We start from the raw sequence: 144179 nt of genomic DNA on the forward strand, positions 1-144179 counted from the left end.
AGATTAGGCAAAGGTGACATCTCAGGGTTTCTAGTCCGTTCCCCCCATGGTAACAGCTTGAATAACTATACCACAGATATCACAACCAGTAAATTGACACTGATGCAACCCCAGGCCTTATTCAAATCTCCTTCATGCATTCATTTGCATGTGTGTACTGAGTTCTGTGCAGTGTGGTCACGTTGGTAGACCTAGACATCTGTGACCACCACTGTCCAGATGCTGCAGGGTTTCCTTCACAAGGACCCCCCTTTATAGCCCAGTGCAATCCAGGCAAGCTGCTGTAGGTATTGGCAGTTTGTCCCTTTTTGTGAGTAGTGCTGATGGTTTCCTATTCAAATGTTAAGTCTTCTGCCACCCTGTATTCTTCTCCATGCATCCACTTCCTAGGGCCACTGTAACAGAGTACCAGAGACTAGGAAGCCTAAAACAACAGGAATGAATTCTCTCCCAGTTCTGTAGGCTGAGTTGGGATCAAGATGTCAGCAGCGTCATGCTCTCTCCGAAGCCTCTAGGGGAAGATCCTTTCTGGCCTCTTCTAGCTTACGGTGTGTGCCAGCAAGTCCTGGTGTTCCTAGGCTCGTAGATGCATCACTCTAGTTAGGAAGCTGTCTGCATGTCGCCTTCCCTCTGTATGTGTCTGTGTCCAAATTTCTCCTTTTTATAAAGGAACTAGTCATATTGGATATGACCCACCCTAATCCTAAAGACTTCATTTTAACTTGATGACCTCTGTAAAGACTCTATTTTCAATAAGGTCACATTCTGGTGGTACTGGGAGTTAGGACTTCAACATATCTTTTTGGGGTGACACACTTCTACCCATTGCAATATGGTATCTTTACTTCTGAGAATGATGGGAAATGACCTGGCTGCAGAATGGCTGGGTCCCTGAGTTACAGTGTCCACATTGCATGGGGGATTCAGGGAGGAGTTGGTTTGGGAGCTCCAAATCAGAGAAGGCATGCAGGGATGGGGAACTTGCTCAGCAGCCATCACTCAGAGAAGAGCTGGAGTTGGTGACAAGGCCTTGGGGTCAGGAAAGACAACACCAGGTAGCACTCATAGGCTGCCCTCTGGAGGGGGATAGGCAGTGGACCCTTGGATCTGGGGGTAAAATGCCAGAATGGGCCACTAAGAAGGGAAGAGTGGTGGCTCAAGACTAATGGATTTGCTTTGTTCTGGCTTTAGAATCTTAAATTTTAAAATTTGTATAAAATGAAATTCACCATTTATAGTGTATAAGTCAGTGGTTTTTAGTATATTTGCAGTGTTGTGCAACCAACCACTACCTATTACAGAATATTTCCATCACCCCAAAAAGAAATCCAGTACACATTAGTCACTCCCAATTTCCCCTCTCCCAGCTGCTGGTAATGTCTACTTTATGTCTCTATGGATTTGCTTTTTCTGAAGTAGAAGAGGGCAAAGGAGATTAGGAATGGTTTATAGGAAAGGTACAATTTTAAATATGTCCCAAGAGGATGACATTTGAGCCAAAATGTGAAGGAGCTAAGGACATTTAGTGATGTGGACGCCTGGGGAAAGAGCATCCCAGATGATGTGGACAGACAGTGCAATGGTCCTAAGGTACAGGTGGGTGCTTGGTGACTTTCAGAGACTAGCTGGAGTGCAGTGAGCAGGGAGAGCCCTAGGTGGTGAGGCTGGAGGAATAAGGGCTCTCCTGACTCAGCATCAGATCCATACTCCTCAGTGTGCTGAAGAGGGAAGCTCCCTGGTCTGCCCCCTCCTCTACTCATATGATAGATCTACTGCTGCTATACGTGTTCCTTTAACCACAAGGATTTAGAGCCTCTGTGTTACTTCCTTTGTTGGAAGTATTTTACTCCATATGGACTCCAATTTGCCTACCTTTTAAGATACAGCTCAAGAATCTCCTCCTGCAGAAAACATCCTTATCCCCTTTCCCCATGGGGTATGCCCTCTCTGGGCATAATATTTACCACTCTGTATTTTAATTTCTGCTTGGCTCATGTTTTCACTGGTGGCTTCCAAACCATATTGATTCAGACCCATATAGTAAAAAATGCCATTTAAAAAAATCACAACCCTAGGACACACTGAAATAAATAAATAAATGTATGTCTGTGTATATCTATACATTATAGCATCTTAAAGTATATATATACATACTTATATTACATAAATGTACATATATTTATATACATTCTTTGTATACTACCTAAGAGGGTTGTGGAGAAAGTTGTCAGGTAAAAATGGTAAGTACAAGTTAGGCATTGAGAAAGTGTTCAGAGAAATATTATCTACAATGCAAAGCCAGTACCATCTGTTAAGGCAAGATGCCAGAGCCCCAAGAAGATGGATGGGGAGGCCCATGAACAGATGGTGAAGATAGAAAGTCTACCCTGGGTGGATGTCCCAACAGTTGGGACCAGTGTTCCCGCTCTTGCTGTCATGTCCTGCAGAGGACTGCCCCCAACTGAGATGATAAAGTTGTAAAGCGAACCACCCCAAGATAAAGCAGCTTCACTTTCACTGCTGACTACACCATTAGTGTCCCCTCCTGACCCTCATCTACCTTAGAACCCCAACTTGGCCTGTCACCCACAGGACACTTCATTCATCTTCACAAAAGATTGTCTGCTCTTTCTCTTCTAGCCCTGAACCTTTCTCTCCTTCCTTTTCTCATCTCCTGGGAGGAGACCTTGGAAGAAGATGAAAAGCTGCAAAGAATCCCTTACTTTCTCCTTTGTTCTTTGGTTCATCCCTAAATAACTCAGAATAAAACCAAAGGAGCAAGTGACAGAATCTTAGGGTTTTAAAAATGCAAACCCAAGATTCATCTGGGAATCCTAGACCCAAATGCTTATAAGGGCCAGACAACAGGGCTAGTGGGCATGAGTCAGGAGGCAGTGGGCTGAAAGGGCTTGCAGACAGGAAGAGAGCAGTGTGTTCCCATTGCCTCTAGATTTTCAAAATTTGGAGAAATTTTGAAAATATAGGGCCTTGTGTGAAATCTCCGAGTTCACAAATAATTATAATTGTTTTAGAAAGTAATAAAACACCATTCAGCCCAACAAAGCCCATCTATAGGCTTTGCAATATCTAATATATACTAAATCTTTTTTTCACACAACTATTAAAAGTGCTTCTATTCCTCCACAATGCTAGAAATCAAAAATATTAATGTACTGGAATGAGTTTGGTTCATGAATTTTAAAATCTTAGGTCTGTGACCAATACCAGTGGGTGGCCATGACCTCTTGGAACATTGCGAAAAGCTTTCATGAGGGCACTTCTCTGCAGAAAGGATCCATAACTAGCATCAGGTTTTTCAAAAGGATCCTTGACCTAACATGCTAAGAATAAAATATCTACAAGGTATAATATTTTATAGACACTGTAATTTTTTAGATGTAAGAATTTATAGATTCTAAGTTGAAACATAAGCTATTTAGGAACTTAAAACAATTTTATTTATTTCTGGGGGTTAGAGTTGTAGTGAGTCATTTCTCCTTTTTCCCCCACGTGATTTCTCCAGTTATGTCATAAGCAATGTATTAAAAAGCATCTTAATAATTGCAAATACTGGAAATAACCCAAATGTCCACCATTAGGGAATTGATTAGATAAATATATTATGTAATATGCATACAAGTGAATACAATGTAGTTATAAAAAATATTAGCTTTTTTTGTACTAATATGCAAAGATCTGGAAGATACATTGTTAGCAAAACAAACAAACATGCAAAGCTGTGTATAGTACACTGCTTCTTATGATAGAAAGGAAAAAATAAGAATACATTTACATTTGCTTGTATTTGCACACACATTTAGTAATACTCCTGAAAGGAGCACAAGAAAGCAATAAATGTGCTTCCCCACAGAGGTGGTAACTGAATAGATGGGAGATGTGGATGAGGGGGATACTTCAGTGTATACCTTTATTTTTACCTTTTATCTTTTTATTGAAGCATAATTAACATACAGTATCCTGTTAGTTTCAGGCATATATCATTGTGTTTGTATATTTTTATGCATTGTGAAATGATGCCCTGATAAGTCTGGTTTTCACTTCACCTCACAAAGTTACTACAGTATTACTGACAACATTCCCTGTGATGTACATTACATCCCTGTAACTCACTTATTTTATAACTAGAAGTTTGTAGCTCTAAATCTCCTCTATCTATTTTGTGCACCCTCCTCCACCCCTCCCTTCCAGTCTTATAACCAATAGTCTGTTCTCTGAATCTGTTTCTGTTTTGTTTGGTTTATTTCTTTTGTTTTTAATCCACATGTAAGTGAAATCATACAGTATTTTTCTTTCTCTTTCTGAGTTGTTTCACTTAGCATAATACCTTCAAGATCCATCCATGTTGCTACAGATGGCAAGATTTCATTCTTTTTTATGGCTGAGTAATATAGTATTGTGTGCAAAACTGGACAGCTACATGTAGGAGAATGAAGCTAGATTACTGTCTAATTCCATACACAAAAGTAAACTCGAAATGGATCAAAGACCTGAATGCAAGTAATGAAACCATAAAACTCTTAGAAGAAAACATGGGCAAAATTCTCTTGAATATAAACATGAGCAACTTCTTCATGAATGTATCTCCCCTGGCAAGGGAAACAAAAGAAAAAGACAAGTGGGACTATATCAAGCTGAAAAGTTTCTGTACAGCAAAGGACACCATCAATAGAACAAAAAAGTACCCTACAGTATGGGAGAATATATTCATAAATAACAGATCTGATAAAGAGTTGACATCCAAAATACATAAAGAGCTCATGCACCTCAACAAACAAAAAGTGAACAATCCAATTAAAAAATGGTCAGAGGAGCTGAACAGACAGTTCTCCAAAGAAGAAATTCAGATGGCCAACAGACACATGAAAAGATGCTCCACATCGCTAGTCATCAGAGAAATGCAAATTAAAACCACAATGAGATATCATCTCACACCAGTAAGGATCTCCACCATCGAAAAGATAAACAACAACAAATGTTGGCAAGTTGTGGCAACCCTCCTACACTGCTAGTGGGAATGTAAATTAGTTCAACCATTGTAGAAAGCAGTATGGAGGTTCTTCAAAAAGCTCAAAATAGAAATACCATTTGATTCAGGAATTCCACTTCTAGGAATTTACCCTAAGAATGCAGCAGCCCAGTTTGAAAAAGACAAATGCACCCCTCTGTTTATCGCAGCACTACTTACAGTAGCCAAGAAATGGAAGCAACCTAAGTGTCCATCCATAGATGAATGAATAAAGAAGATGTGGTATATATACACAATGGAATATTATTCAATCATAAGAAGAAAACAGATCCTACCATTTGCAACAACATGGACGGAGCTAGAGGGTATTATGCTCAGTGAAATAAGCCAGGTGGAGAAAGACAAGTACCAAATGATTTCTCACATATGTGGAGTACAAGAACAAAGAAAAACTGAAGGAAGAAAGCAGCAGCAGACTCACATAACCCAAGAATGGACTAACAATTACCAAAGGGAAAGGGACTGGGGAGGATGGGTGGGATGGGAGGGACAAGGGGAGAAAGGGGGCATTACTATTAGCAGACATAATGCAGTGGGTGGGGAGCACAGGGAGGTCTGTACAACAAAGAGAAGACAAGTCATGACTCTATAGCATCTTACTATGCTGATGGACAGTGACTGTAATGGGGTATGTGGTGGGGACTTGATAATGGGGGAAGGCTAGTAACCATAATGTTGCTCATGTAATTGTACATTAATGATACCAAAAAAAACTTTAGCCTGCTAAAAGGCCCAGCTATAATAAAGACAGGAAGATTCCACCTAAAGCCAAAATTGCGTTTTAAAAGTCCAGGAAGTTAAGAACTAAGATTCTTCACATACTGTTTAGCAAAGAAACAATAACTTGCCTAGCCTTTGGGGCAGGGCAGGTGGTCTTAACTGATATGCCCCCAGACCAGGAAGCTGCTATTCTGGGAAGGAATGAGCAGTAAATTTATGTTAATTTTGCAGAATTATATGAAGGACTAATAAGAAAAGAAACTTAATGACTCATCGAAGATGAACGTTCTTGGACCACTTAATAATTCCACACCACTAGCCCTTTGGAAATCCTCAACTGTCTATAAAACTCCATACCCTAAACCCTTAGGGGTGACTCTTCTCTGGGGTAGCCCACACTCCCCTCTTTGAGTGTGCACATTGTTGCTTTAAATAAACCTCTCACTTCTCAACTTAAAAAAAACAAACAATGATTAGTATGTTAAAAGGATATAGTGGAAAAGGTATACAACATGCATAAAGGAGAATTTGATCAAATAGTTGGAAACTCTAAGAGTTAAGTTAAAATGGGAGAAATGAACACCATTTTATGACCTAAATTGTGATGTCCCCTCCTTCCCCCACAAATTCATACATTAAAGTCCTCATGTGACTGTATTTGGTGATAGGGCCATCATATCAGATATGGAGAATTCCTTCAACAGGCTTATTGGTAGAATGGACACAGCAGAGAAAAGAATCAATGAACTTGAAGAACTGACCATTATTAATTATCCAAACTGAAACATAAGGAGTAAAAAGGAAGGACAAAACAAAAACAAACTAAAAAACAAAAAACCCAGCATCCAAGAATTGCAGGATAATATGAAATAGTCTAACACACATGTGACCTAGTCCTAGAAATATAAGAGAGTCAGTAATACAGAAGAGATAACAGCTGAGATCTTTTTGGAATTAATGAAAACAACAAGCTCCAGATCCAGGAACCTCAGAATTCCTGAGAATCATAAATACAAATGAAAACACAGCTAGCACATCATAGTCAAACTGTTTAAAGTCAATGATCAGTGATCATGAGGACGGCCAGAGAATAATGAAATAATCCATAAGGAAGACATTACATACAGCAGACTTCACATCAGATGTTATGAAAGCCAGAAGACAATGGAGTGACTTCTTTAAAATACTGAAAGAAAAAAAGTCAACCTAGAATTCTATATTCAGTGGAAATATCTCTCACAAATTAAAGAAAAATGAAGATTAAAAAAACACAATTAGATGCTCCAGAATTTATCACCTGTATTCCTGCGCTGCAGGAAATGTTAAATTCTTTAGGCAGAGAGTATATGAGCGTAGAAAGAAATTTAGTTCTACATAAAGAAATGAAAAATGTTAGAAATGGTAAAAAATGTGGGCAAATATGAAAAATGATTTTCTTATTTTTAATTTCTTTAAAGAATAATTGACTCTCTAAAGCAAAATAGTAACAATGTATTACAGGAGTTATGTAGAAATAATATATTTCAATGATAGCTGAAAAGAATGGAAGAAAGGAAAAAGCAATGTACTACTGAAAGATTATTACACTTAAGGTGAGTGTTTTGTAACAGGATTCATACCATACAAACTATGTTATCTGACCAAAACATAATTAAAAGGGAACTCATCAACAGAAAGATATCTGGATATCTGGAAAGTCTCAAGTATTCGGAAATTTAACAAAACATTTCTAAATAATCCATAGGTCAAATAAGAAATCATAAGATGAGATAAAAATTTGTGACTTAATGATATGAAAATGCAACATTTCAAAATCTGTGGGATGCAGCTAATGCAGAGCTTAGAGGGAAATTTATCTTATTGAATGCATATATTAAAGAAAGAGATCTCAAGTCAATGATCTCAACTTTCACCTAAGGAATTAAAAAAATAGAACAAATAAAACAAAAAATAATCAGAATGAAGGAAGTAATAGAGTAACTAGCAGGCCATTGAAACTGAAGCAGAAAATCAATAAATCAAGGACAGTGATAGGTAGTTTTTTGAAATAAGTAACAAATTTGACAAACCTATAGCCAGACTGATTTTCTTAAGTGAGTAAAGACACAAATCAAAGATAATATAAATTAAAGAATACATGTCACTACAGATGCTATAGACATTAAAAGGATAATTTGGAAATATTATGAGCAATAATTTGGTAATTTGGATGAAATGGATACATTAAATGAAAGACAGAAAGCACCAAAACTCACCCCAAGAAGAAATAGATAACTGGAATATACCTACATTTATTAAAGGAAAGTAATAAAAAACCTTCCTACAAAGAAAATTTCAGGTACTGATGGGCTGATTCATTATGGATCAATACAGAGGCTACAATTTCTGCACATCCCTGAATAGTAGTGTCTCAATCAGTATCAGGCAGGTTAGCTTCAGGACAAACAGCCCCCAAATCTTAGTGCTTCTGAGAACACAGGTTTATTTCTTATTCAAGCTACAGTTTGTTGCAGTATGGCTCAGCTGCTGCTCCAGGTTACTTTCATAATACAGTCCAGGCTGACAGAGAAACTTCTATGGAAACTTGCTTTGGACATGCATATACTGTCTCTTAAAGCTTCATCCCAGAGGTGGCACACAACTCTTCTCACATTTATTGGCCAAAGTAAGTCAAACAGCCATGCCTGGGTTTAAGAGGGTGGTTAGTAGAATTCTCCTGCATGGTGGGGCACTGAATATTTGTCAACAGTTGTACCCACTAGAGGTAAAATGTGACCCATGATACTTGCAGCTAATTTATTTTATAATATAATTATCTCATAGGATCCCTTTGAGCTTCAGCAAATGGCCTGTCAGTTTAAAATGACTGAGGCATCTCAGGGAAGGGAAGTATTGAAGAACAGGAAAGGAAAAGATCGTGAATCCCTAAGGTGTACTTCACTGAGCAAAGATGCCATCTGATTCTTCCAGATTGAGTGAGTAGACAGTTACCCTTGGAAGCAGAAACATTTTAGAGTTATGACATTCAATTTCTAATTCTAAATCTCTGATTTGCCAGGGACCTTCAATCAAATCTTGCCCACTCCATGTTTTTCCTCTGCCATCTCCAGTAATTTCTCAGGTTACTTATTCAGTCAGAGTTTAGTTTAAAAGTCTACCTCAGGATTCCATTGTCTTCTTCATCAGGTACTGCTGGTGAGTCTTGGTAGCTGGCCCTCCTGGAGGGAGGGAATAGTGGTGGTTGCAACTGGCCAAACAAGAGGGGGAAGGTCTCTCCTCCACTTCTGCCCCCCATCGCTCGAGTGCTGAGGGTTTCCTGATCCAGGCCTGGGCACATGGAAACCTGCAGAGCTGTGGGCACCATTCAGTTCCCATTTAAGAGATCCGCTCAAGTTCTTGGCCTCAGCACCCTTTGGGTCTGCAGCAGGTACCCAGGCTCTCCCCTCAATGGCCCTCTGGAAAGTGTGCCTGTCCAGGCCTTCAGTTAACCTCTGAAACCACACATTTGCCTTGAGGGAAGCACAGAGAGCCTGCTGGGGCCTCTTTCTTGCTTCTCCCACTTACAGGGGTGTAGGCTTTGCATTCCTGCCTGCTGCTCTCAGGACAGCCAGAGTCCCCTAGGCTCTTTCTTTCTACATAACTTTAGTGAGATATCTCTGACATGTAAAAATTGTATATACTTAAGGTGTACAATTTTATGTTTTTGATACATATATGTTGGAAAGAGATCACCACAATCAAGCTGTTTAACATCTCCATTTCTGCACACAGTTGCCACTAGGCTCTTGGTTGTCTCAATTTGATGGGGTACTGTGTATCAGCACCCACCCTTCCTCCACACATCAGCAAGCAGGGGAAGGTGGAGGCATTGAGTGGAGATGTCACTATTCACTTCTCCATTTCTCTAACTCCACAACTAGAACAGTGATGGTGGCCCTAGGGAAGGAGACACTCTGGTGGTCCCATACGCCCGCACCCTGAGCGTAGTTTCTTTGAAGCCAGCAGATTAGCATCTGGTAACTTTGTTCTCATGAATCCAAGCAGAGATAGCTGCAGGGGCACAGGCCACAGTTTGATGCCTTATTTCTGGCTTTACCCCAGTGTAGTCCTCCTCATTTCACCCTATCACACCAGCTATAGAGCCTTCTGTTTGCAGGCTTCCCTTCTGTTTGCACTTTCCTAGGTGATGCAAATTCATAAAATGAGAGCTTAGAATCCAGAGGCCCTAACAAATGGTGTCTCAACACTGTCATCCTCATGTGTGTGGATTGGGAGTCCGGCTCACTTGAGTTCCCTGCTGGAATTCAGACTTCTCTGGGCACACCTGATGAATCTGTGGGTCAGGATGTCAGAGCCTATTTGCAGTTTTGGAGGCTTGAGCGGGGGAGAGGAATAGGCAGGAGTTGGGAGGATATCTGTTGTCTGTCCGAGATTGTCCAATCGGTCTGGCCTCTTGGCCTCTGTCAGAACCAGATGGAAAGACAAGCTATAAGGACAAGTAAAGGATGCAGGTTTTATGGAAGACTTCCTGAGACTCTAGGGCAGGAGTCACTTGTTTTAGTGCAAAGGCAGTCCTGCCAACCAGGTCCTGGGGAACCCTAAAACTGTCTGGGTAAGTCTGTATGGGTGTGTGTGTGAGTGAGTGAGAGTGGGCATGTGCCTGCGTGTGAGTATGGATGTGTGAGTGTGTGTGTGTGTTGAGGGGGGGGGGAACTGACATTCCACATTAGCAGGTGCAGCAAGATCCAAGGAATTGTTGGTTATTACCAGTAGTGTGTCCTCATCTTAGCCTACCAGCTGGTGAGGCCAGGGACATTACAGTCAGACACCAGTCCAAAGGAAACAAAAACAAACAAACAAAAAAATACAAAATAGGACCTGGCCAGGAATTCCAAACAGAGGTGAGTTTTATTGGGGGGTTAATTGGCATACAAAAACCACACATATTTGAAGTATACAATTTGATAGATATGTCTGTACACCTAAAAGGCATACAATTTGATTCATACAGCTACACACCTAAAATTATAATCAAGATAATACCTCTGTGTAATCCTCACTCCTGCCCCCTCCCCTGACCCTCTGCTTTCTGCTTTCTGTCAAGGTAGCTTTTTGCATTTTCTAAAAATTTATGTAAAATAAATGGAATCAAACAATAAATACTTTTTTTCATGCAGTAAAAAAATATAATGAAATTTACCATTTTGGCCATTTTTAAGTGGCATTAAACACATTCACAGTGTTGGGCCACCATCACCTTCAGAACTCTTCTCACCCTGCAAGACTAAAATTCCTTCCATTCATCTAACTAAAACCCCATTCAACTTTCAGTCTCTGTAAACATGGCCCAGCAACCTCCACCTGAAACCAGCCCTGCAGGTGACAGGAGGCACCACATATGTTGTGTATGTTTTAAGTATCTGGTAAGTGCTTGGTCTCTGAAACATGAATCACAAACAAAACTGAAATTCTGCTGAGCAGAACTGAACTGGTGAGTCCACTGGAACTGGTTGGGGAGAAAGAGCTTTGGTGAAAACAAAACAAAACTAACCTGAACTCAAGCAAAATTTCTCTTAAATCCTTCACGGCATTAATTAGCATATTGATTTTAGATGAATTATTCTATTTTTGGTCAAAACAGAAGTTTCAATGTCATATACTAAATAATACATTTTCATCTCTGAACTGCCCTTGGACCTTTTAAGTCTTCATTTATGTGTATGTCTGATGGGCCTTTGAAGGTCTGTTTTCAGGCCTGTACCAAATGCCTCCTCTTCCAGGAAGTTTTCCAGTAGGGACCTGGCACACAGTAGACATGCTCTCCCAGTGAATGACAAAATCTCTCTCTCTGTACAGTTCTCTCATCAAGGTGCATCTTATCATATAATGCCTGTGAACAAGGACTAGTCTCCTTCTTCAGAACAAGTAATAAAACCTCATCAACATTCACACTAGATTGTAACCTGTCGCACATGGGGTGTCTAGACCCCTGGACAATGGTGGGTTTAGGATATGCCCTCCCATGATCTATACGAGATGCAGGAGACTGGCTGAGCTCCCTCGCCTGTGAGGAATTACCTCTGCCCCTAGAGTGGGTTCTCCGGTGACAACGGGGTTCCAGGGATTGTGCAATGTCAGACTCAACAGGGAGGGGAAGACCAATGGGGACTGGAGGGAGGAGGTGCCTCTTTATGGCCCAGCTTCTGAGAACCATGGACACAGTCCAGGCAGGATCCCCAAATCCCAGCAGTTAGTGTTCTCCAAAGGAACAGACCCAGTAGGATATATATGATATATATATAACTCTACAGGAAGAGATTAATGATAGGAATGAGCTCATGTGATCATGGAGGCGGAGAGGCCCCACAGTCTCCCCTCTGCAGTCTGGAGACATTGGAGGGCTCGTGGAATCCGTCTGAATGTGAAGGCCTGACAACTGGGGGCTAATGGGAGGATGAAGGCCCAGGAACCAGGAGCGCCACATCTGAGGGCAGGGAAAGATGACAAGTCATCTCAACCAGACAGCAAATCGGCCTTCCTCCCCTTGTGTTCATCGGATGTTGGATGGACTGAACGGTGCTCACCGCACTGTGGAGAGCCATCAGCTCCTCTGTCCACCAGGTCAAGTGCTGTGTCTGCTGAAAACACCCTCATAGACACACCTAGAAGTAATGCTTCACCTGCTTTTCTGGGTCTCACAGCCAAGTTGACGCATAAAATTAACCATCACAAGTTCATTCCATCTTGGTGTGGAAATAGGGAGATTTTCTACATAGAACTCATAGGACAAAGGTTTAGGATTTCAGATCGGTGTGCATCCCTTCACGGTGCACATACCCTCCCCGAAAGTCATGAAGAGCAGAGTCTCAACAGATACAGATTTTTAGGAACAGTCTAGGTAAGTCACCCTGTCCCATTTCCTCTGCAAAGTTGTCCAAGTTCTGAGTTTGGGGTCATAACATGAGGCCACCCTACCCCTTATGCAGTGGGACTATGCTCGGTGCTCCTGTGGAGGGATCAGAGGTGGCCTCTCCCAGCCTTGCACCGGAGAACAGGGCCTGTCTCATCTCTTGGCTGCTGCCCAGCCCACCGATGGCCTCACCTGCTCCTCCCTGTACTTCTCTCTGGCTTCGCTATAACCTGGAAAGGACCAAACACCTCGTTCTAAAAGCTCCTTCTTGCTCTTCTGCATTTATTTAAGATCTCAGGTGCTCTTTTCCCACTGCAGGTGGTCCTCACCCCGGGGCACTAGCACGTGATTTTCATCTCACCACTGCCTTTCCATACGGTGCCCGCCATTTACTGTAATGCTGTGACTCTCTGACCTGGCTGCACGGTTAAAGACCTGGAGAGGTTTAGGAAAGGGCCATGTATGGGCCTCTTATGGTTTGGCTCCCCTGTCGGACTGGATGGTCCCCACTGTTGTGACTCCCAGCCTTCCTGTGCTGAGCCAAGCCTGCTCCCGTCATGTGAGAGAGCTGCAGGCTGCCAATTGGGAGATGGAGCAGAGGCAGAGAGGGACACAAGTGGAAAAGGCATCCTACAGTATGGGATAATATATTTGTAAATGACATATCTGATAAAGGGTTAACATCCAATATCTATAAAGAACTCACATGCCTCCACACCCAAAAAGCAAATAACCTGATTTAAAGATGGGCGGGGTATCTGAACAGACATTTCTCCAAAGAAGAAATTCAGATGGCCAACAGGCACATGAAAAGATGCTCCACATTGCTAATTATTAGGAAAATGCAAATTAAAGCCACAATGAGATATCACCTTACACCAGTTAGGATGGCCAACATCCAAAAGACAAGGAGCAACAAATGCTGATGAGGGTGTGGAGAAAGGGGAACCCTCCTATACTGTTGGTAGGAATGTAAATTAGTTCAACCATTGTGGTAAGCAATATGGAGCTTCCTTGAAAAGCTCAAAATAGAAATACCATTTGACCCTGGAATTCCACTCCCAGGAATGTACCCAAAGAAAATAAGATCCCAGATTCAAAAAGATATGTGCACCCGAATGTTTATGGCAGCACTATTTACAATAGGCAAGACATGGAAGTAACCCAAGTGTCCATCAGTAGATGAATGGATAAATGGGGTGTGTACGTATACACAATGGAATATTAATCAGCCATAAGAAGAAAATAAATCCTACCATTTGCAACAACATGGATGGAGCTAGAGGGTATTATGCTCAGTGAAATAAGCCAGGCAGAGAAAGACAAGTACCAAATGATCTCACTCATTTGTGGAGTATAAGAACAAAGAAAAACTATATGAACAAAAGAGCAGTAGATGCACAGATTCCAAGAAGGGACTAGTGGTTACCAAAGGGAAGGGGTGGGCAAGGGTGGGTGGGGAGGGAGGGAGAAGGAGATTAAGGGGTATTATGATCAGCACACATAATGTATGGGGGGGGGGCACAAGGAAAGCAGTATAGCACAGAGAAGACAAATAATGACTCCATAGCATTTTACTATGCTGATGGGACAGTGACTGCAATGGGGTATGTGGGGGGGACTTGATAATATGGGTGAATGTAGTAACCATAATGTTTCTCATCCAAAACCTTCATAAGATTGTATATCAATAATACCTTAATAAAAAAGGAAAGGAAAAAAAAAAAGAATACACACACACAAACAACTAGCTATTAGATCTTACTGGTGGGTCTAGCAAGTTGCAGAATATAAGGTTAATATAGAAAAATTATTTCATTTCTGTATTATTATTTTATTTCTATATACCAATAACAAGCCATTGTACATTTAAAATTCTAAGTACTGTAAAAAAATGAGATAAACTTAACAAAATCTATATAAGATCTGTATACTGAAAACTATAAGTACTGCTCAGAGAAATTATATAAGACCTAAATGGAGATTACATGTTCATGGATTTGAGGATGGTATATTAGTATATTAATTCTCCTCAAATTGGTCTACTTTTGAACACAATTCCAAATAAAATCCTAGCAGCCTTTTTTTTGAGGTAAAAAATAAGCTGATTCTAAAATTTATACAGAAATTTAAGACTTAGAATAGCCAAAACATATTTGAAAAAGAACAAAGTTGGAGGGAAGTCATAATCAAACCATAATATACCATCCAGAATAACTAAAATTAAAAAGTGTTAGCAGAGATGTAGAACAACTAGAATTCTCATACATTGCTTTTGAAAATGTAATTCAGTAAAACCAATTTGCAAAAAGTTTTCCATTAACTATTAAAGTTGAACATATGTCTTCTTTGCTGTCACAATGCTGCATAATAATCAAGCCACAAACCCAGAAGTTTATGACAATAGCATTGATTCTTATGTTTATTGATCTTTGGGATGTCTAAGATTCTGCAGATTGGATTCAAATCTGCCCCGCACATGTTCGTTCTGAGGGCCCAGGCTGAAGGGACAAAGACTACATGAGATAAAGTTTCCTCATGTGCATCATCTGAGCTCACGAGCCACATCAAAGTACATGAGCACATTTAAGATTCATGTCATGTCTGCTAATATGCTATCAGCCAAAAGAATTCACATGACCAAGATTAGTATCAATGAAGCAGAGATGCAAACTTGGCCAATCATGGAAGGGGAATTAATATTATCTGAAACAAAAATCTAAATTATCATGTCCAACATGGGATACACTCACCAGAAATGATGCACATGTGTACCAAAAGATGTAAATAAGACTGTTCAAGCAGCAATATTCTTGGTAGCCAAGAACTGAAAATAATCCAAATATCTTTTAACAATTCAATGGATAAAGAAAACGTGCTACATCTACATATATCTAATGAAAATGGAAGAGTAAGTACACATATAAACGTGAATATCTCAAACAGTGTAACTCCAAAGAACTGGGCACAAAACTGTTCAATTTATATAAAGTTCAAACTACAGGCAAAACATGATGACAAAGCTTAGGGATTCATATTTAGGCAGAAAACCTATGAAGAAAAGTATGGAAAATTTCACCATGGAAGTTAGGTTAATGGTTAGGTTTGGTGGTAAGGAAGAGAGGAGGGTATTGATTGGAGATGACTCAAGAGGGAGCTTCTGGAATTTTGGCAATGTTCTGTTTCTTGACCAGGGTGGTGGTTTCAAGAATATTTATTTTGAGGTAAAGTAGGGAGTTACACATTCTGGTTTTATGTACTTTAAACATATCTCTTACGGTATTTTCTGCTTTTACAACCAACCTTCAATTCTTGAATAACAATTTCATATCTATAGGAACTTTGTACTCATTTTGCCTTCTGCTTGGAAAGCTCTTCCTCCGCATCTCCAAGAACTGGTTTGTTTTGTTCTTATTACTGACGTTTTACTTAAAATGTCCCTTATTCAGTGAGAGCTTGTTAGCTCTGCACCTTCTGCCTGACCTACAGTCTCTAATCCCACTCTCCCAACATTTCCAGCTGTTCACAGTGGTATTGTTAAAAATGAAATTCTATTTTTGTTGTTGTGGTGGTGGTTTCCTTGTTACTGCTTGTCATCACCTTTAGAATAAATTGCATTATATGCAGGGTCCTAGTCTAGCTTGTTCACGACTATAATCCTAGTGCCTACTTCAGCGTCTGTCTACAGTAAACAGGAAAAAGTGCTATTGAATGAATAAATCTATTCCCACCATGTAGCAGTGCCTGGCTCACTCTCTGCAGGTACTTTTTATCTCTTCTTGGTATCATTAATGTTATTAGTGGTACCCTAACTCTACATTGATTAAAACTTTCTAAAGGTGTTTCCTAGGAAACGAGCACATAAAGGTTGACGTGTAAAAATGGATAAAGGAAACAATTCAAAATGGAGTCTGGAAGCAGTAAGGGAGGGTTCTCCTTCATGAACCACAAAGCTTCTTCTACCTTTCCCAGAAAGGAGAAGGGAAATTTTCTCACCGCCCAGCCACAACCGCAAACCGTAACTCCTCCAATGGACTGGACTTTCGCTCTAAACAACCGCTCCCAGTTTCCTCCTTTGTTCTTGGATTTGCCCATGGTTCACCACAATTTACATTGTTGAATTGGAATTCCTTCGCTATTCCCAGATAAACTGATTTTTCTGGTTAAATAACTTGCTATTAACATTTACTAAACTACAAGAAGATTTTGTAAAGGTCGCTTTGGGGCAAAACAAAACGTGTCACCGTGCCAGCTGCAGGAGGAGACGCAAAGCCGGACAAGGCCAGCCCAGCTTTAAGAGCCCATAAAGCACGTGTGGGACCGTAGTGGCCGCCCCGCCCATCTTCCCCTGCGCGACCTCCACATCCGGCGCCGGCCAACTCTTGAAGACTCCTGTCCCTGTCCCGCCCACGCCTCCCACCAGTCTTCGTCCTCCAATCCCAGGCGCGCTGCGGCCTCGGGTCTGCGCAGAGAGGCGAGAGGAGCGCCGCTGGGCAGTTACTCAGCCAGCACTTGCACATTGGCTTCTCCTTAGTGATTGGTTACTGCCTCCTCGGGGACCGCCAGTGTCAGTTTTCAGTTTCTCTTCCTGAGGCTACGGGTTTTACTTCCGGTTTCCAGCGCCCGTCCCTGAGAAAGCAGTCACGTTACCTCAGGCTGCGGGGCGTCTCCAGGACCGCCCCTTCCTCAGCCCGGACGTCGCCTGGCTGACGGCCGCGGAGGTGCCTGCGGTTTCAGAGCCTGGACGCCAGCCCCGATACCATCCCGCCAACGCCTAGCGGCCCACTCCAGCCCGGGCTGCGCTCTTCGCGCCGCTGGCGCTAAGGCCGGGAGAAAGGACGGGCTCCGACGTGGAGGGTCCCGCGCGCTTCTGACGAGCCTCTGCAGACCCGGGGCGCCCACCTGAGACCGCTGAGGAGGGAAGTCCCGACAAAAGGCGACTCGGGGGCTTCCTTTCCGGGAAGGCGGCACAGACTGCGGCTAGTTAGCAAGGTACTCAAATATCTTGTCACATTTGGCGGCGGGGGACGGAGAGAAAGGCAGCGCGTGTGTGGAGGACCGGGCTACATCTACAAGCATGGGCAAAAAACAGCAATAATCGCAAGGTCCCCGGGGCGGCGGCAGCGCAGAGAACAGGTAAAACTTCCCCGGTGTGGGCGCCCCGGTGTGTGGACCTTTGTAGACGCCTGGGAGAAGGAGCCCAAGTCCTCCAAGGTTCAAGTCTACTGCGTAGCGCTTGGGCATTTGTGGTTGCTTTTGGGGGCTTCGCTATTGTAACTTAAAAATAACGAGTGACTGCATGCTTCTCTTGGATGATGAGTGACCAACCCATTCGTCTTTCCTGTTTTGCCTTGAGTATGGGGTGGAAGGGGTTGGTGGTTTTCAGAATCGATTTTGCTTTGCAGCTTTTAGATTACTAGACTTACAACCTGTATGCATTCTCAGTATTGCAAACATGCCTATCTTGGTCCTAGGAAGTAAGTATTCCAGTTCATACAGAGCTTTACAATTCATCTCTTCCTCTTTTTGAGGCAGAGTGTCTAGCATTTCTTTTGAGTCGCTAGTCAGAGGACAGCTTCATCCTCAGGACATTATATACTTAGTTGAAACTTTGCTCATTTGGTTTTGCTTGGCTATTACATAATTTCCTAAGGGTTCTGTATGAAGACTGCACGTCAAGTTTCTTTCTGTAGAAATTTCATGGCAGTGCGTGGCCTTTCTTTTTTTTTTAAATAGGTATAAAAGGGAGAGTTCTATCCGCAGGGAGGGCCGCTTGGCAGAAAAAGTGAAGTAGTGCATAAGCAATGTCATAGTAGGTTGGTCCATGCAACCCAGTAGGTCGTGTGAAGGTGACACCAAGCAGCATTTTGTGGGAAAACGTGACAGATTAACCTCAAGATTTGAGGAAGATACTTCGAAAATCTTCATTTAGTCACCACTTGTCTATTTGAAATCCAAAAATTTAAACATACCTCTCTTTGTTCTCCCTAAGGTAAAATTAAAATAAAGTTTATGAAAATGTATTCTAACTTAAGTATTGTACCAAGTGTGTGGCATTGTAGTAACAGTGATTTAAGGGCCCACGGTGTCCCCTGAAAGCTGTGGAAGTGAAAGGGGTGTGTGTATGATATTTAATATTATGGGATCTGAGGTTTGTGGGAAGTCTACTCAGGAGGTTTATGACAAAATATTCCTTAATAATATAAGAATACATTCTGTTGAAAAATTGCCTTCTCGAATTGGATAGCTGTATACAGTATGTTCAGCACATCATTAAGTAAAACAGTAGATGAAAATACAGTGTTGTTTTTTTAAAAATAATTGTGTACAGTGTTCGAAAATTTGTGTTTTCAGGACATTTTGCTCAAATGTCACCAGTTCTCTTTTAAAAGGAACTGTATCAGGAGCATCTTCTGTAATCCAGAGTTGCCTAAATAAATTAATATCTGCAGAGTTTCTAAGAACTTGCCTGAGACATTGTTTATTAAATAAATGTAGTAAGATGTCTAAGTAGATATGGCATCTGTTTATCAAATCAGTCTTTCATTCCTCTATCGATGGACATTTATGTTCAGTTTTTCCCCTGTAATTAACAGTGCTTCAGTGATTATCTTTTTTTTTTATACAAGTGTCATGTGCTCATGGTAGTATTTTTGTAGACTCCATTCCTTATGAGAATGCCGAATAATAATGCTATTAAATTGCCTTTAAACAATTTATCTTTTTTATATTCACTCTCTCAGTAAGTGTTTTTATTTCCCTGCTAGTCAGCACTGGATGGTAACAGTATTTAATATTTTACTAATTTTCTAATAATAAAAAATAATATCTCACCTTAATTTTTACCTTCCTCACTATTAACAAAGTTAAACATTTTAAGCCGGGTCATATCTTTTGTGTGTTTTTGTTTTTTGTTTTCTTATTGGGTACTGAATGCCCTCTTTGACCTATCTAATGAATGGCACACTGTTTTAATTTTGTAGCTTTCTAATGTATTTTGGTACTTTCTTTTGAAAAAAGCTTTGGGCTCTTCTGCATTTTTCTTCCAGATGAAACTTAGAACCATCCTTTCAAATTCTGTAGAAAATCTTGTTGAGATATTGTTGTGATTACATTGAATTTATAGATTGAGAAGAGACATTCTTTTGAGTTTTTCCTTTTAGGAGAGTAGGTATGTCTCCTTGTTTCATCTACTAAAATTTTTGTTGTGAAATATGCTGTTTACGTATACTACTTAAAAATACATACATATGTACATATCTGTGTTCCTAGCTTAATAGAACATCGTGTAAGTGCCTCTCCCCAGAAGCAAAGTATTCTTAGTCCCTGTCCCCATCACCACTGTCATCCTGAATTTTGTGTTGGTTATTCCCTTACCTTACTTTATAGTAATCACCTATATACGTGTCCTTAACCAACATATTGTTTACTTCTCCTGTTTTTGAACTTTAAATGGAATCATACTGTAACCTTTGAATTACTTTTGTTAAACATGTTTTTGAGATTTCATCCATGTTGAAGCATGTGCCTTAGTTCAACAATTCAGAAACATTTTGGACTCAGGACTCTACACTTTTAAAACTATTGAGGACCCTATAGATCTTTTGTACATGTGGATTGTATCATATTAGATACTAAAACTGACTAAAATACAATAGATATGGTATCTGTGGTTCATTTATATATTATATATATGTTAGAAGAAAATCTGTCCTCTTGTGTATTCAGAAAAAGGAAGATTTTACTTATTTGTAAATGATTGTTTTATACTGAAGTATGTACAATAAAATGCACAAGCTTGATGAATCTTGAACACATGTATTCACTCATGTAACCATCACCCATATCATGATATCAAACATTCTAATTCCTTTTCTTCTTCACCTGTTTCACCCATTCTCTCACTCCCATCCCCTATGGCCACCAGCAATATGTTCTCTGTTTCTATGAGTCTGTTTCTGTTTTATTAATTTGTTTTGTTTTGCAGATTCCACATATAAGTGAAATCATGTAGTATTTGTATGTCTCTGACTTATTTCACTTAGTGTAATACCATCTAGGTCCATCCAGGTTGTTGAAAATAGCAAGATTTCATTCTTTTTTTGTGTCTGGGAAATAATTCCATGTATATATATATATATATACACGACAGTTTCTTTATCCATTCATCTATTGATAGAGGCTTAGGTTGCCTCCATATTTTGGCTATTGTACATAATGCTGCGATACACATGAGTGCATATGTCTTTCTGAATTAGTGGTTTTATTTTCTTGAGGTAAATTCCCAGTAGAATTGCTGGGTCATATTTCTGTTTTTAGTTTTTTGAAAATCCTGTAAAGGGAGGAATATTTTAATAACTTTTTTAAGATAGGTTTTTTTTTTTTAGTAGAACCATTTATTCTAAATATCTTTATCCTTTTTTTCTGCACCTGATATTATTGTATTTATTTTGTTAATTGTCCCCCCCACCAGAATGTGAGCTCCGTGAAGGCAAGAATATGGAGCTTGTTTATTAGATCCCAGCACCCAGTAGAGTGCCTGCCTCCTCTGTAGTTGGCCCTCAATTAATATTTATTATATTTTGAATAAGTGAATGAATGATGAAGCAAATGTTAGGACCCCTTTCCTGGGCTCACACTCATTCACAATCCTTCCTAACTATGTTTCAGCATAATAATTACCGTACAATAAAATGTGCAGATCCTAAGTGTTCAGTTTGGTGAATCTTGACAGTTGCATAAACTCAGGTAACTTGCACCCAAAAGAAAATAAAGATAATTTCAATGACCAAAATTTTCCCTTGGGCCCCTTTCCAAATCCAGCACCCCGGTCTGGGTCAATCACGTTCTGACCTCTCCCACTGTAGATTCGTTTTCCTGTTACTGGATTTCACAGAAGGGGATTCAGTCAGTATGTACTTTCAGCATGTGATTCCTTTGGGGAGCATGTTTTTGTGAATCATACAAATACAGTTCCATGTATTTGCAGTGTCTGTGTCCATACATTGTTTGTTAAGATAGCTTTTTATGAGTATCAAAAATGTATATAACAGTTTCTTAAAGGTTAGTTGCAATGCAGAATTTGAAATCATATTATTGAACTTCTCAAACTGCAACAATAAAATCCATTGGTGTGTCTTGCATTTTGAAAGGATATTTTACCCTTACATTGGTCATGTAGGAGGTATTAGTTCACTGAATTATCTAGACCTCTCAAATGGTGACATATTTCAATAAACAATATCAAACAATCATATACATTAGCATCATTACTATTTTGGGAACCACTGCTGATTCATTCATTTTCACTGAAATATAATAGTCTACTGTTAAGAGTACATTATATACATACCCATTTTATTGTTTATGAACATCTTGGTTATTTCCAACATTGGGCCGTTGTAATTAGCACTGCCATAAATGTTCTAGTTAATCTCCAAGTTATATACTTTTGCTTGGGTATATTAGTGGAAGTGGATCTGTTGGGAGGATGTGTGCATGGTCTTTTTCGAAAAGGTGTTTCTGATTTATGCTCCACAAGTTGTGAATGAAATCTCTTTTTTCCCATCCTCACCACATATGGCACTATCCAGCTTGTTAACGTTTTGCCAATTTAGTGTAAGTGAGATGATACTTTATTATGGTCAGTTTAAGTATTTCTCTGATTACTTGAAAAAAATTGAGGGTCTTTTTTCTTCTGTGTAATGTTTAGTCATGTTTTCCCCACTTTTCCTATTGAGTACTAGTTTTCTCTTCTTAATACGTACAATTTAAAAAACATGTTACACATACAAGTTGATGAACTCTTCCTATTTCTAAAAATGTTAGAATAACTTGTTTAAGCAATTAAAAAATATGTAAACATATACATTGAAAAAAATCTTCCCTGTATCTATCTAACTCATTCCCCAATGTATTTTTTCATAGGCCTTCTTACTTTTAATATTCTGCTATGTTGTAGTTTTTTTTTTCCTCTACTTCATCAGTGTATCCTGGAAATCTTTAACAAATCAGTATATAGGAAGACAAGGAAAAGTTTTGCATGTGTGGCTGTTCCAGTTTTAGTGTACAGTAGATAGTTTGATTCTAGCTTTTTACTATTAAAAACAATGGTGCATGTAGAAATTTTGTATGTGAGCAGGTATTTTTTCTACATGATTAGTTTCCGGAATTGTGATTACTGGGTGAGAGGATAAATGCTTTTGATAAATATTGCCAGACTGTTTTTCTTTGGGAGTTTTCACTCTTACCTGCAGTGTACTGAAATAACTGCTTTCCTAAAGCCACCCCTCACCAAATGAATTGTGAAACTTGTACATTTTGATAGTTTGCTAAAAGAAAAATGGTGTCCATTTATTTAAATTTATATTTCATTATGATGTATTTCATATGTTTAAAGACCTTCTTTCAATTTTTCTTTGTATTAACTGTTCATATCCTTTGTCTATTTTTCTATCTTTTACTAAGTTGTTGGACTGGGACTTATTTACATACTCTGGGTATTAATCTTTTGATAGTTAAGTGGATTGTAAGTACCTTTTCTCTTTAAGATGTTTGTGATGATAAGTTTTTCATCTTAAAGATGTTTATGTCTCTATATTTGGAATTATTATTTATTTGTAGTTTAGAGTATAAATATAATGTAACTTTATTTTCATGTGGATAACCAGTTGTAGTAGAATTTACCATTGAATCCACTTGACTTTAATGTTTTTTTAGTGGCAGATTTTTTAAACTAATGATTTAATTTTTTTAGTTGTTACAAGATTGCTCAGATTTTTAATAAAACTATGTCGGTTTTGGCAAGTTAGATTTTTCTAGGATTTTTGTCCATTGTGTCTAAATTTTTAGTATTTATTGGCACAGAGTTGTTAGAAGGGCCCTCATACAATCTTTAATGTCTGAAGCATGTGTAGTTATGTCTCCTTTCATTTATGATATAGTAATATTTCTATTCTCATTTCCTCTCCCTTTCTATTAATCATTTTGCTGGAGTTTATCAGTTATATGAGTCTTTTCACTGAATCCTTTTGTGGCTTTGTGAGATTATTTCTAGCATGTGTTTCTTTTTGTATTTGCTTTTTTCTTTTATTAAGCTGCTTTGAGATAGCTGTAGATTTGTATGGACTCATATTTTAGATAAGTCTTTTTAAAAGAGCGTCTGTTGGAATTTTTAATGCAGTTTTAAAATATTTTTAGCTGGGACATAGCCTATTTACATTTACTACAATTGCTCTTATTTTGTGCTTTCTGTTTGTCCTGGTTGTTCTTTATTTCTTTTTCCCTTTTGTTATTTTTTAAATACTGATTTAATATCTTTTATCATTCCATTTTTCCCATATACAAGTTTGGAAACTATATACTTTTTGCCTCTCTTGTAATTATTCTTGAAGTAACATGCATCCTTGACGTTTCAAAACCTAAAAAGACCAGTATGTTTACTTTCCTCTTAGATGTTTAATTTCAGTTAGCTCCTTCATGACTTATATGTTGTTATGTATTTTGAGTTTTTTAAAAATATTCTTATCAGACAGAAGGGGGCCTGTTTAGAGAAAGGCTTAGGGGACCTTCTCTATTCATTGCTTCTTATATTCTTTAGACCATCCACCTAGGGCGATTTCCTTCTGCTTGAAATACATCCTTTCTTTTGATGATGAATTCTGTTTCTGTACACCTGAAAATGTCTTTGTTTCGCTGCCATTTATGGAAGATATTTTAGCTGAATATAGCAGTTGAGGTTAGCATTTATTTTCATTTAGCACATTGAAGATCTCATTCCTCTTGCCTTTTGGTTTACCATATTGCCATTGAGAAGTCATCTGTCTGTGTCTCCGGTCCTTTTTTTCTGACTGCTTTGATACTTATCTTTGTCTTTAGTTTCCTGCTCTTTCACTGTAATGTATCTTTATTAATCTTACTTGGGATTGCTTGGCTTCTTAAATCTATAAATAGGAGGTGTTTTAAAATGTGTTTATTGACTGTTCATAATTCCTGGATTATAAATTTCTATGAATAATGCTGTAGATTTGTTTTGCCAGTTGTAAAATTTTGTATATATGGAATCCTACAGTGTGTACTTTTTTTTTTTGGTATCATTAATCTACAGTTACATGAGGAACATTATGTTTACTAGGCACCCCCCCATCACCAAGTTCCCCCCACAAACCCCATTAAAGTCTCTGTCCATCAGCATAGTAAGATGCTATAGAGTCACTACTTGTCTTCTCTGTGTTGTACAGCCCTGCCTGTGCAGCATTATTCATAGTAGGCTAAAACTAAAGTAGATAAATCTAAAGTTCATCAACAGGTAAATGCATAAACAAACTATGGCACATTCATATACCATATGATATATACATGAATCTCAAGAAAACTGGGTAGAAGAAGTCAGATATAAAAGTACGCACTGTGTACAGCAAAGGACACCACGAGTAGAACCAAAAGGCATCCTACAGTATGGGAGAATATATTCACAAATGACAGATCCGATAACGGGTTGACATCCAAAATATATAAAGAGCTCACGCACCTCAGCAAACAAAAAGCAAATGTACAAATCTTTTTATGTACAAATCTTTTCATGGACATAGATAAATAGGAATAAAATTGCTCAGTTATTTAGTAGGTATATGTTTAACTTTATCAGAAATTGACAGAACTATTTTCCCAATTGGCTACATAGCTTTATATTCCTACCAGGAATGTATAAGAGTTCTAGTTATTCCTCATCTTTGCTAACACACTCAGTATTTTCTTTTTAAGTTTAGTCATTCTAGTGGGTGAGTAGTATTTCATTGTGGTTTTAATTACCACTTCCATGGTAACTAATAATGTTGACCATTTTCCCATGTCTTACTTTCCACTAATAAATCTTTTACAAGGTGTGTCTAAGAGTTCTGTATATATTCTGGATACAAGTCTTTCATGAATCTTTTTAATTTCTTAATGATGTTTTTTGAAGATGAAATGGTTTTAATTCTCATGAAGTCCAGTGTATCAGTTTTTCTTTTATGGAAACTGATTTTTGTGCCCTAAGAAATCTTTACATGTCCCATTCTTAAGATTTTTTCCTATGATTTTTTCCTAGAAACTTTATAGTTTTAGCTTTTATGTTTAGGTCTATGATTCAGTTCCAGTTGAATTTTATGATTTGAGGTAGGGATGAGGTTCATGTTTTTTTCCCATTTTGCTAATTGTAGAACCTTTTAAATTATATTGGTAGTGTTATTAAAGTCAGTATCCAGCTCACTGTTCTGTTCCATTGATCTGTGATCTGTACATCATCATTACAGCCTCGATAGCTTTAGCTTTGCAGTGATTCTTGAAATCAAGTGGTGAGTCCTTCAACTTTGTTCTTTTCTCAAATTGTTTTGACTGTTCCAAATCCTTTGAATTGCCATGTAAGTTTTAGGATCAGGTTGTCAGTTTCTGCAGTCTGGGATTATATTGAACAGCGATAGGTCAGTGCTGTATTTCACCATTACTAGCAAGCTCACAAAACTAGGCAGTAGTATTAGGAGGCACAAGTCCAGACTGAAGATGGCCAACATAGTACTGTGAAGGATGTCTCCAAAAACATTTGATGTATCTATCTATTCAGTGTTTTAGTTCTTTACAAGAATTTTAGGCTGAAATGACGATTTGTAACTGAAAATCAAACAGAGACAATTTGAAATTTATAGAAACAAAATACCATGTAAGAAAGGAAATTAACTACCTAGCGTGTCCCAGTCATGTTAATGCATACAATTTAGTGAAACATTAAATACTGATATAAGAAGTCATGATATAACTATAAGAAGATAGGAAGGAAAAGTGTTCTTTTAATGTGTGTGGTTAGGAGGGAGGTGTTTTCATTAAAGGAATGTCTAACATTTATACAGGTCTTTTATTTAGAAACATGAGGTTATATCAGAAGATACAGCTAACATTGGAAGTGGTCACCTAAGAGAAATGGAAATAAAGGCTCCCAGGGAGGGTGGGGCCAGTGAATGATAAGCCTGGAGGTATTTGGCTTTGTATTTACTGTAGATGCTTTGTTGAGATTTATTTTTAGAAAGAAGAGGAGGAAAGTTTAGATAGTTTGCTCAAAGTCACAAAGCTAGAAAGACTGGGATTCAAAATTTTGTCTTGCCAAGCCCTTTTGATTCCAAAGCTCATGCGCTTAATCACTTCTTCCACTCTCTCCGCCTCTCTTCAGCCTGAAGAGATTGTCCTAAACACAATTCCTGTATGTAGATAAAATGAGAGTTGCTGTGGCCAGGATTCTCACCTGGCCCTGGTTGACTAGCTCACTGCACACATGTGGGCAATATATTGCTATGACTCTATATAAAGAACTCCGCCCAGTGCTCTGGGGCGTGGCTGCAAGGCTGCAGGAGAGCAGAGCAGAGGCTGGAGTGGTGGCAGCACCAAGGACAGAGGCCCAGAGGATGGCTGTGTGGGCAGAGGGGCCCAGAAGCAGAGACTGGCTTGCTGCATGCAGACCCGCTCTGAGTGATCGGAATTTTAGTGATTGACCTGCCACCGTGGAAATAAACGGGTATAACCCTTTTACCCCAAGAACGTTTTACTGTTATATTCTTTGGTCACACTGAATCCATAGTGACCTTGCCGGGGGCTGAAATCCATTGGCAAGACAATTGGCGAAGTCAGCAGGGTTCACTGTTGACCAAGGAAAAAGACAGGCTGCCCTTATGGGAGGGGTGCTTCTGCGGGCTGCCCCTGTGAATGGGGAGACAGCAGATTGTCCCCCAATCGATATGTGGTCAGAGGTAGCTTGCCTCCTAGAAGACGGGGCCCCACCCCACGACTGGAGGCAAGTAGAGGTGATACCCGAGGCAGTAGCGATAGCCCTTGTTATAGTAAGTAGGGCTTTTTAGAGAGAGAGTGTCTGTGAGGCGGTGGGGACTGGGTTGGCTGCTTCTGACAGTATTGAAAAAGTCTACAGAACAGAAGGACCTGCTCCTGAAAAAGACCCAAGAAATGGCGACACGAGAACACGAGATGCAAACTTCTGTGGAATCCCTGAAGAAGGAAATGGCATTGATGTGAGAGGAGGCAGCACGAGAACACTGGCAGTGAGGTGCCGTTAAAGAGGTAAAAGACTCCTTACAGAATGAGACCGCGGCACTGCCAGATGCTCTGAAGGAGGAAAAGGCCATCAAGGAAAAAGACGAACTCCTGAGGGAAGCACAGGCGGAGGTGGCATGAGAACGCCAGCTGCGAAGCATTGAGGTGAAGGTAAGAGAGCTGCTGAAGACTGAGCTGGAATTGCTGCGAGGCACAGTAGAAAAGGTAAAGGTTGTAGCAGAAGAGGTGCTCGGGGGAGGGGAGAGAAAGGTGCCATCAGTCCCGGAAATAGAGGAGCTGGGGAAGGATGAAGGGGTGGTGCCGGAGTCACTGACCCCTCCTCTATTGAAAGCACGCCCAGTGGTTGTAAAGAAAATAAAGACCCAGCAGCTGAAAGTTCCCCAATGAGAAGAGTAGCCCCCTCTCCAGGTGGTGGAGCACTCATGTTGCCCCCTTATACTCAGGCTGCGCTGTTGGATTTGGGCCCACCGTTTAGGCAGAAGCCCTCAGAGTCAATATCAGCTGTGCTCCTATATCTTTGGGACTTAGGGGTGGATGGAATTGTTCTCTTGGGATCAGAGATGGGAAAGCTGGCTTCCCTGACAGTGTCGCGCACCTTGAGGCAGCCATCACAAAATGCACATTAGACCCCAGGGAATCACTCCCTCAGTTGGTGTATGGCTGCACTTCATGCTGTGTGGCCCAATCAGGGTGATCTACCATCCTCTCCTGTTAAATGGCAGACATATGCTGAGCTCCAACAGGTGTTACAAGAGCTAGGCATAAGAAATGCCATCTGTAGTCCAGAGAATTATGGCCCAGATGAAGACACTTTCACTACTGGGATGAAAAATACTGAGCTTAAAATGGGTCCCACATCCCTCTTTGGGTCTCTAGTGGCCATTCTTTCCCCTCACTTAGGGCATCCCATAAGTGAGGTGACACGTACATTAGCAGACATAGGAGAGGCTGAAGCAATGAGAACATGGAGAGAAATAAGGTCTTCTACTCACAAGAAGAATTTAAGGGGCCCCATGAAGGTTACAAGGACCCAGATGTGGGTTGATATAATACTGGCAGGATCAGATGGAAGGAAATTAGATGGGAAGTCCAATAGGATCTTACTAGAGCTATGGCAGCAACTGAAACCAGAGCAGCAGTTCCAGCCATTAAGACCAAAGAGGCAGAGGTCAGAGACAGAGCAACAAGATCAGCCTGTGTGTCTGCTAGACTTTATGCTGGAGAGGCTGGAGAACAATGTTCGAGCTTCCTTGCACAGGGACCATTGCAGAGGACTGAGGGCACAAAGATTGAGTGGAGAGAATCCTGGAGGGGTGGAGCATGGATAAAATGAGAGTTCCTGTGGCCAGGATTCTCAGCTGGCCTTGGTTGACTAGCTCACTGCACACGTGTGGGCAATACATTACTATTGACTCTATATAAAGAGCTCCACCCAGTGCTCTGGGGCAACACAGTGGCATGGCTACAAGGCTGCAAGAGAGCAGAGCAAAGGCTGGAGTGGTGGCAGCACCGAGGACAGAGGCCCAGAGGACAGCTATGCAGGATGACTGTGCAGACAGGGAGGCCCAGAGGCAGAGACTGGCTTGCTGCATGCAGACTCACTCTTAAGTGAACAGGATTTTAGTGATTGACCTGCCAGCATGGAAATAAAGTTGTGTATAACCCTTTCACCCCAAGAACCTTTTACTGTCATTTTCTTTGGTCACTTTGAATCCATAGTGAACTTGCCTGGGGCTGAAACCTATTGGCAAGACACTGTATTTCATACATAATTAGAAAATTATGACCTAAATGTTCAAAGGCTCTCTTTTAAATAGGTGTCTGGTGTTCAGTGTTCTCCAGTGCAGAGCTATGCATATAGAAAGATGATGGCAAGTATCTGTGGAACACTTGTGAAGAGTAATTCATGCAAGCCAGAAAATCTTAAGACATCAGAGAAGCTGCTTCTTGGGCTAGGCTTCAAATATGAGGAAAACTTAGACATGAAGCAGGTGAGGGGTGTGAAAATTAGACTGTATATAACTAATGAGGAAAATTTCCATGAAGAGGGATCTGAGTCAAGAGTATTTTGCCCTTGTGCAGGGGAGGGAGATAAGATGTATTGAGTAGGTGGGAATCAAGCAGTCAGAGGCTTTAAATACCTTACATTTTAAGTTTCAAGTTTTCATGGATGTTAACTTTTGTGATTCCTTGCCAATAAAATACCTGGTAGGATAAATGTCTCTGTGGATGGCAAGAAATAGAAGAGGGATTTGATAAATTACCTAGTGTGGTGCAGTGTTTCATAACCTAACAGGTCTTCAGTAAGGTAGTTTGTACAGACAGTGTTAGAACTGAAAGGAACCTTCAAAAGATAATTACAATTAAATGAGGCTTTAGAGAGAATAAATAGTATATTTTCAGCTGCCAATGAAAGCAGTTTAAACAATAAGGAACACTTATTGTTTCATGTATCAAAAGATTCAGAGGTGGGGTCACTCCAGGCTAGTTCATTGAGGTTCATCTAGATTCTGTATGTTGCATCTAGATTTTGTTCCATCTTCGGTGTGTTGGCCGACCAGTCCCATCTTGGTTGCAGGGAGTTCCAGGCAACACACGCTTTGTCAGACAAGGCCCTAAGCTAGAAAAAGGTGGGAGGCAGGAAGAGTGTATCTTTTTGTCCTGTCCTTTTGTAAGAAAGCTTTCTTAGAATTCTCTCTGTAGACATCCATCCAGATCTCACTGGCCAGAATTGAGTCACATGTTTATTCCTGAAGTAATCACTAGCCAAAGAGTGAAATTACCATAATGAGCTTAGAGTAATTAAGATTCACATACACACCTGCTCCCAAAGCTCTCCTGAAGCTTGGGATCACCTAATACCAGGAAAAGAAAAGTTGTGGTTTGGGGAGGGGAAGAAAAAGGGGTGTGATGGGGAGGCAGTCAACATCATCATCACACTAAGGTCTCAGAACAAGTTCTAAGTAGGCCTGCACCAAAGCCCTGTCTCCTGATTCTCCATTTAATTCTCACCTTTTGACATAAATAACTTATTTGCATAATGAATAAATATCAATATTGCTACTTTTTCTGAGGGGTCTTGAATATATCCACACAATTCTGTCGCAAATCCTTTCTGACAAAGGATGTACTATTACAAAACTATACCTGCCATTTTTTAAGCATATTTAATTCGTCAAATAATAAACTACCTGCAGTTCTTTATGTGTGGTTGTTTGTACTTCTGCATCTGCTCCTATTTCTACTGCCTAGAAAACTCACACGTTAGTGCCTGTTTTGCTTCCTTATCTCTTGAATACCTACTCTTCAAGTATCAGTGCCTTTGCAACCTTGACATATGTTTATCTCAGTGAAACTGGTTGTTTGTACCATAGTCCACCCACTGTATCATGTTCTAGATTCTTCTACACATTTATAGTGCTGGTTTCTTTATAGATTTTGTCTTCTAGTCTAAGAACTTTCTTTGTTGAGACTGTTTCTCTTGTCTTTTTTAATTCAGGGTATAGCACAGTACTGGATATGTAATAGGTACCACTAATAGTTTTATTTAATGCCTGGATGATCATATACTACTAATTTGGGGGTGGGGAGAGATTTACCTAATTGTTTTCTATTTGATTTTATTACCACCAACCAGTAGAATATGGATGTAGTTTTACAGTCTACTGTTGCTTTTGAAAGATTTTCAGTGAGGCAGAAATGATTCCTATATAACATAATTCATTTCTGTGAACAAAATTTTCTTTAAAACTTAAATTATGTTGGATGAGAAGCGCTTCATTTTATGCAGTGAAAATTTAGCATATAGCTCTGAAGACTTAAAAAGGGGGTAAACATAACAGAATTGTACATAATGCAAATTAGATGCTCAGTAACATTTGTTAAAATAGTAAATATGTCATAAGTAGGACTTTTCACTTAATGGCTTAATTTTTTTCTTCTTTCATTTTAGCATTTATGACATTAACAGAGAACAGAACTGTTGTCAAGAATTCTGGGGGTATACTTGATGAAAATGAATTAAGACCACCCTCCCAGCTACATTCTTTTTTAGAGAAGACCGAGACAGGGTTCATATCAGAAGAGAGTGGGTATTAAACTTAATGCCATAAGTTATTACTAATGAATCAAAGTAGAGCAGTACAATTTTTAAAATTTTAACTTAGGTCATGTAAAATGAAAGGACTTCTTAAAAACTTATAATTTCCAATGGAAACAAATTTCTTAAAATCATTAGTTCAAAATTGATAGGTGATTAAGTTACCAGATTGCTTCAGAAAAGGTAAATGTTCTTCTCTATTTGTATTTCATTGAAATTATGGCTCATTTCACCTAATTTTTGAACTGAGATATTTTAAATAGTAGAAATAATACATGCTTATGTAAGAAAAACCTGAATTGTAGCAGTGTATGTAAGGTGAAATTTTAAGTTCCCCTTTTATCCACTTCCCAATCTCAGTAATCATTGGTTTGAACTGTCAACAGTTTGGTTCCCTATCTTTCTAGATCTTTTTCTGTATATTTTCAAACACATAATTTTTAATGTGTCTTTTTTTTAACCAAAATAGCATTATGTAATAATGCATGTTACTCAAGGGTATATGGTAGATATCTTTATATGTCAATATGTACAGATTTACTTGGTTTTTATTTAGTGGTTGCCAGGTGTTCCTCTGTTTATGGCAATTTAGATGATCTCGAGTATTTTTACTATTACAGATGCTGGTGTATAGGACACCCTTGTAGATGCATCCCGTGTACTCATGCTAGTATTCCAGAAATGGAATGGTTATTTGGTATGCACTTGAAGTTTTTGTTAGGTCCTGACAAATCATGTTCTAAAAAATTTGCATCTATCTTAAACTGGCAATCCTTTAATATCTTAAAAGTAAAGGGTAATAAATTTTAGGGTTAGCTAAGGAAATGGGCTCTTCCATCAACTACTGTCAGATGGCCTACTTAGACATAAATAATACTATGGTAATGCATAGATTATACTATAATAGCAATGCCTCTATACTTGAACATATGTAGATTGTAGCCCATCTATAGGAAATACTAAAAAGAGCCTTTAATGGCAGATATTGTTGGGTTCTGAGTGTTTCTGTCTCTGATGAGTGCTCTTGCTTACTGAACAAACAGGAGATGTGGTCATGAAAGTCCTGGAAAGATGGAGAAGTGGCTGATCTTTGTAAGAATTATTCTGATACCTAGGAAGGATGGTAGCATTAGTTCATCTCATTATTTGCTTTTAGACCACATGCTTCTAGAATGGGAAATAGGTACCTGTGGTATAACATCAGAAATTGGTTTATAATTTTCTAATTCCTCTTACTAGTAATTAAAGAGAGAAAAAAATGTCCAAACTCAGACACTCAGTGTCTCTGATGGAATTTGAGAAAAAGGCAGATTTGAGCAGAGTCCAGCTAGCGTCAAGCTTGTCTTAACTTTTAGCATTGAATCCACAAATAGCAGAGAAATGTGCCCAAAGACAGATGCTACGGAAAGAGTTTTAACTCATTCTCCAGAGCCATTTACATTCCTCCACATACTCTCTGTTGGCCACTTGAGCCCTAAGGGATGCTCTCCACACTTCACAGACACTTTTCCAGTTACCTTCTTAGATATTGTTCTAGGTTTCTTTGTGAAATAGCCCCCTCTCGATTTTCATAATACTCTGATAACCTTTAATGTTTAAATAAAGCATGTGTTTTCCTCGGCAAAAATGAGACCATTCATTTAGTGCTCTTACTGTTTTTTACAAGAGTTAGAGTCTTAAATCGAAGTGCATGGTGCAGAAAAAAATAGCAGTGTGTAGTAACTGCTTAATAAATGCTTACTGCTGATAAGGAAAAAAAAAAGAAAGTGCATGGTGTAAGAAAAGAGAATGCCAAATAATTCTCAATAAGATTTTCATCTCCTTATTGATAAACCAGGCAACTTGTGCTTTCTTGAAAGTATTAATTCAGGTTATTTATTATGAAGTCATGAAAGAATCAAGATTTATTGTGGTTTTCCAACAACTTTGCTTTTAATATGCTTTTCCTTCTGTGAGCCATAAAATTATTGGTTTTATAAATATATTGCTATCTGGAGAATGCTAACCTAAAGGTGGAAGCATTTTAACCATGAGTAGTTTTAGGGAAAAAGAAATAATAATAAGCACAGAAGAATTCATTTCCTACTTGTTCCTCTTTGTTTATTGTAAATCTTTACCTTTATTCATTCCTTTATTGGGAACAGTAAGTACTGCCCACATTGGTGTAAATGAAGCCTTCTCTGACCACCTATATGTTATTTGGGAACCTCTGTGTTAGGTAGGTAGCTTCATTGATTGCGGTTTTTTTAATTACACAATTTCTCACAATTTTGTTCACTGTGCAGTAACACTAAAAAATGGGTGTATATATAGTATTCAGTATTTACAAAACTTAAAATCTGAGCCTATCTATTACCATCTTGTAGAATTTAGAGAAGTTAATAATCATAGGATATTCATTTCCAAAGCTGCAACAACTTTTATTTTTTTCACTGTAAGCAATGTATTTCTTAAATATTTAGCTTAAGAGTATATATACTTAGATTTTTAAGTATTATATCACCTTTTAAAAAATAATTAAATACAAGATTTCCAAAATTATAATTTTTAAAGGAATCCAGCTTTGCATTTCAGCTAGCTGTATAAGTTATTTATGAGATGAATTTGCAAAAGCATAGGCTTCCCAGTTTGAGAAGTGCCGCTAAAGAAAACCGTGGTTATTATCACTGGTCTTTTGCTCTTTGAATCTCTTTAGAATATCCATATTTTTTACACCACTGGTATACTGATACAAAAAGAGGAAGTGAAACTGACAAAAAGTAAAACAATTGATTTAGTTCAGACATACGAACTTCAAAATATTCTTAAGTGTTTCATCCTCTTGTGTTTTCTTCCTTGCTATTTATAATCTTTCATTTCTGATGCTATGTATTACAGTATTTTTAAATTACCTTGATAAATGGACGTGTTAGGACAGTTCAGATTGATTTCACTGAAATGTTTTTTTTCATTTCTCTAACAATCTAGTTTTTTTTCCTTCTCATTTTAAATAAAATGTTCTTTTTTTCTTTAACCTTAGTGTAATTGACAGAGTTCTGGGAAAAGCAGGAATCCATGTTAATATACTTATTTATACTATATGACCAAAACTTCCGGTGCTATATATATTATTCATTCTTTTTATTATTTATAGTTTGTACCTTCCTGCCTCAACCTTGTTAAGTAGAATAGAGAGGATACAAATTGAATGGAATGAACAAATTAAATGGTTAAATGTTATGTGAATTCATTAAGCTCAGTTCTTGCCAAAGTGAAGACTTGTGAAATGAAAAGGTACAAAGTCTCAATCAAGAGAAGATTGGATAGAGTTGGTAATTCTCAATGAGGAAACACGCCCCTTGTGGGAGGGCCATGGCAGAATCTCTGGGATAGCACATGGTATGGTTTGAAAAAAGCACTTTAAAAAAAAAAAGGGAAGTTTTATTTTTGTAAAATGAAAAAAAAAATGATTTAATAATAGAACCCCTAAACGTAAAGTTTAATAGGTGTGCTTGGGCTGGTGAGGAAACCCCAAAGATACAATAACTTCTAATGTGTCTGCTGAGTGTGCTATAGTAGGCCTCTAAGGACCTAACAGACTTGGGGATTTGGTGAGAAGATGGGAAGGGTACTTTATCAAAATGTGGCATAGATTAAAAAAATTTCTGGATGAGATGGCTTCATGATTGAATTTTATCAAGCATTTAAAGAAGAGCTAATACCCATCCTTCTTAAAGTATTCAAAAAAGTAGAAGAGGAGGGAATACTTCCAACTCATTCTGTGAGGCCAGCTGGCATCACTCTAATACCAAACCAAAGATACCACAAAAAAAATATACAGACCAATATCCCCGATGAACATAGTTGCAAAAATCCTCAACAAAATATTAGCAAACTGAATTCAAAAATACATCAAAAAGATCATCCATCATGACCAAGTGGGATTTATTCCACGGATGCAAGGATGGTACAATATTCAAAAATCAATCAACATCATAAACCACATCAACAAAAAGGACAAAATCACATCATGTCAATAGATGCTGAAAAAACATTTGACAGAATTCAACATCCATTCATGATAAACACTCTCAACAAAATGGGTATAGAGGGCAAGTACCTCAGCATAAGAAAGGCCATATACTACAAACCCACAGCCAATGTCATACTTAACAGTGAAAAACTGAAAGCTTTTCCTCTTAAGGTCAGGAACAAGACAAGGATGCCCACTCTCACCACTTTTATTCAACATAATACTGGAGGTCCTAGCCATGGCAATCAGACAACACAAAGAAATAAAAGGGGCATCCAGATTGGTAAGGAAGAAGTTGAACTTTCACTGTTTGCAGATGATATGATATCATACAGAGAAAACCCTACAAACTCCACCAAAAAATGATTAGAACTAATACCTGAATTCAGCAAAGTTGCAGGATACAAAACTAATATACACAAATCTATTACATTCCTATATACAAACAGTAAATTAGCAGAAAGAGAAATCAGGAAAACAATGCCATTTATAATTGCATCCAAAAGAATAAAATACCTAGGAATAAACCTAACAAAGGAGGTGAAAAACCTATACTCTGAAAAGTAAAGACACGCATGAGAGAAATTAAAGAAGACACCAATAAATGGAAACACATCCCATGCTCATGAATAGGAAGAATTAATATTGTCAAAATGGCCATCCTGTCTAAAGCAATCTACAGATTCAATGCAATTCCTATCAAAATACCAACAGCATTCTTAAACAAATTAGAACAAATAGTTCTAAAATTCATATGGAACCACAAAAGACCCCATATAGCCAAAGCAATCCTGAGAAAGAAGAACAAAGCTGGGGGGATTATGCTCCCTAACTTCAAGCTCTACTACAAAGCCACAGTAATCAAAACAATTTGGTACTGGCATAAGAACAGGCCCATAGATTGATGAATGTAACAGAATAGAAAACCCAGATATAAACTCACACATGTATGGTCAATTAATATATGATAAGGGAACCATGAATATATAATGGAGAAAAGACAACCTCTTCAGCAGCTGGTGCTGGGAAAACTGGACAGCTACATCTAACAGAATGGGACTGGGTTACTGTCTAACTCCATACACAAAAGCAAACTCGAAATGGATCAAAAACCTGAAAGTGAGTTGTGAAACCATAAAATTCTTAGAAGAAAACATAGGCAAAAATCTCTTGCATATAAACATGAGCAACTTTTCCTGAACATATCTCCTTGGGCAAGGGAAACAAACAAACAAGAACAAGTGGGACTACATCAAATTAAAAAGCTTCTATATAACAAAGGACACCATCAGCAGAACAAAAAGGCCTCCTATTGTGTGGGAGAATATATTCATCAACAATTTATCCAATGAAGGGTTAACATCCAAAATATATAAAGAACTCACACACCTGAACACCCAAAAAGCAAATACCCAATTAAAAAATGGGTAGAGGATCTGAACAGACACTTCTCCAAAGAAGAAATATGGAAGACCAACAGGCACATGAAAATATGCCCCACATCACTAATCATCAGGGAAATGCAAGTAAAAACCACAATAAAATATCACCTCACCCCAGTTAGGATGGCCAACATCCAAAAGATAAGCAACAAATGCTGGTGAGGATGCACAGAAGGGGAAACCCTCCTACACCGTTGGTGGGAATGTAAATTGGTTCAGCCATTGTGGAAAGCAATATGGAGGTTCCTCAAAAAACTAAAAACAGAAACACCATTTGACCCAGTGATTCCTCTCCTATGAATTTACCTGAAGAAAACAAGATCCTTGATTTGAAGAGATGTACACACCGCAATGTTTATTGCAGCACTATTTACAATAGCCAAGATATGAAAGCAACCTAAGTGTCCATGAAAAGTGAATGGATAAAGAAGATATGGTATATATATGCAATGGAATATTATTCAGCCACAAAAAGAAAAGAAGACTACTTCCATTTGTAGTAACATGGATGGATCTAGAGGGTATTATGCTCAGTGAAATAAGCCAGGCATAGAAAAACAAATAACAAATGATCTCACTCATTTATGGAGTATAAAAAAAAGGAAAACAGAAAGAGAAAATAGCAGTAGACTCACAGACACTGAGAAAGGGACTAGTGGTTACCAAAGGGATGGGTGGGAAGGGAGAAGGGGATTAAGGGGCACTATAATTTTCAATCACAATATAGGTATAGGTAGGTCATGGGGAAGGCAGTACAGCATTAGAGAAGACAATTAATGACTGTAACATCTCACTGCCTTGATAGACAGTGACTGCAATGGAGAGGGTGAGGACTTGATAGTATGGGTGAATGTTGAAACCACTGTGTTGTTTATTTGAAACCATCATAAGATTGTGTATCAGTGATACTTTAACAAAAACAACAGCAAAAGACTTGGATGAAAAACACTGGTCTCAGTGATTACTGACCAACAACTTGATACTATGGTTGCATCTGTTTTTATCAGCCATGCACGCAGCTTAAACCAAAAGGCCTGTGGGGTCTGGCAGGGTTTATTTTGCTCTTAATATTTAAAGTAATTTACCCTTTTGCAATCCATTCAGATTATTTTCTTCACATGAGAGGTCTGTTAGGATATACAGATATGGTAGCCCAAACGCATTGTAGAAGTCTGAGGTATACAGGAAAGAGCAGTACAGATGAAGTATTCAGTGATTTTTAGTGTGCCACTTTGAACCTCATCCTTTGGTTATCTTAAACAGTTGTGTTATTTTTGTTTGTGTTTTACAGTTTTTGAGACGGTATCCTTGAGTTCAGACTCTCTCTTCCAGAGGGCAGTTTCAATTCTCCATACTTCTTACTTGGACTCTGCATCTGAGCATGGTTTTCAGTACAGTCAAGTGACTTTGGTGAAAAATGACATTTTCTTAAATGAGGTGAGGTGCTTGGTACACACTCTGTGTGTTAGTTTTATTTTAGTTTTAAAGAAGTAGACCCATCGTTTTTGGTATGTAAGCCTAGTTCTTTTTAGCTATCACTTTTCAGATGAGATAAAAGATCCTTGGAAATAGTCACTTGAAAGGCAATATATTCAGGGAATAGAAAAAGAGTCTTATTTCATTAGTCTTTTAGCAGGAGGGATTCAGATGATGTGTTTTTAAAAATTGATTTGCAAAGCAGAATAACATGTTTATAGCATTTGGTTATTTTCTCTTTTACATAGTACAAAACTTTTTACCAAGAAAAAAAACAAATAACTATACTGAGGAAGACCTTAAAGAAACTTACGGATTTCTTCTGTCTGAAACGGAAAACCAGGTGAGGGAATTAGACTGTAGGAAATTAATTTTGTGGTATTAGTGAACAAAACTGATGTCATTAATGGGGTGAATGGATATTTCTCCATTCTGGATCATGGTTTACATAGATACTTTGTGTTTCTTATGGAGGTTTTTCAGGTTTAAGTTACATGGTTTTGTGAATTAGGAGAACTCTCCCAGCATTTTATTTCCTTGGAGTTGTTCATGCCTGTCTTTGAAGATTGAGCAGCCATACTGTTGCTCGTACCTAAAATGTGAGAGGAGACTGCTGTGTATAGGGCATGTTTCCAAAGATGTGTATGGCTTCCTAGGTACAATTTTAACAATATAGTAATCTATAATCTGACTCAAATTCAGAGAGTGTATTTTGGTTGAGTCCATGACTTTTAAGGAACAAGGGTAGATTAATTTTAAGAATAATTAACATTTATATAGTAATTAACAATTACATAATAAGACCGGAAGAGTTTATTTACTTAATCAACTACTTCCAAATAAGATATGCTATGGATTTATACTAAAAAAGGCATTTGAGGATGAGACATTTTCAAATTTAGTACTTCTAAAACTGTAATTGAAAAGAAATCTTCAAGAGAAGACTTACCTATAGGTTTGCTTAATTTGGTTTTCATGGTGACATTTTTGCTAACAGAAATGGTGAAACTTGATGAAAAACTTTTAACTATTAACCAAAACACAATAACCTGACTTAAGCTTGGTTTTGTGCCATGAATACATACAGTGTAGAGATCCTGTATTTATTTGAAAGTGTTATTTTATTGCCTCTCCCAAAACTGATAAGCAAAGTGCTCTCTTCTGTTTAAAGGCGAAGTTGGTATGTCAGCGTGGACTCCATGTTGGCAGCAGTGCTGTTACCACATTGGGTGACCCAGCAAAAGGTAAGTCTGAAATAAGCATCTCTTCTTTACAAGATGAGGTCGGTTTTAGTTAATTTCATAAGATAAGTATATTAAAAGCAATATAGTAATGATGACTAGTCATTAGAATCACAATTTAAAGATATAAATGAGGTTTGAGTCTAAGACTTCAGGTTTCCTAGTAGGACTTAAATGATCAGAACTTTTTTTAAAGGTTGTTTGGACTAGAAAAGATACAGAAGATGCCTTTCAAGTGCCAGGAGATTAGTATAGTCATTGCGGCTAGCAAGTGATCTCTTCCAGACTACCTAATGGCAGGAGGAATAGAGAATAAAACTGACCAAACTTGGCAACTATGGAATGTGAGGAGGAAGAGAAAGGAAGTAATCAAAAGGTTTTAAACTTACACACCAATGATATTATTAGTAGAGTAGAGACAACCAGAGGAGAATGGTAGGAGGGCTAATAAGCTAAAAGAGAAAGGTGATCTTGTGGTTAAGAATGTGGATTAGCACTGCATGTCTTTAAGCTTCAGTTTCCTCCACTGTAAAATGAACTGTTATCTAGGTTTGTTGTGTGGATTACATGAGACTATATATTAGCCTCAGTAATACACTAACACTAACATGTAATACTATATTACATTAGCCCAGAATGTAAACCTATTAAACCCTCAGTAAATGGGCACTACTACCTTCATGAGTTAAATTTGAAAAATTGTGAGTTTTTCTTAAGTGTTTCTGGAAGATAACCTGGTGGTGGTAAAAAATAGTAGGAAAAGGGATTAGGACTGGAGATTTGAGGCTCAAAGGTGGTGGCAGTGGGGTGTGTGTTAGTGAAGCCAAAAATTCTGTTACTTGAAACAGTGTAAAAGGAAAAGATGGCAAAGAATAGAGCTTTGGGATCATTATGGGAGTAAAGGGTGGGGAGATGGGGAGATGGATAGAGGGAGAAAGAGTTGAGAACAGTCCCGCTGATGAAGAATCAGGACGTGATTTTACAGAAAGCAGAAGAACCAAAGGAAGGGTATTAGTGGCAGATGCAGAATTTGGAGAAGAGGACTGCGAGACTGGGCTTTATTGCTAGATTCCTGCTGACTTTTTTTTTTCAACTACAGCTTTGTAGAGACAAAATTCACATACCATACAATTCACCCATTTACAGTGTACAATTTCAGTGTTTTTTAGTGTATTCACAAGGTTGTGCAAGCATCACCACTGTCAATTTTAAACTCTTTTCATCACCCAAAGAAACACCGTATGTCAGCAGTGACTCCTCATGCCTCACAACCACCAACCTAGGCAGCCGCTAATCTACTTTTTGCCTGTATGGATTTGCCTGTAGTTGAAATCATCTGTAATTTTTTGTGACTTATGTCTTATACTTAGTGTTTTTGAGGTTCATCCATGTTGTAGTATGTACCAGTACTTATTCCCTTTTGGGCTGAATGATATATCATTGTATGTTTATACTGCATTTTCTTTATCCATTCAGCAGCTGGTGGGCATTTGGTTGTTTCTACTTTTGAATTATGAAAATGCTGCAATGTACATTCATGTACAAATTTTTGTGTAGACTAGTGTTTTTATTTCTTTTGGATGCATACCTAGGAGTAGAATTGCTGGGTCTTACAGTAGCTCTCTGTTAAAACAAAAGTTTCTTAAAACTTACTTTCAGCTCCTTTAAAGGACATGGCAAGGGGATAAATTCATAACCCCGATAACACTTTCACATAAAATCTTTTTTTCCTCTCCCCTTTTCTTTTCCTCCCCCCCATTTCATTATGATAAGTGGTAACATAGAAAAAGCAGAGAGCAGGGTATAATCACTTATCACCTGGGTCTACCAGGTAATTGTTTGCATTATTCTCTTCATTTGTTTAGATCATTATTATTTTGTTTTCACCGACAAATTCATAAGTAAATTACAAGGAGACACCTCAGCTTATATCTCTAAAAAAACAAGACCATTTTTCTACAGTACTACAGTCCCGTGATTTTATTGTTGATGTTTGAGAGGCTGACTTGAATAGGGTGGTGAAGTAGAAGCTGGACTGTTCCTGATGAACACACATACACACATGCTTCTTAAACACTAGCCTGGGACTGTTAACAAGGTAGCACTACTGCCTGTGTGTATTTTATAATTTGGCTTAAATAGAAACAGATAGTTCTGTGTGTCTAATAGTGATGCTTTATGTTCATGTAGTGTTCTATAATTTTAAAAGCTTATTGATCTTTTTAGAGCTTCCTGAGAACCCTGTGGTTTGTGTGTCTGTGATCCAAGCCAACCATCCCTGATGAAGTGACATATCCCTCAGTCACGTGGTTGTTATTAGTCATCAGTGAACACTTGCAAGTGGGACCCAAGTTTCCGAGCAGAAGCTCACTGCTCTTCCTATGGTGTGCAAGTGCTCTCACCATTGTCTTCTGTTTTGCCAAAGACATGCCTCTGTTCAGCAGTCTCTGAAATCTGTACTTTCCAGCTTGTGCTCCCTGCTGCCGCTGTTTGGGGATGCTTGTCTCTGGCCTCAGCTCTCACAGCAGGTGTCTAGTCGGTCTTGTTTCTAGAGTGGCCCCCTTGGACTTACCTCTCTTGTAAGCAGCAGCCCACTGCCACTGCTAACCCCGCTGTTGTCTGCTGCACAGAACAAAGTCCAAGCTGATGACAAGTCCTACAAGAATCTTACTGTTCAGTTCCAAGCTTCCTTTTCAACCTCAGCTTACCCCACTTTGTATTCCAGTCTCACACTGTGGCCCACCATCCTAAGTAATTTGTGCTGTTTTACACGGCCATACTTTTTTTCACTCTGTTCTCAACTGAGAAGCTTGTTTCTCTCTCTAGAGCACTCCTTTCCCAGACAAATTTACTTACTTACTTATTTCCATTTCTTTTTGCCGTAAATACAACATACACCTGACAAATGCTCACATACGTGCTTTATGTTGGGCTGTGATGTGGCTACAGAGTGAACAAAGACATAAACCCCTGCCTTCCAAGACCTTCCGATCTGGAGAATAACCTGCTTGAAGGCAGGGGCCTTGTTTTACTTCCCTTTGCATCACTGCTGCCTAGCACAGACTTGCCATCTAGTAAACCTCACATATTATTAAGTCAGAATACTTAGATTTTCTGCAAAAAATAACTTGAGAATCAAGACCTATACCACAGGCCTTTTCATGGAATGATTGCCTGGAGACAAAACAGACTAACTTAGAGTTTTCCAAGAATGTGATACTTTTATCCCTTTTTAGTTATTGTGTCCAACTAGACATTCAGTTGTCAAGCAGCTATATTCTGTGCCTTAGCTCTTTCCATCCTTTTAGAATATCTCCAATAATATTAAAAGGTAAGCAGTTCCCAAAGCTTCATATTGACTTTTGTCTCATTCAGTTCAGATCACTCCAGGTAGGGTCCTTGTATACGTAACAGTGACATGCAGTTTGTGTTTTGCAGGTGTGTACATTTCCAAATACTCGGACTATCTTCAGGCAAGACCATGGCATCCTGGGAAGCCCGGTTATGTTGTGATTTTTAATCTAATTATGGTAAAGTCCAAATATGCTTCTATGTAATTTTCCTTTTTAAAAACCATGGGTTATCAATCTGTGATAAAGTTTTCTGCAGATCCATTACTAAACATAGTCCTCATTAGAAACAGCTGTCAAAATTGAGGAAAAGTAATTGCAAATTTTGCTTTCCTTTTAAGACAGAGCTTTTTTGTTCATTTAATAGCTTACCTATGAGTATGTTTTTTTAAAAACTTGAAAATAATGCAAAGGTAATATTATCAGTGAAAAGTCTTCCCCTCTCTCCTGTCCCACAGTGCCACTTTTTAAACATTAGATAACAGGAAACAAGTAGCCGCTTATAAAACAATGAGATTACAGTTATGATAAATGAATTGAGGAAGCAACATTCACTGTTTTAAACTGTCAAAATAAGAAAACCTTTCTTTTTTATCCCTAAATATCCAAACCTTGTTCATAGTTGTAGTGTGGCTCCTGTAACTGGTGACCTTAGGAATTCTTAAATACTCTTAAATAGTCCCAGATAAGAGAATCATGCAATTAGAATTTTCACTCAAATAGTAGGAAAACTGATTTTAACGGTTTGTGGACTTTTTAAGGACCTATTCTGTAGTCTTGTTTTTGCTTCTGTTTTAGCTTTTATGCTATCTGAAGTTCTTTGGCTATAAACCCAACAATACCAGTGTTCTTTTTTTAAGACTGTGAAGTCTTTATATTCCAAAATTTGTCCCCAGGATCTGAAGGGAAAGTAGCATTGCCCTGTTGCACAGTCAGTGCTATTCTTGCCTTAGTGTTCCTCTGCTACCCCATGACAGGTGTGGTGTGGCTCTACTACAGAGCACCTGTTAGCTCAGATACCAAACGCTTGGTTTTTATTCATGTCACATTGTACTTCACTGTGGTCTCCTGCCCCTGGATCCCACCCTGTTTGGTGGATGTGGCTGTTTTCATGGCTGCCCATGTGCTTCCAGCCCTCCTTACTTTACTGTGAAGAGCCAGCATATCCTGTGTCATAAGAATATTTGTGGAGAAGGTACAGGTTGTGGTTGCTCACCGAGAAGTACTATTTGTAGTCTTCGGCTTCTTAGAGTTTCCTTTGGTGGATCTATAAATGAAGAAGCAGGACCCTAACGGGAAATAAATAAATAAATTCTTGTAAGATAAAAATGAAAGTTGCCTCTAATCCCACACCTTATTTTGGTACATGTTTTGTATGTCATTATATTATTCAAAACAGCTTTTAAATCATTGTATGACTTTCATTGTATGAAAACTTGGCCACTTTTTCTTTTCTTTGGAGACATATAACCCTTGATGAAGAGAAATTTGTAATTGGAAATACTATTGACTGTTCCGTAATCAGGGCCAGTGGCCTGTGGCTTTTTACTGTGTTACTTATTCCATGCTGACTTACTGGGACATGGCATAGTAGAAGTATCTTGGTCTGTCACTTATAATTGATAGCTTAATACTTCAGTTTGGATACTCACCTTTTGAAACTTTAAATTTGATTTGTCATTCTTTATGTTATAGTCATTGAATAGCCAATTTGATTGGCTATATACATTTTCTTTTAAAGGAATGGTTCTTTTCAAATCTTAATTTTCTTTTGTTTAGATGAAAGGTGATTTGATTTGAGACTTTGTGAACTGGGATGGGAGGGGGCAAAAGAAGGAGGAGGGGGGACGCCCATGTACCCCTTTGATGTTGTGATAAAAGTTGTGGGCTTTTGCCCCAGAAAGATGCCCACACTAGATTTTGAAATACAATTTTAAGGGATTCATGGAAAATAAAAGTGTTGTTGGTCCTAAGATAGTTTTCTAAGAATTGTAGTTAACTGTTCGTTGAATCACATCGCCATCCTTACTAAGCTGTTTTTAAGTGAATCGTCAAGTGAGATTACTGCTTTTTGAAGGCATCTGATTAGTCTCAGTATTTTCATTCTAGGGAAAAGTCAAGTTTGTGTCTGAGAATTATACAGCTAACTATACTAGCCCATCTTCTGGCTGTGATTGCCACGTGGCTGCAAATACTAATGAAGTCTCTCATAAGACGTGTCATTTTCGTGCATTTGAATGGAGTCAGGTATAGTCACCTGGGAATAAATCATTCCTAATGTGCATTTCTGAATCTAATATGTTAAATTTCAGAACTGGGTGGGATTGAGATAAACTTGGTGTGTGTGGAATTCCATAGCACTACCTTTATAACTCTTACTTTCCTCTTCCAGTATTATCTCTATGAACTCTCAGGCAGCACTGTTACTGAGCAACCCGGGCAGCTCTGTCCATACGCAGTTGTAGCTTTTCAGTACAGAGAACCGAAAAGGATGGCTGTGGCAGCTCAGAAAAGTGTGTAAGTAATTATGTGTGTCTTTGTTTCAGTGAATTTGTTTCCTTTGCTCTTATAAAAATACTTTTTATTTTTGTCTCTAGATTTGAACTCAGGGAAAATGGTAAAAAATTAATTATTTTAGGATTTTTTTTAAGCCAATATTTTGTTCATAAATAAAATAATCAGTTTTTTCTTCCCTCATTTCTTAAAGTTCTCTCTCCATGGAAAGGGAAGTTAATTATTCAAGGCTGTCTGCTGTGTGACATAACTCTTTGGTCCTCTTACGGTTCAGTGGTTCCAGCATAAGTGTAAGTGTTGAGTTTGTGTTCTCTACTAATGCTTCTATAATTGTTTCTAATTCTCATTTTGGGGTCTTGCTTAATCAGCTCTGGTGTGAGGCAGAGCACTTGTACTTGGTTTTGGATTAAAATACTTTGAGGTAGATGTGTCGAGCACAGGGCTGTGACACAGGTGGCCTAAACTCAGGTCTAAATTCAGATCTTGGTCTTGAAATAAGTTTTATACACATCTCACAATATTTACTCATGACTTAGTAATCACAAAGGGGAAAGTACAGACTTTACAATGAAAAAAAAAAAACTATAGCTACCATCTTAAATAAGTGACTAAGTTAGCATGGCCAGGAATGGACAAAATATCATGTGCTCTATCACGAAGCACAGAGAATGACATATCAGTGGCATTCCTGCCAAACTAATTAGGAGGAAACATTAGACATACCTAAAGTGAGGGATATTCTGGAAAGTAAATGGTCCATGTTCTTCAAAAATGTCAAGGTCACTAAAGATAAAGACTTCAGAGACTATACCAGATTAGAGGAGATTCAAGAGACATAACTAAACACACTGTGTCATCCTGGATTGAATCCTGGACCGTCTCCCCCAAAATTGTTTTCTTTTTTCATAAAGGACCTTCATGAGACAGTTGACAAAATGGAATAAGGTCTGTACAGTAAACAATTGTACTTTATCTTTGTTAACTTAATTGCTGATTGTTTTGTGGTTGTATAAGGAAAATGCCCTATTTTAAGGATACACACAGAAGTGTTTAAGGGAAGAAAGGGCATCTATAAAGTCTACAAGTATTTCAAAATAAGTTTTGAAGAGCGAAAAAAGTCAGGAGAAATGATGCAAAAGTCTGGATGCAGTTCCTTCTCTGGCACTGCAACCCAGTATCGTCAGAAGTTTCCAACTCTTATATAGCTTAATTTTCAGAAAATTTTCATTCCAGTGTGCGTAGTTCTTCCATACATCTGGATATTTTGCTTACACCAAAAATACATTCAGAAAATGTGAACGTATTTGCAGGCCATGGTCTATGGGGCGATATATTTAAAAATCTGTTAATATTTTTAAATATGAACATTATTTGATATGGAGTATTAATTTAAGGACTTGTGGTTATGATACTTTTGTTTGTATTTATATTAGAAAACCAACAATTATGAAGCTATCGATGATTCAGTGTTTATTACAATGCATGGTATTGTTTTGTTTTTTAGACCATATGAACTAGATTTTAAGTATATAATGAAAGTGTCGTCTTTGAGAAAAAGATTACCAGAAGCTGCCTTTAGAAAACAGAATTACTTGGAGGAGAAAGATCTGTTAAATGTAATGATACACTGCATGTCCTGGGTTTGGTTCCAATTATTTTCCACTCTCTCTTGCATACATGCACACATAAACACACACATACTCTTCTGCTTTGCCTTAAGTGATTCTTAAAAGGGCATTTTGGAAAGTTGCAGAGCTGTTAGGTGATTCAGTTCTTCAGAGGCTAACTAGAAACTGAAAGGTAGATTCATCTAAGAGGACAGGACTAGCAGCATATGCTTACAAATAGTTGGAAACTCATAACCTTGCCTTTCAAGGAGAACAGTTTTCATGGTGGAAGGAAGAAGAAACCAGAAAACATGAGAAAGAAATTTTTTTGTCATTTAAATGACTAATTCATGGGACACTGATGTTTATATTATTTATATAGTATGTATTTGCCTTGTGAATCCTATTGTAGTGTCAGTATAAATGAAAGCATTGTTTTTAAATGCTCTATGCAGTAACTTTATTAAATTTTAGAGCCAAGAACAATGAATGATAACTGTCTTCTGAATAGTAGTCCAATTTTTTCTTTCATCTTTTTAACATAAAATGGGTAAAATGGCTATAAAAAATTTGGATTTAAAGTAAGAAATGTTCTGTTTTTCTGCTTTTCTCCAGTCTGTTCCCAAGATTTATACTTCAACATGTATGAGGTGGAACTATCAAACAAACAAGGGGATAAAATAGATAAACTAACAGAATACATTCAAAATATGCAATTGGTAAGGATCATCAATTTAAAATACAATTATTAGTTTTTCCTGAAATTGGTATCTGATTATTAGTTGGCTGTGCCTGGATTGAATTACTTTAGCTTGTTGAAAGGAGTTTCATCATTTAATATTTATTGACATATTTTTGGCCTAATATTTTATTAGCTAACATTTTCATCCCTTTTGTATCTGAGTTTTTGTCTCACTAGTCACTTTATACTCCTGATTTTAAGAATAAGAGTGTAGTTTTCTCAAATCCGTTGTTGCTGTTTTTCTTTTATGATAGAAGAATTTAGTAGATCACTAGTGTTTCTGTGTTAATTAAAGGACCACTTGTGAAATACTTCTTTAAAAGTGACCTCTGTCAATCCATAGGTTTATAAGGAAATCAAAAAGTTGGTGCTTCTACTGTTGCCACAATCTAAAAAGTAAATCTCTACCGAGAAATATGTAACAGTCCAAAGATTTCTCCCCATTATGTTAACCAGGGCTCCTCAGTGTGAGGACAGGAGCAGATGCTGACTTTCTAGTGAGTGATTACTTAATAAGTGTCCCACAGGAAATGGTGTAAGTGTGGGGCAGTGACCAAGGCATGACGGACTGCCCCCATAGTAGAGAGAAGAGACTGATAAATTAAAATGTAACATGTATATAGTCTGTGAGGGTAAGCTGTCTTAGAGATGGTGTCATATTTTGAGTTGCGTTTAACAGAAAACCCAAACTAGTTTGAACAGTAAAGGGATTTAAAGGCTTACTTTTCAATTCTAGGTTATAAGGCCAGTCCAAACACTATTTGCTTAGGACTTTTTCAGTTCACCCCTTCTGCATGATCGTTTTGTCCCAAGGCTGCCCGTCAGAACTACATGTTTCCTGTTTCCTTTTTGTATCTAGATAGAACCCCTCCACCAAACCATCTGTCAGTTTCATTATCACAGTTTATGTCACCTGCATATCCCTCACCCAGTAACTGAAAGGAAATGGACTGCGCTTGTTAGCTCCAGCAGTCAGATCCCACCTTCCAGATCTGCGTACACGGTCAGTCCCACCAGTCTGCAGTAGTGCTCCCCAGCAGAGAAGAAGACCTTTCTACCAAGAGGTGGAGTCAGCAACTTTAGAGGTTGGGTAAATTACCATTAAATATCTGCTAGGATTGTAGTCTGTTTTCTTGAAGAAGCATAGTCCCTTTTATATTTGGAAAACAAAAAGAAGGAAGTCCAAAGATACTTTCAGAAAATGCATTAATGGACTACTTGTGGATGCTATGGAAAGCAGTAGACATGGTGCAGAACTTTGCTCTGAAACCTATTTACTACTAATAATTACTTAGGAAATGACATGTTGCACAAGGTCCTTCCTCCTCCGTGCTTCATGCTGCTTTTCTTGCGTCATTATATATTGAATAAATTTTACATATCAGTCCGCACAAAGAGACATTGGGTTTTGTGGAGGCAGATACCATGCTTTAAGCATCTTTGACAACTCAGTGCCTGGTTTATGTGGACAAGCAGTAAATATCCCTTGAACAAAACGTATGTGAGTTTGTACCTGGAAAACTGAACTTTAAGAACAGTACAGAGCAAAGTCTCTTTTTAAAAGGGTGTTGAGGACATGCATGCCTATATTTTTCTGTGTGTAAATGGAAGAGGCTAGAAGTAAGTATTTAAAGCATTCTATGATTTCTCCCCATAAAGGTTAAAATAGGAACTTTAACCTTTTGAGTACATAATTGGGAGACTAATAGCATGTGCTACATATTTCTGTTTTATTTCTACATTTTTTTGCAAGATAAAAATGTATGGTTTTAAGTAGAGGGGTTTTGCTTTCAACTATATCACAAAACTAAAATGCAAAACAATGTAGAGACTAACTATTGTCACTTTCACTTTTTATGCCAATAGAAAATGAAACGATTAGACCTGTTTGCAGTTTCATAGTTATAAAAGCTAAGGTATATGAAACTATCATGATATATATTCAGTCATTCTGTCTTGAGTGCTTACTATGTACTAGAAGCAAAAATACAACATAGTCCCGTGCTGTTGAGGAGCTTAGGAAACTGTGGAGGAGACAAAGACAGGAACTGTCAAATGCCTTGGGGCTGTGAGTGCAGCAGATGGAGGCTTACACAGTGACTGTTCCTGTGTCAGCAGCTTATGTGTCATAAGTTAGTTCTCAGACAAGACTTAGAACAGAAGGCTTTTTTTCATACTTGATTGTTACTGAATAATTTGCAGATTTACTGTATTTGTAGCCTTATAATCCATCAGTTTTTGCTGTAGACTGTTTTACCACTTTATTCTATGAAATTCTGTATGTTTAGTTTTTTTGAACTGAAAAAACTGCAAGCATATTGGATGTCATAGTTATGGGTACATATGGGTATTATGCTTTTGAAATAATGACTTAGTAGAATGACAACTTTAAGATGGTATCTCCTGCTCCTTGGGGATAAAATTCCCCAAGTCACTGTAAACATCAAAATTTCAAGATTTTTTTTTTCTTGAGCTCAAGATTCCACTGAAGACTGTGGTAGAGGGGAAAAAAGAGAGGAAGGATTTATTTTCATCTGCGTTTCTTATTGCCAAGGGACCTAATTATGTTATTTTCTGTTTTTCATCTCTATGATTTACAGAAAGGGTTCTTTTATTGAATAGTATCTTCCAGTCTTTCTACTTCCAGGATTCTGGCATGTTTTATGTAAAGATGAACTTAAAAATACTTATCATAGGTCTGGTTCATCTGGAGTTTGTAGTGGTAAATGGTAGCAGGTCAGCTACTCAGGCAGCAGTATGAAATGCTCAGCATCTCAGTGAACAAATGATGCCAAGACTTTTTTGATTGGTTATGTATTTGAACGCTACCCTAAAACTAACCCTTGAGATATCTAGTTAATATATGAACCCCTAACAAGGCCATGATTATTTGAGCAGTTTCTGATACTGGAGACAAAATTCTCCTGATTCCCATACGCACTAACATTTCACGGTTCATTTTTACTGTGGTAGAGGGAGAAGAGGAAATGAATCTTCTTTTACTTTTTTTTTTATGTTTAAGGCAATCATCAAATGCATAGAGGATCGGGGCTTTTTCATTTTACTTACATCATCAGCCTTAACATCAGAAACAAGTAAGGACAACTTTTTTGAAAAAATATTTTGCAATGTGTTTACTTTGGTTTTATAAGATCAGCAACCTAACTCACCTCTGATTTTCATTCTGTGTAGATTTTGGAGATGACCAGATGGCTCTGCATGGACTACATTTGTTCCACTCATCCCCCTCAACAGGTGAGACACGGTGACTTCCAATTCACTGAATCTGTCAGGTATCCCTCAGTTGTCATCTTCCTTAACCTCTCATCAGAACCTGACCCTGGTAACTGTGTCTTCTCTTCAATACCTCTCATCCATTATCATTTTTTTAGGCTTATCCTTCCCTCTAACCTTCACAGGCAGGTATCCACCTGTCTTTTGACACTTCCACTTGGATGTCTCAGATATTCCTCAAATTTAGTATATCCAAAACTGAATTCATTCGTTATTGAACAACAATGGCTAGGAGATACTGGGGTCATAGCCTCTCAAATAATTGGACTCAAGGTTTCATACACACAGTCCCTCCATCTGGGGGACTGCTTGTCTCCTGCCCTCCACTGAGTGATGTTGGCACCCATCGGACCAAGAATTTGTTCTTGAGGGCAAAAAATTATTATACAGTATGGAAATAGATATACAGCATATCTGTGGTATTAACGTTTCAGAGGGCAGTTAGGAAACAAAGTCTAAAAAGACTCTTGGTGCGGTCAGGGTTTGAGTAATGAATAAAATCAGAGGAGAAGCACTGATCTGGCCTGTGACTCTTCTGTGTCAGGAGTCAGTTCAGATATCACTTACTGATTCTCTTCACCACTCTTCCTTCCATGAGGACCCCTAGGCCGATCATCAATATCATTTAAATAGTTACTGTAATTATTTCATTCCTGCCTACCTTGTATTCTTCTGTACCCCTACTGCCTCTCAATGCCAGATGCCTTAAAAATAATAGTTTGCTGAACAAATAAATGAAAGTAAACAAGTCATTTCTTTTTGTCATGAGTTAAGAGTCTTTATTATTCTGTTGTGTGTGTTTAAACATAAAACTGTATACAGTGTTTATAAACCTGCAACCAATACAAAAATGTTTCTAAAGTTGATTTTTAAAACTTGAAGTCAGTCACTCAAAGAAGAGAACTGTACTTTCTTGGGCATCACTTCTTTAGACTAAGCAAAACATTACCAATCATAATGGCCATGCCCGTTTGCATTTTTCAAACATTTGCAATGTCAGGTGGGTGTATTTGATTATGGTAGGTATAATTGATTTAGCAGCCGTTAAAATAAGTATTCTTAGGGTAACCATATCAAAGATGATGAAACTGAAATGTATACTTGCCTGAGGTCAAACAACTGACTTTTACGCTGGCTTTCAACTCCTGTTTCATACTGCCTCCTTCCTCTTTAAGAGCTCTGACTCCATTTTTACTTTTAAATGTAAACTACTTCTTGAGAAAGGAATATTAGTGCCTGTACCATTGGGTGCTGAACAACACAGCCTTTCTGTTTGAATGAATAGTGGAGTGCTGTGTTACAGTATTCATTCCTTCTCTGGTTCATTAAGACATTTTCTATTTATGGTTGCCCAGAGCTGTGGTAATTTGTTTTAAACTGAGTGATACCTTGCTTAGCAGACTTAAAAAGTTCTTTTTCATAGACTTCATAACAAGTCTTTCTGGGTTCTGCCTTTCCAAATTCTTGAAATAATGCAGTTGCCTAAAAAAGACTATGTTATTGCGAACTATTAGTAGTACATAAAGGTTTTTCAATATTTTTTTTCTTCACTTGTTCCTTTTGAAATGATGAACTTCAAGTAAAGGAATTTTTAATGTCTAACTCCATTTTCCTGTTTATTCATATTTGCCATTCTTTTCCTAATGATACCTGCTGGAGTGCAGAGGAATTCAGCTAGGACTAATACAGTGTTTCTTAATTTTCATTTACTTTTTCTTTAAGAAGAATGATACAATTCATACGTCAGTTTAACCAGAGGCCTTTCTTACTTGTGGGTTTTTATTACCGATAACTCTTAAACTTCTTAGGATTTTATTACCCACTTAGTGACCTGACGTTTTCTCTTTTTTCCCCTTCTCACTGTTTTCATTTAGGTTATTGATTTGCTGAAAAATTAGCATGTCAGTCAAAGAGTGAGCCAGGGGAAGGAAGTGAAACACAAACTCTAGTTGGTTTTGTTACTTAATTTTTTAAAATTGTATATGTTCAATTAATAGAGGGGGTGAGGAAATTCACAACAATAGTTAACCATGAGATTTGGGGGCTACTTAAGTGTTTTACTTTTTTCCATTTCAGGTAGTTTGCATTATGACTTAAAATAATTTCAAGTATGTTGTATAAGTACAGATAAAAGACAGATTTTAAAAACAGAAAATAAGAATTAAAAAGAAAAGCAAGTATGCCAACTCTAAAAGCTGGTGCTACTGCTCTGGTGGCACCCTGAGCTCACGCTGGGCTCCTTGTCATTTGGGGTGGAGCTGGAAGCAGGTCTGCCCTCTTCATTCCAACCTAGTGATAACATTTGAATGAGTCTCAGTTCTGTGTGTGTGTGTGTGTGTGTGTGTTTAAGTGGTTTCATGCATATAACATACATATTCATTAAACTTACCCATAAGTCTTTTAATTGATGTTTAGATTACCATTTGAAAGTGTATAATATTTAACCATCCTATAATGCTGTGATCTAAAGCATTTTTTTCTTGCATGTGTTTGTAAAAAAAAAAAGACAAAAACATTTCAGGTTTTTGACATATATGTATATATATATATGTTTTAGAGTTGAAAGAGTTGAAAGTTGAAGATGACATCTCATTGAAGGTGATGCCTGTTTTACCTGCCCTTAACTGTGCCCTGCTAGAAGCACAGAAATCATTTCCTGAAGAAGGAATCTGTCCAAACACATTAGTAAAGCATAATTTCCAAGAATTGTATAAAGTAGACCAAAGTCCTTCATTGACTGCTGCTTCTCAGGATGGACTAAAAGAAACTGCTTCCTCTGGCCAAATAAGTGTCCAGTGGTTTTGAGTTGGCTTCTCCAGCTGAAAAGTGCCCCTTACATGCTTTAACTCAGTTGAAATCTTATTTTTCAGATCCTAGTGGGTACATTTTGGAAGTATCAACTGTGTTAGATTTATTGGCAGAGTGTCCTCAGTCTCCTTTTATTTCAGTTGAAATTTGTGATGCTGGATTCTCTTTAGTTATGATTCCTGATTCTGAATTTCTTGACTCGGAGGCAGAAGTAAGAAAAGAAACTGAAAGAGAAAAGAATTCTGGAGAAATGTTGAAAGCAAGGCAGGGAACATTGGTCCAAGTAAGTCCTGCCTCAAATCTGAGAGTTCAGCCTAAGAGAAAGGCAAGCATGCTACCCATGGAGCAGAGCTAAAGGGTGAACTTCCCCAAGAGAACTGCTGGAGCAAGCAAGCGTGTGGACTCCCCAGGCACTCTCAGTTTAGTCAAAGGACACTTTCCTCAGAAAAGAAAAAGAGGTCAGCGCAATTTATGTAGATTAGTAAATGAGCAGTTAGTAAAAACTGTTGTTTTCTAATGCTGTTGCTGTCTGATCGTAGTGGACTGAACAGCTTGGCAGTATCAGAAATTCCTTAGGTATGCCAACATTCCCCTCCAGTTGATTTGTCAGTGTGCTTAAAGTTTGAGAAGTGCTGATCTAGATAACAGCTAAAAATAAATAGGAAAACCTGTGAGATGTCGCAAAAAAAAGCCACACACCAAAAGCTTATGTTTCTCTTCTAAAACTGCTGAAACTGTCACTCAGTTATTTACACATTATTTAAAAAATTTGGTTACCCACTTTCTAAGCTATCTGCAGACAAATTAAGAGTGGAAGAAGAGGGTCTTCTAAAATCAGGCTTACCAGTAACAGTAAAAGGTGGTAACTGATACCCCGAGCATGCATGAAAAGGGGAAGAATGCCTGCAACCTCCAAAACTACAGCAGGGGAGATAATTTCTAATCCTCTGTATGTCTCAGAGTCTAAAAAATAGTCACATGAACCTGACCACAGAGCTACTATTGAAACAGGTGTCTAGTAGCCTGGAGACATGTATGTTGAAATAGTTCCACACTGGCATTGTTGCTCCCTAAAAATTGAGTGAGAACCAGAGTCTAGAGCCATTGAGTGTATAATCAAATAACCTTCAGTGAATACAGCCCAACAAACAACATGATTTTGGCTTATAGTCCTCTCAGATTCTGTGTAGTACATTTTGTTTGAAGGTAGGGAACTACCTCATGTATGACCTCTTAAGAGAAGGGGTCAGCAAAGAGTGGCTAAAAGGACCGCACAGACCTGTCATCTGCTGTCCCTGGCTACTTAACACTATGCTGATAGAGGTGAACTGCCGTGACTGAGTCCATAAGACCTTCAAAACTGAAAATGTGTCCTGACTGTCCCTATACAGAAAAAGGTTTCTGACCCTGTAGTTTTTACAATTTTTTAAATTAAGGTATTCTTGATATACACTATTATGAAGGTTTCACATGAAAAACAATGTGGTTACTACATTCACCCATATTATCGAGTCCCCTCCTGTATCCCATTGCAGTCAGTGTCCTTCAGTGTAGTAGGATGCCACAGAATCACTACTTCTATTCTCTGTCACACTGTCTTCATGATCCCCCCCACACCATGTATACTAATCAAAATCTCCCTCAAACTCTCTCCCCCACCCACCCTCCACCACCCCTCCCCTTTGGTAACCACTAGTCCCTTCTTAGAGTTTGTGAGTCTACGCTGTTTTGTTCCTTCAGTTTTACTTCATTGTTATACTCCACAAATGAGGGAAATCATTTGGTATTTGTCTTTCTCTGCCTAACATATTTCACTAAGCATAATACCCTCAAGCTCCATCCATGTTGTTGGAAATGGTTGGATTTCTTTCTTATGGCTGAATAGTGTTCCATGTGTATATGTACCACATCTTCTTTATCAATTCACCTACTGATGGACACTTAGGTTGCTTCCATTTCTTGGCTATTGTAAATAGTGCTGCAATAAACATAGGGGTGCATATGTCTCTTTGAATCTGAGAACTTGTATTCCTTTGGGTAAATTCCTAGCAGTGGAATTCCCGGGTCAAATGGTATTTCTATTTTTAGTTTCTTGGGGAACCTCCATATTGCTTTCCACAGTGGTTAAAACTAGTTTGCATTCCCACGAGCAGTGTAGGAGGGTTACCCTTTCTCCACATCCTTGCCAGCATTTGCTGTTCTTAGTTTTTTCCATGCTGGCCATCCTAACTGGTGTGAGGTGGTATCTCGTGGTTTTAATTTTCATTTCTCTGATGATTAGCTATATGGAGCATCTTTTCATGTGCCTGTTGGCCATCTGAATTTCTTCTTTGGAGAAGTGTCCGTTCATATCTTCTGCCCATTTTTTAATAGGGCTATTTGATTTTTGGGTGTTGAGGTGAGTTCTTTATATATTTTGGATGTTAACCCCTTGCTGGAAATGTCATTTACAAATATATTCTCCCATACTGTAGGCTGCCTTTTTGTTCTGCTGATGGTGTTCTTTGCTATACAGAAGCTTTTTAGCATGATCCCATTTGTTCATTACTGATTTTGTTTCCCTTGCCCAAGGAGATGCTTTCAGAAAAAAGTTTCTCATGTTTATATTCAAGAAATTTATGCTTATGTTTTCTTCTAACAGTTTTATGATTTCATGACTTACATTTAGGTCTTTGATCCATTTTGAGTTTACTTTTGTGTATGGGTTTAAACAATAATCCAGTTTCATTCTCTCGCATGTAGCTGTCCAGTTTTGCCAACACGAGTTGTTGAAGAGGCTGTAGTTTCCCCATTGTATATCCATGGCTCCTTTTCATATATTAATTGACCATATATGCTTGGGTTTATATCTGGGCTCTCTAGTCTGTCCATTGGTCTATGGGTCTGTTCTTCTGTGCCAGTACCAAATTGTCTTGATTACTGTGGCTTTGTAGTAGAGCTTGAAGTCAGAGAGCATAACCCCCCCACTTTATTCTTCCTTCTCAGGATTGCTTTGGCTCTTCAGGGTCTTCTGTGGTTCCATATGAATTTTAGAACAATTTTCTCTAGTTTGTTGAAGAATGATGTTGGTATTTTGATAGGAATTGGATTGAACCTGTAGATGGTTTTAGGCAGGATGTCCATTTTGGCAATACTAATTCTTCCTATCCATAAGCACAGGATGTATTTCCATGTTTTGGTATCTTCTTTAATTTTGCTAATGAGTGTCTTGTAGTTTTCAGGGTATAGGTCTTTCACCTCCTTGGTTAGGTTTATTCCTAGTTATTTTATTCTTTTTGATGCAATTGTGAATGGAATTGTTTTCCTGATTTTCTGCTAGTTCATTGTTAGTGTATAGGAATGCAACAGATTTCTGTGTATTAATTTTGTGTCCTGCAACTTTTCTGAATTCAGATACTAGATCTAGTAGTTTTGGAGTCTATTCTTTAGGGTTTTTTATGTACAATATCATGTCATCTGCAAACAGTGACAGTTTAATGTCTTCTTTACCAATCTGGATGCCTTTTATTTATTTGTGTTGTCTGATTCCCGTGGCTAGGACCTCCAAAACTATGTTGAATAAAAGTAGGGAGAGTGGGCATCCTTGTCTTGTTCCTGATCTTAAAGTAAAAGCTTTCAGCTTCTCGCTGTTCAGTATGATGTTGGCTGTCAGTTTGTCATATATGGCTTTTATTATGTTGAGGTACTTGCCCTCTATACCCATTTTGTTGGAATTTTTATCATGAATGGATGTTCAGTTTTGTTGAATGCTTTTTCAACATCTATGAAGATGATTGTGTGGTTTTTGTCCTCCTTTTTATTGATGTGGTGAATAATGTTGATGGATTTTCAAATGTTGTACCATCCTTGCATCCCTGGAATAAATCCTACTTGGTCGTGATGGGTGATCTTCTTGATGTATTTTTGCATTCAGTTTGCTAATGTTTTGTTGAGTGTTTTTGCATCTATGTTCATGAGGGATATTGGTCTGTAAATTTCTTTTTTTGTGGTATCTTTGCCTGGTTTTGGTATAGAGTAATGCTGGCCTTATAGAATGAGTTTGTAAGCAATCCCTCCTCTTCTACTTTTTGGAAAACTTTATGGAGGATGGGTATTAGGTCTTTACTAAATGTTTGATAAAATTCAGCAGTGAAGTCTTCTGGTCCAGGTATTTTATTCTTATGTAGTTTTTTGATTGCCAATTCAATTTTGTTGCTGGTAATTGGTCTGTTCAGGTTTCTGTTTCTTCCTAGGTCAGCCTTGGAAGGTTGTATTTTTCTAGAAAGTTGTCCATTTCTTCTAGGTTATCCAATTGTTTTCATATGACTTCTCATAGTATTCTCTAATAATTCTTTATATTTCTGTGGTGTCCGTAGTGATTTTTCCATTTTCATCTCTGATTCTGTTTATGTGTGTAGACTCTCCCCTCCCCTTTTTTGATAACTCTGGCTAGGGGTTTATCTATTTTGTTTATTTTCTTGAAGAATTATCTCTTTCATTGATTCTTTCTGTTGTTTTATTCTTCTCGATTTTATTTATTTATGCTCTAATCTTTATTATGTCCCTCCTTCTACTGACTTTGGGCCTCATTTGTTCTTCTTTTTCTAGTTTTGTTAATTTGAGTTTAGACTGTTCATATGGGATTGTTCTTCTTTCCTGAGGTAGGCTTGTTTTACAATATACTTTCCTCTTAGCACAGCCTTCGTTGTGTCCCACAGATTTTCTGGTGTTGAATTATTGTTGTCATTTGTCTCCATATATTGTTTGATCTCTGTTTTTATTTGGTCTCTGAACCATTGGTTATTTAGGAGTATGTTGTTAAGCCTCCATGTGTTTGTGGACTATTTCGTTTTCTTTGAGTAATTTATTTCTAGTTTCATACCCTTGTGGTCTGAGAACGTAGTTGGTACAGTTTCAACCCTTTTGAATTTACAGAGGCTCTTTTTGTGGCCTAGTATACGATCTGTTCTTGAAAATGTTCTATGTGCATTTGAGAAAAATGTGTACCCTGCTACTTTTGGCTGGAGTGTTCTGTAGATATCTGTTAGGTCCATCTGTTCTAATGTGTTGTTCAGTGTCTCTGTCTCCTTAGTTATTTTCTGTCTGGTTGATCTGTCCTTGACATTAGCGGTATGTTGAAGTATCCTAAAATGAGTACATTGCATTCTATTTCCCCCTTTAATTCTGTTAGTATTTGTTTCACATATGTAGGTGTTCCTGTGTTGGGTGCATAGATATTTATAATGGTTATTATATCCTCTTGTTGGACTAACCCCTTTATCATTTGTAATCTCCTTCTTTGTCTCTTGTAACTGTCTTTGTTTTGAAGTTTATTTTGTCTGATACAAGTACCACAACACCTGCTTTTTTCTCCCTATGAGTTGTATGACATATCTTTTCCCATACCTTCACTTTTAAAAGTCTGTGTATGTCTTTGGATTTGAAGTGAGTCTCTTGTAGGCAGCATCAGATGGGTCTTGTTTTTTTATCCATTCAGTGACTCTGTGTCTTTTGATTGGTATATTCAGACCATTTACATTTAGGGTGATTATCTATAGGCATGTACTTATCGCCACTGCAGGCTTTAGATTCATGGTTACCAAAGTTTCAAGGATAAGTTACTTACTATCTAACAGTCTAATTTAACTCAGCATGCTATTACAAACACAATTTAAAGGTTCTTTTTTTTTTTTCTTTTTCTTCCTCCTCCATTCTTTATATATTAGATATCATATTCTGTACTCTTTGTCTCTCTCATCACTGTCTTTGGGGGTAATTGATTGAATTTTGCATTTGCATAGTAATTAATTGTTCTACTTTCCTGTGGTTTTATGTCCTGTGGTGACAGCTATTTAGCCTTAGAAACACTTCCATCTGTAGCAGTCCCAACAAAATACACTTTAGAAACAGTTTTTTGGAGGTAACTTCTCTCAGCTTTTGTTTTTCTGGGAATTGTTTAATCCCTGCTTCAGATTTAAATGATAATCTTTCTGAGTAGAGTATTCTTGGTTCAAAGCCCTTCTGCTTCATTGCATTAAATATGTCCTGCCACTCCCTTCTGGCCTATAAGGTTTCTGTTGAGAAGTCTGATGATAGCCTGATGGGTTTTCCTTTGTATGTGATCTTTTCTCTCTCTGGCAGCTTTTAATAGTCTTTATCCTTGATCTTTGTCTTTTTAATTATTATATGTCTTGGTATTGTCTTCCTTGGGTCCCTTGTGTTGGGAGATCTGTGCACCTCCATGGCCTGAGAGACTATCTCCGTCCACAGATTGAGGGAGTTTTCAGAACTTACCTCTTCAAAGACACTTTCTATCCCTTTTTCTCTGTCTTCTTCTGGTACTCTTACAATTCGAATATTGTTCCGTTTGTATTGGTTGCACAGTTCTCTCAATATTCTTTCATTCCTATAGATCCTTTTTTCTCTCTGCACCTCAGCTTCTTTCTTTATATTCCTGTTCTCTAATTTCTATTCCATTTACCGTCTCCTCCACTATATGTAGTCTGTTTTTAAATCCCTCCATTGTATGTTTTATTTCTGATAGTGCATTCCATAATGATTGGATCTCCATCCGGAATTTTTCCCTGATTTCTTGAATATTTTTCTATACCACCATGAGTGTGTTTATGATTGTTATTTTGAAATCTCTTTCAGGAAAATTGATGAGTTCAGTTTCACTTGATCGTTTTTCTGGTGTTTGTGGGATTTTGGTTTTGAACCAGGTTCCTTTGACATTTTGTTTTTGTATGTGGTGCCCTCTAGTGCCCAGAAGCTCTACTCTGGAGCTGCTCAGCCCCTGGAGTGATGTTGGGGGTCATGGGGGTGTGGCACTGGTGCCTGGGGGGGAATGAAAGAACTGTTCCTGCCTTTTGGCTTCTGTGCCTGCCTCTACTGCCAGACCAGTAGGCCGAGTACACAGGTGTAAGCCTCTATGCTTTGCATTTGTAGCTGCCACAGGCAGGACTTCCCTCTGGCTGGTCTGATGCCAGGGCAGGGCTGCCAGTTTGCAAGTCCGTGTGTGCTGTCCGGGAGGAAGATGCAGCAGGCTGCGTGTCACAGTGGGGTGCCTTGGAGCTGTGTAGCCAGCCAGAGGGATGGAGTGCCTGAAACTTGTGAAAGGTCTCAACCTGTTGGGCAGAGTGTACCCAGACAATTTTGTCCACTTTTCCTTTCTCCTGAACAGTAGGCTCTCTGCAATTCTTGCCCTTTTAGAAGCCCTTTTGCTTTTAGGATGTCTCTTAGACTGCCCACCTTTCTTTTGTCCCAGAGCAGCCGGATGTAGATCCCTGTTTCCTACCAGCAGCTGGAATGTCAGTCTCTCCAGTATTCTGCCCATCATAGCTGTCCAACCCCATCCAGAGTATCATGTAACGTAGGTTTGTGCTCCCAGGGCAGATCTCCAGGGTTGGGTTTTCAGCAGTCTGAGGCCTCCACACCCTACCCGCTGTGTTTCTCTTCCTCCCGCCGGTGAGCTGGGGTGGGGGAAGGGCTTGGGTCCTGCCAGATCAGGGCTTTGGTACGTTACCCGTTCCGTGAGGTCTGTTCTCTTCTCCAGGTGTATGCAGTTTGGCACAGTCTTCTTTTCTGTTGCTCTTTCAGGATTAGTTGTATTAATTATATTTTCATATAATATAGTACATGTGGTTTTGGGGGGAAGCCTCTGTCTCACTTCTCACACCGCCATCTTTTATCTTCCACCCTATCATTTTAATTTGGAAATTCTTGATGCCTTAAGAAGAAACATTAGGGATATACAGATCACTTGGATTCCAGATAATGAAGGTTTTATCCTTTGGTTTAGCAAATATTTATTTCCAGTGTAATATAGTTGAGAAATGGCATGTGTGTGTGCATTTGGGAGTGTGGTGTTAAGGAGGGCAAATATTCCAGGCCAGCCATACTGAATTTCTGCTCTGTATGAACCAGTATACTTCAAAATATTAAATAACTTATGTGTAATTCAACATAGATTTTGCCAGTTTCTCAAATTTTTTTTACCTCATCCACTTTAAAAAAAAAGCTTATTTTGTAGTAATACTACATAGAAAATCACACATGACTGAAACAAAAATTTTAAAGAGCATTTATCCTAAATGTGCAATATAATCTGATATTTTCTATTCTATTCTGTTTCATTTAAGAAAGAATTCTGGGGGCTGTCTTGTCCCCTCCTGGCAACAGCCAGGAGCTCTATTCTCTCACTTTATTTCTAAATAAAAGCTTAAAAAAAAAGATGGAATTCTGGTTACAGTCTGTTAACTATATTTTACAGTCCACCAGTGGATTATTACATGCGGCTCAAGGAACATAGCACTGAGTGACACAAGAAGAACCATGTGGGATCCCCTTGTTTTATGTTCCCGTTTTTCTTCCCAGGAACTTGGGTGGGAGCAGTCTTCCCTTCCTGTGCCTGTGCAGATGTTAGGAACTTCCCCTAGGTATTGGGCTTCTCATTTTCTCACTTTTGTTGATGTAGTCTTAATTCTTTTCCTGTTTTATTTGTATTTAGCCTTTTCTTATGCTAGAAACTTTAGAAAATGTGACTGGGCTGGAATGAGAAGTCATATTCTTAAACAAAATGCTGATTTATTCCAGTAATTGTTTACTAGGAAAATGATTAGACCCAGGGAAATGTACAATAAGAGATTCTAAAAGCTTTTTATTTAAAAAACCCACTTTTTGCTCTTAACCCACAAAAGAATGAAATGCAGTTGACCTCTTTTCCACCTTTCAATAAGTCACCACAAATTCTTAAAACTGTATAGTGTCTTGTTTCTCATGCTCAATTAGAAATAGTGTTTTCTTTATAATGTAGATAAAATATTTGCCAATACTCGTGTGATTTTTTTATATGATATCTTTAGGGGTAATTTTTTGTTGGGTAAAACTGAAAATATGGAAGGCAGTGGGGGAAAAGTTTTCAACGGGAACATTTATTAACATTTCTTTAAACTCTGATCATTTTCTTAGGACTGAAACACTTCCTATTTGGTTGTATGAGCAAGTAGTCAACTGTCTTCTCATGTGCCTCCTCCATTAGCTGTATCCTTCCTTCCATGTGAGAAGCAAAGCTGAGCATTTTGTAAGATATATGGGCACTTATAATAGATTTGTAGAAATTAAATTAGTTGAAGACTTTCTTCAGTGTGCCTTCCTCTGTCTTCTCTTAGAAGGTGGTTTCTCAGGAGGTCTTCAGCATTTAGGACTAGTAACTTGACTGTGACTACACAACCTCTTTTCTGTCCTGTGATTGTCGTTCTGACCATCACATGCTTTGGAAGCTGTGTTGCTCTGACATGAATTGAATCACCCATCTCCCAGTGCTGTGAACTAGCAAATTCAGTCCTACCTGCCATTTCAGTCCGGAAGGATTATGCAGATTTTTGAAAAATTAAGTCATGCCTTGTTTTATAAAAGCTAATGATAATTTTCTTCTTCACCTGCCACTTAATAAGTTAACATTTTTATATTTATGTGAGAACTTTTAACTCCTGCTTTGTTAAAACAATCTTAATGAAATACCCAACATTTTATATTTTATTCCCCGTTACTAAAGTTACCCCCCAGAAAACAAAAGAAATATAAGGAAGAGCTGTGCTGATCAGTATCCAAGCCCCCTACCCCTTAAAAATGGTGTCTTTTTTACATAAGGTGCTGAAGTGCTGACTGCACAGTTTGTACAGACAACCAAATTGGATAGGAAAAACCAAGAAGCTCCTATTTCTAAAGATGTTCCAGTGGCAACGAGTGCTTAAATGGCAAAGAGACAAGAGAAATCTCCCATCAAAACTGTTCCAAGGGCTAAACCACCTGTGAAGAAATCTCCACAAACAGAGAAGGTAAATGTAGTAAAAGGCAATCAGAATCCCAGAATCAGAAAGCAGCCACACCTGGTAAGAAATACTCTTCCTGTAAATTTCAACACCATGATACAGACTAATTGGGATCACAAGATAGCGTATTGAAATAGGATAAGAGCAGTTGAAATGTAGCAATAAATATTGCTATATTCTTTAGTTAAGATACTAACGACTAAGAAAATAGTTTTCCTATTGCACATAAATTTAAAAAGTGTAAAGATTCATACCTTCATAAAATAGACCCTACTTTCTAGTTTGCATTAGGCCTGAACCTGAACTGTCTATAAGAGTTAAGGTATAAATGGCCTTTTTTTTGTGACTGAGTGCACAACCAAATATTATTATCTGACAATATTTTTCTGGACCATAAATAGTTACAAAAAGTAGAAGGTTATAGGTTTATTTGTCCAAAGGGAACTGTAAAGAGATTGTCCAAAGTGGTCAGTACTCCAGAATCCTGCATTTTATTTTAAAAGGCATTAAATTAATTTTAGAAACAGTTTTACTTTTCTAATTTTGCTTAAGTGAGCAATTAACTTTAGTTATCCGAACAAAAAGCTAACTGCTCTAGTTCTTGTATTTCCAATTGCTAGACATACTCTCTTGAAAGTTCTTTCGCCACCATGGGCTTCACCTCCAGCTCTTCTAGGTCCATGTCCGTCCTTACTTACACCTCCCTCCTGTGACAACAGCGGCTGTTCCAGTCTGCAGTCTGTAAAGTTTACTTTCTTTTCGGTGTTGAGTACTATTGTGTTATACGTGTGTCGTTGTTTTTCATTTGTTTTAACAAAGACTTCATGGTCTCATACCTTTATATTTCTATCAATTTTCTGTCTCCTCTCTTGGATTCTGTTTCTCCCTGGGCTATGAAAAAAGTCTAATTTTTAGTGGAAATTCAGGGAAAGAAACTATTGTTGAGGTGATGTTGCTATGGATGAGCCTTTTTTTAAAAAGTTTCTCTAATTTCTTATGATAAGATTTTTTTAAAGCACATTATGTCACCCTAAAATTGATAGTGTTGTACATTTGGCATCCATGCCAAATGCAGGCTCTTCTGCTTTCTCTCAAGGTGGTTCATGATGTGGTTGTTGCCCACGTGTCCAAACTTCCCTCCCTCTGTCTCCTGCCCTGCACCCTCTCCTCATTCATCACACCTGTTTTACTCTGGGGCACTTACCTCCTCCCTCCAGAGTCTGCTCAGCTAAGTCCTGCCTCCACATGGAGGCATTTCCTGATGTTCTCACCTTCACTGGTGTCAGTTTTCTTTATTTTTTTTTGTGTTTGAGGACATTATGGAATTAAATTCATACAATCATTTGATGTGTCGGTCCTGTCATTCAGTTAGTATGTAAATATTAATGAGCATAGATAAACATATAATGCTTTGCATTTTTGCTGTGTATTCTGAATTCTTTGTACTGAATTGGCGTGCAGATATTTAGAGACTGAATAATGGGAGGAGGTATGAGGTGGGTATTGGCAGAAAAGTGATCCCAGAAAATGAAAAGTTTTCAGAATGTGTATTCAGAAATTGGCTGATTTGTACTACAAATGTTTGTATATATTGTGCAGCCACATACAGTTTTGAGATTAGCACCTTTTAAATAATCTCTTAATTTTTCTTTTATTAATCAACTATACTAATCTTTCATTTTCTGTACTTGAGATATCAGAGTTAAAGAAGCAAAGGTTCGGTCATTTTGTTACTGAAATAAATGATTTTCTATCCTGAAAGTTTTTAATGTGGCTTTTATGTACTGAACTCTTTTTCATATATAATTCACTTGGCATTGTCTTATCTGTACTTAAAAAATGCTAGATTATTGATACTGTGTTTTTTTGACAGAGGGCTTATAACAGTCATTAAATGATGGGCTTGAGACTGCACATACTTAATTAAACTCAACTACTTTTCTTGATTATAGAGGACTCTTTATATTAGACCTTACTCAAGAGTGATGTTCTGTTTAAGAACCATAATATTAACAAAGATAGAGTGACTTCAATAGAGGATTCTTTATATTAGACCTTACTCAAGAGTAATGTTCTGTTTAAGAGCCATAATATTAACAAAGACAGAGTGAAATTAATATCAATAAACACATCAGATCATAAAATGAGTTTCATGTTTCCAATATACCCATGGAGCTAATGTAACGATTCTCTGCTTTTGGTCAGTTTCTTCTACTTGGCCCCTTAGGTTTTGTTATTTTAATCAAGACTGGACAGTGGTTGATAAATTTTACCCTCTCACCATTCACACACACCTTTCTTATTCTATTTGATGACCTTGTAGGCCAGAGTTTTCTTTTTCTCTGTAAATGTGGTAGTCATTGGGTTTTATGCAGGTTAGTTATTACTTTCAGGCCTCCTGCTATTACAAAGAGTGCAGTTGGCTTTTCTGAATATCTACCCACTATAGGAAATTGTTGCTTACTGTTGTAAAATTTGTCCTTCAGGGTAACTTTAGTTAAAGAAGGCTGAATTAAGGTCCTGAGAATCCAAGTAAGCCATTTCAGAATGTCAATTTTCTGATAAAAGGCATATGGGTTGATTTGATTATCTGCAGAACAGAGAATTACCAGTAGATAGGGAGATCTGCTATTTTATGGATAGGGTACCAAAATAATGTTTTCAGTACAGAAATTGAAGTTTAACAAGGTGATGAAATTAATGTGATTGTGAATACTTTTAAGAACTTTTCTAATTTTTTTACTCATATCACATATAATTAAACATCAATATGGTTAAAATCATCAATTTTGAACTTAGGTGAGTTCTCTAATCATTTGATAAGAGAAATTTTTAAGAAAATACATTAATATACTATAATGTACACTTCAAACTTAGAAATTCTTAAATTCCCACTAGATTCTAAGCTCTCTGAGGGCAGGACTCTGGTTTTGTTTTCCTCTGTATGTTTAGCTGAGCTGTATGCCTTGTATGTAGTTTAGTACTTGTATTTTTGAAAGGAGATTTCTTTTTGAGTTAGTTGCACATTCCTTAAGAATTATTCCTCTGGTGAATACAATATAAATAGATCTGAAAGTTGAAAAAAACCTCAATCTGATAGTAAAATTTTAATATACAATCTATGCAGTATATCAAGGGGTGTTTCTTGAATATATTGACTTAACCATTGATTTTCACTAAGCCATAGTGATATGGCAGAGAATTAATTCATGAAATCAAATGTTATATGTCTTTTTCTTTTACACTGAAGCCAAAGGAGAAACTTCTTCACAGCTTCAGTCAGAAATTTCATCAGATGGTCAAGAAAATGCTATTAGCATAAATACAGCTCAGCCAGAAAGCATTATAGTGGCTCCCGGAGATCCACCTAAAAACTCCCTTGTCAGCTGTGACTCCCAGGCCCTGAATATGTTAGCTGATCTAGCATTGAGTGCTGCTGCCTCCCCCACACCATCATCTGAGCCCAGAAACCTTCCCTGCCCCTCTGGACTGCCCCCAAGTGAGGTTTTGCCTTCTAAAGAATATTCTTCGCATGGTACATCTGACCATGAATATCACAGAGGAGCCAAAAGTCAAAAAGGTGGGCCGTTACCTAAGCCCTCTGCTGATAAGAGTAATCCACCGTCGGACTCCACTGTCGACCAGGAAGAAGGGAGCTTGGTTCCTAGCACTCAGGCCCCTGTTGGCACCCACGTGGCTCTTCCTGAGGAAACACTGAAAAGGCCTGATGCAAGCCAGAGCTCTTTTGTTGCTGTGGAACATTCCTATGCCCTACTTCTTGCAAAACATTCAAAGAAGCATCTACAGCAGAGAGTAGCAGGCCCTGCCTTTGTTAAGAATGGCACAAAAGGCCCCGAAGCAGGAACCCCAGTGGGAAAAGTAATGCTCTTTCGTCACCAGCAGAACACCTCCACTCTGCAAAAGCTTTCTGAGGACCCATTACTCCAGCGCAAGAGCAGATTGCTGTCCTCCAGCCTGAGAGATTTTTACTGCTGTCATACTGTGTTCAGCTGTGATGGCTCCTTTAAGGTCACTTTTACATGTGAAGCAGAATATGTATTCAGTTTAGACAGCAAGTACACCAACAACCCACTGGGGAAGGCGGTGGTCAGAGCATTACATGGGTAAGTGGTGGTGCGTACATGGGTACGTAGGTGGGTGGTAGTGCGGGTAAGACTAGTCATCACGTGGGTGAGTGGTGATGTGAATGAGGCGGCAGTCAGAGTGTCACGTGGGTGGACAGTGGTGCAGGTGAGGCGGTAGAGCATTACATGCATTAAGTAGAGGTGCAAGTGGATATAACCGTGTTGAGTAAATGTTGTGTTGGGGGTTACTTGTGCTGAGCTTTGGAGAAGCAGAAAGCGTGTGTAAGTCCAGTAACTTGTATTAATATCAAGTTGTTTGATTTACCGTCAGCCATCGTCTGTGATAGCATGGAGAACTTCTGCAAGGTAACTTCAGCCTTGTGAGTGGCTTTCCATTTTGAGATGCCCCTCTGTAAACCTTTGCAATCTGTACCAGTCACAGTTCTACCACTTACAAGTCCTGTGATGAAAAAGGAGTCAGAACTCCGATTCTCAGTGCTCTTTTCTGTCTCTGAAAAATGGGTGGATTTGGTTTATTGTAACTGTTAAGTCAACTTCTTTTTACCTTATTGTTGCATAGTTGTATTATTTTTAAAATAAAAACATTTAAAATCAAGGTTAACAAAAAAGGGACTTGGCTTAAGATACTTGACTAACCAGTCATTGTCAGTGATCATTGTATGTTCTTTCTTTAAAACCACAGGCCCTGGAACACTGATTTACTGATAATGTAGAAGAAGTGAAGCTCATACTTCAAAGGTGGATGGCTCGTTTTACAGCAGTCAGAGCAAACTCATAGAGTCATCTAGAAAAGTGATGGAGCACAGAAGCCCCACGAAGTTTGTCTCTATAAATAGCACATTAGACTCTTTGGAAGTCGGTGTGTTGGAGGAACTCCCTGGTGCGGAGAGGTGTAACCCACTGTTGGAGACTGACGAGACTCCCAGAGGTCACACTGCCATAGTGTCCTTCCCTGACACTCACTCTTTGCTTCCTTTCATTAAACCACCACCTGCGAGAGGCTTGGAACTGTGGGTGCACAATGAGCCAAAAGAAGGTTTTGCAGGAGAGGGTCACTCAGATACCCCGGAAAGCCAGAATTTCATCTATTCCTGTAGTAACGAGGTAAGTAAATCTGAATACTGTAAATGCTGATGTTATTTGTGAAGAAATTTTCATTTGATTTTTGTGTATAAAAATCACATTCAAAACAAGACATTGGTTTCTTTTAGGAAAGTGGATTCCCTATTAATGTAAAGGATTATAATGCTAAAAACTTAATTTCCTTAAGTGTTGCACTGGATTGTCTGCAGGTGGAACTTGTCTTTCATCCTGATCGAAGAAGCAGAAGTAGAAAAATACTGTGGGGGACAGGTAATCTGAGAGGCGACCATAGTGTCACTCAGTGTATAATTTGGGACAAGTTATTTGTTTCCTCTGAGCTTATATTCTTATCTTTTAAAAGAAGTGAATAATATCTGTTATGTCTTACCTAGAGTAGTTTTTAAGAATCAACTGTGATAATAATATATATTAGAAATCTTTGATGGATCTTAAAATTGAATATGTTAGAATTATTTTTGAAAACATACTGGAACAGTAAATAAAATGCCAGGTCTCTTATAGATCTGTAGTTAAATATTTGTAAATATGGAAAATATGCTTTGCTCCTTTCCGTTGTTCTCAGCTTATGTTCAGCCAGGACAGATAATCAGATTTTAGCTGGAGCAAATAAAAAAGTTGTATCAAAATTCTAAGTACAAGAATTGACAGAATAGCCACCTTGTTAAGCATTTGGCCTAGCATTGTTCCACGATAATTTTGCACGGGTTTGGACATCTACAGTGCGTGTTCTTATGTTGAATAGACAGTGTGTCTATACCTGGCGTTACATGGGGATTTGCAGGTCTGTGTGAGCCCCGGTGGGTGGGGAGGGTCTTTGACCCCCTCCAGAAGCAGATAATACAGTGCTGCAAGCTGAGAGTGGCTGGAACCCTCCGTTTACCTCAGCTCCATCAGTTCCCACAACTCAAGGAGGCAAGGGCCATTCTTGTCCATCTCCTAGATGAGTGACTGCAGCACAGAGAAGCATGAAAATTGCCTGAGGTTGTGTAGTCAGTCAACTTGTCTAGCCAAGATTCAGATCTAGAATCAAATCCTGTGTCTGTATGTATATGCACATGTAAGTGTTTGTGTGTACATATGTATACACATATGTACGTGTGGTTATTTTTTGTGAGGATGTGTTCATAAATTTCTTTTGATTTTAAAAAAGGTACATTAAAACCTAGGTAAGAATCACTGCCTCAGAATAAGAAAATATTTAGTAGTTAGGCAGACTTCAGTTACTATCTGTATGTATACTAGTTTCTTATATTTTTTTTGTGATATATAATTAGCTATCACCAAGTCTAATTTCAGAAATAGTTTTTGCAAATGTGAAATAAAGTATTAAGAAGTAGAAAGTAAGGAACAAAACAGCAGCAAACTCACAGAACCCAAGAATGAACTAACAGTTACCAAAGGGCAAGGGGTTGGGGAGGATGTGGGAAAGGAGGTATAAGGGGGAAAAAGGGGCATTATGATTAGCACACATAATGTGGTGGGGAGGGCACGGGGAACACAGTATAACACAGAGAAGACAAGTAATGATTCTGTAGCATCTTACTACGCTGATGGACGGTGAGTGTAAAGGGGTATGTGAGGGGGACTTGATAATAGGGGGAGTCTAGTAACCATAATGTTGTTCAAGTAGTTGTACATTAATGATATCAAAACAAAAAATAAAAAATACAGTTAAAAAAAAAAAAGTAGAAAGAGTATTAAAATCCATGCTCCCTAATGATATCTTAGCATAGACTTACAAAGACCTTTCTGTTGTCTTGGATATTGTGCCTGCACTTTGAAGGTGAGTGCACACATGTGCCACCCCCTGCCTCCCAGGGGCAGACTCAGATATGAAGAGAATGCCATATGATAGGCACTAGAAACCAAAGGCAGGTTGCTTTAGTTGTATGTTTACTTTAGCAATTCTTTTAAATGATCAGACTTTATTTTAGAAACATTTCACTTCACCTATACGAAAACATATCAATATAAACATACCAATGTGATCACAATTTGTATTTCCCAAAGACCACAAGCATGGTGAGATTCAGTACTATGACCAAACATTGGAGCCACAGTGTGGTAAGGAGAGTGACAGGAAAGTTTTCACAAAGACTCTTGCCATCAAGACTTTGCTATGCTTTATGTCTGGCCAGTCATATCCTCTTAAAACTCTGAGTCTCAGTTCTGCCCTGACAGTTCCTTGGGTCGGTGTGTTTCTTTGGTTAAGACAGAAATGTTTTAATGAGATTTGAAAAACAGGTCCTAACCTCTAATATGATTGCCCCAAAACATGCATGATAACTACCCATAATAACCAACCAGAACTTACAGATGTGTGGTTAATTGTATGATCAGTCCATTTCACCATGCTCTGGACGAGACCATGCCAGAGCATCTTATCAAAATTGTCAGGAGTGTTTTTGTTAACGTTGAAACTGAATCCTTCCTGTTAGTGGTTAAATCAGCCCCTCTGGTTTAGTCTCTAATGAAGACTGCACTGCACTACTATTTCTATTGCCCTGTTGATAGGAGGCATTATAATGAGAGAAAGTGATTATCTCTACTTATAAGCAAAGAAAATAGCTAAGGGGGGAGGAACCTTTATTTACCAGAGTGGATATTAACACTGGGAAACTGCTTATCTGTGTCTTCTGAGTACAAGAAATAGTGATTAATTTACTATTTTCTCATGGGAAAGTTCTAGATGACAGTGTGTATAGTCTAAATGAAAGCTGGTGTTTAAAATAAGTTACACTTTGCTTTTAAAATCATCTTTTAATCTTACTAAAAACAATAAAAAATGAGTACTTTTCCTCCAGTGTAGCATTTCTGACTTAAGCAGTGTTGTTTAGCAAACAGGCTCCTTTTTCAAGTCTTTAAATTGTCAGTGGTCTAGCCACTTTTCTTCCCAAAGGTCCATTTAAAAAAAAAAAAAGCTGTGCAAGTAAGAGAGTTTTGGAGCTTTCATCGTTTGTATATTTAAAGAAAACAGATTATTTAGGGAGGTATTCTTAGCCTATCCAAAAGGATCTGCTTGATCTCCACCCTGTGATATTCTTATAGATAAGAAGATTCAAAAGAACAAACTAAAATCAACCCTTGGCTATAACTGTTCTTCACATATGTAAATGTTAGTTTACATAACTCTTGATTTTTTTTTTCCACATTCGTTATTTTAGGTAATTGGGGGGAAAGCCAAACAAGAATCATCAGATAAACTGGAGACTCCTAGCCTTGTGCCTTTTGGTATTGGAAGTACCCAAACTAATGAACCATCTCTTCCCGGTGAAGATACAGCCTTAGAGCCACTTGATAGCACAAGAGTGACTTCTTACAATGGTGTCCCACAAGTCACATTCACCAAGACTCATGATGGGATCAGCAGTCAGCCAGTGATTTGTCAGAGTCTGTGTACAGCACCCTTGAAAGCAAAGTTGGTGTTTTCCAAGCAACAATGCAAACAAAACCAGGTGCTTCACAAGGCCTAATCCAGCATAGCGGCCTCATAAACAACAGAGTCCCAGCCTTCCCTCGAAGGAAAGGATGATACAGGGTATGTAATGATTAATCTGGATCCAGTTACCCTGACTTTTGGGAAAAATACCTATGTCCCAATACCGACAGAGTTGATGAAGCAAGTAGCCCCTGCTATGAGTCTTTGACATCCTGGATCCACTTTTGAAAAGGCAAGACCCTTAGGGACATGCCGTCTCTAGCGATGTCAGGACAGAAAGACCCTAAGTGCCTTTGTTCCTCCTCAGTGAGCAGAGTGGCCCCTGCTGAGGAATTGTGTTCCTTACAGAAGGAGACTCCTGATCCAGGCTCATCATCGCCATCTGGTAATTCAGTGGTGAATGAGGCACTGTCATTAGGCAAAAGTTCTCAGTTATTCATCACCCCTAGAAGAAGTGAAACTTTCTCAGGAATTTTCCCTTCAGACTCAGAGTCTCTTCAGCGTATCTCCAGAAGGGGTTACAGAGCCATCACCAATTGAAGAGGTAGTCTCATCAGCCTCTGTGTCCTTGGAAAAAAACTACGCACTTACTCGCATTCCTCCAATAAGTGCTACACCCCATGGTGCTTCAGAACTCAAGGATGAGGTTGGCCTCAGCAGTGAAAAGAGGAATTTTGAATCATGCAGTTCATTTAGCAAACAAACCAGCCTGTGTTTGAACACAGAGGAGGTCAGCTTTATAGCTGTCAGAGGAAGATTCGGACATCAATCTAACTCTCACAATATCACCACTGACAAGTCCCAGGGAAGAAATGCCAGCAGGTGAAATAGAGCAACATCAGGAGGCCCCACTTTTAAACTTAGAACTTCAGGAAATGACTGAAGAAATAATTGAGTCAGAAGAGGTGACTTTAAGAGCAAACAGAGAAGGGAATTCCACTAGTTATACATCAGTGCATCCTACAGTGTCAGAGAAAGCAGTAGAAAATGAGAGAGAAAGTGGTAACTTACAAACTGTTACTCTAGTACTTTCTAAAGACACTTCTGCCCTTCAGATTACAGAGGAAGTTAATGTTACCTCAGATTTTCCCTTTGGCTCCTTAATTGAAGAAGTGCCACCAGCTTCTAGTCCTGACCCCCAGGTACCAGTTGAAGTACGCCAAGTACCATCTCAGGCTGTGTCTCCATTTTGCTTAAAACTTCCTGATACACAGTATTAGAATTGGGACAAATTCTCCCAGATAGAGGCAGGAGATTTGGCCATAACAGAAGAAGATAATTCTTTTGTGGGTCCTCCCCACCCGGGGGGGCCAAGGTCACTTACCTTGGATTCAGCAAATGCAACTTTGTGCTGAAATGCCTCTCATACTGAATCGTCATCATGGAAGGGAAGATAGATGCTCAACCCCTCCTAGTAAGGTAACTGAGGACATTATCCCCAGTGAGTGTGACGAGGGCTTCTTCCCCTCAGACAAGGCACCATGCTGTGATAGAGAGTTCGACCAGCCTGCCTTGGCAGCCAGTTCCACACATGAGTTCAGGCCTTCTCTAGAGAAATGGGTAACATCAGGAAATCCACTGCAGTCAGTGTAGAAAATAGAAACTTGGTCTTAAATCATCTTGTCTTGGCGACCAGTGAGCCTCCATCGAGTCCTAGAAAGATTATTGAAAATAAGTCTGTGGCTGACACATTTAGTTCCACAACTGTCCCAGATGATATAGAGAATGTGTCCTTCGAACAGGAGACTAGCCCTAAAAGTATTAAGAAAAGACTCCTTTGCAGTGATTTGAAAACAAATGAAGGCAGTTACATGCAAACTCAGTCCTTGAGCTTTGACTCTGTTGATGGAGCAGATGTTCTACAGGCACACTTGTGTTCAGAGACCCCCAGACTTGATTGGTCCTCAGGTAGCACTCCGTTAGCCCATTTTACAAGACCCATAAACATAGAGCTAGGGTTCCAAACACAGGAAATACCAGTAGGCAGAGTGGGCAGTTTGCTTAAGAACAGTGAAACTAAAGCTGAGTTACATGAAAAACACAGAGATCTGGGAGGTGCTGGCTCTTAGTCAAACACTGCATCTCCAAAAGGGGAACAAGAAACAATGCTGCAGGATCTGTCACCATGTGGCACAATAAATCTGTTAAATGGTGGGCTTTTTCCATGTGTGTAGCTGCTGATTCTTATCTACATACAGCAGTCACCAGTGACAATACCAGTGTGGAGCCTCTTGCTTCTTTTGTTCCCTGGCCTCGTTCCTCTCTTGTTTGTGGAATTTCTAAAGAGCAGATGGGAAATAAAAGCACTGGTGAGCGGCTCAGGACCAAGGAGCACTCAGAAGTCCTGAGTGGAGACATGGATGTCAATGTGAATCCTGACATTCATTATGAACCACTTTCTGGAGACTCTGATCAAGAGCCTTGCAGTGACTGCAGAAATCCCAAAGTGGATGAGGATAACCCCTGCACTTTGCGATGTATTCGCACCAAGAAAAAAGAAGATGCTTATGACTCTTTCCCAAGCCTAACCACTAATGATAACAAGGATTGGGGCTGCTCAAATCAAGTTCCAGGGTTAGAGACAAGCATTCCTCCCAGAAACTGGTCAATTGGATTAAAGAAAGAAGATAAATGTGTGCCATGTTACATCCAAATCCGAGATCTCCATGGCATCCACAGGACTTAAGCTAACTTCACAGTAACTAAAGAGCTCAAAGATACCACGAGAACATTTCACAGCTCGAGGAGGCACTCCAGTTACACTGCAAAGTATGACTTGCTCAGGTTCTGGACAAATACTTGTCAGGTGGTAGATAACCTCACCCAGAGTACTTTAGATCTGGAATATCTGCGTTTTGCACATAAACTAAAACAAATGGTGAAGAGTGGAGATTCTCAGCATTCTGACTTTTCCAGTAACGTCTTTCCAGAAGAGTTGCCCCTCCAGATCACTGCTGGAGCTTTTCCTTTAACAAAACAACCTGAGACCCCTGTTCTACATCCTGCATCCCGGAGCTGGAGTCCCCTTATAGTAACAGTTACACACTCAGATGCTGGACAGCAGGGTCAGCACATGAGAGACCTCACATCCAGCAATTTGGACAGTCCTTCCTTTTGGAAAGAGAGGTGTGGTCACAGTACACAGCATCTTTCAAATTCTGAAAGAAATCAGGCTGTTTCATTCCATCTCACCAAGCTGAAATATAAGAGCCCTTTGAAAGAATCCCAGAGCAGTATTTCACTTATTCTCAGCAAATATGCTGAACTTAATATGGTGGTAATGAATCGCAGCCAAGTCATTTCCAAGATAAAGAGTCCAGTATGTTTTCTGGAGAAGCCACACCTCAAGAGATATATTCATCTTTGCGAAGAAGGCCAGCCTCCTATGAAGACATGATTACAGACTTGTGCACCAGTCTGCATGCCAAGCTGAAGAGTGTGGTCAGAGAGGCTTGTAAACGGACCTTCCTGTTCTACCTCGTGGAGACAGAAGACAAGTCATTCTTTGTAAGAACAAAGGTGAAGTGCCGTATTTTCTTATACTTCATATTCTTTTGATTGCCATCTAATTTTAGTTTACTTTAGAAGTAATAACTGTGGCATTTTTGGCCTCGGAAAGAATCATGATACCAAGTGGCATTTGAATTTCACAGCTGTCTTTATCTGCATACACAATATTATACTGTATTTGTACTATATCTGAAGATGTGTATGGTGTTCCAGAGTTAGTATGGTGACTAATTTTCATAAAGTTACCAGTGTAGACAAACTCTTACTCAAATGTGAACAAAGCCTTCCAAAGGTAAAATTCAGATTTTTAAAAAGTTATTACCTGTGTTCCCCCATTAGTATGTACGGTTGAGAGGGGCCTCTTTTGGTTTGGGATGTACTTTTTAATTTGAATATTAGGATCACTGATGTTCTGGTGAGAACACAGTGTTATATATAAATGATTTAACCATGGTAAAATTCTAATTTGGTGGGAGTCAGAATCTGTCTTCATTTCTTCGTTAGCTTCCTTATTTTATCCTCTATTTTGGGAAAAGACAGCATTCTCTCTCTCTTTGCACTTTTAAGATAGAATTTCAGGTTTATATAAAGGCTGCAGAAATGGCACCCTTTGCCCATATACCCCCACTGTTCACTTTCCTGAGCAATTTGAAAATGGTGGTATTCATGGAGTCCCACCACCCCTTACAACATGTCACCTTCAGGCTATGAGACTGCGGCTACTGTGCCAAGATGGTGATGTTTGTGTTACCTGAGGGAAGGGGCACTTCTGTATGGCCACAGCCCTGTGAGCTAGCTTTCCTGAAGCCAGGACTGAGCACGCAGGCAGGGTGCTCATCAGGTTCCAGGCACCACTGTCTTTCTGCGCTTCACATGTTCTCCTGGCTTGTCCTTTCCATTGTCTCTCAGTTCCCATCAGTTTGGGATAGTTCTTCTGTCATTTCTTATCATTTGTGACTTTGCCAGTTTTGAAGACTGTAAGCTAATTATTTGATAGGATTTCCTTCAGTTTGTGTTCATCTGTGACTTCCTTGGGATTTCTGCATTTTAGGTGAGAATACCCAGATAGAATGATCTCGCTCAGTGCATTCTATTGGGAGGCACACGATGTTGATTTGTCCCATTCCTGGTGTATTATTAGCCTTTTTCACTTGGTTAAGATTGTTTCTGCCAAGTTCCTCCAATGTAAAGTTAAGTAGTAAGCATGTTTAGTTACCCCCAGGTGGGAAGAAGGTACAACAGGACATGTGAATATACTGTTCCTCATCAGACTTTGACCCACCAGATTTAACATCCATTGGTTGTTCTTGCCTGAGTCAGTTATGACAGTGATGATTGCCGAACGATGACATTCTAATTCCATCATTCCTTGTGCATTTTATTAGCTGGTAGGGTAGAGCTTTCCCTTCCCTCCCATTTACTTACTTACATCGGTGACAACCCATGTTCCATATTATTTTACTCACTTACCACCTGATCCTTTACTATTTTAATGCTCAGATTGTACCAGACCCAGCTAGGGGATGCCCCTTTCGGCTGGCTCTGTGTCCTTTTCACAAGTCCCCAGAGTTCTTTGGCTGCCTCCTTCCTCTGTGGTGCAGCATAGTACCACAGGTACATCTCCCTCCTGGCCCCAGTCTTAAAGGCAGTGTTTCACTGGGGAGCCGTGGTCCTTTCAGAGAAGACTAGCACTTGGAATAGAGATCTGGGCAGTGGGTGAACTCAGTGCCACTCTCTGTCACTGGTCTAGGTCCTCCCAGGAAGCAGAGCTGGAAAATGTTTGTTCGTATGTATGGGTGCACACGTGCATATGTATCTGTGTTTATGTTTAAAAAACAAGCAGGTGCACACATCCCCAATTCCAGCCCTTCGCCATCAGGTCATAGCCTACTTTGCCTTCTCCAACAGTCAGAAAGTGGCTACCATAACACCAAATGTGCCTGCTGCTTGGCTTGCTCCCCCACCCCATGTGTAACTCCACTCTAGGTACAGTGCGCAGCCCACAGCCCTGCTCTGTCACAGGGGAGGGAAGCCGTCCCACAACACCTGCCCTCTTCCTCCTCTTCTTTTTGGTACCTGTTTTCCATCCCCAGTGTGCGCAGGTGAGCAGAAATGTGGCCTTTATGACCTGGTCTTTGCATTCTAACGGGACAGGAAAAACACTGATAAAGAAGTACACAAATAAATGTGAGATTCACGCTGTCGTTAGTTTCATTGTGCAGGGCTTCCACACTGGTTCGAGGGCAATAGGCCAAACGGCTTCAAGGGAGGCCAAGGACCTTTTCTTTGATGAAGTGACACCAATCTCATACATGAGGTGTGGACAGCTACCTGAGAAGCCTTTGCTCTTGAGTCACGTGGCTGCTCTCCACACACTTAGTTGATGCTTGCGTAAGGCCGGTGTTAGGGCCAGAGTGCCTGTCACTGACATGTCCGTAATCCCCAAAGGCTGCGGAAGATGCCTGTGCCTCTGCTGTGAGCGCCTCAAGGAGCACTGGGTTCTGCGGAATGCCGGTCCACTGGGAGGCTGGCTTGCAGGCAGTTCTCAGTTGGGGAAGCCGACAGAACTGCTCAGATGCCACCCTGCTGGCTGCAAGTCTGCCGTGACAGGAGCTCAGCACTGCGAGTGAAGCAGAAGGGGTCTGCGGAGGTTTCCCAGCAGGGCAGTGTGCCTGGGGCACAGCATTTACTGTCAAGAAACAAGTCTGTCCATGATGGTTGAGGGCTCCTATTTTGTATCTTTTAAAAATGATTTTAAAGTTTTCCAAACTTAAGCAATCTTATCTTTTGTGTAGCTGATTATTTTTCCTGTCAAAGATCCTTTTGGTTCTCCAAGGTTCTTCCAAAATGGTTGCCAGATTTGTCTCCCCAACCCCCAGCCCCAGTTGTCTTTGTTCTAGTTTCCATGCCCTCTCTCTAAGCTGTGTTGTTGAATGGGAGAGCATTAAACGGCCTTCAGTCTTTTCCTCCAAAACTAACCTCCTTCCACCTGTTGCTGGTTCTCATGCTTTTTTGGGTCCCCTGTTTTTGTGGTGGGGTATGAAGGGAGGTTCTGGGTGGTGGGAATTGCCTACCTGGTGGGAAAGCCTTGCCACACTTGAACCTGGGACCTGAACCCCTGGCACTCCTTGGGAGGGAGCCCCTCTGCCCTGTAACCCTAGGCCAGTTCCTGCTGCTATACCCTGCAGGGAAATGGGGGTGCTACCAACCTCACAGGGTTGCTGTGAGGAATCCCAAAGCCATATGGTTGTCAAAATAAAAGGAATGTGAACTCCAGGGGCATGTGCACTCGTGTTTGAATGTTTGACTGGGGAGTGTTAGGTCACGGGTCCCCCAAACACTGGTGTCTGGGGTTCCTTTGAGTGTCTCTTTTCCTCAGCCCTGGTAGGAGAACCAACGTGAATTTGCTTCTCTGATACTTGTAACAGAGGAGTGTGTGGGATCATTGGAATTGGAAGGGGGATGGAAGAGGCTCAGGGGTCTGCCTCAGCTGAGTCAGGACCAGGGCCCGGACCCTGGACCACAGGACGAGAACACTGCCTATGCCATAAACAATAAGGTTTATCATCCTTGCATATAGCTAACTGTTCTTCAGGCTCTAATTAAAAAACAAGTGTGTGTGTGTGTGTGTGTATGTATGTGAGTGCATGCGCACTCATCTCGCCTTTGAGATACAGGATCTTGAAGACTGAAACAAACACACAGAGATGGGAGCACTGAAGATGGGGCTGCCTCGCTGGACAGTTGGGGAATGGAATGAGCAGCAGTGCATGGTGGGTAAGGGGGCAGGTGGGCTGGCTTGAGGTGGGGGCTGCAGCCAGACCCTGGGGAACAGGCTGAGGAGCATAGCAGGTCACCTGTGAGAGGTTTCCTCCCCTGCTGCCCCCAGGAGCCAGCCCCCTACTGCTGCCCAGACCTTCTTGGCTGCAGCCCCTCATGGCCCCTCTGTGAGCTGGAGGCTCTGAAGTTGTTCCCCAGACTGAGGGCGGGCGTGCCCCACCTTGGAGGAGCTAGGAGACTGGACCTGTCAGTGGTTGCTCCACCCATTCTGAGGTCAAGCAGAACTGTCCTTTGAATTGAGTTTGGGACACTGCTGTGTGCCTGTAAAAAATTAGACCCATTTGAGGCACCCTGTCTCAGCTCTGAGTTTCCAGACTCCCTTGTCCTGATTCTGAGAGATCATCTGCTCCACGGGCCCATGCAGCTACCTGGAAATGAAGGCCCAGGCTGGGTAAGGGAACAGTCGGTCTTGGAATAAGAAGCTGACTCGTCAGTGGTGCCAGACTGACATGGGGGCAGCCGGGGAGTTGAAGGGTCACCTGGACTCAGGATTCAGAAACACATCATTTTTCAGCATGGTCTGTAACCAGCCCCATGCTCTGGGTGTCACTTAATGGTGGACTTCTGCTTCCTCCTTCATGAAATGGGTTTTTCTTGCTTTTAGGGATATTTTTGCTTTTGGTGATGGTGCTTTTGTATCTTGTACTAGCTTGTGCCAAGTCAGTGGTTCTCAGCTCAGGATGGAGAGGCAGAGCTGGCTTACCTGGGGGTTATTGCAAAATACCGGCTCCTTCCCTGCCCTTTATCCCGGCATGGGTGGTGGGTGAGTGAGAAAGCACATTGGTTTGTGCCCAGTGGGGGGAGTAGGGCTAGGTCACTGAGGTGGGGCTGCTGTATGGATGGATTTTCTTACCTTTCTCCCCTTTGACATTTCAGCAAGTCACTCTGGTCCCCCATGACCCTTCCACACTGCTGCCTCAGGGACTGGCCAAGTGTCTCTGAGTGCCAGACACATTGAGGGGAGGTTCTGGGTGGTGACCAGTGTGCTGGGGACACTGGAGAAGAAGGGAAGGGATCATGTGAGTCCTACAGGTCTGAGCTGAGATGGGGATGGGCTGGCGAGGTGTGGGATCAGATAAGAAAATGGACCCAGGCAACTACCAGACCCCGAGTTGGGCATCTGAGGGGCATGGAGTGACAAACGCTCCCTCTGCATCCAGGATGGTGGGTTTCCCTCTGGCAGGTCCCCACCTCTTAGAGACACAGGTCACAGAAGTCTGGGTTTCCAAATTAGTGAGTTGTAAATGCCGAGGTGATGCAACATGAAGTTTTTCTAGGCTTTGTGTGGAAATGAGAAAAACTAAGACTTTTTGTCTAAATGTATTCCCTTTTTTAAATTTTGAGAAAATGTTCTTAGTATATTTTCTATGACAAATGGCGTTTCTTTCATGAAGCTACTGTGATGGCAGATGATAGTTTTCTGGGTTCCTTTTTTCATGTTCTTACTCTGAAAAATGGACAGTCCTACCAGCACCCTAAATTGATTTTGACAGCTAACTGTCGCCCAAATGTCTGGAGCCACTGCTCCTGTCTGTGGAGTGTAAAATCAATTTTCTTTTCTTTATAAAAATACTTTTTTTTTTTTTGGTGTCTCTGGAAAAATATGTGGCTCATAAATGGGAAGAGTAAACTCCAAGTTCAGGAGTGATGTTTCCTCTGGAGGATAGGAAGGGATTGGGGAGGGACAAGACGCTCTCAACCGACACCTTCACAACGGGTTTCTTAATCTGGTCAAGAGCTGCACAGATCTAGCTATTTGATTCTCCATATCTTCGTATGTCTAAAATATGTTAGACTTAAAATTATGCATGCAATATGTGGACCATTAGAGCTCACAGAGGGCCAGAGAAATGTAGGCATGAACAGACCAGGGAGGAAGGTGGTCTGGCTGCTATTAGAGGTGGGCCATTTGAGGCTATCACTGAAGAGTCCTTCCCGAGGCCACAGGGCAAGAAGAAAGCCATAGAAAGTTCTCTACTTATTGGCCCAGGAGAACAAAAAGCGAGTCTGAGGGTCTGGGAGAGAAAGTGACTCACTTCGGCTCTGGGAGGAGAGAGGGCCTCGGATGGACTTTGAGGGCTCAAGATGCTGCCACTCCGGTGGTGCCTCCTGTCACATGTGGGGCTGGTTTCAGGTGGAGGTTGCTGGGCTACTTCTCCTGGGTAGCTGTTGGTCGGGACCCACAGGGTGGAATGTCTTCTGGAAGCCAGCAGCCCTGAGTTGTCACGAAGTCCTCCTTGCCCCTGATCCTCTTCAGGAGATAGAGAGATGGCTTCCGTGTTGACTCACAACACCTTGCAGACCTTTGAGGTTATATTCCCCCCGGGTCCCAACGTGGCCTGCCCTCAACGTAGGACACTGAGAACTGGACAGTGTGTGAGCAGTGTCAGGAGCCAACTTGGCTTGAGGTCACTCCAGGGAAACCCACTTCTCTGAAAGCCACTTCGGAAGCAAGTCTGCCAAGACGAGTTCTGTAAGTGGTCAATCTGCTGGTATTTCCCAATTTACCAAAAAATTATTTAAAAAAACACTTTATAACTTTTGCAGAGATCCACATCAGAGGAGCTGTTTTACCACTTTTTGAATATTCCTCTGAAGTTTCCCTTTCCCAGCGAAGGTCTCTGCCTGTTAGTTTTCCGGAGGTGCCCTGTAATAGCTGCGGTCACCTCTTCTAACATTGCACCACAGCCTGACAAGGAGGAAAGTTCCCTGGCTTTTTTCAAATCATGTCAATGATTTGGGGAAGGAGACCGAACTCATAATGAGATTGAGGATTTGTACATGTTTCTGATGGCAAGGGTTTTATGAATTCAGATGGGCAGGTTTCTCTCTTCTAGTAGATTTCCAAGGTAGGCTAATCCTTTAGGGACCTCATGTAAGGGAATCGCATGGTATTTGTCTTTTTTTGTGGCTGGCTTATTTTATTAGCATAATGTCAAGGTTCATCTATGTTGTAACATATTACAGAATTTTCTTCCTTTTTAAGGATAAATAGTATCCCATTGTATATATGGATCACTTTGCTTGTCTGTTTATTTGTTGGTGGACACTTAGGTTTTTTTCCACATTTAAGTTATTGTGGACAATGCTGCTATAGAAATATCTCTTCAAGACCCTGCTTTCAGCTCTTTTGGGTACATACCCAGAAGTAGAATTGCTGGATAATTGGGTAATTCTATTTTATATATTTTAGGAACCACCATACTGTTTTCCATAGCGGCTGCAGCATTTCACATTCCCTCCAATAGGGCACAAGGGTTCCAGTTTCTCCACATCTTTGCCAACACTTGTTATTTTCTTTTCTCTCTTTTTTCTTCTCTGCTGAAGGTAATGCATTATTGTAGTGCCGATTGCACTACATTTTCCTACACATTAGTGTTATTGTGACCATTACCTTTTGCTGTGCTTTTTTTTTTCGGGCTCTTTTCCCTGTGCCTGTGTATTTAATTTTGAAAGGTTTCTTTTGAAGTTCTCTTATAGCTTACCAATATTAGTATTTTTAAGTGTTTTTCTCTGTTTATTTTGGGTGGTTTCTATTGCTATGTCTTCAAGTTTAATCTTTTCTTCGGTAATATCTAAGCTGTAATTAATGCCATCCAGTGTATTTTTAATCTGAGACATCGTAGTTTCATGTATAGAAGTGTGATTTGGATCTCTACTTAACATGTACAGTCTTTCCTCTGCTTTTTAAACAAATGGAATAAAGTCATCATTACCCTTTTACTGTACTTGCCTGCTAATTCTAACATCTGTGTCAGTTCTTCAGTTTCGATGGATTGACTCGTACACATTCTGAGTCATATTTTTTCTTGCTTATTTGCATGACTGATGACCTTGATGGATTGTAATTTTACCTGGTTGGTTGCTGGATTGTTTCCTATTCCTGTAAACGTTCTGGGGCTTTGTTTTGGGATGCAGTTAATCACTGGGGTACACTTTGATGATTTTGAGTCTTGCTTTTAAGGTGCCTTAGGCAGGATTCAAACAGCTTTTAGTCTAGGGATGATTATTTCCCACCAATGAGGCATGGCTCTTCAGAGCACCCTACCTGATGCCCCATGAATCACAGACTTAAAGGTGCTTCTGGCTGGCTGGTGGGAACAGGCATTAATCTTGGTCCCTGCGAGCTGAGTGTTATTCTCTCTCATCCTTTAAGGTGGCTGTTTTCTTGGCCTTCAGCTGTTTCTTCACACCCATTTGATGACTAATATTCTGCAGAAATGAAGGACCCTTAAGTGGTCTTTCCACAAGCTTCAGACCTCTGGAGTATCTCTCGGTGTTGCCTTTACTCTGTCTTCTGGGCCAACTCTGACTGTGTCGGTCTCCCTGGACACTCAGCTCCATCTCCACCTCAGGAAATCTGCTGCCCTTACCTGGATGCTGCCTGCCTGTCCCTGACCTGAAAACTGTCTCAAAGTACTGTCTTGCCAATGAGTTTCAGCTCTGGGCAAGTTCAATATGGATTCCATGTGACCAAAGAAATTACAGTAGAATGTTCTTGGGGTGAAAGGGTTATACCCAACTTTATTTTCACAGTGGCAGGTCAATCACTAGAATCCCATCCACTCAGAGTGAGTCTGCATGCAGCAAGCTAGTTTGTGCCTCTGGGCCTGTCTATACCCATGCAGCCATCTCAGTCTCTTGTCCTCAGCAGTACCACCACCCCCACCTCGTCTCTGCTCACCGGCAGCGTTGCAGCTGGGCTTTTTATATAGACTCAATAACCATGTATTGCCCACACATGTGTAGTGAGCTAGCCAACCAGGGGCAGGTGAGAATCCTGGCCATAGGATTCTTCACTTTATCCACACACACAAATTGTTTTTCATAGTTATTGATGGAAATGTAGCTGCCAGGTAACCCCAAAGGCCAGATATAGGAGATGGCAACTGCACACACTAAAGAACTATGGTACTGGCTGTGTGTACAAATGTTGGACTATATTAATATAAGATAAATATCTGGAAATTGGTTTAAAGGTAAAATTTCAGAGCCTTGGTCTTTGTGACTTTTTGTATGCATTTAACAAAGAAACATCTTGCATACCAAACACACAGACAATAGGAGAAAAGACTCAGCAGCAGTCACTCATAAGGACCAGGAGATACATCTAGAGCTCTGGGGGAGAAGCTCAGGGTTTCTACTTTTCCACGCAGTGCTCACCATTTGATGTTAATCTCTAGGTCTAATAGAGTAAAATACCATTCTTTGCACAAATAGGAACTGATGTTTATTATGTGCATGATACTAAGAGGGAAAATGTGGAATTCTACGAAGTACAACAAGCTCGAGACATTCCTAGGAGGGAAAAAAAGTAAGATACAAAAAGTTAAGTGGCATGGTATAGCTATTAGGAAAACAGTGTGGCAAAAGAAAAAAAAAAGAAAGAAAAGAAAAAGTGTAGAAGTTCCTTAAAAATTAAAAATAGAGCTACTATATGATCTAGCAATTTCTGCTATGGATATATACCCAAAGTAAGTAAAATCAGTATGCAAAGAGGTCTTTGCATCCCATGTGCATTGCAACATTATTCACAAGAGTCAAGACATGGAAGGAACTTCTGTGTGTGTCCACTGACAGACAAATGGATGAAGAAAATGTTTTATATATACACATACACACATACACACACAGACATAGAGACAGAGAAAGAAACTATTACTCAGCCTTAAAAAAGAAGAGAATTCTTCCACTTCTAGGAATTTACCCTAAGAATGCAGCAGCCACGTTTGAAAAAGACAGATTCACCCCTATGTTTATCACAGCACTATTTACAATAGGTTGGCTAAGTGTCCATGAGTAGATGAATGGGTAAAGAAGAGGTGGTACATATACACAATGGAATATTATTCAGCCCTAAGAAAAGAAATCCTACCATTTGCAACAACATGGATGGAGCTAGATGTTATTATGCTCAGTGAAATAAGCCATGCAGGGAAAGACAAGTACCAAATGATTTCACTCATATGTGGAGTATAAGAACAAAGAAAAACTGAAGGAACAAAACAGCAGCAGAATGACAGAACCCAAGAATGGACTAACAGTTTCCAAAGGGAAAGGGACTGCGGATAGGAAGGGAGGGATAAGGGCAGGGAAAAAGAAAGGGGACATTACGATTAGCATGTACAGTATTGTCCGGGGTACAGGGAGGGCTATACGACACAGAGAAGACAGGTGGTGTTTATACAGCAACTTGCTGTGCTGATGGACAGTGACTGTAGTGGGGTCTGTCGGGGACTTGCTGAGGGGGTAGCCTGGTAAACATAGTGTTCTTCATGTAATTGTAGATTAATGATAGCAAAAATATAAAAAAATAAAATAAGTCATTTGGATTGATCTATTTACAATCTTTCTCTATTTTCACTTGTGCTGGCCAAATATAGTTCACAGAATAGTCAACATTTCCTTGAATGATCAATATTATAAGTCTGCTGTGACAGAGCATTTAGTCCTCCACTTAAAGACTGATCGCATTTGAACAGAAATATTTTAGAGTAGAAGATTCATTACTTTTTACCTCTTATGAATAAATCCACTAAAAGTGATAAAATATGGTCAGAATTTCAACACACCTGCTTCTTTTCTAACTCATTATTTGCAGGTATTATAAACCAACAAATGAAATTCACTTTCCCCAAGCCTTGTATACCTTACTATACACCCTCAAGTTTAGCTTTTACTATGTTCTTGCATGTTCTAGGACAACCAGATATTTTTACCTTAAGACTAAACTACTCTTTTTCCCTCTTTTTTATGTATTAGCAGCCAACTGCCTCCCTTCTTGCTTTTCAGACAACACTAAGGCTCTCAACAAAACCCTTATGGTGGTTTTCTTTCAGTAGTCCAGAATACACTGCATCAGTTCATGTGTGTTCACCACCTTGCAAAGCTACACTGGAAAAATCGCAGTTTTTTTAATTGGCTCAAAAACAGTATAGCTTGGTTTCCATTGATAAAGGTAATATGATTTAAAAAAAAAAAAATATATATATATATATATATATGCACATATGTACACATTTTTATCAAGGTGGAAAAAATAAAGGCTACCAATCTGTAAAGGTGTCAAAGTAAAAAATAAATAAAGCAAATACTAAAAACTACTTCATAAGAAGAAAAAATAAAATAGTTGCCAGGTTAAGTGAACGAAAATGAGGAAGGTGTAGTGAGAAAAACTAATATAAAGTATTCCAGTTCATAAAATGGAAAATCTGTATAAAGTTTTATACCTTGTTTCAAGAGGAACTTATGTTTCAGTATAAATTCTAATGTACTACACACCTGTATTCTTTGTATAATTTAGGAGCCAATGTTAAAATTTCAAATTCTGCACATGCAGTTTATCAAAGAAACACTGGTAAAATCCCAGTATTTGGAAAATTTTAAGGTTTGGTAGATATTGTAAATATCACAGTAGGTAGGTATTGGAAAGTCCTAATGAATTTATAATGAAGAAGAAACCCATTCCATAAATATTTCATTTGATTAAAAATACCAGGCTTGCTGGTAATTGTAGGTCTGCTTTTGTTATGTAGCCGTATTCCTATTATGTTAATGTGTGTACGCAATTTAATTAGTAGTTTGTTAAAACCTATACATGCTTATGTTACTCTACAAGAAGATATGTCAAAGAAATAATCAATCTTCCCATGTTTTCTTCCATCTGCTACTTCTATAGCTTTTCTTCTTCCTTCCTAATTACAACCCTTTAGTAGAATTCATCCCTCATATTGAAAATTAACAAGTATTATAATTCTTCCAAGTGGTAAAGATACCTCAAGACAAATGCTGGGCATAGAAGCCACAGGGAATAAATCTGCAAAGAAGTAAAAAGCTAACCTTTTCAAGCAATATTGTTCTCTCTCACTTACCAACTTTACATTTCCCTGTATGCCCCCGGAAGATGACTGGTTAGCCAGAGACGGGTAAGATTCCTCAAGGGAGGAACAACCTAAGACAGGCACAGTCGCAGGGGGGCCATCAGGTGAGAAATTGGGGATCAACAGAGGTGAGGCTTAGAATCTCACCCCCCATTTTGAGAGAAATCTGCATCCGTGGATGTTTTGTTGCCCTTGTCTAGCTTGGATTAATACTTAGTCTATAGGCACAGACTTGATCATCTACATTTGCCCTCTTACAGCACTAAATTATGTTTTCTACCTTTATCTTGCATCTACCTTCCACTTCAGCACTTTATTTAAAAAAATAATAATAATAAGGGAGAAATGTGGGATTCACATATAAATCAAGTATAAAAATCAAATGAATAATCATATCTGACTTGATTGTTTATAGTTCATGATGCGTGATCAAAACTGAAAGTTTCTGTGATATGACTGCCCTTGCACTGTTCACCATGTAAGAACTTATTCACTATGTAAGAACTTCTTCACCATGTAAGAACTTGTTCGTTATGCTTCAGAAGATTGGAGACTGTTGAGAATTAGGCTTGGGGTTGATTATTAATTGTGCATTGAGTCCCCTATACAGAATTTTATTGTTGTTAACTACCATTTGATCAATAAATATGAGAGATGCCCTCTCAAAGAAAACAAAAGTGTGATGATTAAAAAAAAATAGTAAAGGAGAGAAAAAAAAACCCACCAGGCTTGCATGCTGTAAATTATGAGAATATATCTTAAAAAAGAAGGTTGCAGTTTTAACAGTAATCTGTATCTATATCTTTAGCTGCCATTAAAAAAAAAAAAACCAAAAACAGAAAATGTGAAGACTAGTATTAAGTAACCCTGCAACACTCCCATGCTCACATTACAAGAAAACCCAAACTGTATACATTTATAAATAAACAGGCTCTGCGCCAGTAATACACAGAACTTCCTTTATACTGAAGTCTCTTTCCGTTCAATACCCAATGGAGATTTGTCCCTTGGCTTTGGGAAGCCAGGCTGTGCTCAGTGCACTCTGACACTCTTCATGTCGTCTGTGGTGCACGCAGGGGAGACACACGCTCAAGCGTCCCCATCAAATTCGACCTGGGTCACACTGGATGCTGTAGATGCCCTTCTATGGGTTTCGACATTCCCAGCAGAGGGGTTGTTCTCCTCGCACTCCTCATGGAGCTCGGGCAAATCCTGCAGCTCGGCTGGGCTGGTGGCCTGCTGGAAAGGGGCTATGGCGGCTCGAATACAGTTGATCCACTGCTGCTTGTGGAACACATTATTGGCTTGCAGAGTGTGAGACTGGCCTGGAGAGGGGTCTTGAAAGCCAACTCTAAAGATATTTTTAGCTAGGAAAAGAAAAATTGGAAAAAAGAAAGGAAATCAGACTTAAAAACAGTTTGTGTAGATAAAGTGATCATATAATCTTGGCGTGGGTGCTGGAATTTCTATACATGTACACTTGTTAGATGGATGCATTAAATAAAGCCTTGGGACATTATTTATTAGATGCACCTACTGGTGTCAGAGCACAACTTGATGACAGCAGCAGCTATAGGACAATGGAATCCTTTCATTTGTAATTTTTTGTGTGGAAACAGAATTCTTTTTTATTTTCCCTATGCTGTACCTTCAGTTTGTGACTAATTTGTAACTGGAAGTTTGCACCTCTTTATCCCCTTCACCTATTTTGCCTAATACCCCACCCCCCCATGGCAACCACCTATTCTTTGTCTGAATGAGCCTATTTCTGTTTTGTCGGTTTTTCAGACGCTGTATGATGGAAGTGAAATCATATGGTATTTGTTTTTCTCTTTTTTCACTTAGTACAGTATCCTCTGGGTCCATCCATGCTGTCACAAATGGCAAGATTTAATTCTTTTCTATGGCTGAGTTATTGCACATGTATCCACATCTTCCTCATTCATTCATCTATTGATGGACACATATCTTGGCTATTGTAAATAGTGCTGCAGTTAACATAGGGGTACACATATCTTTTTGAATTAGTGTTTTTGTTTTCTTCAGGTAAATATTCAGAGGTGGAGTTACTGGGTAATATGGTATTCCTCTCTAACTGTTTGAGGAGCCTCCACGCTGTTTCCACAGAGGCTGCACCAATTTACACTCTCACCAGCAGTGCACCACAATCTTGCCCATATTTGTTACTCATTTTTTAATACTAGCTAGTCTGACTTGTGTAAAGTGATATCTCATTGCGGTTCTGAGTTGCACATCCTGATGATTAATGATGCTGAACATCTTTTCATGTGTCTGTTGGCCATCTGTACATCTTCAGAAAATTTCCATTCAGGTTCTCATTTCTTAAATCAGATTTTTTTTGGGGGGGGTTTAATTGTTTGAATATTTAAATGTTTCTTATATATTAATCTGAGACAGAATTTTAAAGATTACAACTAAATTCACTTAGTCTCTGAGTTTGTTAATTGAAACGATTTTACAATTTGTATTTTTACCTTTATGTGAGCTCCTGAAAGCCCCTCGAAAGGACCCTCCCACTCTCACATCTCCATCCTGCAGGTCTTCCCAGACCAGCTCTTGGACGGGGATTGGTCGTCGGTAAACTTGGTAAGAGTGACGCTCATTTTGTGTAACAGGCCGAGTCAAAACCAAGATTTCTTGAAAGAGGAAAATGTAAAATTTCTGCAGAAATGAGAAACAAATACTTCCTATGTGTGTAACCCTGTGATTTTAAGTGATTGGAATTTAGACATGACTGATTTCATCACGTTTATTTGAGATTCCCCTTATAGATGACCTCAGAAAGAGGATTCTAACGCTATGCATGTTCTGCTTGGATAGCCTGTCTAATCTCAGAGTGTAAAAACTTTTAATTGGCTTATAACATTAGATGAGGTAGCAGCAGAGTAATCACTGCACCCCACAAAGACCTATCAGTAGGAACATGCGTGGAAAGACCAGGATTGTATACCAAAGTTTTCTAACAAAGTAAGGATTTAAAGTATGCAAGCGGCTAAAAATGTTAATGGTTCTACTTTATCCCACACAAATTTCACTCTTTTAAAGAACAGCAGGGACTCACAATATAAATCAGAGACGTCAGATTTCATCTTTTTCCAAAAAGAACCTCAACTTATTAATCATGCTTCTGAAAAGCAAATAATGAAAATAAAAATACCACTCATGCTTATACTCAGGTCTGGCAGGTACTTTTTCAATTAAAATTCTAAAAGTAAGTTTGCTTCCAGTTAGTCTGCTGCAGAAGTCTGGTTAGTAATGCTAAAACTACTTCCATCACTATCAACTCTTCAGAAAAATCTTCTAACAGATCATTTTTTTATGAAACATGGAGCTAATAATTTATTCAGAAAAACTGTGAGCCTAATTGATTTATGCTGCAAAGCTAAAAAATAAAATATTATTGATTATCCAGAGACGTTTAAGTTATTCTGTAGAGACAGAAACCAAATGTGTGCGTTATGAAAGCTGGTAACAAAAAACAAAAACCAGTAACCTTTCACTATTTGATGAGTCCATTTTACAACCTGCTTCATAATCTATTTGGAAACAAACTGGGTGGGAAAGGGAAGCAATGGCTCATTTCCTATTAGTTCTAAGATACACTTACACGTCCATTTTTATTCTTCAGCTCCCCGTGGCAAAGCAATACTTTGCTTGCTTCAATTCGAGGATCCTTCTGCCTTTCATTCAGATACTCCAGTCTGTCGATGTAATACTGACATTCTGACTCTCCTATCTTCAAGTTGATTTCGGAGAGAACTCCTTGTATTATCAATATCTAAAAATTATCAAAAAACTGATGGAGTCTTTTCAGAGTAATGTAGTCAGTGTCCCTACAGGGCTAAAACACCACATCAAAATGATAGAATTTTAAAGCTTGAAGGGACTCTTGAAATTAGTTAATTCAGTCAGTCCCTTCATTTTACAGATGAAGAAACAGTTTCAGCCTAAATAGGTAATTTGCCCAAAGTTCTCCAGTTAGCTAGTGGAAGTGGTAAGACCAGAATCCAGTCTTTTGATTAGAATATAAATACAGATTGTGTCCTGCCTCTTTATTACTCAGTGTGTGGTGCACGAGCATATGGGGTGCTTAAAACATCCACCAAACACCTCCCGATGCTGAGTCACTATGCATAATTGGGAGTAGCATTGCATAACTTTCTAAGACAAGCTAATGTACAAATTTGAAAAACACAAGAATCATTAGTTGGAGTACTTACAGCTTCCTGCAAAAGCTGAACATCAGGGTGGTCCTCTGGAGTATGTCTAAGAATTTCTTTTAACAGTAAAGGGTATTTGACTAGGCGACATCGGGGATTATCGAGGAAGCTCCACAGATCTAGTTTTCTGCTGAAGGGAGACTCAAAACATCGCTGGAGAAAGTCCTGGACTCCTGGATCCTGTTTCTTTCGGTCAAGAAGAGCTTTGGCTGCCAGCTGGTTACTACAGTAGCCTTCGTAGGCATTCAAGCCTGGCAACTGAAGAGTGACACGAGAAAACAAAGTACGGTAAGTTCCTGCTATGGTCAGTCCATTAGTAAGCTTGTGAACGTGAAACGTAAAGCTCACAGCTGTTCTGGAAAGCTGACAAGCTGTGAGCATTGTCCTGCAGGTGATATTAGGGGGAGTAGAGTATTCTGGGCCAACACCAAACACCCTTTTCTAGTTTCCCTAATTTACCTAATTCAACCAAACACTCATGACTTTTACTTTCCCCAACTAGTTAGATGCTAGTCTTCTCTAGTCCCAGGACACCATAGCCTTCCTGTATCACCTTCATCACCAACCTTCAGATTGTTTTTTAAGTTGACTATCCCTCACTAGATTAGTCATGGAGAGACTGCCTTTTATCTCTCAATTCCCAGTGATCCCTCCCACAACAGTGCCAAGCATCTGGCAGGCACTCAAATATTAACTGAAAGAATGAAACAGAAAATTAATGGCATATAATGTAAAAACTCTGTGCAAGGAAGAACATTTTTAAAACAAAACTCTATCATTCATCAAGTACGTTTTTAAACATAGACTGTAAGTTCTTAATAGCTACAAAAATTTGTTCAATTCTAATGTGTTGTTGATCTGTTTCTATAATCCAGTTCCTGGATCCAGTGGTTCTGATATTCACTACAATGACAAGTGTGGCATGTACTTGTGAAAAACTATCTGGAGTAAAATACTACATACCCAGTTCACAAGAATGTGACCAATCTGCTCCACTATCCCATCAGGCTTGGTTGCTTCTCCTATTCTTGCCAACAAATCTGAAGCATAAGAAAGCAGAAATACCGAGAAGAGGTTTATTTTTAATATAATGCAGCACTAAATTACAAGTTTAGATTTAAACTTACACTTCTATTCCTGCTGTTCAAGATTCTAAAGAAAATTAAGTAGCATATCTCACCTTCATGCAAAGGTATGTGAGCATCCACGTCACCAAATATATGTGTGAGTTCCTCTTCTGATATGATAGACAACTTTAACATGGGGTCATGGTAGGCCTACCAGAGGGGGAGAAATGCATCATTAAGAGAGATCAAGCAAAGAAGACATTATGAGACATCTGTACTTGAATGCAAGTTTGAGTAACTGTTCAAAAGCTACTGTGGATTCTACTGTAAAACAGAAGAAATTAAAGTATATGTTTGCTAATCCCCCTAAAAGACTCTCTCACTAACATTCATATTTGAAGATGTGTCTAACAAAGCTCATGTAAAAAAAAAGTATTCACTAGTAGATATTTTCTGCTTCTAAAAAGAAAACTATGTTAGAATTCGTTAAATATGATTTCTAAAAACCAGAGTGTATGATAAAAAGTTATACACTGACCTTTCTTGCAAGTTTGAGATCTTCAATTAAGTCCTGTTCACCTCGGGACATTTCATATATTGCCTAAAAAAAATGAAGCAAACATCATAAGTCACCATCCTTTCCGCTGAGAAAGGAAAATTATGTACAATTGATATTCACCATTATTTAACCGATGTTTCAATCAGTCCTTTTTAAAGTGTCTCAGTCTGAAAACTAAAATTCAGAATTGAGTCTCAATGTTTTACATCGTGCCCTATGTATTATAACTTTACCCCATCAAGAGTTCAATCCGATGACCCCCACCAATCACAAAGTGTTGCTTAGCGTGTATTAAGAATTACTGTCAAATACAAAATTGCAAGTTGATTTTGCCTTAGGTATTAGTTTGCTAATCTTCTGGCAAAACACCTATTTAAAAAACAGGTACTATTTTTTTTAGTATAAACCAATGTATATGGTCTCACTACTGAATGCCAGCTTACCTCCTGACGTTTGATTTCTTTGGCAGTTAAAGACTCTCTAATGTTGACGCCTAACGTCTCTGACCACAGGACGCTACTTCTCCTTTTGGCAGGCATTGGGACTCTCGAGCTGCATGATGACTTTTGGGCAGAAGCTGGGAATCTGCTCTCACCATGATGAGTAAATGGCTTAACAGAAGAATAAAAGAGGTGAACAAAAGAGAAAAGCTTTGGAGGACATGGTAATTATTCCTCTTTTTCTTAAAAAAAAATAGACAAATTAGAAAACAAAATTCAGAGAATTTCTCCAGGCATTTATCCAAGCTTCAATCTATCATTGTAAAATATTATCAGCCAAAACTACTTTGAGATATGCAACCTATCCAAGATCATGCTTTGAGAGATGATGTAAATTAATATAGTGAGAGTAGATAAATATTGTTCTTGTATTTATTACCAGCATATTCCAAAGGGAAATTTATGGTTAGTAAGTGTGCAAACCTGTTAGTACACCTCAAGGAAAAAATACCAATTTTAAGCTTTTAGAAAAAAGCCTCCTCACTTCATTACTCACCCCCAGCCCCATTTCCCCTTACCTGTACTGTATGACCAAAGCATCTGGCTGCTCCATTTCTCACTGGAGAGATTAAATTTGCCAAGGATATACGTTGAGTTAAAGGTGAAACTCTTTTATTCCTTGGTTCCTGTAAAAACAAAATCAGGTTATACTAAATGTGTGTTTAGGTACAATGATGTTAAACAACTTTGGACAAAATTGAGCCCTCTCAAAAGCTAGTATATACATGTTGTAAAGTATAGAACTTTATGGGATTCTGAAAATGAATGTTTTCCTCATTGTTATAATACTAAAAACACTATTGAGTAGCAATAATTTATACAAAAATTAATGGTGCAAGAAATTCCAGTTAAAGATCTGAGTATCACTGAGAACATACCAAAAATTAACATTAAACACAAGAAAGACTAAAATTAAAGAAATGACCTCCTAGAACACTGTAGACCTTTTAAGTTTAACATAGAGAGTAATTTTAAAAAATCACACTATTACGAAAAATTTCAAACGTACACAAAAGTGGAGAACAGCAGAATAGATCCCATGTACATATCATTAAGCTTCAGTAATTTCTGATGAAATAATCTGTTTCATCTCTGCCCCTGGTGGAGTATTTTAAAGCAAATCCTAGACACGATATAATTTCATTCTTAAATACTTCAGTCAGAGAGTAGCATGTAATTGCACACGTCTAATGGTGGAATGGTGAATTCTGAAGGCAGGGAGGATCCTGTCGTGGGAAGTGTTCCACAGGGCAGGACGGTGGCCAAGGGAGTCGCTCAGGAGTCTAGACGGCTGGGCTCCAGCCCTGGTTCCAGCACTTGCAAGGGAACACCCTGGGCCTCCATTTTCTCCTCTGTAGGAAGGAGTGAGTACTGAAACTTCTCTTATGAAGTTGTTACGAAGATTAAATAAATTACACTGAAAGGGCTCAGAACAGTGCTTGGAACACAGGATGTGTTAGCAGTTGCTAAAGTTAAAGTTTCTTAGGAATTATCCCCACTTCCCAGTAAAGGTTGGGATTTATAAATAATTAGAGCCTCACTCATATATTTAACTCATTAACTTAACACAAATTCAGAGTATAATTCTATACGTATTATTTAACAAATAATAGTAGTATAGCAAACCACTTATTATTCAAGGTTCTCAAAAGTTTACAAAGTGCATTATTCCGTTACTGGTAGGAAAATGGAGGTATACCATTACATGACTCATAAAGCTATTGAAATCAAGAAGGCTGATCAAAAAACAGTTCTATGTTTATAATGTTTGTGCAGTAAAGTTATTTGTTTGTATTTGATGCCTTGGACAACTGTGGCATTCTTGAAAAAATGATTTTGATGAGACTGCAGAAGGACATAGAGTTAAAAATTACATTAAAATTACCATTTAAAAGTAAAGACTACCATTTAAAAATGACAGATGATGGGGACAGAGCCAAGATGGCGGCATGAGTAGAGTAGCAGAAATCTCCTCCCCAAACCATATATATTTTTGAAAATTCAACAAATACAACTGTCCCTAAAAGAGAGACTACAAGATACAGACAACAGCCAGGCTACACTGACATGTGCGAGAACCTAGCACCACGCAAAGGTGGTAAGACATCAGCCGTGGCCGGTGGGACCCAAGCGCCCCTCACTCCAGCTCCAGGCGGAAGGAGAGGAGTCGGAGCCATGAGGGAGAGGGAGCCCAGGACTGCTGAACACCCAGCCCTAGCCATCTGCACCCGAGCACAGACACACAGTGCAGCATGTGCTGGATACTAGGGAAATGGAACAGTAAAATGTGCGAGTGGGTCCTGCATTCGGCGCCCCTGGGACAAAGCAAAGCAAATGCTTTTTGAAAGAGTTAAAGGGACAGGGACCGCACAGCTGGACGGAAACATCCTTGGACACTTAGCTAAGCAGCTGGGAATGCCAGGGAAATCCGGGTTTCCTAACCCGCTGGGCGGCAGCGCAGCTCAGAGGCCCCTCACGGAGATAAACTGCCTCCTGCCCTCGTCCCCTCGGACGCCGGTCTGCCATAGTAGAGCATCAGCCTGAGGCAGCAGGGCAGAGCTTCTTTCACAGCAGCTGGGTATGAATTAGAAACCCTGTCTGTGCACAGCTGCCCAGTAGAAGCTAATAGGGGTCGCTGTTCTCCAAAGAGGAAGGCCACAAGCCAGCAAGAAGGGACATTGTCCCCAGCTGACAAATGCACCAGCTTCCTGCGACTACCTCTATCACCATGAAAAGGAAGAGGAATTTGATAGAGACCAGACTAACCTAGACATGCTCCCCTGACAAGGAATCTAGGGACATAGACCTAACCAATCTCCCTGAAAAATAATTAAAAATAAGGGTCATAACCATGCTAATGGGGCTGCAGAGAAATATGCAAGAGCTAAGGGATGACGTCCGGAAGGAGATTACAGAAATGAAACAATCTCTGGAAGGATTTATAAGCAGAATGGATCAGATACAAGAGGCCATTGATGGAATAGAAACCAGAGAACAGGAATGCATAGAAGCTGATGCAGAGAGACATAAAAGGATTTCCAGGAATGAATCAATATTAAGAGAACTGTGTGACCAATCCAAATGGAAGAATATTCGCATTGTAGGAGTACCAGAAGAAGAGAGAGAAAGTGATAGAAAGTGTATTTGAAGAAATAATTGGTGAAAACTTCGCCAAACTGGGGGAGGAAATAATCGTTCAGGCCACGGAAGTACACAGAATTCCCAACAGCACCAAGACACATTATAATTAAAATGGCAAAGATCAATGACAAGGACAGAGTTTTAAAGGCAGCTAGAGAGAGGAAAAAGGTCACCTATAAAGGAAAACACATCAGGTTATCATCAGATTTCTCAACAGACACCTTACAGGTCAGAAGAGAATGGTATGATATACTTAATGCAATGAAACATAAGGGCCTTGAATCAAGATTACTGTATCCAGCACGATTATCATTTAAATATGAAGGAGTGATTAAACAATTCCCAGACAAGCAAAAGTGGAGGGAATTTGCCTCCCACAAACCACCTCTACAGGGTATTTTAGAGGGACTGCTCCAGATGGGAGCACTCCTAAGGCAAAACAGATGTCACCAGAGAAAATAAAATCACAGCAAAGAAAGCAGACCAACGAAATACTAACTAAAGGCAAAAAAAATCAACTACCCACAAAAGCAGTTAAAGGAAACACAAAAGAGCACAGAATAAAACACCCAACCTATAAAGAATGGAGGAGGAGGAATAAGGGAGAGATATAAGGAATCACCGGACAGTCTTTATAATAGCTCAATAAGCGAGTTAAGTTAGGCACTAAGATAGTAAAGAAGCTAACCTTGAACCTTTGGTAACCACGAATCTAAAGCCTGCAATGGCAATAAGTACATATCTTTCAATAATCATCCTAAATGTAAATGGAGTGAATGGACCGATCAAAACACACAGAGTAATTGAATGGATAAAAAAGCAAGAACCGTCTATATGCTGCTTACAAGAGACCCATCTCAAACCCTAGGACATACACAGATTAAAAGTCAAGGGATGGAAAAAGATATTCCATGCAAACAACAGGGAGAAAAAAGCAGGTGTTGCCGTACTAGTATCAGACAAAATAGACTTCAATACAAAGAAAGTAACAAGAGATAAAGAAGGACATTACATAATGATAAAGGGGTCAATCAAACAAGAAAATATAACTACTATAAATATATATGTACCCAACAAAGGAGAACCGGCATATGTGAAACAAATACTAACAGAACAAAAGGAGGAAACAGAATGCAATGCATTCAATTCAGGAGACAACGCACCACTCACTCCAAAGGATAGATCCACCAGACACAAAATACGTAAGGACACAGGCACTGAACAACACACCAGAACAGATAGACCTAACACATCTATAGAACTCTACATCCAAAAGCAGCAGGATACACATTCTTCTCAAGTACACATGGAACATTCTCCAGAAAAGACCACATACTAGGCCACAAAAAGAGCCTCAGTAAATTAAAAAAGGTTGAAATCCTACCATCCAACTTTGAGACCACAAAGGTATAAAACTGGAACTAAATTGCACAAAGAAAGCAAAAAGGCTCACAAACACATGGAGGCTTAAGAACATGCTCCTAAATAATGAATGGATCAACGACCAAATTAAAGTAGAGATTAAAGCAATATAAGGAAACAAGTGACAACAACAACACAAAGCTGCAACTTTTGTGGGATGGAACGAAGTTGTCTTAAAAGGAAAGTATATAGCAATCCAGGCATATTTAAAGAAGGAAGAACAATCCCAAATGAAAAGTCTAACATCACAATTACCGAAATTGGAAAAAGAAGAACAAATGAGGCCTAAAATCAGCAGAAGGAGGGACATAATAAAGATCAGAGAAGAAATAAATAAAATTGAGAAGAATAAAACAATAGAAAAAATTAATGAAACCAAAAGCTGGTTCTTTCAAAAAATAAACAAAATAGATACGCCTCCAGCCAGACTTATTAAGAGAAAAAGAGAATCAACACACATCAACAGAATCAGAAATGAGAAAGGAAAAATCACTACGGACCCCATAGAAATACAAAGAATTATTAGGGAATACTATGAAAACCTATCTGCTAACAAGCTGGAAAACCTAGAAGAAATGGACAAATTCTTAGAAAAATACAACCTTCCAAGACTGACTCAGAAAGAAACAGAAAATCTAAACAGACCAATTACCAGCAAAGAAATTGAAGCGGTAATAAAAAACTACCCAGGAACAAAACACCCGGGCCAGATGGAATTTTATCACACATACAAAGAAGACATAATACCCATTCTCCTTAAAGTTTTCCAAAAAATAGAAGAGGAGGGAATACTCCCAAACTCACTCTATGAAACCAACATTACCCTAAAACCAAAATCAGGCAAAGACCCCACCAAAAAAAAAAATTACAGACCAATATCCCTGATGAACATAGACACAAAAATACTCAACAAAATATTAGCAAACTGAATTCAAAAATACATCAAAAGGATCATATACCATGACGAACGGGAATTCATCTCAGGGATGCAAGGATGTTACAACATTCAAAAATCCATCAACCTCATCCACCACATAGACAGAAAGAAAGACAGAAACCACATGATTATCTCCACAGACACTGAAAAAGCATTCGACAAAATTCAACATTCGTTCACCATAAAAATTCTCAGCAAAAGTACCTCAACATAAAAAAGGCCATATATGATAAGCTCAGAGCCAACATCATATTTAAGAGTGAGAAGCTGAAAGCTTTTGCTCTGAGATTGGGAAAAAGACAGGGATGTCCACTCTCCCCACAGTAATTCAACAAAGTACTGGAGGTCCCAGCCATGGCAGTTAGATAAAACAAAGAAATAGAAGGAATCCAGATTGGTAAAGAAGAAGATAAACTGTCCTATTTGCAGATGACATGATATTGTACATAAAAAACCCTAAGGACTCCACTCCAAAACTACTAGAACTGATATTGGAATACAGCAAAGTTGCAGGATACAAAATTAACACACAGAAATCTGTGCCTTTCCTATACACTAACAATGAACCAATAGAAAGAGAAATCAGGAAAACAACTCCATTCACAATTGCATCAAAAAAAACAAAATACCTAGGAATAAACCTAACCAAGGAAGTGAAAGACCTATTTCCCAAAAACTACTGGATACTCTTAAGAGAAATTAAAGAGGACACTAACAAATTTAAACGAATCCCATGCTCTTGTCTAGGAAGAATTAATATAGTTAAAATGTCCATCCTGCCCAAAGCAATATACAGATTTGATGCAATACCCATCAAACTACCAACAACATTCTTCAATGAACTGCAAGAAATAGTTCAAAAATTCATATGGAAACACCAAAGAGCCCGAATAGCCAAAGCAATCCTGAGAAGGAAGAATAAAGTGAGGGGAATCTCGTTCCCCAATTTCAAGCTCTACTACAAAGCCACAGTAATCAAGACAATTTGGTACTGGCACAAAAACAGAGCCACAGACCAGTGGAACAGAATAGAGACTCCAGACATTAACTCAAACATATATGGTCAATCAATATTCGATAAAGGAGCCATGGAAATACAATGGGGAAATGACAGTCTCTTCAACAGATGGTGCTGCAAACCTGGACAGCTACATGTAAGAGAATGAAACTGGACCACTGTCTATCCCCATACACAAAAGTAAATTCAAAATGGATCAAAGACCTGAATGTAAGTCATGAAACCATAATACTCTTAGAAAAAAACATAGGTAAAAATGTCTTAGACATAGACATGAGTGAATTCTTCATGAACTTATCTCCCCAGGCAAGGGAAATAAAAGCAAAAATGAACAAGTGGGACTATATCAAGCTAAAAAGCTTCTGTACAGCAAAGGACACCATCAATAGAACAAAGGTATCCTACAGTATGGGAGAATATATTCATAAATGACAGATCCGATAAAGGGTTGGATGCTCACGCACCTCAACAAGCAAAAAGTAAATAATTCAATTAAGAAATGGGCAGAGGAGCTGAATAGACAGTTCTCTAAAGAAGAAATTGAGATGGCGAACAGACACATGAAAAGATGCTCCACATCGCTTGTCATCAGTGAAATGCAAATTAAAACCACAATGAGATACCACCTCACACCAGTAAGGATCGCCACCATCCAAAAGATAAACAATAAGAAATGTTGGTGAGGTTCTGGCGAAATGGGAACCCTCCTAAACTGTTGGTGGGAATGTAAATTAGCTCAACCATTGTGGAAAGCATTATGGAGGTTCCTCAAAAAAATCAAAATAGAAATACCATTTGACCCAGGAATTACACTTCCAGGAATTTACCCTAGGAATGGAGCAGCCCAGTTTGAAAAAGATGCACCCATATGTTTATCGTAGCACTGTTTACAATAGCCATGAAATGGAAGCAACCTAAGTGTCCATCAGTAGATGAATGGATAAAGAAGAGGTGGTACATATACACAGTGGAATATTATACAGCCATAAGAAGAAAACAAATCCTACCATTTGCAACAGCATGGATGGAGCTAGAGGGTATTATGCTCAGTGAAATAAGCCAGGTGGAGAAAGACAAGTACCAAATGATTTCACTCATCCGTGGAGTATAAGAACAAAGAAAAACTGAAGTAACAAAATAGCAGGAGAATCACACAACCCACGAATGCACTAACATTTACAAAAGGGAAAGGGACTGGGGAGGATGGGCGCGAAGGGAGGGATAAGGGCAGAGAAAAAGGAACAGAGTCTTAAAATTAGCACGTATAATGTGTGGAGGGGTACGGGGCCGACTCTACAACACAGAGAAGACAAGTAGTGATTCTACAGCATCTTGCTACGTGGATGGACAGTGACTGAAGGGGTATATCGAGGGGACTTGGTGAAGGGGGGTGCCTAGAAAACAGTGTTCTTCATGTAATTGTAGATTAATGATACCAAAATAAATATACAAATAAAATAAAAATTGTGAGGGAACACATGTAACATATAAGTGAACATTTTAAAGGGTACAGTACTGTAGGGATCAGAGGTATTAAGTATGTACACATTGTCATACAAGTATATCCACTATTCTCCACAATTTTTGACATCTTCTCAAAACTGAAACTCTGTACCCATTACTCCCCATCTTCCCTACCCCTCAGTCCCTGGTAACCACCATTCTACTTTCTGTCTCTATGGATTTGACTATTCTAAGAACTTCATATAAGAGGAATCATATGTTTTTCCTTTTGTGTCCGGCTTACTGCACCTAGTGTAATGTTTTCAAGGTTCATCAGTGTTATTGCTTGTATCAGAATCTTACTCCCTTTAAAGGCTGAATAATATTCCAATGTGTATATATACCACCTCTTGTTTATCTCTGAGGCATTTCCTCTTTATTCTAAGTGTGTTAGATTTTTTTAATCATGAAAGGATATTTTGAATTTTGTTTTATTGCTATTTCTGCATCATTGAGATAATCATTCTTCCCCCTCCCTTCCTTAATTGTTAATATGGCGTTATAACATTGACTGGTTTTCATTTGTTGAGCCATCTTTGCATGCCAGGAATAATCCTTACTTTGTCACTGTATATAATCCTGCTTAATATGATGCTGCAACTATTTTACCATTATTTTGTTGAAAACTTATATATATACTCAGAAGAGATGTTAGTTTATAGTTTTCTTTTCTTGTAGTATCTTTGTCTGGCTTTGGTGTCTGGGTAATGCTGGCCTCATAGAATGAGTTAAGAGATGCTCTTCCTCTTCAAGTTCTTGGGAGAATTTGAGGATTGGTGTTAATTCTTCTTTAAGTATTTGGTAGACTTCACCAGTGAAACCATCTCCTCAAGGTCTTTTTGTTCTTTTGGGGATGTTTTTGTTTATGTATCCAATCTCTTTACTAGTTCTAGGTGCATTCAGATTTTCTCCATGATTCAGTTTTGGCAGGTTGTGCATTTCTAGGAATTTGTTCACTCCAGCTAAATTATCTAATCTGCTAGTATAAAACTGTTCATAGTACTCTCTTATAATACTTTTTATTTCTGTAAATTGGTATTAATATGTCCATTTGCATTTCTGATTTTAGCAATTTGTCTTTTCATATTAGTTTATAATATAATACAATATAATATCTGTCCTAAGATTTATATATCAAGTCAGTCCTCCTTTCTAAAACTAATTTTACAAAATAATGAGCAATAGAAAAGAAGAACAGTGAAATCTTCAAGGTTTTCAGAAGAAGAAAGATATAGGGAAAGGAAAATACCTAAAAAGAAAAAAGCATAATAGAAAAACATGTTCACAAAAAAAAAATGTGTGTTCCAAAATTAGCTATGAAAGAACGTATGTCAGAAAGGTGATATAAGTTAAGGAAAGAATTAGAAATATCCAGAACCTGAAATCGGACAAAAAGGATGCCTGAATGCTTTTCAATGGATTACCTCATTTTCGAGGGCCATGTATCTTTTATTTGATTCACTATTTGTTATTGATTATGTTTTTTTTTTTTAAAACCATAAGGGTTATATCTGTAAGATGTTAACTCTAGAAAACTGATAGCACAGGAAATATTTTGCAGATAGGTATGCAGATAAAGCTATTATTCTGCTAGGCACCTGATTTAGCAACCTTATTCCATTACTCTTCAGGGACTAGAATACATCTGTGTTTTCACAGCACTCTGACCAGCTTCATCATTCTGCTGGATCACTCATTACTACATAAATTAAATCTTTAACAGGTCTACACTCTTCAAATTAAAGGGAAAAAAAAGCATATCAAAACAGAAACGCCAAGGTACACCAAAATGAAGACACAGTGTTTACCCCAAAACCTTTAAAGTTTGTCAAATAGTGACAAACCAGACAGATATGAGACCTACGTGGTGTCAGCATTTGTGCCCAAAGATGCGGAGAAAAGACAACTGGACTTCTCTGGTGGCCCTGAGCATAGGGCCCTTCAGTGGCATGAAAACAGGAGACTAGCCTGGGAAGGACTCCAAGGATTGAATTCTCAGGCTGAGAGTAAGAACACTGCCACACAGTAAGGTCTATTGGTGCTGAAGCAGTCTGGGCCCTATAAACTCTCGAAAGTAACATTGCTCTGAGAAATACGTTAAGGAAAAGGGTTCAAATTGAGCAGAACAGAATAAGAGAAACTAAGACAAGAAAGAGTTCAGATAAAAGAGAGGTGGGTCAAAGGAAAGCTCTCAGATAGCCTTAGGGTTGTATTTTTAAAAATCACATTGTGGAAACAACAGAAGAGACTACTCCACAATTACAAAGCTGAAAAACAGGCTATTTGACCCACTCCTCTGACCTAAAATTACAGGAAAACTTACTGCACTTAAAAGTAACAGAAAAAATCATGCATCCCATTGAAAACTATGATAAGAAACAGAAAATGTGGAGTAGAATAATGTCTCTATAGCACAAAAGAAATAAGCGAGTTGTCATAATTACACACAGAAAAGAATTAGTTCAGTAATTTGAAAACACGGTGATTTGTACATCCTTACTATGACCTATATGTTAAAAAGCAAAAGAAAATGCCAAGTAACACATAAAATGTTTTCAGTAAGTAGAACGTTTATAGTAATGCAGTAGTAATTTATAGAAATGTAGACTGCTGTCTTTGACCCATGGGGAAATCAAGTGAATAATTAAGTCAGTATCTCCAGGAACCCAGAATTTTGGTGTAGTTGAAAGAGATCTAGATAATAAGACTGACAAGATTAAGTGAAAAACCCTTAGCCTTGAATTTGAAAGAATATAAATTCATGATCTATTCTATCTTTAAAAATTACATATATTTCCTAGCTCTGCTCATAAAACAGGATGAGAAACAATGATCAATCCAAGGAGTGTGCATAAAAATGCCCAGATTTTAGCCTCTACCATTTCCTAAGGAAACCAGGGCTTTTAGAAATGACTGGTTTCAGGTGTGGAGCAGAAAAGAAAGTGCAAGTGGTCCTGGAGTATCTTGTTATCTTGGAAGAAAAGAAGGTCTATCAAACCTCTAAGATACGAGGTGAGGGTCTGTCTGGCCAATGGGTTTCAGGCCCCGGCGAGTTCGCTATGGATTCAGTGTGACCAAAGAAATGACAGTAGAACGATTCTTTGGGATGAAAGTGTTTATTACCTGGCTTGTTATCACGGCAGTGGGTCGACCACTAGCATTTCTGCCTCCTCCCAGAGCACTGGGCTGAGCTCTCTATATGGTGCAATAATAGCTCATTGCCTAAAGGCGTGGAAGTAGCAGACTAGCAGCAGGCCAGTTACACCATCAGGTGGCTTAAGTTCAGTGAGCATCCTGGCAATAGAACCCCCAACTTCCCCACACTCCACCACTCCAGGATTCTCGCCTTATAATCTACATGCTCTCAATCTTCCCCAGTGGTCCCTGTGCGAGAAACCTGGAGCACTGTCACCAGATTCCACAACAGCAACAGAGAATAACAACAACTTAGAGATAATAACAAAAATTAAGATACAACAAGATTTTCATACAGATAACAAAAGTTATAATAATCCTCAAGCCAGAGGAAGTTCCCAATCCACAAAGACCTTAGGGGTGATAAGACACATGTTTAAATGACAACAACATAGGCAAATCTGGTCCATCAGGTAGGATGCATGCAAGATAGTCCTGTGATAGGACTTTGGCAGGAACGGGGTCCCATCCAGGTCTTGTATACCATACTTTTACTCCTTTCCCTATGGGGGTTACTTAAGAATCTGTATACATAGTGCTACTGGATTTGTGTGCACTGGCCATAAAGATAAAACAAAACTGCCAGGTAAGATGCTCCTGCCTTCTGGTTGTTCAGGATATACAAGTGTGACCTTTGGGGGCCACTCTGAGGTTATTCCAGGAACACACAGGAGGCCAGCTTCTAGGCCTTGTTTCCAAGGTGCCAGGAGAGCCAGCCATTGTTGGTCCAGGTGTCGAAAGGTCCAAGGCCATGTCCACTCAATGGAGTCTCCAGGGTTCAGTGCAGTTGGTGCTGGCAGCAAGATTTTATTCTTGTGGTCAAACCTCGGCCTCAGTGATTCTTCCTTGGTTTGTCCTTGCTGTTCTATAGGGGAGGCAGCCATATGTGTTAACATGTCTATGGGACTCATGGCCCACTTTTGGGGTGTCTCGTTCAAACACCATAGCATGGTCCATAAACAGACGGACTGACCCCACAGACTATTAGTAACTGATGTTAGTCCAGATTTTGACAAGTCACTGTGCCTCTCTGTCATGCCTGCTGTGGTAGGATTGTATGACACATGAAACTTGCATTTGATTCCCAGCTGTGGCACCCATTCTAGCAGTGTATGTGCAGTAAAATGGGTGTCCTGATTACGCTCACTTACCTAAGGTCATCCATAGGCAGCAGAGAGTCGCTTCAGGCCTCTATTTGTTGTCTGCTGGTGTGCACAACGGGTAGGAAAAGCAACCAGAAGTCCAGTAGCCATGTCCACATGAATCATGGCATACCGATACCCTTCTGACACAGGTCGATGCCCAATAAAGTCTATCTGCCACCTGATGAGGGGTATAGGCCCCTTAGTTATTGTCCAATGTTGATGTGAACTCGGTGTAAGTCCCTTTGGAGCATACAGCACACTCCTGCCGGGCTCTACTAACTTCGTCAAAGGTCAAAGACAAGCCCCACCGACGGGCTACAGCCCACATTGTCTTTTGCCCCGCATGCAACAAACAGTGATGTAACCACTGGGCTACATCAGAGGCAGACTTACCTTCTAACCAATGTATCTGGGCCAATTTATCTGCCTTATCATTTCCTAGGGATGCCAGTGACAAATGACCTGTCACATGGTATACTGTAATTATTTTAGTCTGACTACAGGCCCATAAGTCTTGCCACAATTCTTGTGACCAGCCAGCCAGTTGGCATGGTACCAGGTTGGTAGCCACAGGGCCAAGCCCCGATAGATAGCCCAGCTGTCAGTGCAGGCAACTATAGGGGAGGGCTCCTGGCTGATCACAAGCCACACAGCTTGCTACTCTGCCCATTGGCTGCACTTCCCCCCACCATCTTCCATCCATATTGTCTTAGTCTTAGGATGGAAAGCTATGGCCCTCCATTTTGGGGACTGCCCATGGCTGGGGCTGTCTGTGTACCATGCATCTTCAGGTATAGGGGCTATTCCCTCCCAAAAGGGTCTTTCTCCTACTAATAGTTCAAACGCAAGTTATTCCTGCTTTTCACTAGTATATATCACCGGCCAGTAAGCGTTGGAGTTCTTCATTTAAGGGGCTACTAGAGAGGGCACTATGCTGCTTTGGGTAAGAACCCCACTTGGCCAGTGTGGGCATTTGTGCCACACCACTCCTTGGCTTTTGCGTCCAGTTTCGTACCGACCCCAAGATGGGATTGGTGGTTATTTCCCTTATCGGGGCCATTCCAGTGATGGGTTCTGTAGCCAGTAAGGAGTGATACATGGCATTCAGTTGTTTTTCTATCAAAGTGTATCATACCTCTACCCATTTCCAACATTGTGACCAGAATCCAATACGTTGGAAGTTCATTTAAGCCGCTGCCAGAGACCCCAGCTATAACCATCTTCAGTCACATGTACATGCAGCTCACAGGACCTTAATCGGTCTATCACACTCAAGGCCTGAACGGCCTTCACTGCCTGTTTAGCTGTAGTGAAGGCAGATGCACAAGTTTCATCCCACTCCCACCTGATACCTTTTCATACCAACCAGTATGAGGGTTTCAGAATTTGTGCCAAGTGTGAGATAAACTCTCTCCAGTAGCCTGGAAGACCCAGAAACTCCTGTAGCAATGCTATAGTTTTAGGGGAAGGAAAGGCCTGGACTTTATCTATAACTGCCTCTGGTATAGCTTTGTTCTCACCCAACCAGACAACCCCCAACAATTTGACAGACAAACCAGGTCCCTGAACCTTGGTACTGTTCACAGCCTATCCTTTCTCCTGTAGATATTGTAGCAGTCTAGGTGCTACACCTTCTAGATCTGAAAGAGAATCGGACGTGAACATGACATCATCAATATAATGATACAGCCGCACCACTGGCAGTTTCTCCCATGTAGTCATGTCCTGGGCTACAAGTCTGTGACAGATGGTGGGGCTGTGGAGGTATCCAGGTGGAAGGACGGTGAAAGTCCATTGCCATTCTTCCCACGTGAAGGCAATCTGTACCTGACTTTCCTGCTCAATGTCAACGGAAAAGAAGACATTAGCAAGATCCAGCACATAGTGATATGTTCCTAATTCACGGCTGAGGGTCCATCAGGCCTGCAATAGAGGGGACAGCAACATGCATAGGGGGTATGACTATTCAGTTCTCTGTAATCCACAGTCACATGCCAGGAGCCATCTGGCTTTTTTACTGGCCACACTGGGGAATTGAAAGGACTATGGGTGGGCTTTGTATTACCTACCTTTTCCAGCTCCGGGATAGTTTCTCCAACCTCTTTATGTCCTCCAGGCAGTTTGTATTGTTTGGTATTGGTCACCCGCCGAGGCACATGCAAAGCTATAGGCAGGTGCATACCATGTCCCCTCAAAACCGCCTTCACCACACGTACTCTCAGTCTGAACTCACCTGCAGTGATCTGAAACCATAGATCCTGCAGGATATCAATCCCCAAAATATACTCAGGGATAGGAGATATATACCCAGTATACTCCTTTGGGAGTAGACACCCTATTCCCAAAGGGATTTGGGCTTGATTCACTCTGATAGCCTTACAGCCTTCATCCTTCCCCAGCTCCTCCATTTCCGGGGCCTATGGCACCTTTCTCTCCCCTCCCGAGTGCCTCCTCTGACACAAAACTTTACCTTTTCTACCGCGCCTCACAGTAATGCTAGCTCAGTGTTCAGCAGCTCTTACCTTCACCTTAATTCTCTGCATCTGGCGTTCTCGTGCCTCCTCCTGTGCTTCCCTTAGACAATCCACTCTCTGCTCCCTCCTAGGGGAAGCCCGTTGAAGCACCCCACCCATAAGGGCTGCCTTTCTTTCTCCTTAGTAATCAGTGAACACTGTGAACTTCGCCACTTGTCTTGGCAAAGGCTTTCAGCCCCTGGCAAGTTCGCTGTGTGGGGCAGTTGGGGTTCTTATGGCCAGTATTCTCACGGAATGTTAACCACCTCATGATGTTACTGGCCTGTTGCTAGGCTACCTACTGGCCACGCCCCTTTCTCACTTGGATGGCACCACCAGTACCAGGGAAGTCTGAGGTCTGAGGCATCTGCAGCACACCTGTGGGTGTGGCTTGCTCACCTAGCTGCCCCTGGGCAGGAGTTTCTCAATCTCTAGAAAACAGCACAGTATCAGGCACATAGCAGACTTTCAACAAATAACTGTAAATGGATGGATGAATGAAATACACATTGAAAGAAACACTTGGCTGTTCATTCTCCAGAAGCCATCACTATGGCTTTGTTTTTGCTGTATAAAGAGCCCCGATCACAGTAAAGCTTTACCTCCACTGGAGGGAGCTGTCTTCTCTTCCCAGTAGGGCCCTCCCTTCCAGCAGGCTGCTGGTGAAAGGTGAGGTTGTGGATGGGGTCAGATGCCACATGCCCTTCCTTTCCCTGTGGACTGTCCTGTGTTCTGGGTTAAAGAAGTCTGGGTTAGCTCTTTGGAGTCCTGGGTGCCCCACAGCTTTGAATCTGAGGGCTTGCTTGTTGCAAAACCTCTTTGCCTGTTTTGTTCCCTTTTAGTGAAAACCTCTGTTTGGGAACAGATGAACATTTCCCTACAGGTTTTGGGATACAGATATAGCCTTGCTCCATCCTCAGTGCTCTCCATTGGGAACTCTTTTATTTTGTAAGTTATGACTGTGCTATGTCTGGGACTTGCATAAGGCCGCAAGAGTCTGGATTCAAGAACCAAAATTCTACTCATAAAATGAGGCAGTGGACTTTGGCCAGGGGATTTTACTGGGACAGCCTGCTTCTCAGGCATGCTGCAGGTGTCTCTGGGAGAGCTACCAGAGTTTTCACGCAGAAGCTGGGGTACTTATGGTGCCAGCCCACGGAGAGGGGCACTGTTTGGGCTACATTCTCTCTAGTTGGGTCTCCTCTGTAGACATTGAAAAATCTGTGCTATTGTGAAATTCTTCACATCTAATCAAAATCTCCTCTGCAGACATTGGAGACCATCTCTTGTGCTTTAGGTCTTACTGGAAAAGATGATCTATGAGTCCCTATCAGGTAACCGACACAGGCAGCGGAGAAGGGCAGGGAGACCAGCAACCAGGAAGGGATTTTGTTCTGCCACCTGACACATGTGGTACCTGATTACAACTACCTCTATCCACATGAAAAGGCAGAAGAATTTGTTCTAGTCCAGAATTACCCAGACAACCCCTGAAAGAGGGCCTGGGGAGATAGATTTAACCACTTCCTGAAAAAGAATTCAAAATAAAGGTCATAACTGTGCTGATGGACCTGCAGAGAAGTATGCAGAGCTAAGGGATGAAGTCCAGAGGGAGAATACAGAAATAAAACAATCTCTGGAAAGACTACTTAGTAGATTGGATGAGGTGCAAGAAACCATAAATGGAATGAAAATCAGAGAAACAGGAATAAAGAGAAGCTGAAGCAGAGAGAGATAAAAGCATCTCCAGGAATGAAAGAATATTAAAAGAACTGTGTGACCAATCCAAACGGAACAATATTTGCATTATAGGAGTACTAGAAGAAGAGAAAAAGGGATAGAAAGTGTCTTTGAAGAAATAATTGCTGAAAACTTCCCCAAACTAGGGGAGAAAATAGTTCCTCAGACCATGGAAGCCCACAGATCTCCCAACACAAGGGATTTAAGGAGGACAACACCAAAATATATAATAATTAAAATGGCAAAGATCAAAGGCAAGGACAGAGTATTAAAGGCAGCCAGAGCAAGAAAAAAGGTCAGCTACAAAGGAAAACCCATCAGGCTATCATCAGACTTCTCAACAGAAACCTTACGGGCCAGAAGAGAATGGCATGATATATTTAATGTAATGAAACAGACGGGCCCTGAACAAAGAATATTGTATTCAGCACGATTATCATTTAAATATGAAGGAGGGATTAAACAATTCCCAGACAAGCAAAAGTTGAGGGAATTTGCCTCCCACAAACCACCTCTACAGGATAAGGGACTGTTCTATATGGAAGCACTGCTAAGGCTAAATAGATGTCACCAGAAAAAATAAAATCACAACAAAGAAAGTAGACCAACCAAATACTAAAGGCAAAAAATAAAATCAACTATTCAGAAAAGCAGTCAAAGGAAATACAAAAGAGTACAGAACAAGACACCTAACATAAATGGGGGAGGCGGAATAAGAAGGGAGAGAAATAAAGAATCACCATACTGTGTTTATCATAGAGTTATAAGATAGTTAGATAGTTACATAGTAAAGAAGCTACCCTTGAACCTTTGGTAACCATGAATCTAAAGGTTGCAATGGCAATAAGTACATTATCTTTCAATAATCAACCCTAATGTAAATGGACTGAATGCACGAATCAAAAGACACAGAGTAAATACAGAAAACAGAATCTTAGAATGGTTGTATAATCTACACAAAGTCACACAACTAACTAAAGTCCAGAAGTGAGTTTGTGACCTATAAACAATCTTTAATGGTGCTAGCATAATTTCATTTGATTTATGGCTTATTTTATATTAGTTAACAGAACAAATAGGAGATGTTTAAAGAAATATAGTATCACCAGAAACGTACTATAGACATAATACATTAAAATGTAATTGTCAAAATGAAAATGTCAACAGTTACCCTAAATAGCAGAATAGATATTAATTAGAAATTATCAAGGTAAGAAGATCAACTTGAGGAATTCTCCCAGAGAATAGCATAAAAGACTATAGAGGTGGAAGAAATGAAAGAGTTAACATATAAAATAATTCCACATACTCTAAAATCTTGCTAATACAAGTTCTAGAAATAAATATTAGATAGTAAGAGGGTGAAAATAATCTAACAAATGAGAAGATTTCATAAAGTTGAAATAAATATGGCTCTTTAGATTAAGACAGTCCAAAGAATGCCTCCCAGGGTGAACAATTTAACAAAAAAGACTGACTATACAAATATTAGATAAAGAATCCCAGAGAGACAAAAGCAAAGACTGGGAAAAAAACTCTGCTGCATACATAATAGACCAGGGGTTAATATCCATACTACATAAAGAACTGAAAATACTTTCCCCCCCGTTTATTTCATTTAAAAATTGAGGAAACACATGTAACATAATTGACCATTTTAAAGGGTACAGTACTGTAGGGTTCAGAGGTATTAAGTATATGCACATTGTCGTACAACTAGTTCCACTATTCTCCAGAATTTTTGACGACATCTCAATACTGAAACTTTGTACCCACTACTCCTCATCTTCCCCACCCCTCAGTCCCTGGTAACCACTATTCTACTTTCTGTTGCTGTGGATTTGACTATTCTAAGTACTTCATATAAGAGGAATCATACGGTTTTCCTTTTGTCCCTATCTTACTGTACTTAGTGTAATGTTTTCAAGGTTCATCCATGTTGTTGCTTGTATCAGAATCACATTCCTTTTTAAAGCTGAATAATATTCCAATGTATGTGGTAGATCTCTATGTATTGTCAAGAGATAAAGAGAAATAAAAGCAATCTACGTACATTATGATCATGTATAAGTCAACATTATACACAGTGTGTGAACGCATAAGTAAACAAAAAAAGACCTGGGACACACCAAATAATAACTGCTTATTATTGGAGGATGGAGGTGGTAAAAGGGAACTTAAAAAAATGTTTTAATTTAGCACTGGGACAATATATTGTGTGTTACTTTTACAATTAAAAAGCAGACACAAGTAGTTAAATACATATAGCAGTCTAGGAATGATTATGTTTCAGGATAAACAGTTCTGGATACTATTTATGGCTTCTCAGAGCATTATCAGGAATAACTTTTATAATTAACTTGTATATTTTGGGTAAGAAGAACCACTTCTTAGATCTAGCTTCTGTTTCCCTTTTCATCACCTGTACCAGCAACTGGCTTTATTTTTTAGAACTTTGTCACTGAGAAACAAAGTTTTGTTATTTTACAGGGCAACCAGTAGAGATCATAAATTTCATCAAAATGCGAGATGGAGGGCAGTAAACCAGCCTTACTCATAAGTTACTAGCTTTAGCATGCCAGCTAGCTTCAAACTATATAAATCTGAGCCTCAGGAAAATAACCAATTACCTATCATGGTTCTGAAAGCTAGTTTTTCAAAAGTGATATGATAAAACAGGAACACTGAAAGGACTATTGTAATTGTAAACAAACACAAGTCTTCTTAAAATCGTTAATTTTATTAGGAATTAAATATACAATTTGTTACTATGTTTCATCTAAAATTGCAAAGTATACCAATACTCAACATATAACCCTTCAATATACTGTTGACCTTCCAAGAAAATGAGGTCCCCCAATCTAGACATTCAGAAAAAATACCAACTATTCAAATATTTAAAAACACTTCTTTTGTCCTGCCCAAAGCAATATACAGATTTGATGCAATCCTTATCAAATTACCAACAGCACTCTTCAATGAACTGGAATAAATAGTTCAAAAATTCATATGGAAACACCAAAGAACCCCGAATAGCCAAAGCATTCCTGAGAAGGAAGAATAAAGTGGGGGGGATCTCGTTCCCCAACTTCAAGCTGTACTACAAACCCACAGTAATCAAGACAGTTTGGTAGTGGCACAAGAACAGAGCCACAGACCAGTGGAACAGAATAGAGACTCCAGACATTAACCCAAACATATATGGACAATTAATATATGGTAAAGTAGCCATGGACATACAATGGGGAAATGACAGTCTCTTCAACAGATGGTGCTGGCAAAATTGGACAGCTGCATGTAAGAGAATGAAACTGGATCACTGTCTAACCCCATACACAAAAGTAAATTTAAAATGGATCAAAGACCTGAATGTAAGTCATGAAACCATAATACTCTTAGAAAAAAACATAGGCAAAAATCTCTTGGACGTAAACATGAGCGACTTCTTCATGAACATATCTCCCTGGGCAAGGGAAACAAAAACAAGAATGAACAAGTGGGACTATATCAAGCTGAAAAGTTTCTGTACAGCAAAGGACACCGTCAATAGAACAAAAAGGTGTCCTACAGTATGGGAGAATATATTTATAAATGACAGATCTGACAAAGGGTTGACATCCAAAATATATAAAGAGCTCACACACCTCCACGAACAAAAAGCAAATAATCCAATCAAAAAATGGGCAGTGGAGCTGAATAGACAGTTCTCCAAAGAAGAAATTCAGATGGCCAACAGACACTTGAAAAGATGCTCCACATCACTAGTCATCAGAGAAATGCAAATTAAAACCACAATGAGATATCACCTCACACCAGTAAGGATCGCCACCATCCAAAAGATAAACAACAACAAATTTTGGCAAGGTTGTGGAAAAAGGGCAACCCTCCTACACTGCTGGTGGGAATGTAAATTAGTTCAAACATTGTAGAAAGCAGTATGGAGGTTCCTCAAAAAGCTCAAAATAGAAAATACCATTTTACCCAGGAATTCCACTTCTAGGAATTTACCCTAAGAATGCAGCAGCCCAGTTTGAAAAAGACAGATGCACCCCTATGTTTATCGCGGCACTATTTACAATAGCCAAGAAATGGAAGCAACCTAAGTGTCCATCAGATGAATGGGTAAAGAAGAGGTGGTACATATACACAATGGAATGTTCTTCAGGCATAAGAAGAAAACAAATCCTACCATTTGCAACAGCATGGATGGACCTATTGGGTATTATGCTCAGTGACATAAGCCAGGCAGAGAATGACAAGTACCAAATGATTTCACTCATATGTGGAGTATAAGGACAAAGAAAAACTGAAGGAACAAAACAGCAGCAGACTCACAGGACCCAAGAATGGACTAACAGTTACCAAAGGGAAAGGGACTGGGGAGGATGGGTGGGAAGGGAGGGATAAGGGTGGGGAAAAAGAAAGAGGCCTTACTATTAGGATGTATAGTGTGGGGGGGGGGGCACGGGGAGGGATGTGCAACACAGAAAAGACAAGTAGTGTATCTACAACAGCCTGTACTCAGGGTTCACCTGGGCCCTCACCTCCACAGAGGGTTGATTGGGCGTTGTGGTATGACTGAGGGGAGTGGTCAAGGTCCCTACCCTGGGGGACGTGATGGGAACTGGAGACAACATGTAGAATTAGCAATTAATTGGTCCCCTGTGAATGTACAACGTGTCCTGGTGCTGGTGGATACAGGAGCTGAGTGTTCTCTGGTTTATGGCAACCCTGAGCATTTTCCTGAGACCCTTGCTGTGATAGATGGCTATGGGGCTAAGCCATTAGAGTGAAGAAAGCCCAAATCCTATTGGGGATAGGGTGTTTATCCCCAAAGGAGTATACTGTGTACATTTCTCCCATCCCTGCGTATATTTTCAGAATGGATATCCTTTAGGGCCTGTGGTTACAGACCACTGCAGGTGAGTTCAGACTGAGGGTATGTGTGATAAAGGCAGTTTTGAGGGGACATGCTCAGCACCCACATGTAGCTCTTCCTGTATCTCAGCAGGTGACCAATACTAAGTAGTATAAATTGCCTGGGAGGCCCAAGGGAACTGAAGAAACTCTGCAGGAGTTGGAAAAGGTGGGCACCATAAAGCCCACTCGTAAGTCCTTTTAATTCCCTGATGTGGCCAGTGAAAAAGCTGTATGACTCTTAGCATATGACCATGAATTACAGAGAATTGAATAAAGTCACAACCCCTTTGCATGCTGCTGTCCCCTGTACAGCAGCCTTTGTGGACACCCTCAGTTATTAACTAAGGACATATCATTCTGTTGTGTACCTTGCTAATGTTTTCTTCTCTGTTGACATAGCACAGGAAAATCAAGAACAGTTTGCTTTCATGTGGGAAGGCTGGCAGTGAATATACACTGTCCTTCCAGAGATATTTCCACAGTCCCACCATTTGTCACAGACTTGTAGTCTAGGACTTGGCCACATTGAAGAAACCACAAATGGTGTGGTTGTGTCATTACATTGATGATATCATGCTTACATCTGATTCTCTTGCATATTTAGAAGGGGCAGTTCCTAGACTGCTGCAAACATCTTTAGGAGAAAGGATGGGCTGTGAAGCAGCACAAGGTTCAGGGACCTGGTTTGTCTGTCAGGTTCTTGGGGGTTGTCTGGTCAGATAAAACTAAAGGTTATCCCAGAAGCAATCATAGACAAGGCCCAGGCTTTCCCTACCTCTATCACTGTGGCAGTCTTACAAGAGTTTTTGAGTGTTTTGGGCTACTGGAGGGTGTTTACCCTGCACTTGCCACAAATTCTGAAGCCCTTTTACCAGTTGGTATGAAAGGGCATCAGGTGAGACCATGATGAGACCTGTGCAGCTGCATTTCCTGCTGCTAAGCAAGCCGTCAAGGCTGTTATAGTCCTTGAGTGTAATGGATTCTTCAAGGCCCTGTGAGCTAGATGTTCATGTAATCAGAGATGGTTATGGATGGGGCCTTTGGCAGTGGCTTGAATGGACATGCTAACCTATTGGATTCTCATCACAACTATGGAAAGGAGGAGAGGTCTGGTAGCCCTTAACAGAGAAGCAACTGGCTTCTGTGTATCACGCCTTGCTGCCTATGGAGCCCATCACCAGAACAACTCTGACCAAGGTAATAACCACCTATCCCATTGCAGGGTGGGTGCAAGACTGGACCCAAAGGCCTGGGAGTGGTGTGGCCCAGATGCCTACACTGGCCAAATTGGGCGCATACTTACAGCAACATAGCACCCTCTCTGATAGCCCCTTACGTCAAGATCTCCAATGTTATTTGGGCCAGTGACGTATACCAATGGAAAGTAAGAAGAACTTGCATTTGAGCCATTGGTAGCCGAGAGTCCGTATCAGGAGGGAAAAGCCCCTATAACTGAAGGTGCTTGGTATACAGATGGCTCCAGTCTAGGACAGCCTTCGAAGTGGAGGGTTGTGATTTTCTATCATAAGACTAAGGCAATGTGGATGTTAGAGGATGGAGAAGGAAAGAGCAATCAATAGACTGAACCACGGGCAGTATGGCTAATGATCACCCAGGAGCCCTCCCCTGTACTTGTGTGCACTGACAGCTGGGCTGTCTACTGGGACTTTACCTGTGGCTACCAACATTGTGCCGTGGATGGTTGGTCACTGGCCCCTTTGCGTGCAAGAGCTGTGGCAAGACCTATGGGCCTTTAGTCAGACTAACAGTTACTGTATATCATTTGGCCATTTGCCTTTGACATCCCCAGGGAATGATGAGGCAGACACATTGGCCCACATGCGTTGGCCGGAAGGAAAGCCTGCCTCAGCTGTAGCCCAATGGTTACATCAGCGTTTGTTGCACACATTGCAAAAGGCAATGTGGGCGGTAGCCCGTCGGTGGGCGTGCCATTGACCTTTGAAGAAGTCAGCAGAGCCCAGAAGGAGTGCCTGTGGGATTATGATGGGGATTATGTTGCATCTACAGCCGATCTAGGAAGACCTGTCATCCAACTGAATCTTCGAATCAGTGAACACGTCACCTCTCTTCATTTATTCAAGTCTTCTTTAATTTTTCTCAGTAATGTTTTTTTAATTAAGGTATCATTAATATACAATGGTGTGAAGGATTCCCATGAGCATCATGGTGGTTACTATGTTTACCCATATTATCAAGGCCCCCCCACTCCCCATTGCAGTCACTGTCCATCAGGTGTAGTAAGATGCTATAGTGTTACTATTTGTCTTTGTGCTGGACTGCCCTCCCGTGACCCACCTACATTATGTGTGCTAATCATAATGCCCTTTAATCCCCTTCCCCCTGACTACCTACCCACCCTTTTTCAGTAATATTTTATTGTTTTCACTTTAGTTTCCCAGCGGTCTCCTCCCCATCCCACTACACCTGTAGGAAACGTTTCCCTGGCCGCTGGTTGCTCTGTCCTCTCCCTGGCAACAAGGTTCCCGCCGTAGAGCAAGCGGCTCTGCGTCTGAGGAACGTGAGCCGTAAAAATGCGAGTGTCGTAAACCAGGTACGGTACGGGGAGGTGCAGGACGTGGCTCGAACATTCGGACGCACGCAGGAGGAGCAGACGGTCTATCCCAGGTGTGGGTGCGGAAAGCCGACGAACCGGAGGTGCAGTAACGGTGAGTAGCAGAGGGGACCGAGGAGCGGCGGAGTCAGGGGAGCCGGAGCGGCTGGAGCAGGGACGGCCAAGTGGAACGGAGCGCTCTCTGCCCGCCGCAGCTGCCGGACCCGCGCCGCAGCCGCTCCGCTCTCCCTGCGCCTTCGAGCCTCTTCCCCGGTCTCTCTCCGGCTGGCCCCTCCTGCCGCCGCCGCTGCCGTACCCCGGGACCGTTCGCCGCCGCCGCCGCCGCCGCCGCATCCTTGGCGCTGGGCGGGCGGCCGGGACGCGGACGGCCAGTTTTCTGGTCTGAGTGGAGCGGGTTTTCCCCACCTTTTAGCCCCTAGCCGGGCCGGGCCGGCCTGCGGGCTGCATGTCGTCGCGCGGAGGTCCCGGCGGAGCGCGCCGCGGGCGGACCGTGCTGGGCAGGCGGCGATGATGTTGGGACCGGCCGGCGAGGCGCGCCCGCGGAAGTGGAGGGGGGGGCGGGACGGAGGCGCGTGGCCCTCAGCGGCCCCGCTCCTTGGGTCCCGGCTGGCCACAGCGAGGCGAATCCCAGGAGTGCGGTCCACTTTCCGTGTGGAGCTGGTGCGGCGGCCAGGGACTCCGTGCATGAGCAGGCCCCTGCTTGCCGCCGCGGGAAACCTGGAGCTGGCGGCGAGCTGGGCGGCAGGTGCCTTTATGGAGTTGTTACCTGGTCTCAGGGACGGGGAAGCACCACAGACAGATCCCCTCTCCCGGGAGAGCTGCTTTTCCGCGCCGGGATGGGGCTCTGCTTGGACGCCTTTTTTCTCTTTGGTTTTTTTTGGGAAGTTGTTATCCGGCCAGAGTCGCGGAGCGCTGCACCCGGGTAATGGAGCTTGGATGGCGCACTGGGTCTGGGGTGGAAAGCGGGTGGGGGAGCCGGGCGGCCGGCCCAAGGGTCGCGCGGGTCCGCTGCCCGGGTTGCATTCACAGTGTTTATTGATTTGTGTGAGTTGCTTGCATGTCTGCTTATCTCGGGGGCGTTTCTGTGCTGTTCTCTACCTCTTGTTAAGCAGCGGAATGTCTGCTGATTGCTACTGTCTGGACAGGTCCTGAGGCGAGATGAGGGAGAGTTGTCCGCCCGGAGACAGGGTACCTGTGTGTATAGTAATGGGCGGCAACGACCCTGCTGCCCGCTGCAGCCCACACTATGTAAGGAATTTCGCGTAGGTTTCGGACCAAGCGGCTCCTTTTGGCTTCTGCGTTATTTTTTAAACGAGTGTTTAGGACTAGGACAATAAAGGTGCCTATGGTGGGATGGCTGTACCTTCCAGTAATATGAGGAAATGTGTGTGAGTGCAAACTTTCCGTCGCTACCCGCCCCCCGGCTTCCTCGCTCCCTTCCTCCCTCCCCTCCTGGATGCGCAACGCGAGATTCTGTAACCTTTCCTGGCAGTTTTAGATTTTGTTGATGATATTGTTAACATGGCAATTCCCTAGAATCGATCTATAGATGCAATAATATCCCCATCAAAATCTCATCAGACTTATTTGTAGCGGATGAAAAGTTGATTCTAAAATTGGTCTGGAATTTCAAAGTATATAGAATAGGCAAAACAATTTTTTAAAATAAGAACAAAGTAGGATGATTTACACTATGTGATTTGAAACTTACTATAAAGCTGCAGTAATCAAGACAGTTGATATTAGTGTAAATTGACATATGGATAAATAGAACAGAACTGAAAGAGCATAAATAAATCCTCACATTTTTATCAACTGATTTTTAATAAAGTTACCAGTGGGAAACAGATGGGCTTTTCAACTAATGTTCCCAAGTCAACTGGTCACTTGTATACAAAAATATTAATTTAGACTCTTCATTCAACCCATATATAGAAATACACTTAAATAGGATTATAGACCTTAAAGTGAGGGCTAAAACTACAAAAACTTCTAATAGAAAAGAGGAGAAAATCCTGTGACTTGGGAGTAGGCAAAGATTTGTTAGGTATGACACTAAAAGCACCATCCACAAGAGAAAAAAAAGATAAATTGGATTTCATTAAAACTAAAAACTTTTGCTCATCAAAAGACACCAGTAGGAAAATGAAAGACAAGTGATATATGGAGAAAACATATTTGTGGGTCACATATCAGGTAAAGGACTTGCAACCAGAATATATAAAGAACTCTTAAAATTAAAAATAAGAAGTTAAACCATTTTAAAAACAGGCAAAATATTCGAAAAGACATTTTATCAAGTAAGTTATACAAATGAATAATAAGCGGATGAAAAGATGTTCACCATCATCAGTCAACAGAGAAATGCAAATTAAAACTGTAGTGAAGATACAATTTCACTCCCACTAGAATGATTCTAATCAAAAGGACTGCCATTCCAGGTGCTAGTGAAAACACGGAGAAGCTGCAACTCTTGTACACTGCAGGTGGGAATGTAATTGTACAATCCCTTTTGAAGTTTAGCCATATTTTAAAGGATTAAACATAGACTTAGCATTCTACTTAACAATTCCACAAGAATGGAAAACGTGTTCACACAAAGTCTTATACAAGGTTGTTTACAGCAGCATTATTTGTGAGAGCCAAACTTGTCCATCTGCTGGTGAATGAGTAAACAAAATGTGGCATATCCATAAAATCAAATATTATTCAACAGCAAAAAGGAATGAACTGCTGATATCCACTACAAAAAGTTTAAAAACTGCTTGTTGCATGATTCTATTTATAAGACTTTTTAAAAAAAGTAAATCTATACAAACAGAAAACCAAGTTTGCCTGGGGCTGGGAGTGAGTGGGAATAGGGAATGACTGCAGATTGAAACAAGGAAACTTGGCCCATGAATAGTATGTTCAAAGGGGTTTCCTTAATGTCAGAAAAAAATCAAAATAATTATTCCTGTGTCAAAATCTAAATACACCACTGTTTGTATTTTTCTTTTATCAAAGTAAATCTTATCAGAGTGGCTTACAATTTTGGGCAACAAAAAAGTGAAAGTTAAATAGAATACACCTAATTTTGGATTTACATAATGTATGTTGTTCATGGTATAAGAATATAGTAATTTATCCTCCATTTGCCCCATTGTCCCAAGCACATAAGCCGGTGAGAATTAATCCTGGGCTTGCCTGGGGCTTGCCTGGGTTTACCCCGCCTTATCTCTAAACATCCCGACCCTCCCCCAAGGCCGAGAGGACCCGCCACAATAAAAGGCAGCACGCTGCTGCTCTCTCTCTCTGTGTCTCTCTGTGTCTCTCTGTGTCTCTCTGGCCCTCTGCTCTCTCTCCCTCTCTCTCTCTCTGTCTCTCTCTCTCTGCTGCCCTCTCTTTGTCTCTCTGTCCCCCTGCTTTCTCTCTCTCTCTTTGTCTCTTTCGCTCTGCTGCCCTCTCTCTCTTTGTCTCTGTCCCCCTGCTCTCTCTCCCTCTCTCTCTCTCTCTCTCTCTGTCTCTGCTCTCTGTCTCTCTCTGTCTGTCTGTCTCTCTCTGCTGCCCTCTCTCTCTTTGTCTCTGTCTCTCTGTCCCCCTGCTCTCTCTCCCTCTTTCTCTCTCTCTCTGCTCTCTCTGTCTCTCTCTCTGCTGCCCTCTCTCTCTTTGTCTCTGTCTCTCTGTCCCCCTTCTCTCTCTCTCTCTCTCTCTCCCCACCCCCTTCTGGGGCAGCCACTCTCTCTTTCAGATAATAAAGTCTCTTGCGTGGGCCCGTGTCTCCTGAGTCATTCTGGGTAAGGAGGGTCGCAGCGAGATACCCTTTCATTGGTGCCGTGACTTTGGATGAGGGTCTCCCATTGACTTTGCTCTTCCTCTGGGAACCTGAGCTGCTCTGGGAACCCTCACTGCCCGATCCTCCTTCTCCACAGGCTCACGGTCCACTTCCCCAGTCGCTCGTCTTCTCGCCCAACACACGCCTTCAATTTGGTGAGTCTCCCCTTCATGGTCAACTTAAATGTCCCTTTGGAACCTGGGAAGTGACCGTTGAGTGTCCGGCACCCCAAAGGGCTCCTCTGGGACAGGGGCACCCCCAACCACGACTTTCAGAGTCACGGTTGATCCCCATAGTCGACCCTTCTCTGCCACCCCCTAGTGAGAATCCTCATCCACTGAGGCCCCGTCTCCCTTTATCTACTTATCTACTCGACTCGAAAACTCCTGGTACCAGGTACCGAGCCTCCCTGGCGTTTTCGCCTCGACCCCTCAGAGGTGGTGATGACCCCCTAACTGTGCCTGGTCTTCTCCGCGACCTTCTCAATCGCTCAGGGACGCCTCAGCAACTTCTGAACGGTCTCATTCTCACCATGGGATCTGGCCCCTCCGTTCCCACAGATTAACCGCTAGGGTGCTTACTCAATAATCTAAAGTCCCTCCACCTCACTCCAGACCTCAAACCTGTTCGCTACTGTAATGAGATCTGGCCACAATATCCCTTGGACAATCAGTCTAAATGGCCCCCAAATGGCTCTTTAGATCCTAAAATTCTCCGCAACTTAAACAACTTCTGTGAGCCTACAGGCAAATGGAAAGAGATCCCATCCATGTATCCAGGCTTTCTCCTACCTCTGAACCAAGCTCTCTGTCTCCCCTGCAATCCTAAACACCTACTACTTGCCTTAAAGTCCACACCCCTAAGCTTTTTTCACGTTCCCAAATATCCTCAACTGCCTATAAAACTCCTAGACAATGCACCACCACGGGCTCTCTTGTCCCCTCCTGGCTCATGCCAGGAGCTCTGTCTGTCCTCTCACTGTATCATTACGTCTCAATCTGTATGTTTGTGTCTAAGTGTGTAAATGAAAAATATTTTTCTACCTCCGGATGGTATTAATAAAAATTGATTTAAAGACAAGCGCTTGTAAAAATTGGGCATTCTAAAACTTCCAAAAAATTCTAATAAAAGGCACCACTCTCTGCACCACGCTGCTGCTCCCTCTCTCTCTCTCTCTCTCCCCCCACCACCCCTCTGGGGGCAGCCACTCTTTCTTTTAGATAATAAAATCTCTTGCGTGGGCCCACGGTGTCTCCTGAGTCGTTCTGGGTAAGGAGGGTCGCAGTGAGATACCCTTTCACATGGTTATTATCAATCTTTATTTTTCTTTTCTGCAAATTACTCAAAATTTATTTTGTCACACTTGTTTTAATAAATCAGAAAGTTATAGTAGGTTGCAATTCACCATTTATAATCTATCAATATAAAATATGATGAACTATTTAGTTCAGTTATGATGACTAGAGTATTGGAGTACATTTTCATCTTTCCCTATGTCAAAATTTAATTTACTAAAGTCTACAGTAGATTCTTCACAACCGCATCCTTTTGAATGCACTGTCATGTCTCAAGAGAAAATCAACTAGTTGGTCACAAATAAACCAGATAATGATATCTATAAGGCAACACATGAAAAGGAAGTAGCTGAAGTCCAAATACTTTATTTGGCAGATTAGATATTCTAAAAAACATTTTGTTTTTGTTTTGTTTTTTGCTTTGTTTCCATTTAATATTTTATTTTATATATAATAAATTTAAATAAATATGTACTAACCCATCTAATTTATATATTAACACTGTGCCATTAATAAAATGATAATTCATGTCTACTATTCATGCAAAATCGAAGTTTTTGAAAATTACGTAAATACATGAGATACAAAATGAAAATAGGTATATAAGTAATCAAAAACGTAATTATATTTTCTCACTAAATTAGAAAAAAAATTAAAAACTCCCATAAGTGTGCAATGAAACTAGACCTCACAGATATAATGTAATACACAGTTTGATAATATGATTCAATAACTTGAATGTATAAATGCTATTCATTCATCTGTTCAAAAAAAGTGGTGGGTGTCAATTAGGTTGCAGTCATGATCCAGGCCCTAGAGAGAGACCATAATCAAAATCAAAATAAAAGTGCTTGTTTTCATGAAGTTTGCACTCTAATGGAAGATAGGCAATTACAGAAAAAAATAATATGCATGATGGTTAAGTGTTACAAGTAAAACTAAAATAGAGTAAAGGGTTACAGAGTAATATTTGGGGTACTGTTTTATAAAAGGTATTTAGTTTAAAAGAGCCTGAGAAGGCAGAGTAGAGCCCTAAAGGAAGTGAGGGAGTGGACCTACCATGTGCCATCTGAGGCAAGCGTATATCAGTCGAGCAAAGGGCAGGTGCAAAAGACCTAAGGCCTGAACGTGCCTCGAGTTTAGGAGAAGCAAGGAGGCCAGTAGATGGAACTGGAGGAGAAAAAAAGAAGAGTGGTAGGGCAAAACGTTAAAGAGGTGGAGGAGGAAGCACAAATCTTCTGAGATAAAGAGCCAATGAAAGTTTTTCTACAGAGAAGTGACATTACCTAGCTTCTCTTTTTAAAGGCGGACTCCAGCATTGTGTGAAGAATGGCTGAGGTACAAGAGTGGCAACAGGCAGAAAGCAGGCAGGCCATCACAGGCGGGAGTACTCCTGGTGAGAGATGATAGAGGCTTGGACTAGAAAAGTTGAAATAGTGGTGGTCAGCAGTGGTTGAATTTTGAGTAGATTCTTCAGGATTTTGTCATGCACGAAGATGTGGTTGTGAGCAAAAAATGTCGAAGATGACTCCAAAACTTCCAGCCTGAGAAAATGACAGACTGGAGTTGCCATTTACCTTGATTAAAAGTCTACAGGAAGAGACAGTTTTATAGAGAGATAAAGTGGAAAATTAAGTCTGTTTTCGGAAATGTTAAGTTTGAGCAACAAGAGATGTTGGGTAGAATATGGATTTTGAAGTCTCGTAGATACAGATTTGGCACTGATAATCAATAGATTGACAGACTATTACACCATGACACCGGGTATTACTGTAGGGATATTACCAGAAAGAAGAGACAACTAACCTGAAAACTGAGTCCTGAGACACTCCAAAATTCAAATGTTGGACAATAAGCAGAAATCAGCAAAGAAAACTGAGAAATAGTCAGTGAAATAGACAAAAGAAGCTGTAAAGTGTTATTCTGGGAGCAGTAAAGAAAGTGTTTCAAAAAAGAACATTATACGAAATGGTAGTGTATGCTAACGGACCAAGAGAGCTGAAGACCAAGCAGTGAACTGTTGATTTGGGAACATGGAGGCCTTTGATGATTTTTAACAAGAGAGGGGTCATTGGAAAAGGGAAATATAAAAAATTATTAGAGTGGATTCAAGAGCAAATGGAAGGAGAGTAGGTAGAAGCAATATGTGTATGTAACTCTTGTTGAAGAATTTTACTCTAAAGGGGAAATTTGACTTAGATGGAGGGTGACATAATTTAAAAGGTTTTACTATTTTTCAACTTGGAAATATTATGATATACTTATATGCTGATCAGAATTATACAGTAGAAAGGGGGAAAATTCAAGCTAAAGCAGGTAAACTATAGGACTCATGTCCTTGAGTGACAAGTATATTTTATTAGGACACTTAGTAGGACACTTATTTAGACAGGAGCACGAATAGTTCCTTCATTGTCATAGATGAAAAGGTAAGAGTATGACTCGGCAGAGACATGTAGGGTTGTAGACATGGTGTGGGGAATCTTTTGTTATCTATTTGCTCAATGAAGTAGAAAGCAAGGTAAACAGAAACATCAGGTTTGAGGAGACAGGAGAAGGCTTAGAACAGTCAGTCATAGTTAGGAAGGCAGTGGATTTGTGGACAACAATTAGGGGGTGCTTGAGGTTCTTAGTTATACATTTAAATAAGAGCAGTCAGAATTGTGTGTTTTTCTCCAGCCGCATTCAGCTGCAAAAGTGTAGGCATGAAATGATCAGAGAATGTGATCTAATCAGGAATAGGATTTTTCTGGAAGTATATGCCAAAAGGACAAGGAAGTTAATGAGCATGTAAGCAAGGGATATAATAATGGACCATTGCCTCTAAAGCTTGTTGGGGGAACATGAGCACATGAGGGGAGAAAAAGGGCATGAGAGAGAGAGTGTAAAGGGATAATGAACTGGAGGTCCCAGTAGGGCAGAAAAGCTGGAGTTGAAGTGCTAGAAGGAGTGGGTTTGAAAATAAGGGGAGTGATTGATTGAAAAGTTGGTCACTTGAAGTTTAGATTTCACTCAGCATACCTACTTCTGGAAATTTGTCCTAGGAAAAATATAAAATATGGGAAAGATGTTTCCTAGCATTATCTATGTAACAGCCCTAAATTAGAAACAGCACAATTTTGCTGCAATAAACAGGTAAACTTCATGTTACCATTTAAAACATTACATATAAAGAAAAAACAGCAGCAGTGAATAAAATGTAATAAAAACAAACAAGTCAGACATCAAGTTGTACATATACCATGATTATGTGTATATAAATATACATATATAAATATGTAACATACATTACAAATACATAAATATCTCATTATCTATGTAATTATTTGTGCCAATGTCTAACTCTCTTATTGGTTTTCAAGTGTCCCACATCCTAAGATTTACAACCATTCTTTTTATCCATCAAGAAAGCAAGCATCAAGCTCTACACATGGTAGAAGTTCAGTACATTTCATTAAATGAGTGAATGAGTAACTTTGTAAATGAACAAATGGATGGATGATGAATAGATAAATGAAGACGTGTATACTTTTTGACTTTCAAATCTAAGCCTCACGTAAAAATTCTCACAAAAAGTTGATTCCATCAAACTTCCCTGGAATTTGAAGTTTAACTGTCTAACCTATTGATGTGAAGTGGCTTAGAGTTATAAAATCATCACGTAACTTAGAATCTTTGCCTGTATAATTTTAAAACCATTCATGAATCAGGAGGAAGATATTCAGTTTGTGATTTAGTTTCACTTAGGGGAGAAACAATTTTCCTATTGTGTTTTGTGAACCATTAACTACTGTTTATTGTTACATTTCAAAACAATCCTTAATGAATTTTATTTTGATTCAGTGCAACATGTTTTTAAATAAGGTCTGATTCTCAAAAAGATTCTGTGACAAGAGATAGCCAGATGCCAAAAGTCATTAGTGCTGCCTTTGACATACTTAATTGGGGAATTACACAATTTCCAGGCTTAGAATGAGTGTCAGACCGTGCAATGCCCCCATGTTCTATTATGGTGACAGCAAGTGGGCAGGGAACCAGCAGGCTCTTCAACCACACTTTCTTTATTGTATAAAGCATCTATTCTGTGCTAACCTCATCCTAATCATTGCAGCATCTAGAAGAGCCCCAAACAACAAAACACTACCAGGAACTCAAACAGAACAAAAACCTTAACAGTTCCCCAAAATATTCTTTACCATGCATACCAAAAACTCCTCTTTAACTTGCATAAACTTTCAATTAGCAGGAAGACTTTCTGGACTATTTTTTGCAATGTGTTTATACCAGTATTTGAACAAATTTCAGATGATGGCACTCCAGCAGTTGTGTAATCAGAATAATGTTCCTTAGTTTGGTGATTTTGTTAAATCTTTGAGAAATGTACATTTAAAAAAATCAATTACAGTGGGCTCCAGAGGAGAATACAAAACCGTTTATGGAGTTTACAATGAGGTATGTATTATCATTTGAAGAATGATAAATGGTCTTTGCTGGATTGTCTACTAACTAAGGAGATAACCATATACATGTCTAAAAGCATTAGTGCTCTTAATTTTTTTTCACTCATCTTAATGTGTAGTAAGGGCCTCACAAGGTCATTTGGATTCTACAATATAAAAAAAAAGACAAAACAAAATGCAGCTTTTTCATACAGCAAGTTTGACATCTTTTATTACAGAATAGAATTGGTCAAACTTTCTCAATCCAGTACTTGCCTCCCACTCTAACCATCTTTCCCTATGCCTGAGATGGCAAATGAAGAACACACAGTTTTGGCTTATAGATGTGTGTTTAAGAAACATACTGGAGTCTCTAAGGAGTCTTTTATTTTTACCCCCATTGTCCTTTCACACCTACCTCTAGATTTCCTTGTTTCCACTGCTGGATGAAATTCAGGATGCTTACAGTCACAAGACAAGTTTCACTTCAGAAGTCAAAATGTCCAACACTCAGTGTAATAATCAAAACTCCATATTCTTTGAAAGTGAAGCTTCTTTCGGCCTCACCTTTCCATACAAAGCTCAAGACTTGCCTCAGGCTAGTTTCCTTCCTCCCCATTACTCTCTTAAGGCCAGATAGGAGAAGGAATTAAGGGAAATGGCACAGTTTTATATAGCAGATAGAATTGCTTCCCTATGTAGGTTCCTTCCAGATGCTGACTTTCTCTAGTGGGATCCACACATACACAGGATTTTGGGAAATATTTCCTCTGTGGTCCTCTGCATTTCCTAAGGCAGGTGATGCTTGTCCTCTCCCTAATCACTAAGAACTCCCTCCATCCCTCATCCCTCGCTCCACTGGTCCACTCTGCACAGACTTTCCTGGTATAGTTGCTCTACACTTCAAGGCAGTCATCTTAGGCAGGATCTCCTTTGAACTGACCCAGGCTGGCTTTTTTCCAAAGGTCCACTTGTCCTTCAGAAGAACATACGCCTCCTTGCCCTGATGTTGGTGGAAGCCCATTAGATTCTCTTTCTCCTTGCTGGCAAAGGCAGTTCCAGCCACAGTCTCTTGCCTTCAGACTTTTCTCTGGAGGTGATGAGGATACCAGCGCACTGACAGCTCTTACTCCCAAGTAAGTCCTGAAATCTCCCCTTAAATATGGACTGGAGGAGGGCTGTCTGTAATGTCAGAGATTCCATTTTCCACTCAACTGGTTTTCCTGTCTGGTTGGTCCAGCATGTAGCATTTGGCTTTGGTTGGCACCTTTTGCACTGTCCTTGGCCTAAAATAATTCCATTTTGGCATTCTGTTACACATGGTGGTTCCTTGGTCTTGAAATGTTGAACCAGTTGATTTTATTAAAGCTTTATTTGCTAATGTTTTAAAATCAAAGGACTTTACATAAAAATTTGGGTTTTGACTTTTCTCTAAAAATCAAAACTGACCACTGCATGCTGATATTCCAATAAAGAAAAAAGAAACTGAGCCAAGTGGCTCCTGTCCCAGGAGGCAGCAGTTACTGTCTGAGCTGCTAGAGTCCCAACCCAACCCACTTTCCTCAGTTATGGCCTCTGCTGGAATTTGAGATGGAGACACTTGTCCCACCCCTCTATGCATCCAAATCCTACCCTTCATCAGGGTTCATCTCAAATCTCCTCAAGAAGCAACCTAATATAAAAGAAAAAACACAATATTTAAACCCCATTTCATAGGCCAATGCCAGCCTAATGTTGTAATCCCCCAGAAGAACAAACTGAATGGGAAAGAAGACAACAAGACACAGGAGAATCAACTCATTTTGGGGGGAGTTTGAAAAATAGAGGAGTAGAAACCTTAGTGAATGATACCAGCTAGAAGTAAAAGTGTCACCTTGAAGAATCATGAAAAGATGCAGGAATTGTAGATACCAGGTGTTGCAAAAGTCAGAGAGTCAGAGTGGGGCTAAAAGTAGGGTTTCATTTGAAAGCCTATGTAAAGAAAGGTACACCTTCATTTTAGTACCTAGCAGCCAGTACTGCCACGTCACTATTGAAATGGGATGTTTTTATTTTCTGGTGAAATTAAGCCACAGGCGAGAGAGGTGAATTGCTTTATTTTAGAAAGGAAGCTAATTAAAAACAACATAATGAACAGAATAACCCCAAATCCTTTCTTCAATTCTAGAATGGGGCCAACAGGTTTTAACATTCTAGACTAGAGATTAGATTATTTTCTGATTTAGAAAATTAATAGCTCCAGAGAAAAGACACGTGGATACTGGTATTTTCTAATCACCTATTTAGATGACTGAGTACTAACTGTGAGCCACCAGTTGTGAAGCCCTCAAGTCAACAAACACTGTCCATTCATACTAAACATCAGTCAGCTTTCAGTGCCTTTCTTTTAAACGTGAACAGATAGCACTTTGAGGAAGGCCTTTGACATGAAAGATAAACTGAAACAAACACACAGAAAGAGAAATTCAATAGAGTCTATTCAAATGGAAAAAAAATTGTTAATTAACAAAAATGAACTTCAGATCTATTAGCGTTACATGCATAATAGAATATAGAGTGCAACAAGTGAAAATCAATGGAAATAAGAATGAGGTCAAGTCTTAAAAAGTATTGGAGGCATTGAGAAATAAATCTTAAAATTTTTTATTTTTTTTTAAATTAAGGCAAAAATGGGCAAGAGGGAATGAAAGATAAGAAAGTTTGAGGCTTACTCCAGAAGAAGCAACATAAAAGTCCCACAAAGAATGAAGAAAATTATCAAATTAAAAAAATGGAGAAATTTTCCCAAAACTGAAGGGATGCATTTTCAGATTGAAAGGACCAACCAACTTCCCATTATAAAATTCTCACACCAATGTTACTATCATGAAATTTCAGAATAAAAAGAAATAAGTAGAAATTCCTGGATCATGGGAGTTGGGAAGGACACCCTATAAAAAGATCAAAGCCAAATGGCATCAAACTTCTTGGTAGCAATACAGAAAGCTAAAAGAAAAGCAATATTTTCAAAATTCTGAAAAAAATCATTTAAACTTGTTTCATAGCCAGCCAAGCTATATCAAAATATTTTAAATATTTTTTCATATATGACTGTACTTCAAAAGACTTATTTCTCAAGTGCCCTATTTCAGGAAACTACTAGAGAAGCCCACCCACTAAATCAGAGTAAACCCAGAAAGAAGGGGTCCATGAAACAACATCCAACCCATGTGAGTGTTGAAAGGATTTCCCAGAATGAAAGCAAAGGGCACTACCAGGAGATAGCGGTGCTTCAGGCTTGGAGAGCCCCAGATGGAGCTGGAGATCACAGGCTCAAAGAATGTTGTCTCCAAGGAAAGAGTGAGACAGAAAAGAACACATGCTGTGCTTGAAAGTGTGGGAAGTACACTGAAGGTTGTTTTATAATTCTTTTCGTGAATTTGGAAAGATTGAGTGATAGGTACACATTAATCAAAGCCACCAAATTACAACTAAAATGAGATATTAATTCCAGGAAAAACAAAGGGAGTATATGCTATAGGAAACATATTTATATTTCACTTCTTGGCTCAGAAGTGAAGCCAATTTGGTCATAATACCATAAACACCACATACTGATTCTCTGGAATGGAACTACAACTACACTAGGAAGAAGGAAAGGTATCAGAATAGGAGTGGTTAGCCCTTGGTTTTAGAATGCTAAATTTTCATGCAAGTGCTATATGAAGTCAGTAACTGTGCTTAAAATAGATAAATCAAGAAACAATTACATAAAATTATTATTTTACAATAAGGATGATTTATAGGAAGAAAATTAAAAAATGAAAGTTAATGTCTCAGGAGACAGACCTGGGTAATTGCCAAGGGGTGGGGAATAAAACTCCTGGTTTCATTGTCTTACGGAACTATTTTATTACTTTAGTAAAAGTAAGAAATAAATTTTGAAAGTAAAAGTACAATGTGCAGGATTAGTAACAAGGAAGCCAATTATACTTCTTTAAAGACCCAGTCAAAGCATAGGACTGGCAGTTTCAGATATTTAAGTACAGCTTTGATGGCAGAATAAACAGCAGTCTTAGATCATATTCAGGCTATTCTTGAAGGGAGGGAAATCAGGAGAACAGATCTTTAGGAGCTGAGAAGGAAATTCAATTTATCAGCCACAAAAATTCACAGCATCAACTATGGGAACATACTACCAAAGATCCAAGGATGCAAAATTATATGAGGGTAATTTACCTTGGTGCCAAACTTCAAACACGGTCAAACCTGCAATGCCAAATAGGAAATTCAGCAAACCTTTAAGAAGGGTAATTTTTAACTATTTGCATAACTCATACATAATTATCCCCAAATTAGTTTATTGCATAAAAACATCCAATTTCTGGAAAAAGTAGATAAAAAATCCATCTCCATGTTGTCTTTATATTGAAGTCTTATAATTCTTAAATATCATGACCCTCCAAATTCTATATCTAATGACACTGTGAAAAAATCAAAAGAAACACTGACTTTCACTTCTCTATATGCCTGATAAGCACAATATTAATATATAGTAACTGAATGGCAGTTGTGATTATACCAAATAAATTAAAATCATTACTTCATGTGAATGTGTGTGTGACTGTTTCATTATAAAATTCAACTATGGCAAACCACTCATAGAAGGGACAATTGATTGCTTGCTTAGCATGTTCAGACTTATAAAATGGTTTAAATCTAAAGAGGATTAAGTCTGAATTATTTAGTTGAACTAAAGTTACTGTTAATGTAAACAGGAAAAACAACCCTTAGTGAGACAATCTGCACATTCTTGGATGTAGTTAAAACCATATTTTGCAGCAGTCCATCAAATGCTTGGTCTGCTGCTATAGATTTCAATCTATACATTGAAATTTGCCATCAACATTATAAACAATGAAATTTTAGTCACTGAAGAAAGGTGAAGGGAAAGCCCTATTATGTATGTGTTCTCTTGACATTATGGAAAGTTCAGGTGTAAGGGGGAATTGAACTTCCTTAGCCAAACAGTCTCATTAATTTCTGGAGCCAATTTTTATTGCTGTATATACAATATTTAAAAGGCTGTTGTCAAGGAAAACAACCTAAAATTTGATCTGCCAACTTTGTTTTCTTTGCAGAAATGGCCACACTAACAGCCTCTTCCATTTTGAAGAGAAGCCTTGTGAAATGTAAAGGAGCTCATTAGGGGGCTTCTATAAAGAGAAGATAAAGAAAATTACCTATTATATATTGATTTCACAAATTGTATTTCTTATATAAGCTTTTCTGTACAGAACTGTATTTATTTGTGGCTTTAAGAACAGAAGGTCACTGATCCTAGCTAGCATCCCATTCCAGAAATTCATTTTCCCCTTCTCTACCTCTGATCTGTTGACCTTGCCCATCATTAACAACCCCATGTTATCATCTTTTATCTTAAACCTTAAAACTCTTAAACCATTTCCTCTTCTTCATCCATCACACTTTTCTGCAAAAATATGAGCTCTGTAAAATATGAACCCAGTTATGCATATTCAGTGAGCCTACATGGAAGCAGCTGAACTGAATGTGGCAGGAAAAAGAACACAGGGATGCAGACTGACCTCAGTCTAAATACGTGATCACAAGTGGACGCACGGCATTGCCTGCTGATCCTAATGCATTTCCTTAGTCACACTCCTCTCTGAGGTGACTGTTTCACACCTTCTCCTCAAATCTTACTCCCTCTCCCTTCCTCACTCTCTGCAAATAGCCTTCTCATTTCACTAAGAAAATAAAAGTAACCACAGGGACCATCACCAGCTTTTCACCTGCCTACCTGCAAATGTTCCTAAACATTCTGCTTCCCTCCTTTAAAGGGTTAGCTGTACATGCTGTCCCCAATCCTCCTTCACTCCTGCTCTTCTGCCCACTCTTATGAGGATTTTTGTCTCACCACTTTATTGTGTTTTGCCAAAATTGCCAAAGACCTCCACAATGCAAAAGCCAATGGTCAGTGTACAGTCTGTGCACATGACCTCTCAGGAACATCTGAAACTTGACATTTGACATTCTTGAAAAGCAATCTTCCCTTGACTTCCAAAATGCCACAGCACACTGGCCACTCCTCGGTCACCTTTAGTGTCTTCTCGTCTTCCTGACTGCTAAACGTTGGAGTGCCTGAGGACTCAGCCCTTGATTCTCTTCTCATTTATACCAATTTTAACTCCCCACATTATCTCATCTAGTACCATAATTTAAAATACATCCATATATTCATGACTCCAAAATTCATGTCTTCAGCCTTGACCACTCATCTGGCCAGCTGTCTGTCTATGTGTGAAACCACTTGAGTGTCTAAATAGACATCTCAAAATTCATGAACCCAAAATAGCATTTTATTTTCACTACCATCTTTCCCATTTCAGGAAATGGGGCAGGTTAGTAATCCCTTATTCACAATTATAAAAATCCTAAATTCTAAACACCAGACATTTTAATGGTGCAGCAAAACCTGATCTGAATCAATGAGGTCATTTATTGTCCTTATTTCAGTGAATACTTAAAAGTTTTGTTGCAGAAGTATTCACTGGGGGCTACCCAGACTGTTCCTGAGAATATTTAGTGATATTTTTAAATGTTATTATTTTTTGAATATCACTACCTTTCCTAAAATACAAAAAGTTATGAATTCAGGTCAAATTTGGGCCCAAGGGTTTCAGATAAGCCACTGTAGGCTCAGTTATCCAGGATCACACACACACACACAAACTAAACAAGGCATTATGCCTCATTCTTTTCAGTCTTACACACCCACATCCAATTCATCAGTGAGTCCTATCAGCTCTGATTTCAAATATCCTAAATCTGAATATTTAACATATTCAGTAAGTACCAGTGTTGCTAAATCTACCAAATCCTCATAACTGCCATAGCCTCTGAATCCATCACCATATTTCCAGTCTTATCTTTCCCTTCTTCCTCCTCCTCATTGTTAGCTTCCATAAAATGACCAGAGACGTTATCTTTTATTTTTTCAGTTTAAGGTATATAACATTTGTATATTGTAAAATGATTACTACCATAGTATTAACTACCTCCTCGGTCCCATCACATACTTAGTATTTCTATCACAGTATGTGATAATTTCATCATATTTTGATAACAGTATTTTAATCGCTATGCTATACATTAGATCCTCAGATTTGGTAATCTTATCACTGGAAGCTTACACTCTTTAACCAGTATCTCTCCATTAGCCCCACCCCACAATCCCTGGTAACCACCATCCTACTATGTTCAGAGATGCCTTCTTAAAACATGTCAGACTATCCACCCACTGCTCCAAAGCTCCAAAAGCTTCCCACCAGGCTGGGAATAAAAAGCCATTTCTTATCATGGTCCTGTTAAGTCGTATATGATCTGCTTTCTGCCTTTCTCTCCACACACAATTCTTTCACTCCTTCCCTAACCTACTGTGCTCAAGCCCTCCTGATTAAATATGCTACATGACCTTGCCTTGGGGGTTGTGATCTTCCCTTTCCTCTGTCTAGGATGTCATTATTGTCAGCTTTGGCCTAACTCCTCACTTCTTTAAGGTCCCTCTCCACCAGTCACTATCACAGAAAGCCTTTGCCTGCAGAAAGCTCTTCTAATATAGCCACTTCTGAGCCTCCCAGGCACTTTGTCAGCTTACCCTGCTTGCTTTTCTTAAAATTACATTGCATAGTTGTTTGCTTGTTTATCTTTCATCCTTACCATCAAAATATAACTCCACAAGAGGGATTGTGACTATACTTTATGCCATTGTAACCTTGGGACCTAGAATAGTGCTGGAGCTCTCAATGTGTCCAGTGATAAATATCATCAGATAAACAAAGTAAACTATTGCCTTTTAAGTCAACTGAATTGGATTAAGTAATATTAGTCCTACTTTCCAAAATACCTCAGTATTTTTACAAATGTCAGTACAGTCTTGATAAACTTGAGCTACAACTTTATTTCCAAATGACTCTCATTCTTAAGACAGTTCTAATCAGTCCAACAAGAGGATATAACCATTATAAATATATATGCCCCAACACAGGAGCACCAGCATATGTGAAACAAATGCCAAGAGAACTAAAGGAGAAATAGAATGCAATTCATTCATTTTAGGAGACTTCAACACACCATTCACTCCAAAGGACAGATCCACCAGACAGAAAATAAGTAAGGACACATGTGTTTTGAAGTCTATTTTGTCTGATACTAGTACTGCAACACCTGCTTTTTTCTCCCTATTGTTTCCATGAAATACCTTTTTCCATCCCTTGACTTTTAGCCTGTGCATGTCTTTGGGTTTGAGGTGAGTCTCTTGTAAGCAGCATATAGACGGGTCTTGTTTTTTTATCCATTCAGTGACTCTGTGTCTTTTGATAGGTGCATTCAGTCCACTTGCATTTAGGGTGATTATCGATAGGTATGTACTTATTGCCATTTCAGGCTTTAGATTTGTGGTTACCAAAGGTTCCAGGTTACTTTCCTTACTATCTAAGAGTCTAACTTAACTCACTTAGTATGCTGTTACAAACACAATCCAAAGGTTCTTTTCTATTTCTCCTCCTTTTTCTTCATTCTTTATATATTAGGTATCAAATTCTGTACTTTTTGTCTATCCCTTGATTGACTTTGGGGATAGCCAATTTAATTTTGCAGTTGCCTCACAATCAGCTGCTCCACCCTTCCTACCGTGGTTTTACTACTTCTGGTGACAGCTATCCAACCCTAGGAACACTTCCATCTATAGCAGTCCCTCCAAAATACACTGCAGAGATGGTTTGTGGAAGGTGAACTCTCTCAGCTTTTGCTTATCTGGAAATTGTTTAATCCCTCCTTCAAATTTAAATGATAATCTTGCTGGATAAAGTAATCTTGGTTCCAGGCCCTTCTGCTTCATGGCATTAAATACATCATGCCACTCCCTTCTGGCCTGTAAGGTTTCTGCTGAGACATCTGATGTTAGCCTGATGGGTTTTCCTTTGTATGTGATCTTATTTCTGTCTCTGGCTGCTTTTAACAGTCTGTCCTTATCCTTCATCTTTCCCATTTTAATTACTATGTGTCTTGGTGTTGTCTTCCTTGGGTCCCTTGTGTTGGGAGATCTGTGTATCTCCATGGCCTGAGAGACTGTCTCCTTCCCCAGATTGGGGAAGTTTTCAGCAATTACCTCCTCAAAGATACTTTCTATTCTTTCTTCTCTCTTCTTCTTCTGTTACCCCTATAATGCAAATATTGTTCCGTTTGGATTGGTCATACAGTTCTCTCAATATTCTTTCATTCTTAGAGATCCTTTTTTCTCTCTGTGCCTCAGCTTCTTTGTATTCCTCTTCTCTAGTTTCTATTTCATTTATCTTCTCCTCCACCGTATCCAACCTGCTTTTAATACCCTCCATTGTGCTCTTCAATGATTGGGTCTCCGACCTGAATTCATTCCTGAGTTCTTGGATGTCTTTCCGTACCTCCATTAGAATGTTGATGATTTTTGTTTTGAACTCCCTTTCAGGGAGAGTCACAAGGTCTGTATCATTTAAGTATTTCTCTGGAGTTGTATTAGTAATTTTACTCTGGACAAGGTTCCTTTGGCATTTCATGTTTGTATATGGCGCACTCTAGTGTCCAGAAGCTCTACTCTGGAGCTGCTCAGCCCCTGAAGCAATGTCGGGGGTTGCAGGGGAGCGGTACTGGTGCCTGGGGGGAGGAAAGAGCTGTTCCCCACCTCCTGGCTCCTGTGCCTCTCTCCACTGCCTGAGCCAGTGAGCCGGTCACACAGGTATGTTTTTGTCCCAGAGCAGCCAGGTATGGATCCGTGCTTTCCACAAAGCCAGAATCCCAGTCTCCCCAGGGACTGCCTGTATTAAGTTTCCAACCCGGTAGTCATGCGAGTCTCATGAAAGCACCATGAAATGTAGGTTTGTGCTCCCAGAGCAGATCTCCGGAGCTAGGTATTCAGCAGTCCCAAGCCTTCTCTTCCCTCCCTGCTCCATCTCTCTTCCCCCCGCCAGTGAGCTGGGGTGGGGGAAGGGCTCGGGTCCTGCAGAGGCATGGCACTGGTACTTACCCCGTTCGGTGAGGTCTACTCTTTTCTCCAGGTGTGTGCAGTCTGATGCCGCCCTCTTTCCTGTTGGTCTCTCAGGATTAGTTGCACCAATTAAATTTTCTAATTGTATCCAGTTTTAGGAGGAAGCCTCTGTCTCTCCTCTCACACCGCCATCCTTAATCCCGGTTCTCTAATTGTTTTATCAAAGCAGTTTCTCATGCTTAAATGTCTCAGTGAGTTGTTGGAGTATTTTTAAAAAATGAGATCTCAATATTAAAAGGAATAAAAGCTAAACTTTGCTAACAACTGTGTAACCTTCTTTATTTGCCTTTGAGGTATTTTGCTGTCATTCTAGTTAAATGAGTAAGTATTGCTTCATGGCAACCTATAATATTATTTAAGCAAATGCCAAAGAAACTTTCTTCTAACAACTTTCCAAAATCAAATTCAAAAAGGTGCTTTTACCTCTAGTTAATTCTGATTATTTTCCAGAGCGCCCCTGGAACATGTCAGAGGAATTTTTTTCTCATTGGAGAAAGTATTTGGCTAATTCGGCTTATTTGTCTGATATATATTTACCTGGAAAGCACTGTCAAAGGGAATGATGCTAAACTTTGTTACTGAATGTTTTGTGTTACAGAAATACCAAATTTTCTTATGTCAGCTGTCTTATAGTAAGCTCTCATCAGATCTTTAACCATTGTCATTTGTAAGTCTTTTGTTATTTATAGTCATTGTTTTATTACTCCTCAACTAGTAAAGAACTAGATTTCAGCAGAACAGGTATTGGTTACATAGGATTAAGTAAAGTAAGGAGGATGATTTTGTGGCTTTTTGTTTCAGTTGTTGCTGATAAAGTGTTTAAAGCTTTTTCTCTTGAGCTGACTGACAACAGTTTTGTAAATGACTATCTTTATAAGCAGAATTGAAACATGTATCTTTCTCTCTACCTGATCTCTCCAGAATTTAAAAACTTTCAGTGACTATTTTTATATTTCATGGCAGTATGTTTATTTGCATAAGTTCAATAAGAACCTGCTTTCCTTGTAAGAGGACCAATTAAAAACACAGTTTATATATATTACCAAGGCTTTGACTGGAATGTCATACCTGAGAGACATGTGCATAAACTCAGTCATGAACAGCTTTAAGGAACTAAGGTTGACTTTATGAAGCCAACAAAGACCCTTGGAAGAACTGGCCTGGTACCTTGCTTACAGGGTTCCCAGCAGCCTTACAGGTGAGTAAGGTCACTTCCTGGCAGGTGCAGGAACCTCAGGATGTCTTGAAGACCTTGAGAAGAGAAGAATTCCCCCAAATCTACAGTTACTGCAGGCAAAACCTGATTGCAAGTCTGGCTTGGCTGTCTGGCCTCAAGAGGCCTTTAAAAGTTCAATCTGAAATTCCTTATAAAAAGTTCCAGCAAAGCACCTTTAAAAGAGCCTATGTAATCAATTGCTCTTATTGCTTCACTTATGCAAATAATAGAGCCAAGTGTTAATAATTTTCTTAATATAGTTACTTCTAATAAAAATGAGGGTGATTTTAGAGAAAAGTATTGTTTCAATAATGCAGCCTTACCCATACTAAATCCTGATACTACTCATTGAGATATAAACTAGATCCAGAACTCTAGCTTCTTCAAAATATCTAGCTATGATTTTCCAGATGTTTTAGTTTTCTCCTATCATTTCAATTAAAGTTTTACTATTTCTAGTTCTCATATTCAACCATGCAGTCTTAATCTCATCAAGTTTGTCCTTCCAGAATGGAAAATCCAACTCCAGATACTGCTACTTAACTTAATAACATAATTTGTTCTATCTTGCCTAGAAGCCACACAACTGCATATAGTAATAGAAATGGAACCTGGAATAGAAGTGCCCATCTTCTGAGGCCCTCTCAACCGACCACTGATGGAGACCTAGCTGCACCCCTTACTGTGCCTCTCAGCATGAAGCATCCAGAGCGGTCATCGCCCCCTTTCCCTAGCAGTAGCTAGGGTCTCTATCCATAGAGGGGGGAATGAGACAGGGACCGTGGATGTAGTCAGAGTAGGTTGAGGGCCTCGGGAGGGGGCAGGGCAGGATATTTGAAGTCAGAGCAAGGTAACTACATGCAAGGAAACCCCCCTGCTAAAACTCTATGTTAAACATTGAGCTGTAGAATCATTCTTCAGTGAAATCAGTTAATATTCCCGAGATAAAGAAGAGTAGCACATGTTTTATTAAGCTAATCATTTGTAACCATGTGTAAGATTCACTTTAACATACTAAAAGGCCCAGGCCTATGTGCTGTCTTTCCTCCTTTAGATCTGATGAAGTGATTTTGCAAACTGAGCGACTTACTTAGCATGCAGACCCAGCTGTAGACGACATGGTAAGAAGCAGGAAGAATTCCATCTTAAAGATAAGATTGCATTTTAACACCCAGGTAGTTCAAGAGGCAGGATTCTTTAGCAAATAGACAAGACCTCAGCCCACCTGGGGCCTGGGCAGGAAGCCTTTTGATGTGCTCCGAGACCAAGGTGGGACCAAGGCACAGGTGTCCCAGAGAGAAATCAAGGCAGGAAATTCCTTATGTTAAGTTAATTTTTAATATTCAGGGACCACTTAACAAGTCCACACTCCTAAGTTTTTTTTCATGTTCTCAAAAAATCCTCAACTGCCTATAAAACCCCCTAGACAACACACCACTTCGAACTCTCTTGTCCCCTCCAGGCATGAGCTGGGAGCTCTGTCCTTTCACTTTATTTCTAAATAAAAGCCTGTACCTTGCTCTCCTACCTTGACTGTTTGTGAAGCTCATTCTTCGGCTCTGCAAACAAGAGCCCCGGCATCAGAACTCCTGGCTTTATTCTTATTAGTAAACAAAAATCTTCAGGGAGGAGGCTGACATCCGGGTGTTAGTTGGCACATCAGAAGGATGGAATTCAGGAAGAGCTGTCCCCTTTCCATATAGGGCACAGACCTTGGGGTCTGGTCTGTTCTCCCCCTGTGGCAGCTCTCTGTTCTGTTTGCATGTCCTTGTTTTTCCTTCCTCCAGCCGAACACTATGTATCTGGGTTCCGCAATTTATTCCCCCTACTACTTTGATTCCCTCCCTCTCTTTTTTTCCTACCATTTACTAGCTAATCAAAAGTTAGCCAATGTTTCAGAGTTTATGAATGTAAAAATTGAGGTCACTCTTTTCTTACCCTTTCTACATCTGGAAAGATAATCTTACATTGAAGTGATTCATAGGTGGGGAGGAACACGATGCAAAATCACTTTCTGGTTGCAAAGAAGAGACCTAGAAGACTGGGAACTGGGCCTTCCCATGCCCTACATGACCTGTTGTAAGGGCAACAGAAGGCATGGGGAGCCCCAGCCTTCTCAGTAGCTGTTGCCAGTGTAACAGGATATGAACCATCTTCTCTTATGCAATTATGCAGTTTCCTCGCCTTATTCTATGTTTCTCTTCTGTGTGGTGGGAAATTGTTGTATTTGCTCACTGAAGCCAAAGTACAACGCAACTTCAATATGCAGGTCACTGAGGGAGCATATACTGGAAAAAATATTGCGAGTGGGTACATGCCGCTGAAATTGTTGCTTGTAGAAATAATATGGAGAAGAATTTTATTGGACTGACTTGCTAAAAATAGGGACCTCAGTTTTTATTTTCATAAGCTCTGAAATATGTACCATCTTTTGATGGGGTAAAGAAATAAATGATAGATGATGATAAGTGGTAGAGAAGCCGAGTAGTCTTAGGAAAAAAAGAAAAAGAAAAACTGTATGCCAAAGAATTATATGGAAAATGTAGGGGCTAAGATGCTGATTTTGGTTGTATACCAATTGGCTTTTTTCTGTGCAACAAACCGGCTTGAAACTTAATAGCCAGAAACAAAAAACATTTCTTATTCCCTCACGATTTTAAGAAAGTTAGATGGTCTGGTAGGTCTAAAGGGGTCTCAGCTAGAATGGGTTATAATCTGCTCCACATTCTCATCCTCCAGGAGGCTTGACTAGGCTTCTTCTCATACCGGTAGAAAGTCCCAAGAGCAGCAGGAGAGAGTAAACTCCAGTCCACAAGCCCTTTCCAGCCTTTGCTTGTGTGACATTTGCCAGCATTCCACTGGCCAAAGCAAGTTGCTTGACTGAGCTTGGGGTCAGTATGGATGGGACTATCCAAGAGTGGATGTGGGAAATCATGAATAAATTGGGCCATGCTGTAATAGTAAACAGCATGGAAAAATTTCTGGAAGATAGAGACTCTTTTGGAAAACTTGAAATATTAAAGCAGAGATTTGCTGGAAGATGAAATATCAACAGGGTCACACATATAAAGACACTTTATCTTATTGGAACCAGAAGGAGGTACTGGAGATTTTAGGAGTTTTTAAAGTTAGAAAGCAGCACCTTAATCCATCTAATAACCATCTACCCAAGCAGTCTAAGAAACAATGAGAAAAATAAAGTATGCCTTTACATAGTTTCTGTTCTTTGTGGGAAATAAAGCAGAATAAACCCCCATTTAGGTGATTTTTCTAAAACAAAAGGAGAAAAGACTGCTCACTTTACTTTAGAAAGTACCTTATTATATACTTAAGAAAATACCTTATTATATACTTTAGAAAATACCTTATTATATACTTAAAATCCTTTATAATGTGAAGAGGCATCAGGGCAAGAATAAAATACTTAGTTTTAATCATTAGAACTCCTGGTTTTATTCTTATTAGTAAACAAAAATCTTCAGGAACAGACACCCAGACATTTCTATTGTGCAGAGTTTTCTTTTTCTGTTGTTTGGGATATCAAATACCAAATAAATTATAATTTGTAAGGGTCCAACCCCCTGCAATAGTAAAATGGTTTAGGAAAAGTCAGACGACCTTGAAAATACTAGCTAAGATCATTGCTCAAATAAATAAAAGGGGTAATGGTAGTACATGTCTAGAAAAGGAGAGAAATAGAACTGGGGAGCTTCTGACATCTAAAGCACATTCCAAGTGATAACTCCCCTTGGTACTCAGCTTTGAGCTTCGGAAGTAGGGAAACAGATGGCAGGACTGTGGAAAAATCAAAACAGAGTTTTTAACTCCTGAAATGTTAGGTTTTTTAGTGACTCTTTAGTATTAAATTAAATTATCTAAGTCATATGAAATGGAATAGGTATGAGCCTAGGAACTTGGCCTTCCCTTTACTCATTGGGAAACATTGGTCAAATCATTTAATGTCTGTGAGGCTCATATTCTCATAAGAAAAACTGGGAATAATTGTGCTGAACCATATAGATGAAAAGAAAAATCTTTGAGAAATTGTGAAGTACAAAGGAATGATATAATCTGATTAATACTATAATTCAATTATGAGGCAATTTAAAATTGTTTAAGCTAATCAAAATATGATTGATGCTCAAGTTGTTGAGTGTTTCCTTTTCTTGTTCCAAATGCAGTTTATTTTGAACCAAGTATTAGAAAGTTCATTTTTAAATGGACCAGAGTCAGTATACTGCTATTTTTCTAATAAGTCTGTTTTTATTTTCTTCTGTGTTATTAAGGACCTGATTCATCCTCCACATTTTTTAAGGGTCCTCCACGTCTGATCATCCAAATTTATGCAGAGTTTAATTAGAGTTAACTTTGGTTTTCTTGCCCTCAAGGTGCTGTACTTCAAGATTTTACTACTTTTTCATGATTTACTGTAAACTTGTTTGAATAGCTATAAATATCAAAATTTTGCCTACTAGAAATTATCTGCATTGAGCATTTTCTGGGCCTATTTAAGCAAAACTTATGTTCTTAAGTATTCTGTAAAATATAATCTCTTTAAACAACTTCAAGAAAGTGTAGCTTAAAGGAGAACCAGGGGTGCATATTGTTGCATTTATATGCCTCTTATAATCTATTATCATTTTTTTGTGCTTTAGCCATAAAGAATTATTCATGCCTAATACTTGCTCAGACCAGATATTTGGAATATTGATTCTCCTGAGCTTTCAATACTATCATCTGTTTAACGATGTTAATGAACAGTTCCTTTCATATCCAAAAGGCTTAGGACAGTCC

General features: G+C 39.5%; 2 protein-coding genes across 2 annotated transcripts; one reads left to right on the plus strand and one right to left on the minus strand.

Annotated features, from left to right (window-relative positions):
* Window positions 1-31528: 31528 nt before the first annotated feature.
* Window positions 31529-79949, plus strand: LOC140845604 (protein TASOR 2-like). The gene is given in 30 exon segments (XM_073220201.1): window positions 31529-31599; window positions 31723-31750; window positions 31752-31857; window positions 38615-38760; window positions 39048-39072; window positions 39075-39142; window positions 39971-40043; window positions 43479-43570; window positions 45783-45907; window positions 47409-47520; window positions 48127-48161; window positions 48597-48649; window positions 49196-49338; window positions 51276-51348; window positions 51446-51508; window positions 67418-68291; window positions 68956-68972; window positions 68975-69019; window positions 69022-69377; window positions 72542-72764; window positions 72767-72876; window positions 72878-73052; window positions 73055-73245; window positions 73247-73537; window positions 73539-74120; window positions 74122-74398; window positions 74401-74973; window positions 74976-76112; window positions 76115-76335; window positions 78775-79949. Coding segments are annotated over 30 exon segments (6444 nt in total). The 3' UTR covers window positions 78934-79949.
* A 9081-nt stretch (window positions 79950-89030) lies between these two features.
* LOC140847814 (neuroepithelial cell-transforming gene 1 protein-like) lies at window positions 89031-109422 on the minus strand. Its single transcript, XM_073229163.1, has 10 exons — window positions 109297-109422; window positions 94932-95039; window positions 94357-94524; window positions 93893-93955; window positions 93468-93564; window positions 93251-93327; window positions 92288-92545; window positions 91675-91845; window positions 90542-90728; window positions 89031-89413 (listed from the first exon to the last, which is right to left on the minus strand). Exons 1-10 carry the CDS (start codon window positions 109405-109407, stop codon window positions 89136-89138), a joined length of 1518 nt encoding a protein of 505 aa, XP_073085264.1. The 5' UTR covers window positions 109408-109422; the 3' UTR covers window positions 89031-89135.
* Window positions 109423-144179: the final 34757 nt, after the last annotated feature.

This window comes from Manis javanica, chromosome 2 (genome assembly GCF_040802235.1).
Source record: "Manis javanica isolate MJ-LG chromosome 2, MJ_LKY, whole genome shotgun sequence".
In the NCBI taxonomy this organism is placed as follows: domain Eukaryota; kingdom Metazoa; phylum Chordata; class Mammalia; order Pholidota; family Manidae; genus Manis; species Manis javanica.

Bases quoted from the DNA above. Each gene is read 5' to 3' on its own strand.
- LOC140847814 (XM_073229163.1), bottom strand. From the start codon at position 109,407: ATGGGTGGGGTGCTTCAACGGGCTTCCCCTAGGAGGGAGCAGAGAGTG. The intron at 93,328-93,467 runs GTGAGATATGCT...CTTATGCTTCAG, and splicing joins TCACATACCTTTGCATGAAG to ATTTGTTGGCAAGAATAGGA. The intron at 92,546-93,250 runs GTATGTAGTATT...GTCACTCTTCAG, and splicing joins GTCACATTCTTGTGAACTGG to TTGCCAGGCTTGAATGCCTA.